Source organism: Candoia aspera, chromosome 2 (assembly GCF_035149785.1).
Source record: "Candoia aspera isolate rCanAsp1 chromosome 2, rCanAsp1.hap2, whole genome shotgun sequence".
NCBI classification, from domain to species: Eukaryota; Metazoa; Chordata; class Lepidosauria; order Squamata; family Boidae; genus Candoia; species Candoia aspera.
The window spans coordinates 144,759,110-144,903,288 of record NC_086154.1 but is presented as its reverse complement, the minus strand read 5'-3'; the positions used below and the strand labels follow the sequence as shown (position 1 = coordinate 144,903,288).

At 42.2% G+C, this 144,179-nt stretch overlaps 3 protein-coding genes across 4 annotated transcripts; 2 read left to right on the top strand and 1 right to left on the bottom strand.

The window, feature by feature from the left end:
- Window positions 1-7,891: 7,891 nt before the first annotated feature.
- Window positions 7,892-15,482, bottom strand: FBXL12 (F-box and leucine rich repeat protein 12). Its single transcript, XM_063293989.1, has 3 exons — window positions 15,330-15,482; window positions 11,693-11,765; window positions 7,892-9,413 (listed from the first exon to the last, which is right to left on the bottom strand). The coding sequence occupies exons 1-3, from the start codon at window positions 15,428-15,430 to the stop codon at window positions 8,607-8,609; spliced, it is 981 nt and encodes a 326-aa protein (XP_063150059.1). The 5' UTR covers window positions 15,431-15,482; the 3' UTR covers window positions 7,892-8,606.
- A 6-nt stretch (window positions 15,483-15,488) lies between these two features.
- UBL5 (ubiquitin like 5) lies at window positions 15,489-22,947 on the top strand. Its single transcript, XM_063293990.1, has 5 exons — window positions 15,489-15,643; window positions 16,124-16,215; window positions 19,972-20,055; window positions 21,453-21,490; window positions 22,761-22,947. The coding sequence occupies exons 2-5, from the start codon at window positions 16,160-16,162 to the stop codon at window positions 22,802-22,804; spliced, it is 222 nt and encodes a 73-aa protein (XP_063150060.1). The 5' UTR covers window positions 15,489-15,643; window positions 16,124-16,159; the 3' UTR covers window positions 22,805-22,947.
- Window positions 22,948-30,493: 7,546 nt separating this feature from the next.
- PIN1 (peptidylprolyl cis/trans isomerase, NIMA-interacting 1) lies at window positions 30,494-90,224 on the top strand. Of its 2 annotated transcripts, none has more exons than XM_063293987.1 (4): window positions 30,494-30,614; window positions 44,828-45,028; window positions 76,507-76,617; window positions 88,746-90,224. In XM_063293987.1, exons 1-4 carry the CDS (start codon window positions 30,557-30,559, stop codon window positions 88,853-88,855), a joined length of 480 nt encoding a protein of 159 aa, XP_063150057.1. In that variant the 5' UTR covers window positions 30,494-30,556; the 3' UTR covers window positions 88,856-90,224. The 2 variants fall into 2 exon arrangements, with proteins under 2 accessions (XP_063150057.1, XP_063150058.1); XM_063293988.1 differs by lacking the exon at window positions 30,494-30,614 and adding an exon at window positions 33,247-33,355.
- Window positions 90,225-144,179: the final 53,955 nt, after the last annotated feature.

Genomic DNA, 144,179 nt, shown 5'->3' with positions numbered 1-144,179 from the left:
CTGCATGTACAAATGCTGGCCATCTCAATCTGTCTGTAGTGATACCTTATAACTCTAATAAGGACAGTCCTATAATTTCTTTGATCCCACTCATCCACTTATCCATTGTCCTTCCTTTCCTCTACTTTCCTCAGCCTTATCAAGCAGAGATGTTTTCTTCTAGTTCGCCAACCACTTGTGTCCCATGTCCAGGTATATGAGTTTCAGCTTGCTGATCATTGCTTCAAGGGAGAAGTCAATCTTCATTTGGTCCAGTACCACTGATTACTTCTTCCAACTGGAAGATGCCTGCCTTCTTTTTCTTGCTCTTTCTCAGCATCCAGCTTTGACAGCCATGTATTAACACTGGAAAGACTACTGCTTTAACTCTCCTGATATTTCTTGTAATAGAATTATCACTCATGTTCTTGTCTAAGTTTGCCATTGTTTCCTCCCTTGGATTAATTTCCTTTTTATTTCTCCAGCACACTATCCATCTTTATCTATTTTTGAACCCAAGAATATAAAGCTATCTCCTACCTTCACTTCTCCACCACCAGCTAGGTTTACTTAGCGTGCTGGTTGGCATAACTGTTGTCATCTTAACATTTTTATAATTATTTTATATTAACAGCTGTACAAAAAAATATTTTACAAATTCAAATAAATACATGTTGACATCTTAGAAAACGAAGGCGTTATCAATATGCTTTAGGCCCGAGTTACTGTAGGTTGTATATATAAAAGTAATTGGAACAAGCAGTCAAGAAATATGTCGCCGACAAGCATTTGGTAAACCAGCCATGAAGGCCTTGGAAAAGATATTCAAATGCTGTGACGTATCTATACCTACAAAGATCAGAATTGTGCAGGCCTTGCAGATACTGTAATAATAGAATTGGATGAATGGTTCTTCATTCCCCAATACTAGGAAACAACCAAAAAATGTGATTCCAAAATCTTTTAAAGACGTGCAACCAAAGTTGTCTAATAGGCCTGTTTCCTTTTTAAATGTAGATTTTAAAATTTTTAAACCTTACCCCAAAGTTATGCAGCCAGCTTAAGTACCTAAGGGAAGACTACAGCCTGGGTCTCCCTACTTACAGTGCAGCACCTTGACCACTAGCCCACACTGGCTATTCTCTTGTTGTTGTTTATTCGTTTAGTCGCTTCCGACTCTTCGTGACTTTATGGACCAGCCCACGCCAGAGCTTCCTGTCGGTCGACACCCCCAGCTCCCCCAGGGACAAGTCCGTCACCTCTAGAATATCATCCCTCCACCTTGCCCTTAGTCGGCCCCTCTTCCTTTTGCCCTCCACTTTCCCCAGCATCAGCATCTTTTCCAGGGTGTCCTGTCTTCTCATTATGTGGCCAAAGTATTTCAGTCTTGCCTTTAATATCGTTCCCTCAAGTGAGCAGTCTGGCTTTATTTCCTGGAGGATGGACTGGTTTGATCTTCTTGCAGTCCAAGGCACTCTCAGAATTTTCCTCCAACACCACAGTTCAAAAGCATCGACCTTCCTTCTCTCAGCCTTCCTTATGGTCCAGCTCTCGCAGCCATATGTTACTACTGGGAACACCATTGCTTTAACTATGCGGACCTTTGTTGTCAGTGTGATGTCTCTGCTCTTAACTCTTTTATCGAGATTTGTCATTGCTCTTCTCCCAAGGATTAAGTGTCTTCTGATTTCCTGACTGCAGTCAGCATCTGCAGTAATCTTCGCACCTAGAAATACAAAGTCTTTCACTGCTTCTACATTTTCTCCCTCTATTTGCCAGTTATCAATCAAGGCTATTCTCTTAGACATATATAATTCTATTATTACAGTATGTGGTCCAAGGACATGACTATTTCTTAAAGAAGAATTTTTGCCACTTGAAATTCTGTAATACAGACAGATAATTATGTTCTACCTTCATCAGTCAAACATGGAAAGTTAAAATAGGATGTGTAATTTATTAATGTTCTATATATCTAAATTGTTAACTTTTTAAAGGAGAGCAACAACTAGTACATACTTCTGGGATCCTGTGTGGGTCTATTCTAACCCAATTATTATAAGTGATTATTGAACCATTCAGTATTTTGTTATTTCTGTTTTGCTTTTCTTGCTAATACTTTAAGATTTTTTATTATACTGTAAATTCATAATATTTTCAGAAACCTACCTGCTCATTTGCATTTCTCTCTTTGTAAGGACTGAAGCAAAGCCTTGCTTGTGTGAGGAATCAGTACAATGGAGATTGGTTCTCAATGATTTAGTTTTTCTCTGTTCTTCTTCTTTGGTACTGTTCCGTAACTAGTCTGTCGGTCATACAGCCTTGCTTCGTATTGTTGACATAGACCTGCTAGTCCTTTAATTGCCTCTTTTCCTTCAGCTTTAAACAGCTTGGTACTTCATCACAATTGGTGCTTTCCTATTTGCCTTCCGGCCTTATGCCTGTCCACCTAACTTACTAGTTCCTGAACAGATTATTTCTCTCCACAATTTTTTTCTTTTTGTCATTCTGTTTGTAAAGGAGTTCAGTAAAGCTCTTCCTTTTATCTTGTTTGCCTCTGTCAGATCTCTTTCACTGTTGAATACTATTTCCTTAGCTGTAGATTTTCCAGTGATGTTGATCTTCTTAAAAAAATCTCTAATTTTTCTTTTCTTGCTATTCTCTCTCTCTCCCTTTACATTCTTGATTGAGATATTATTCCATATCCTTACTTGTTTGGCATTATTCAATCATCACACATTGTTCTTGTTGCCTTCTTGTGGCTTACTTCTACCTTTTTTTTTTTGGTTGAGCTATCATTTATTTATTTATTTATATCCCTCCTTTATTATTTTTTTATAAATAACTCAAGGCAGTGAACATACCTAACACGCCTTCCTCCTCCTATTTGCCCCACAACCACAACCCTGTGAGGTGAGTTGGGCTGAGAGGGAGGGACTGGCCCAAGGTCACCCAGCCGGCTTTCAGGCCTGAGACAGGACTAGAATTCTCAGTCTCCTGGTTTCTAGCCCAGCACCTTAACCACTACACCAAACTGGCTCTCCTGATAGCTTATTCTGAAAACCATTTGAATCTGTCCTTTGAAATTTTGTTTGTTTTGCTGTTCTTATTTTCACAATGTCTCTCATTTCTTCCCCTAGTTCTTAGGTATAAGGTAAGGTTCTCTTCTGTATGTTAAATTTACTGAATTGCTTTGTTACATTGATCTTATATTCTGAATATACAACCTCCAGGTCAAATTTTGCTGGCACACATACTGTTTTTAATTTTGTAATTTAGCCTGTATATTTAACACCAATAATTCATGCTCTGTTCCAAAAGGTGCACTTGAAAGTATCCTGGCAAACTGGATGGCACCTCTCCAACTTTTACTTCCTATCATATAATCATACAGTTCTGACGCTATATATCCAGTGAAGCTTTAGAGCAGGTCGTAAAGATTTCAATCTGTAAGCCCCCTAAAAATATTCCAGTAATTAATAAATCAACATGGATTTGACCAGAAACCATTTTGTCAAACTAAACTTATTTCAGTTTTTGATTGTTGACATATTTAGCAAATGCAGTGGGAATGCAGTGGACTTCATATATCTTGATGTCAGCAAAGAGTCTTATAAGTAGCATATTCTGATTAGCAGGCTAAAGTATAGTCTAGGTGTCGTGTCTATTTATTTCACAAAGGGCTTGAAAATCAGGAGCGCTCATCAACAGTCCTCATAAAAATGAAGTGACTTATGTAGTGGGGAGCCACAAGGTTTGGTCCTGGGCCCAATACCACCAACACTGAACATGTGCTTATCAGATTAATGGATGAAATAAGAATGGGTAGGGTAATTAACATCCTAGAGCTAAACACAACATTCCAAATTAGTTTGGCAAGTTACAGAAGTGGGTTGAAAAGAAATGAATGAAATTTAACAGCAAAAACTAAGAAGTGAAAACTAAAAGTTCTTCGCTTGGGAGAAAGAAATGGGATAAGGACAGAGAATATCTGGCATTGTAAGAACAGATGTAAAAAAGGTCTTGGAACTGTGATTGACTACAAGATGAATCTGAGTCAGCAGTATGATATAATTGCAACAAAACAAAACACAAATACAATATAGGTTCCAAGTTACAGGAAATACTTCTGTTAATTAGGTATCATCTTCAGTGCTCTGTCCAGTTCTGGGCACCACATTTTAAAAAGGGCAAAGTAGAATTGATGCATCAAGGATGATCAGGGACTGAAAATCAGGAAGGAAAGTTGAAGTAATTTGTATGTTTAGCCTCAAGAGAAGTTGACTGATGATATGAAAAGATGCTTCAAGTTACTGAAAGGGTGTTGAACATACTGTAAGGAATATGTGAATCAGGACAAAATAATGACCTAAAAATAAAGGCAGGCAGGTTCCAGTCGAGTGTCAGGCAAAACTTTCTAGTGCTAAGTCATCAGCACCCAAAACCATTTAGAATTGGAAATACACACACACATATATACCAGTTTTCTAGTAAAGCCCTTCCCTGGTACGTTTAAGTAGAAGTAGTATAGTCTTTTGTATTGGATTTGGACTCCTCCCCTGTGCAAGGGTTTGGGTTTGATGGTCAAATAATCCCTTGCAATATATGATGTTATCAGCTCAAGCTATGTTTAGATGCCATCTCTACCACCATCTCTACCACCAAAACCTGGTTGCTGACACTTTCAGCCTAATTTCTTGCCCTATTCTGGGTAATTACTAAATGCTGCATTGTTTCAACTAAATTATTTCTTGAGAAATAAATCAGATTTATAACTATAGTTAACTTCATGAACAATATATAATATGCACTCCTTTTTCCATATTACCCTATCTTTCAAAGTTGAATGCTTAATCTCATATCTAATAAAGCAGAAAGATAGAAGCACTACATCAGACACAAGAACCTTGCTGTGAACCATTTTTTTTTCAAAGCATCACTTGTTTAGCTTATCTTGAGTGACAAGCTAAGAGGTGGTGAAAAATGCTTGCAATATGTGAAAAAATGGTTTGCATTGCTTTCTTCCCACAAATACTTTCCAGAAATTTGTTATCCTGAAAGCATTTACTACATTATTGATAAAATAATGACTGTAGCAGGACTGTTTGTGACTGCAAGATATCAGAAATCCTTAAGATTAAACTCCCAATTCATGATTATTACTTTGTTGACCCAGTCTTGATGCTGGTGATACCTCAAAGTTGCTATATATTCTCTTCAGGTAGGCATCCTCCCTACTCCACCCCCATCCAAGGCTGACCACTACTGTTCAGTGGAAGCATGCTAGTTACACAAGGCAGTCACTGTCCATCATCTCTCTCCATCTGAACCTAAGTATTCAATTGGACATTTTCTTGAATTAGTTTCTCTTTCTACGAAAGAAATGCCATATTAAGAGTACAGAATATAATATAAGCTCAGGCTGTGTCTAAAGGTACCTTTACTGTGAAGCCATTAGTGGACAGCTAGGACCACTGAATGGAGCAGAGCTTAACACAGCAAAAGATGCGCACAGAAAAAGAATATTATCTTAAATGGCATTAATGGGCACATTAGAGAAATATAGGTTATTGATCTTACGCACTTAGCCGACCTAAGCATAAAGAATTACACACTTAGACAAAGTAGGTTCAAAAGTAAGTAAAAAGAGTCTTACTGATTTATTTGGTCCAGTTACATTCATTTAGAAGAAAAATGATGATTTTTGTTCTTCTTTCCTTTCCCTAAACTGAATTGACCCTCAGCCCTCATTGCTGCTGAAGGCTGCATGGAGAAAGGGGGAAACCTCCTGATTCTAGGCCCATTGCATGGCCCAAGATAGAAAGAGCTGCAGCCGCATGCTCCCTTCCAGGATGGAGGAGGAGGAGGAAGTGAGGAATGTGGCAGTGGCAACAAACAGCTTCCTCCAGAAGCATAGATAATTTGCATTCTAGAGTGAACTCATCCACATGCTAATGAGGCATGCTGATTTGTTGGGACCTCCAACATACTGGCCTCAGCACAAGAAGCATTTATAGAAGAGAAGCAGCAGATAGGGAGAAATGGCCAACATATCAGCACCTATTAATACAGGAAGATGGAGACTAAGATGAAGTCAGGTCGCAGATTGATTTTGTATATGGTAATTGCAGCAAGACTATGGTATCTCAACAATGGAAGAATAATGAAATTCCCAGTGGAGGAATGGATTGTGAAAATGTCAGAAGTTGCTGAAATAGCAAAGCTGACCTGTTTGGTCAGAGACAAAACAACAAAAACTTTTCTGAAAGACTAGAACCTTAGACCCAGTTTGGTCTAGTGGCTAAGGCAACAGGCTAGAAACCAGGAGACTGAGAATTCTAGTCCTGCCTCAGGCGTGAAATATGGCTGGGTGACCTTGGGCCAGTCACTCTCTCTCAGCCCAACTCGCCTCACAGGCTTGCTGTTGTGGGGAAAATAGGAGGAGGAAGGAGTATTAGGTATGTTCGCTGCCTTGAGTTATTTATAAAAATAATAAAGGGGGGATAGTCAATAAATAAATATGGACTTTTTGCTGAAAGAAGAAAAGAAATGGTATGATTTGTGGGTTTGAGAAGTAAAAAAGATGTGGACTAAATGAGTGGTTGAAGGGATTTGATTGTAATATTGTAATTATCTGTTGAAGAGAAGGTTGAAAGTCATTATATTTCATAACTTTAGTTTTTTATTTTCTTGAACCTTTTTCTTTTTTTTTTACATTTGACTTTTACTGCATGTAAAATTCTCATATAATTAAGTAAAAGAATTACAGTTCCTCTTTCCAACTGGCCATATAGTTTCCCAAGAGTGAAATATGGCTGAAGAAAGCATCATAGAGAACAGCTTCTCAAGATAACACTCAGGGTCCCATAGACAATGTGTTAACTAGATAAATAGATGTTTGTGTGTTTATTTTACTGAGCCACAAGTGAATTCAAAAGCTGAGCAAAGATTATTGGCACAAACATGACCAGAAGGGATCAAGAACTTTTTATGCAAATACAGGATTCAGGCTCAGCTAGGTAGAAGCAGAAACACTAAGCAGAATCATACCTAATTAGGATTTGGATGGGAGACTTCCAGGAAAACATAGGATTATAGGCTAGATTTGTCAATTGAGAAAACATGCCAGAAGGCACTGACATAACCAATTCTGTATTGTTGCAGAAACTAAAGCCAACACCCTATACGGACATGTCCATGAAATCACCAGAGTCCAGCCCAACTTGAAGGACTTTGTTTTTTAAAAAGTTAGTGACACAGCAATCAGCAGTGAAAAGAAAGACTGAAAAAAGGCAAAGACAGTGTGAATATGGTACAAGCATAAAACTAAAGTGAAGATTTGGGGATGAATTCTGTTCAGTAAGCTTATGAATCTATAGTTCGATGTGTGCAAAAGGAAAGTTGGAATCCAGTAGGATATCCAACCATATTTGTGGTTCCCATCACCAATCAAGAGCTACAAGAACAGAACAGTGTAGCATCAATTGCTACATGAAGTCATTAGAAAAGATTATAGCTACTCATACATTTTAATGGGAGGAAAGGGTTAAGAAATGCAGAAAATAAAGAATCCTAGTGGTATCTCTATGAATTTCCCCCCCTCTGCTTGGTTCAATGTGTTCCAGGCACTGTCCACAACAGCCAAAGGCATTTCTATTCTCTGCTGGCAGTAACGCTAATGAAAACCAAGCTAGTGACATGGGGAAGCTGGATCAGTAATACAATGCTGCAAAGGTGTTTGGGAGCAGAGATGTAAGATGGGAAAGCAAAAGGCATTTCAGGGATAATACAATAAATACAGTTAATATAAAATGATGGCTCATTCTATTTGTTCTAATTTCAGGTCAGCTTTATTGATCAAATTTTATCACCACCCATCTCCCTCCCAAGGATAGTGCAGGGACTTTCAGATAGTGCAAGGATGTATTTTTTCTTCAATCTCAGGCTCACATTTGGCTTTTGAGTGGAGTAAAGGTAAATAGATTGGCATTTAAAAATAATAAAATGTGGTCTTGAAAATTAGTCATGCACTAGTTCTGTAGATGCAACTTTGTGCTTGTTAGAAGATATCGACTCTCTGAGTCATTCAGGAAGAGGAATGAACTCTATCAGAACAGAGGCTGTATCCTAATTTAGATGTTCAGAAATTTGCTCAGTGCTTTTAAAATGGCAGTGTGTGTGTCTAATAACTTCTTATGCCTGCCATACACAAAATCATTTAATTGTTAATCTTTCCTACTCACTTTCTATGCTGCAGTTTAGAACCTGGGATTCTCCTGGTATTTTTGGATACATTTTCCATCACAGTTCACAACCAGCTGTACTAGCTGGATCTGATGGGAGTTGGTGGCGGGGGAGGTATATCAAAAATTTGGAAGACAGTGGATTCTTCATGCTTGAATTATGTCAAAAGCAGAGGATATCTGCAGTACAAACACTGGCCATATAATTTGCACAAGTTAAACTAATGTCCTTTGAGATGTGATACTTGTTTTGTCTGATCTGTTCCTTTTTAGTCTACTACAAATATTTCGGGCTATAAGGACAAAAAGCTACTTAGGAGATGTATCCCAGTGCTGCCGTCGTTTGACCTTATTCAAACATGCATGGGGAAAATTGGCTATCTTCTAAGATATTACACTGGAATCTAGGCAAGAGATGGTGTTTGCCACTACACAGCTTGGCAAACCCACCTGGATCTTTTGGAGCATTTTGTCTTCAAAGTTTATCCTGCTTAAATCAAGATGCTTCAGGCTGGGGAATGACTGGCAGACAATTAAAATGGTTTCTGGAGAAAGTTGGCTGCAGTCTCTCAAACAAAGGCTCTCTAAGATTGGCAAACCACTTAAGCAAAGAAGACCTGCATCTGTCAAAGAATTGCTCCTGAGATCTAAATGGTGCAGTTGCTTCATGTGGCGCCCAACAAAGTGCATGGCTGAATCACCAATGCTACACTGGTGCAAGGCAAGGTGCTCAAGGTCTTTCAGATGTGGTGCTACTGTCTGGATCCCCACATCTGTTATACGGTAGACTTCTGAAAGGGTAAGAGTTCTGAGAGTGCCCTGGGTGGCGATACGGAATAGGTGCTGGTTAGAAAAAGCAGGGACATTCCAGATTGCAAGTTGCTGGATTCTTGGGAAAGCGCAGGAGATCTTGGAGGTCTCTGGCACTTGGAACCACACAAAAGGGATCTCACAGCATCTCAGCTCCAGGGTGGTAAGAGAGGAGGGCACACAGTCATATTGGAGTGAACAGAGGTCTGTCTCCATCAAGCTCAACTGGTGGAGTTTGGGACATTGTTTGCCCAAAGCCTGCATCAGAGCTGAGGTAAGTACTTGCTTCCGAAAGGACAGGAGGGATCCTCGCAGCTTCAGAGTCTGCAAGCTGCCTCGGAGATAGTTCCGCAGAAGGTGCCATAAGATCTTGGAGGATATCTAAAGGGAAGGGAAAAAATCATGAAATTGACAATAGGGAAAAATATGGGGATGCCTATAATTACTGAAAATTATAATTGGCACAGAAACAAACTAAGCTGCAAGCCTATGACCACAAACCAGGAATGCTGGTTCAGTTCAGTGAGACCTATTTCTAAAATAGACGTGCACAGGACTAGGCTAGACAGCACCCAAATGTTTAGTCTAAACTTTGTTTGTATAACTTTTTAAATAAATGTAAGTCCCCTAAAAAGTTTGAGAATTATAGTTTAGCTAATGTGTAGTTAGTTGGATAAACACATCTAGTTATCACAGAATTACAGTTACTTGATAGTTAAGCTGGCACATGATTACAGAGCAGACATGACTCATGATGGTTGCTGTAACTTTCTGACCACCATGCCCAGGAAAACTTCCAGGTCTTTAAAGCTTTCCGAAAAGCCAGCAAGGTGAGGGCCAACCTAATCTTGGGGCGTATGATGTTCCAAAGGGCAGGCACTGTGAAAGAAAAGACCTGTTTCCTCAGTCCTGCCCAATGATCTTTAAACGAAGTGACCTGGAATATGCCTCTCCTGTTGGACCTGATGGAGTGGGCAGAAACAATCAGACAAAGGTAGTTCCATGAATAACCTGGCCCCATGCCATGAAGGGCTTTATAGGTGACAGCCAGCACCTTGAATTGGACCCAAAAACATATTGGGAGTCAGTGCAGCTCATAGCGAAAAGGTGCAACATTGATGTACTCAGGTATGCCCATGATTGCCTATGCTGCCACATTCTGGACCAGTTGCAGCTTCTGCATGTTCTTCTACGGCAGCACATAGCAATAGTCTATTTGGGTGGTGACCAAAGTCATAAACAGTACCCCCCAATCCAGGGAAAGTGCACAATTGGCACACAAAAGGAAGTTGTGTGAAAACCCTCCTGGCCACATCTGCCACCTGTTCCTCAGACAAGAAATGTAAGTCCAAGAGGACCTCCAAATTGTGTGTCAGTTCTGTTTAGAGTATTGCTACCCCATCCAGGGCTAGAGATGGAAAACCACAGAATCCAAGGGGCCCTAAAACCCCAAGCCACTCAGTTTTAATAGGGTTGAGCTGAAGCTTGTTCTTCCCCATGTAGACCAAAGGCTCCAAAACTGAGATAGAACCCCCACAGCATCACAAAGATCTTTAGCAGTAAGTTTTCTTATTTTGATAATTGTATTGCATGATGTTCAAAGCCACATGCAGAAGCAAACACCTGAGTCGCTTGCAAGATGGGTGGTGTAGAAATATGAGAAATAAATAAATAAATAAATCCCCCTTTCATTTTTGGATTTATAGCTGGAAAGCAGGATGGCCACAAAATGAGCTGCTCCAGAAACCTGAAGGACAATTGACCAACAATATAAGACTGTATTTATGTACTATTTATCAAACTTACATAAGCCATAATTAAAACAGACTCTCACTGGATTACATTAGTTGAGACTACGCATAAACCAAATTGAAACATCCCCAGTGGGAACTAAAAACAATAAATATACAAATAACATCAATAAATCAGAATCTAATAAAATCAAACAATATTCTATCATTCACCATTAGCCTTCCAGAATACTTCAGTTTTCAAAAGTCTCCAGAAGGCCTAAAGTCAACCTGCTTTTCAGTGGGAGGTTATTCCAGATGTTTTAAAACCCTGTATCAGTGGCATCCATGTGATGCGTGGAATGTCAAAATTGGCTAGATGGCAGACAGAGCACTGCATGGCAAGCCCTGCCCCTTTTGAACATTCATGTGAAATTGATGCATGTGCAAAAAGGATAGGGTTTGCATTGCAATGGTCCACTGGCCATCTTGCTGATTTTAATCTCTTGTGCAGACAACACTGAACTTTATAGTTTAAGCATTGTGAGTTTAGAAGATTTGGTCTCGTAAGCCTTGCTGTCTATGAATGTACCTAACTTTTATTTACCCGTAACAGAACTAGAATAAAACTATCTAAAATAAATCATAAATAAAAACATTGCTTATAATAAAGCATGCTACATTATGCAAATTAAAATACTATTCATATTGCCAGAAAGTCTATTAAATTACATCATTGTAAAGATGCCTCTTCTCTCTCTTTTAAATTGTGGTATATCTTTTGTACTGCATCTGATCTGGGCCACCTTCCCTGTTCCCTCCCATGCCTTTCCCCAAAATATCTCCTATTTTCAGAACAGAAACTATTTATGTGGTAAATTTATATAGCCGCCCTTTTCACATATGTGACTATAGGGTAGGCATTCTGACCCTGCAAGACGAGAGGTCCACATGTCGCCACAACGAGTTGTCCCGCACCAAACGATGCCACTGCTTGCAGACTCTGCAGAAAGAAAAGGTTTATTAGCCTTTACTAGCAAACACCTTCAGCAAAGGATTGTTACCTTGTCGTGGTGCTGGAGCTTGAGCACCTCAATGATGCCATGAGCTAAACCGTGAAGGGACACCCAAGACGGGAAGGTCATGACAGAGAGGTCAGACTAAATGCGATCCCTGGGGAAGGTAATGGCAACCCACCCCAGTATTCTTGCCGTGAAAACTAAATGGATCAGTACAACCAGAGATATGTCGGTATACCATCGGAAGATGAGACCCCCAGGTCGGAAGATGGTCAAAATGCTACTGGGGAGGAACAGAGGATGAGTTCAACTAGCCCCAGACGTGATGACGCAGCTAGCTCAAAGCTGAAAGGACGGCTAGCGGCCGACAACACTGGTGGTGAACGGCGAATCCAATGTTCTAAGGATCAACACACCATTGGAACCTGGAATGTAAGATCTATGAGCCAGGGCAAATTGGATGTGGCTATTGGTGAGATGTCAAGATTAAAGATAGACATTTTGGGCGTCAGTGAACTGAAATGGACTGGAATGGGCCACTTCACATCAAATGACCACCAGATCTACTACTGTGGACAAGAGGACCACAGAAGAAATGGAGTAGCCTTCATAATTAATAGTAAAGTGTCTAAAGCAGTGCTTGGATACAATCCAAAAAACGATAGAATGATCTCAATTTGAATTCAGGGCAAGCCATCTAACATCACAGTGATCCAAATATATGCCCCAACCACAGATGCTGAAGAAGCTGAAGTAGAGCAGTTCTATGAGGATCGCCAGCACCTACTGGACAACACGCCTAAAACAGATGTTATTTTCATCACGGGAGACTGGAATGCTAAGGTGGGCAGTCAAATGTCACCTGGAATTACAGGAAAGCATGGCCTGGGAGAACAAAACGAAGCAGGACATAGGCTGATAGAATTTTGCCAAGACAAACACTCTCTTCCAACAACCTAAGAGACGGCTTTATACATGGACTTCACCAGATGGACAACACCGAAATCAGACTGACTACATCCTTTGCAGCCAAAGGTGGCGGACATCTATACAGTCGGTAAAAACAAGACCTGGAGCTGACTGTAGTTCTGATCACGAACTTCTTCTTGCACAATTTACGATCAGACTAAAGAGATTAGGGAAGACCCACAGATCAGCTAGATATGAGCTCACTAATATTCCTAAGGAATATGCAGTGGAGGTGAAGAATAGATTTAAGGAATTGGACTTAGTAGATAGGGTCCCGGAAGAACTATGGACAGAAGTCCGCAACATTGTTCAGGAGGTGGCAACAAAATACATCCCAAAGAAAGAGAAAACCAAGAAGGCAAAGTGGCTGTCTGCTGAGACACTAGAAGTAGCCCAAGAAAGAAGGAAAGCAAAAGGCAACAGTGATAGGGGGAGATATGCCCAATTAAATGCAAAATTCCAGAGGTTAGGCAGAAGAGATAAGGAATTATTTTTAAACAAGCAATGCGCGGAAGTGGAAGAAGACAATAGAATAGGAAGGACAAGAGACCTCTTCCAGAAAATTAGAAACATCGGAGGAAAATTCCAGGCAAAAATGGGTATGATCAAAAACATAGATGGCAAGGACCTAACAGAAGAAGAAGAGATCAAGAAAAGGTGGCAAGAGTATACAGAAGACCTGTATAGGAAGGACAACAATATCGGGGATAACTTTGATGGTGTGGTCAGTGAGCTAGAGCCAGACATCCTGAAGAGTGAGGTTGAGTGGGCCTTAAGAAGCATTTCTAATAACAAGGCAGCAGGAGACGACGGCATCCCAGCTGAACTGTTCAAAATCTTGCGAGATGATTCGGTCAAGGTAATGCATGCTATATACCAGCAAATTTGAAAAACACAAGAATGGCCATCAGATTAGAAAAAATCAACTTATATCCCCATACCAAAAAAGGGAAACACTAAAGAATGTTCAAACTATCGAACAGTGGCACTCATTTCACACGCCAGTAAGGTAATGCTCAAGATCCTGCAAGGTAGACTTCAGCAATTCATGGAGCGAGAATTGCCAGATGTACAAGCTGGGTTTAGAAAAGGCAGAGGAACTAGGGACCAAATTGCCAATATCCGATGGATAATGGAAAAGGCCAGGGAGTTTCAGAAAAACATCTATTTCTGTTTTATTGACTATTCTAAAGCCTTTGACTGTGTGGACCATAACAAATTGTGGCAAGTTCTTAGTGGTATGGGGATACCAAGTCATCTTGTCTGCCTCCTGAAGAATCTGTATAACGACCAAGCAGCAACAGTAAGAACAGACCACGGAACAACAGACTGGTTTAAGATTGGGAAAGGAGTACGGCAGGGCTGCATACTCTCACCCTACCTATTCAAGTTGTACGCAGAACACATCATGCGACATGCTGGGCTTGAGGAATCCAAGGCTGGAGTTAAAATCGCTGGAAGAAACATTAACCATCTCAGATATGCAGATGCTACCACTTTGATGGCTGAAAGCGAAGAGGAACTGAGGAGCCTTATGATGAAGGTGAAAGAAGAAAGTGCAAAAGCTGGCTTGCAGCTAAACCTCAAAAAAACCAAGATTATGGCAACCAGCTTGATTGAGAACTGGCAAAGAGAGGGAGAAAATGTAGAAGCAGTGAAAGACTTTGTATTTCTAGGTGTGAAGATTACTGCAGATGCTGTCTGCAGTCAGGAAATCAGAAGACGCTTAATCCTTGGGAGAAGAGCAATGACAAATCTCAATAAAATAGTTAAGAGCAGAGACATCACACTGACAACAAAGGTCCGCATGGTTAAAGCAATGGTGTTCCCCGTAGTAACATATGGCTGCGAGAGCTGGACCATAAGGAAGGCTGAGAGAAGGAAGATAGATCCTTTTGAACTGTGGTGTTGGAGGAAAACTCTGAGAGTGCCTTGGACTGCAAGAAGATCAAACCAGTCCATCCTCCAGGAAATAAAGCCAGACTGCTCACTTGAGGGAATGATATTAAAGGGAAAACTGAAATACTTTGGCCACATAATGAGAAGACCAGACACCCTGGAGAAGATGCTGATGAAAGTGGAAGGCAAAAGGAAGAGGGGCTGACCAAGGGCAAGATGGATGGAGGATATTCTAGAGGTGACAGACTCGTCCCTGGGGCAGCTGGGGGTGTTGACGACCGACAGGAAGCTCTGGCGTGGGCTGGTCCATGAAGTCACGAAGAGTCGGAAGCGACTGAACGAATAAACAACAAAAAATTAGCAAACACTCATCTCCCCCAAAGGAAGAGATGCTTCCTCCTCCAGGCATTGGCTTTGAGTCCGCCCTAGCTGGATGTTAGGGAGTTACTGCCCCTGGCGCGGTGTGTTTTCTGTGATACATAATTTTGCGTCGTGACGACTTCATCTCTCGCGCCACAGGCAAGGCGCCCGGAAGAGGTCATCAACCGGCATTCGACACAAAACGCTACGCGCATGGCCGACTACCAGGAAAGCAGGACCATCGGACAGCACCGTTGACGTTGAGAGGAGGAGGGGGGTTCCCATGGAAATGGAGAGAGCGAGGCGGAGCCGACCCTTACCTGGCCACGCCCACTCGGTCGCGCGGCGGCAGCCAGGCCAGAATCTGGAGAAGAAGCGAGTCCGGGAGGGCGGAGAGACTCGAGGGCGATAGCGCGGCCATTATTTATCACCGCGTTTCTTCGCGGCGTACTCTTCCGCAGCATAGAAGAGCGGCAACTGTTGGCGGAAGGGGTTGTAGAACTTCCGTTTTCGGGGTGAACTCCTACTTCCGGTTTGGCGAGCCTTGATTGTTTGTTCTCCGGGAGGGTCTCTTTATTCCGCTGAGGGGTTGTGGTGTCTCGGCTTTCCCACTCTTAAGAAAGCCTGTTCCGCGGTGAGAGTGGCTCTCGGGGTGTGTGTTTCGAGTCTCGGTGGTGGTTAGGCCTAGTCGTTGAGGGCTTGAGGATGGCTGTGAGAATCGGGGAATTTTAAGTGCGTGGTAGGAGACTTTTCGTCTCGCCTGTTCACGCTTCCTGGATTAGGCACTGGGGCTTTATTGGGCTTCTGCGTCTAAGTGCACGGAAGTCTTGGCAAAACTGTAATGCAGCTGCAGAGGGGGAGTTTCAAGTTGTATATATCACATTAGAGCAGTGTTTCTCAGCCTTGGCCACTTGAAGATGTGTGCAGCTCCCAGAGTTCAAGTCCCCATGCTGGCTGGGGACTTCTGGGAGTTCAAGTCCAGACACCTGCAAACAGCCAAGGTTGGGAAATGCTGGGACACAGTGGCCGTTAGTTTGGGAAATCTCTTTCCTCACCTTGAAAATATTTACATCAGATTGGCAGACTTTTTTTTGACATTGAGTATTTTGTTTAGCTTTCCAGCAGAGCTGAACGTGAAGCCGTGATCAAGATGATTGAAGTAGTTTGCAATGATCGGCTGGGCAAGAAAGTCAGAGTGAAGTGCAAGTATCCGAGACCAAGGAAACTTCTTTTGGATGGCAATTTTTTCCCTTCTACGTTTAGCTGATCGTTTTGGCTGTGTAGCTACAAGAGAGATTCTAGATAGGAAACATTTATTACGGGTACCATTTACTTGGGTGTGATTATTTATTTATATTTCAAATTTAGTCGCTGGCCATCTCACACAGAGAGTGACTCTGGGCGCTTTACAATAAAACAAGAATAAATACTAATTAAAATATAATAAAACAATGTTCTTAAATAAGTGGTATATTCCAAGGCATAGATGGTAAATAAAAGATCCTGATCTGCAGGAGCATCTTCAGGGTGCTAACCACCTCCAGGGTTGATTACCCCTCCTCATGCCCCACGCTAGTTGGCAGAGCACCACTTTCTGGAAGGCAGGGAGAGTGGGGGACCGTCTCACCCCTGGGGGAGGAGTGTTCCATGGGGCAGGGGCAACAGCAGAGAAAACTCTCTTCCTGGGCCCCGCCAGTCAACATTCTCTCATAGATGGGGTCTGTAACATGCCTTCTTTGCCTGACTGGGTGGGACAGTCCCTCAGGTAACTTGGACCCATGCCATGTAGGGCTTTAAAGATAATAACCAACAGTTTGAATTGAACCCGGAAGCAAACTGGCACCCAGTGCAGCTCCCACAGCAAAGGTATTACATGTGCCATCCTTGGGGCACCCAAAATTGCTTGCGTGGCTGCCTTTTGAACCATTGACTTAAATAGATGCTTCCCCATTTTGCTTCTCTCTGATGTTACATGTATTTGCCCAGACAAGCAGGGGAGACATGGGGATCTGTTGCTTTGAAATCTTTTTCACTGCATACCCACAGGATGAGATGGGAATCTTAGGAGTCTACAGGAGTCTCCAATTTGGAGATGAAAATTTTGTTGTGCTATCAGCATGGGAAGTTGAGGGAGTGTTAGAATTCTTCATGGAGTTGATGCATCATTATACTGTCCTTTGTTTGTGTGAATGGAGAGGGCAGTTGTGTTTTGGACTGCTACACTAGCATGAGTGGAAGGGGATTAAGAATGTAAATTAATATAAATAATTAGTAAATTAATAAGATATAAATTAATATATATATTGTATAGTGTATATGTACTATTTATTATAAATATATATAGACTAGACTATACATACACTATTATATTAATTTATATTATGTATATAAAAAATCTAGCAGTCTTCATTTTAAAAAAAAATAAGTGAGTCCTGCCTCTGCTTTCTCTATTTTCTGTCCCTCTGGGTTTGTTTTGTTTTTTGTTTTTGTTTTTTACAAATACAAGTTTAAAAGACTAACAGATAAAAACCTCAAATATAAACAGTAAAATACTGGCAGATAGTGAACAAATCTAAAATTTGGCTAATATATCTAATACATTATTTGAAAGCTTATATTATAAGACATTTCATATCCATTTTTAAATCAAAATATGCTTCTGTTAAACTTTAGAGGTACTTGGTTAACCCAACTGAAGAAAATTTAAGAAAAAAGGGAGAAAAAGACTATAGGTGAAAAACAATACTGTAAGACAACACTGTAAATTATATTTAGATTGTATATGAAGCTAGAATATAAACCCTACAACTTGAATTTTGTATATAGCACAATTCTGTGTATAAAATTGTAGTCTAAAATGGTTTCCAAATGGAATTGAATTCCACATCAGATTTATTTTACAAATATGAAGTTATTCTAGTTATTCTAGTTTGCTTTTACAGTTTAGTTAGTCATTCTTCCATTGAGGAATCAAAGATCTTTTCCATTAAAAAAATATAAATCATTGCAGCCATTGATATATACAATGCCATTAAAGTACATTTTGGAAGAACATATGGTTGATCTTTTTCCTTTGAAGTTCCCAGTATTTCATCTCTATAAGTATATTCAAATTGTACATCCATTTAATCATACATTCCTTGAGTTGTTCAGGATCTGAGCTGTATTTCACTAATAAATTTTGCCTAAAAAGTGTTTATTGTTATAAGATTTTTAAATTCAGTCAAATTTCTCAATATTCCCCCTTGATTCTGTAATTGTTTTGTTGCAGTGGTACTTACTTGAAATTATTGGAACCAGTTAAGTGTAAAAAAGCACTGTGTACTAAGAAAGAGATTCAGAAGTTCTTCGTTCAGTTAACAGTAAATCCAGTTGAAGTCAGTTTGCAAAATAAAAGGTTATATCCTAAGAAAACAAAACCCATTAAACTAGATATTTAGTATCATAATCATCTTTCCTGCTTTTGCAGGCTTAAAGCTGTAGTAGTCAGTGCTGTGGATATGTACTAGGTACCAAATACTTCATTTAACCCAGACCTTCTGATCTAACTCTGTTGGCTAGAGCAACTGAGATTTAAAGTCTAACACAGCTGGAAGGCACTAGATTGAGGAAGACTGATCTAACCTTAGCCAAGGCTGCAGGTATGAGTTTCTTCAAGATGCATGTCATCATCCCCACCTCAGGGAGTCCTGTAGATCTTACAGAGCCAGGATGGCTGCTTATTAAGATGCCTTCCTCAGAATTACTGGACTACAGCTCCCATTATCCCTAGATTGGGTTGGTTAGGAGTGATGGGAGTAGGAGTGCCACACAGCTGGAAGGTACTGGATTAGGGGTACTGCCCTAACTCAGTTCTATAAATGTATCAAGTGCTGCTGTTACAATTGTTTTGAATTATACAGTAACTCCCCTCCTGCATGAGTCCAGAGTCCCCCGATGGGAGGAGATGGGCAGGGACAAATTGAATGAATGAATGATAGTTGACAATGAGGCTGAAGCCAGTGGGAGTGCAGTTGGGAGCGTGTGGTGGGATCTCAGTTGCACAAATTGATTTACCAGACTATGGAAGAAAAGGACAGATCTTTTCCATGGTATTTGTGGTAATCTAAAGGGAAGAGAGAGCCAGTTTGGTGTAGTGGTTAAGGCACCAGGCTAGAAACTGGGAGACTGTGAGTTTTAGTCCAGCCTTAGGCACAAAGCCAGCTGGGAGACCTTGGGCCAGTCACTCACTCTCAGCCCTGGGAAGGAGGCAAGGGCACACCACTTCCGAAAAACCTTGCCAAGAAGACTGCAGGGACTTGTCCAGGCAGTCACTGAGAATCGGACACGATTGAACGGATTAAAAAAAAAAGAAACAAAGGGAAGGGATGTAGGAATAGTATAGGAAAGAAAGATAACATTTGATGTGATGAAATGTAATTGCAAGCATTTAGGTTTATTTCAGTTAAGGATAAGCTGTATAGGCTGTACAAGATAAATGCTGAAGATACAAAGAAAGACAACATCATAAGGGCTATTTTAGATATGGGTTCAGGAGAATGAATGAAAGGATGTAAGGGGCAATAAGAATTTGGGTGGCTGGAGAAAGGATCCATGGGTGAAATGCTTTTATTTTTATGGCCAGATATAAAAGGAAAGGGTCGTTTTATAGGCTTTAAAAAGTGCTTTATGTCCGTGTGACTAAAAGTTATAATCTTGAGTTTTGGAACGTAGAGTAGTTTGTAATAAATATATGCAAATGTATTTGTTCATGGATTTGAAAGTGAAAGGAATAGGTCCTTTGGTTACCTGTGTGTGTATGTTTGAGCAATGAATATCTGTGTCCAACCCCCATTTCATACTGTGCTAGGGATTCAATTGTTTGGGACAGGAAGATGTGTCAGAAAAAGTAGTTTGTTTAGTGTTTATGATATACAGGACCCTATCTTCTCATTTATTTCTTTAACCAATAATACTGCTCAGCACTGATGATTGCATCAGAGACCTGAAGAAGCTTATTGCTGCCCAGACTGGTACTCGCTGGGACAAGATTGTTCTGAAGAAATGGTAAGTAGTCTCCCCAACTTATTCTACAGATAAACTCATCCTTTCAATACAAGAGTCCCTAGGCTTTGCACTCCTCAGGTCATCTATTCACCTTTCTATATATAATTTTCCTGCCTTCTGTTTTCTCCACAACAACAGTCCTGTGAGGTGGGTTGGGCTGAGAGAGAGTGACTGGCCTAAAGTCACCCAGCTGACTTTCATGCCTAAGAAGCCTGGATGTCACTGTCTCCTGGTCTCTAGGCCAGCACCTTAGCCTCTACACCACACTGGCTCTGTATGGCTTAAAAAGCTAGGCAGATATTATATTTTTGTTTGGTGATGAAATTGTTGTACAGGTAATCCTCACTAAATGACCACAATTGGGACAGGAATTTAGGTCATTAAGCGATGTGGTTGTTAAGCGAATCCAGACCTGATTTTATGATCAATTTTGCAGTGGTCATTAAGTGAATCACATAGTTAAGCAAATCACATGGTTGTTGAGTGAACCACATAGTCATTAAGCAAATCACACAGTTCCCTATTGATTTTGCTTATTGGAAGCTGGCTGGGAAGGTCGAAAATGGTGATCAGATGACCGCAGGATGCTGCAGCCATTGTAAATGTGTGATGGTTGCCAAGTGCCTGAATTGTGATCATGTGACTGCGGGGATGCTGCAATTGTCATATGTGCGAGGAACGGTCGCAAGTTGGTTTTTTCAGTGCCATCGTAACTCCACATGGTCGCTAAATGAACGGTCATTAAGTGAGGATTAGCTGTATTTTTAATCAAAATAATTCTCTAAACAATCCACAATAATAACAGCATGATTAAAGTGTTGATGATTAAACAACAGTTTATCAACCAGCATGTTGATAAATTTATCAGCCAGCAATGGCAAGAGAGAGAAAACAGAATGGTTATCAATGATATGCTGTGCTGGTTGATTTTACTTCGCAAATAAGTCATAACAAAATAAAGAGAATTTTCTCTCTTACTTAAAAGGAAGAGAGGGAATATCTCAAATTCCTCTCAGGGAAGTGATGTCTCCTAGCTTAGGAGGAAGCCAGTGCAGTCTCTAGTTGATGGAAATGGAACAAATTGTAATAAATCTTAGTGCCTGAGGCTCATGTTGAATGAGGAACCTTGAATTGTGTGTAGCAGCAGACTGGTAATCTATATAAGCATTTAAACTGATACAGTTTAATTGATGAATGAGCTCCTTTACTTTCTGGACTGGGACAAGTTTCTGATGGGCTCCACAGTACCAGCTCTATAATGCTGACTGGCCCTTGATTTTATTGTTGTGATGTTTATATTGTACTTGTATTGACTATAATAATTTTTTACTTCATTTTTACTGACCTATGTAAAAGCTACAGCTAACTTTTTAAATACTTTTTTATATGTATTGTAGGTATACGATTTTCAAGGACCATGTGATGCTGGCAGACTGTATCCTTTAAATGATTGACAGTAATGAAGAGACTGGCCTGATGATTAGAGAAAGAAAACGTAACATTTTAAAAATTCTTTAGAATTCTCTTTTACTTGCATGGTTTGTTTTTTTGTTTTTTGGGAAGGCATTTAAGCTTTAAGCTTCAGGATGGTCTAAATCACCATTCTGTGAATATAGTGAAACACACAGGTATGCTTAATGTTTTGATGTTGAAATATTCCCACCTCAGAATGTCTTGTTCAGTTATCAAAACATCTGTGCCATCAAAACATCTATTTCAAGTATACTAAAAGTGTTCTGGCTGCAAATTGACTGTTTTGCCCTTGGTTCTGAGGTTGGGCCACTTTTGGCACATACGGAACAGCCTTCCTTCCTTCCTATCCCTTTATTATTTTCATAAATAACTCAAGGCGGCTAACATACTTAATACTCCTTCCTCCTATTTTATTTATTTATTTGTATTTATTATTTAAGTTTATATCACCGCCCACCTCCCCCAACGGGGGACTCTTTTACCTACAACAACCACCCTATTTTGAGATCTGAATGTTTCAGTTTTGAAATTAAAGGTGTGTTGAACTGTTTTGAGCACTGAATTTTGCAAATAGGCATTTTTTTACATATGTGAAAGAGCTCTTTTCCAAGCATAAGCAACTACTAAAATGCTCAAAATGAGGAATGTCATGAGGTTTTGTACTCGGCAGTTCAAATTAAAAGGTAAGGCTTTCTAGACTTCTAGCTCTTCCATTTCCCAAGCCTTTTCCATTCAGTATGCTTCCCTTATGAGGTCAGAATCCTCAGCAGTGTACATCTTTCCAGTTCTATCAAGCCCTTGAGATATAAATAGTTTGAAGGACTTCTAATCCCCTTTTTTGTCATTTTCAGGAGTTGCCTACCCTGTTGCTTGATCCCTGCATAATTCTTTTTCTCTATCTCATCTTGCAGACAGAGTTTGGAAAGAAACGGAAATTGTAGGTCTTAATACTATTTGGCAAGCACGCTATCATTCTTTGTCTCAGGAAAATAGAATTGGGCTTTAAAACTCTGAGTAACTGGGGAAAAATATGCTTTTGGCATTATAGAAATATAGATACACAGTGACATTATAAATATATACGCTTGCATATATTTGAACAACTTTGACAGTATTTCCAAAGGATGGTCACTTTGACATGACATTATTTTTAAACTTAAAGGTCAAGCCTGTTTATAATTACTAATCAGATTATTTTCTTGTAAAAATTCACCTTAACCGCTTACTTTCAGATGAAATCCATGATGGTATGAACCTGGAACTGTATTACCAGTAGTGTTTTGGTCATGACAAGTACTATATTTGTTATGTTTCCTTGTTCTGAATTTTTCAGTCGATGGATGAGTTACTTTGTGGCTTGACTTTGAGTCAGGAATATTTTATCCTTGATGGCAATAAATCAAGAAACCTGTATTCAAATTCTGTTTTCATTTATTTGTATGTAATAAATGTGATTGACACACGTGCTCAGTGTTTCTTAAAACAGAACAGTGTTAACCATGGTGCTGGTGAATGCGACCTTGAAAATACAGCTCTCAGGAGACAAGAAAGGGATTTTCTCCCTCATACAGTTTCGTCTGGCTGAAAGCTAATCCTGAAAAGGAATTAGTTAAACTTTCAATGGCTTGCAGTTACAAACTTGCAAAAAACAACCATCACTTGCATTCAACATGGCCTCCCCATTTAGTGTTGCTGAGTATTGTTTGTCAAATTATCTGAGGATGCAGAATTCTTGGACAAATTCAGCAACCGCTTATATACTATAGTTACTGCTGACACAGTCTGTCTTCCAGGTACGATCGCTCAGTCTTTTCTCCCTTCAAATCAGCTAAAGGTATTTTCCTTAACCCTGATATGGGAGAGATCACACAGCCTGTGTAACTAACTGCCAAGTAGAAGAGAAAGTAGCTGATAAAAAAAATGAAACAACTTCTGCTTGAGTGTTGTAGCGAAGGAAAATCTGTCTCCCCCTTCTATGGGAGTTGGATCAATCTCACAAGAGAGAATTAAAATCAATGTTAAGAAAGAAGCGTAAAAATGCCTTTTTATCTTTAAGTAGCTGTGCGCAAAAACAGTATTGGAAGGATTAGATAGTTCTGCTAATATCACTAATAACAGCTCAAAGCAGAACATAAACTTTTGGGCAGAAGAAATGTTGGTTTGCCCCTAATGTAGAAGAACTTTGCTGGAGGCTCCAAGTTGAATAGAACCACACAATTTACTGTGTGTGGAGATTATAAATGTCAGATACAGTAATCATAAGAGAAAAGAAAGGAAGAAAAACAAAAAGCAATCGTAACTAAATGTTTTGTTATCCTTTTAAAAATAACGATTTTTTTGACAGTTCCCTCTTTCTCCACTCTTCCTTGACTCCCTCCAGATTCTTGCAGATTCAGTCAATTCTGAAGCTGCTGTGGAGGTGGAAGGTGCCCTGTTTCTCTTCTCAGCTTCTGTCCCCAATTTCTTGTTCCTTTTCCTAGAGTTCTGACTGCCGGTTTTCAAAAGAACAAAAGCTCTTTAACCTAGAAAGGGAGGGTTGGAGGGAATCTTCCTTTGCTACCTGTCCTAGGGTGTGCAACAATCCCTCATGTAGATGCATTTTGGGGAAGTCTGAATTCTGGCAGCTGGTATGAGAAGTTGGTGAGAAAACTGCAGTCTTATGAAAATAGGTCAGCCACTCACCAGTAGCTTGTTACATTTAATAGGAAAGGGCGGGCGGGCTGGTTTCTCTTACCTCTATGAGAGACGGAGCAGTGCCAGTCGCCATTTTAGTCTGGTTTTAGGTCTGGTACAGGGGAGAGACTGCTTGATCACTATGTGATGATCTTAGGTGAGAGAGAGTCAGGAATGTAACTCTGTTCTCTTGGACCTTGGAGGCATTGGATGGTATCTTTCTGAACCAGCTGTCTGCATTGCATATATTGTACCCTGTGACTTGGCTGGCTATTTTTGGAAGAGATGCTGGAGATTTTTGCTCTTCGGCAATGAAATCATTGAGTATTTACAGCTCAGCTGTATCCCCTTTAACATTTAATGAAACTGATGTGAGATAATAAAGAGATGTACACTGAGTTGTCACCGAGATGGAGATGACACTTAGCTTTATTTCACTTTTCATCTTGTACAGATGTAGCAGCCAGTCTGTACACATGGAAAAGGTGATGCACTAGAGGACTTCCATACCTGTGGGTCCCCTTTTGTGTAATGTCTCCCTGGAAAGGAATATCTAGCACCTATATTGTCCTTTCAGCATCATGCTAAGACGTTCATTTCCCACGCATTTTAAAATTTGGTAATCTGGGTCTTCCGGTGGAGGCATGGTGAACTAAACACATCTCCGACAGAACGGAGACAATGACCATGACAAAGACTGAATAACCAGTGAGTAGAGCAGTTCTTTGGAACCTTTCTGGATAAGGAGAGAATGGGGGTTTAACCACATATGCTCTGGATGGTTGCTTCTTGTGAGGAGACTGCAGGACAACAATCTCCTGAGAGCCAGGAGCCGAAGGGACCGGCCATCATGCGCACAACTGCAGTGGAACCTTTTAAAGGACACTGAGTTTGCTAACCTCACTTTCTAATCATTGTTGGAAATTGCTTATTTACTATTCTAAGGTTGTTAAGAGATCTTCAGAATGACAAGTTTGAAAAGCCACCTGGTGAGAGGTTTTTTTTAAAACATATTTTTTATCCCACCTTTATTATTTTTATAAATAAGGCAGGGATCTAATACTCCTTCCTCCAATTTCCCCACAACAACAACTCTGTGAGGTTAGTTGGGCTGAGAGAGAGTGACTGGCCCAAAATCACCCAGCCAGCTTTCATGCCTAAGGCAGGGCTAAAATTCACAGTCTCCTGGTTTCTAGCCTGCTGCCTTAACCACTAGACCAAACTGGCTCTTGTTTTATTTTCCTTCTTGAACAAAAGTTTTGCTTACTTCTAAAACAAAAATTAACTATAATTTAAAGAATTGGAAATAAACAGCAAAAAGCTAAGTAAGTTTGATCTAAGAAAGTTGTAAACTTTGAAACATTGAAACTATGGAACATTGTATGATTTTGGAAATTCTTATGGGAATGTTTTGTCTAAAATCAAAACAGAAACTTGAAACTATGATTTTAGAAATTGGACACTAGACGGGACTAAAGATTCCAGGCAGAAAAGGAAAAGAAAAAAAGTGTAAACATCTTTGGTTTTCAGTTAGTGTGGGGATTTACAAAATGACACAGAATGCTGTAACATTAGAAATACTTAGGAGATTTTCAAAGAATGGGGCCAGACATTAGTAGCTACAATATCAGAAATGTCACCAATGATGTCTGCTTCAATGGATAGACTATGTCCAAAAGATGTTAAATCTGATGCAGAAATAATAGAACCAGAAATACAGGATAAATAAAGTGTGGATTACAAGTTAGAGAAGGCAGTTAAAGTGGAATTACAAATGACAAGCCAAGAGAATGACCCCGTTAAAGACTTTTTACTGGATATTCAAAAGAAGCTGGTTAAAGCTTTGAAGATTGAAGTGGAAATACAAATGACAAGACAATGACCTGGATAATGACTTTTTACTGGATTTACAAAAAAGGTTTGCTAAAGCCTTAAGAAGCCTCTGGGATGGGAAAAAGAAAAACTGAAGAGAGACCAAATCCTACAACAACATCTGAATGAATTAAAGATGGTTAGAAGTAAAAGGAAGGAATATAAAATTAGTCTGTTGGCACCAGGACTGAAAAGATGATGATTTTTGGATTTGCATATAGATAAGGGATGGGCTATGGGAAGAAAAGATACTTGTTTCTAACCTTATAGGGGGTGAAGAGCTACACATTTGTTTTTACTTGTGATAAAGATTGGAACTCCTTTATTTCTTTTCTCTTTTTCTTTCTTGGCACTTTATATTCTTTCTATTTCTATTTTCTGAGTTTAGTTTGCATTCGCTTTTACTGCTGTAATTAAAATCTTTAATAAAAATTATGAAAAAATATGGTTTTAATTTTAAATGCCTTCATTATATTGGGATAGTGATTTCATATATAATTTTATATATTTTTATTTCCTCTACTATCTCTTGATTTACTGCTGTGCTTTTACTATTTTTATTTTAATAACTTACATTATGCTTATAAAACTAATTGCTGGATTAAAAATTACCCAATTAAGTAATACATGCACAGAAATTAATGAGAATGCAAAAAGTTTGTTTACTCATCTGCCTAAACACAGGTATATTCGTTATTTAGCATATTTCCCTTTAAATGGGGGTTGTCGGAAAAAACTATGTCTTGGATTTACCAAACCATATTCTAATATGTGTTTGAGGAACATTCTTATAGATTACAGGGGAACAATATATTGCATATACAGGTGTGTGGTTATTGCTGGGACTGAGAATTGCAAGCATATAGTGTGTAACTTAACTTTAGAGGGGGTTTTTAGACCAGTATTTATATGTATTTCTATATGCCTGACTCCCATCATTCTGGGTGGTTTAAATAACAAGGTTAAAACATAAACAGAAAAGTTGGAAACAATGCCACACCACTACAACAAATACACAGTAACCCATAAACATGGCAGCCTGTCACAAAAGATCACAAAAACATTCTGTAGCAGAGCATGTTCTTTGCAACCAAACATCCTATGTTTAAGTCAAAAAGGCTAATTTATATACTTATTTGAATGAATTTATATGGCTACTACGTTCAAAACAGTAACCCTGGGTGGCTAACATAGGGTTAAAACCTCAAAACTGAACAGTGATATCTATACATAATGACAAGTGAAGAAAACATACATCAGCAAATGACACACCAATCTCAGACCCAGTTAACCTCCCAACTCCCTTGCCTGGGCAAACAGCCATATTTTTAAGGCTTTTATGAAATGCCAGCAGGGTTGGGGCCAACTGGATCTTGGAGAGGTAGGGTGTTCCTGAGGACAGGCACTGTGACAGAAAAGGCCTGCTTCCTAGGCCCTGCCAGATGACATTTTTGATAGATGGGGCCTGGTATTTTAGGCAAGGAAAGGTTTTTGTGAGCCTCTGCCAAGAACAGGCTATCCTTGGCTATGTGCAGCCCCAGTCCAGATCATTTTTTTTAGCCCATAGAACACTCCTCCCCATCCATCCTGGTGCTGAAAATCAGTATCGGTATACTTCTTGTATTTTAGGGACAAAAAGAAAGACAAAATAATTTGCCTTTAATTTCCCTGAAAATAAAAAGAAGACTTAGAATTAAGTTTGACAAGGGCTATGGGATGAATGTTTTCTGTATATTTCCATATTTTAATATTCATATGTATTTATTGGTGAGAGTGATTACTGGCAGCAGTAAGTTAATTCAGAATTAGGATTTGTATACTGTCATAGGAATATATGGAGTTGTGCAGATAAATGGAATCCATTATACTACTTAGTAAAAAGAGTTTGTTCGGGGTACGACGTTCCCTTCTTTAGCCTACAGTTAAGTTTCCAGCCCTATTTACTCATTCTTATTAGTCCTTGCCACTCTTGTTGCTGCCACCCTAGAGTCTGTCAGTTTACAAACTGTTACCTAGTTTAATAGACATTGTAAGAAGAGAGCTGTGTTAGTCTGTGGTGGCAAAAAATCAGCAGTCCGTTGGTACCTTTTTTGACTAACAAATTTTAGTTGGAAAAGGTGCTACCAAACTTCTGACATTTTAATAGAATAATGCTCAACAGAATATGCAAACTAAGTAAGCTTTTGCAAAACAATCAAATTTGCAGTCATCTTGTTGATACAACCAATTTAAGGGCAGCTTTTTTGCAATGCCTATTAGTAATCTTGGCTAAAGGCTTTTGAAGTGCCTATTAGTATGAAGATAGCTTCTGTCTTTTAGGATCAACCATCAACAGTGAAGGAACAAGCAATCAAGAAATATGCTGCAGACCAGCACTTGGTAGAGCAGCCATGAAGGCCTTGGAAAAGATACTCAAATGCTGTGATGTATCTATACCTACAAAGATCAGAATCGTGCAAGCCATGATATTCCCTGTGACATTCTATGAAAGCAAAAGTTGGACTTTAAAGAAGCACGATAGGAAGAGTATTGATGCCTATGAACTTTAGTGTTAGAGAAGACTCCTGAGAATACTGTGGACAGCCAAGAAAACAAACCAACCCAGAATTCTCACTTGAGGCACAAAGACCAGGCTCAAATTATCCTACTTCGGACACATTATGTGAAGACACAGCTCTCAAAAAAGGCTCTAATGCTGGGAAAGGTGGAAGGAAAGAGAAGAGGGTGACCAGCAGCAAGGTGAATGGACTCAGTTATAGTGACAATGAGTGCCCTGTTGGGAGACTTGAAAGAACAGGTTAGAGATAGATTGTCATTGACAATATCTATGCAGTCACCAGGTGTCAAAAAAGACTCGATGGCACATAATTAGTAATCTGCCTTTCTCCCTTACTTTTGGTATCAAATGCATCTAGAGTGCACTCCGGACTCCAGCTAAACAAATGCACACAGATCTCAAGGTGTATTAAGGTCTTCCTGTCTCCTTGCACTCTGCAATCTGATTCAGAAAACTGCTGCCTCTATTCTACCACAATGCAAAGCCAGAGGAAGGGAAGATGCAAAGAAGTAAGCAAAGAGTTGACACAGATCAAGGATACATAACATGTGGTCTTCCAAAGGTTACTGAGCAGCAATTCCCTTGGCCAATAAGACATGATAGCAGTTGCATTCCAACGATTGAAGGGCAATATATTATCTGAGACTAGACCAGGGGTCTCAGACCTGGGGCCCACAGCCTATATGTGGGCCACCAGATTGTTTTGTGAGACCTATGTGTCATACAGAGGACAACAATCAAGTGGTGACTGTACTTCTAGCCTTGCATCAAGGTGCTTTCGCAGCCAGGGCTGGGAAGACTGTGCTGGCAGTGTGAGGATCTGCAACAGTGGCTGTGAGGAACAGCTCTACCAGTGATGGCAGCTGCCCTTCTGCTTTCCTAGGTAAAGAGCAATTTCTTCTCAACCTAGGATTCATAACGTGTGGTGAGACTGGCATGCTGCTGCTCTACTTTTGGCAGTCATCCTCTTGCTCCTGTAGTTTGTGTGGTGAATAAGGTACTGTCTATTGTTCTGAGCTGCCTTTTCATTCTTCTGTCAGTTCCTTAGATTTTAATTTTAGGTCACTGAAGGTATATTTATGGGTTGTCAAAGGACAAGGTGGTTAAAAAGATTTATTGGCAAGAAATCAAAATTTCCAGGCCACAAGTTATCTGAGCAGATATGTTAGTGGTTTGGACCTTGATTAGCAGGAAGCTCCCACATGACTTATACTATCTTCTTACACCAGTTAGTTCAGCATGGTTACCGTTTGCAGACTGCATTTCAATACAGGCCTGTAACCATTCTTGGATTTGGAGAAGTGAGCAGCTTATCTGTCTTAAAAGCCGATTTAAAAGAGGAGCAGCTCCGGCTGCATCAATAGTTCACCCAACTCCAGCTCGTTTTGACTCAACAGTGCCTCGATTGCCTTATAGGCAGTCTCCTTCATACAGTCGACTGGCTGCAACTTTCACAGTTCCCAGCCATTCTTGAGGATGTAGTCCAAAACGGGGTGGGGATCACCAAGCTCAGAACAGGCTACACGGACTTTAACGGTTTTTCATCTTTACGCACCGTCGCTTCAGGAGAGTCTTTTAAAGCCGACCCCACCCTCGCTCAGGTTCTCCCTCTTTTCGACCTTCCGCTGCCGCCTCCACCACACGTTTCCCCTACCAATAGTTTCAATGAGGCTCGGAACGTGGAAGGCCTGGATACGCTTTCTTTGGGCGGGATTTCACCGCCGCCTTCTTTTCTTTTCTTTTTTTTTCTCAGTACCCGCCAATAGGAACGAGGCTTCCCCGCCGGAGCGGCCAATGGCGGGAAGAGTGCTGCTGTCGCGAGAGGGGCCGGAGGAGCTATTGAGCGCGTGCGGTGGCGCCGTGGCTGCGTTGCCAGGCGAAGTGGGCGTGGCTGGTTCTGCGCTTGCTGCCTTGAGACGAGGAAAGATGGCGGAGGAGGAGAAGCTCCCCGCGGGCTGGGAGAAGCGCATGAGCCGCAGCTCCGGTACCGCCGCGGAGGGAAGGGGCGGGGGTGGGTCTGTGGGCGTCCCGGAGGGTTGTATGTGCACGTCCCCGTCTAAAGCGGCGAGAGAGGGCCTGACGCACGGTGGGGGGCGGGGTCTGTGAGGCCTTTTTGCCCGAGGGAGTGGTGGCCCTTTTCCTTTGGAAAAGGAGAGCTCCCGCGAAAAGAGGATTGAAGACGGGGAGAAAATCCCTCGTCTCAAACAGAGGCATTTGAATTCCGGGTGGGGTATTCAGTAAGGCGTACGTGCTAGGGCGGGCTGCATGAGAGATGCCTGATGCTACGGCTCCTCCGAAAAACTGTGCAGGCTCTTGAAAACTGGTATATGTATGTCGCTTTTTCCTCCCCTCCCATTCTTTTTTAAATCTATTCCCTTTTGTCTCAGTATTCTTTAGCCCTCCCCGCTTGCTTCATCCTTTTTTCACTCTCCCCATAGCTATTCCTTTCTTTGACGGTGTTTTAAAAAAATAAAAATAAACTTCCAATTAATTTTACCATCGTTTTTCTTATTCGTTTCAATGAAATAAGCGCCACCCCTACCTGCCCGTAAGGAATTTTCCCCATAGATCATTTCATTATGAACCTTGTGTTTTCAGAACTAAACTCCAGGATTATACAAGTGAGTGTAATTTGGCACGTTGTGTCTGTAAAGCTCCCAGTTACATTTTTGACCAGATATTGTGTACTGAAATAGAGTTATGCGCGTTTCTGGGGCGGGAGTGGGAGGAGCTGCTCTGAAAATCATGGAAGGAGCTCTGATGAATCAGACGAAGGGTTCCTCCACTGCAGTAATCAGAATATTAGCAATGGTGGCCATCCTGAAGCATTTAGGAAACAAGTCAGCAGAACCCGAAGCTGGTCTTTGTACCTCTTTCCCACTATTCCCCCTCCCAAATATGCAAACGGTATCCAGCATTAATACATTTCTGAACATGGCAGTTCTCATTTATTTTAATAAAAAGACACAATATCTTCACTGTGAATTTGTCTAAATCCCTCCTAAAACTCTTCATGCTCTCCATATCTTATAACTGTGAATTCCCTAAGTTACGCATTTTGTGAAGCATTTACTTTGCTCTTGTAGCGATTTTCTATCATTGTGTGACCTCAAATTCTAGTTTTCTGAAAAACAGAAAATGTCCCTATTAATTTTCTCCATATTCATCATTTTATAAATTTTTACAGTTATTCCTAACTTCAATTTTCCTACTGCTGTTGCACAATGATTTAACTTATGTTGAGCTCTCCACCATGATCCTATTTTTTGGATAGCTAGTTTTTATTTGTTTCTGACCAAGCTGGTCTTCTCCTGATGGAAGATATGGTTTCATAAATGTATTGAATCTCATTTGCCTTTTTCATGCCTGCTCAGCAGTTTGGAAGTATAATGTTGGAAGGTTTCACTATGCTAAATAGTTTGTCTTCTACAGAGTAGTTATTTTATCTGTTACCTTGGTCTCCCTCCCACTTAAAATATGCGACAGTCATTTGGGAGACTGATTCATGATGCATACTGGCCATTTATTCCTACCCTCAACTTCCTACTTAACACAATTCTTGATTAATAGGATTTATTCTCTTCTCACATAATTTATAGTCTCAGGAGCCTTTGGTGAGGGAGTTTTTCATGCTTTGTGGGATTTCAAGTATAGTAATTGGCCACCCTATACATGTTTTTTAAACACTAATTTAATTCTAAAAGGTTTTAAGCAAGGTGTTCCTTTGTAGAAGGTATACTGATTCTTGCTCAGCAAGGTGGTGTTTTTCAGGTATTTAATTCAGCCTTGAATTTTGATTTCAGCCAATTCATCTTGAACAAACATTTTTTGGGTCTATCATACATTGTTTTTATTTAAAAAAAATATGTTACCTTTGGAATAGTGACTGGTTATAGCAACAACAACATTGCATTATTACATTTCTAACCCTGTTTTCATCCAAAGAGTTGAAGGTGGAGGCAGGGTTTCTGCCAGTGTCAGTTTATCTTGTTAACCACTCTGCAAAAAGGTAGGCTAAGTTGAAAGATAATCATCCATTTGATTTTATAACTGGGTATAGACTGGAAGCTGGATCTTTTCAGTACTGTAGTAGGTTGATGCTGTTTTAACTACAATATGCCATCTCAACTCAGAGACTTGTGAATTTTTAGTATGTCTGTTAAACCTAGAGCCTAATTTTTTGTTACATCTATTTGATTTAATTCTTTCTCCTCTTAGAAAAATAAGGCTTTGCTAACGGTGCATTTTCTACAGCAATGGCAAATGTATTCAGCTGCTCTCTATATTTTTTTAGTATTCCTTTCACTCCTGTCATCTAGATGTCTTGGGTAGTCATTCTGATTCTCCTCCCCCCACTTCTAATGGATCTAAAGATGTTGAAGTTTGGGGTTGCTTGCTGATTACTAATAAGCCAAACCTGTATTACTTAGAAAGATGCGAAGGGTAACTATTTGCCCAAAATTATTTTAATATTTGCAGAAATACAAAAACATTGAGAAAACAAATGGTAAAGCCTCTCCCCAGACAGAAATAGAGACGTTTACATGTGTGTAATCATATGAAAGGATAGGAAGGGGGAAGGACTACAGATCAAATCAGGAAGTATAGAGCCATTCAGCCAAGCTACTTGCTCTCAGCAGGAGCTGTGTTCTCGGAGCATAAGGCAGGTTCGTATTGTAGAAGGAAGAAAATTGTGCTGAGAGATGGAGGACAAAAAAGGAAAAGGTAGGATGTAATAAAGATTTGTGGAGCACAAAATATTTAAAAAGAACTCAAGGGGTTATCCATCCCCCCACCCCAAATGAATGATGACTAAACATGCCAATCAGCCCTGTAGAATGTCTGTCAGTTGGAAAAGAGAAACAGGAAACTGAGAGATAGGGCTGTTACATCAAATACTGGATGAGTAAAATTTGGAATAGGAACACTCGGTTCTGCAGCATTTTACTGAAGGTCCTACTTAGGCTTTTCAATTTACTCTGCTTTTTCATTTATTTGAAAAGTCACATTTGCATTTGCTGGGATTGGCATTTTTATGTTCCTTTTAGTATTAGACTTCTACTTTTTAAAGGAAGCATTTTTGTCTCATGACTGTTCATTAACCACAGTGACATCCTCTCAAACCTGTCTGTATCTCTTGTAGCCGTGACAGCTTGCATTCATTTTGTTGTAAATAACCTTTTTTTCTTTCAGAGAAACTGCAGTAAGTCTGCTTTGACTTGTGTTTTAACAAATATACTTATCTTGAGATGGCCACTTTTGAAGTTAAATATGATCACATTGGTTTCCCCTGCAGCTTTTACTTTATGAATTTGATAGCAATATAATTCAGCACCAGGTCCATGACACCACTATGGCTAGAATTATAATTAGCTGTTGTATAGTCAATTAGTATATTTAGAAATGCCATGATTTATTTGTGACAATTTATCTTCATAGTCTGTGGGAAGAGGATAGCACTTAGGTTTACAGGATTTTTCTTTTACTGTCTAGTTCATTTTTTCCCATCTTATAATGGGTTGGGGTGGGAATATTGTACTGGGCAGGGAACATGGTACTTAGGCTGGTATTTCTATCTGACGTGATTCTGTAGAGGAATTGAGAAATTGCTTTAGGTTAGGGCTCTGTACCATCTTTGAAACATACATATACAGCTGCACCACATTCTGGGTCCTTCCCTATTTATATATACATTTGATATCTGGATATAAACATATCCCAAGAATGCTTCCTATTCTGCAAAATTTTTGATATATGTCTACCAAGCGTTTTCATTTGGGTTAGAATCTTCTGGCACTATTGTGTGAAAACATGCATATTATGTACGTCAGGAATGCAAATTATGTGGCATTCCGTGACCTCCAGAGTGCATAGAATTAAAAAAATTGCCTCCCTTTTCCAGGTTAAAGAGCAAAATGGTGACCTTAAAACCTTTCAAACACACCCAAAAAGCAAGTTGTGTCCACCTAGTTTAAAACATAAAACATGACATGCCATGTAAAGCTTCCTGCAGCCTGCAAACCAATTCGTGCATTCCTGGTTCGGAATAATTCCTATTTTATTTGATCGTCATATATGCAGTTATGTGTGTTGCCAGATTCTACTCTTACCTACATTTAAAGAAGTTGAGCTATCATACTTCAGTGTTGTGTTATCCAGAGTTCTATACTGTATCCCACACTTTATACTGTATTTTCCTAAAAAATCAGTTTAAAAACTAATTTGAGGCTTTTTTTTTAGTTCAGCAATCTGATTCCATTACAGCTGAAATACAGTTTAGCTTATTAAAAAATATTTTTCAGTATCTAACACCTTGATGAGACTTTCTTATTCACACACTAAGATTTTTTAGCTCTCTGTTGCCTCTCAGAGTGGGACAGGAAAGACTAAGCTTCAGCTATGTAACTTAGATTTTCAGAATGTAACTGTATCCTCAGTGTTATTAGGGCCTTAAAAGCTCTCCTCTCCTACAGTTTGCATAAGACAAAGTAAGTTATGCTGTAATCAGATATCAGTTACAAACTGGACTGTGTTTTTAATTATTCAGTCTGGCATTGCTGATGGATTTCCCTCACTGTGTTCCTAGAACTTTGTCCAGATCTCCACTGAGAAATAACAGATTGCTGACTAATTCCTCAATATAAGGAATTGTGCCTAGAGACTATCATGCTTTGTCATAAGCAGATAATTGTAGATGGCTGTGGCTCTGGAAAACTTTATATATTCCATTGTTTTTCCAGGTGAACATGATTTCCAGAGTCAGGCATTGAATGCACCATCTAACTTCTGCTGGCTGGCTGATAATCATGCACGGATTTTTTTGCTGAAAATATGACATAGTCCCCACACCTTTGGTAGCTTCTAACTGTTATTTGTTTTTTGTAAATATTTTTAAAAGCTAAATAATGTACAGTGGGCCTGGTTCTTAAGCTTGTAGCACTAATGGTGCAGCTTTGTTTTCTTCAGTTCTGTATTTTTGCTGGAACTAAGCAGGCACATTTGTATGTTTTGGTTCCTTGTTTTGGACTTCCTTGAGCTTGCACAATGAAGTTCTCTCATAAATGTCCCTAAATATGTATGTGTGGTAGCATGAGAACTTGCTCAAAATTTATTAATTTCACAAATAGTATATGAAGCATTAGAGATTTTTTTTATAATTTTAAATGTGGGAAGAAAATAAAGCTGATATATTCATCAGTCCCTTGTGGAGCTCATCTTCTGAGCATTATGGAGGTGCTGCCTTTAAAAACATGATGTTGAATAGGTACTAGGATAAAATTATACATTAGAACAAGGCAAAATCATTGAGAAGTTGTTTCCCATATTCATTTCAAGGTTTAGGGGAGAAGAAACTAAGAATGTACTCCTTTAAAAAGTATTCAGGGTGGATTCCATATTTAAGTTGATTTTGTTTTTTGGAATGAACAGTTGGAAAATAGCGATACCTAAAGAGATGAAAATGGTCCAAAATTGTGTCGTCTCTTTCCTACCCCAAATTCTGAGATCTGTGAGTATTATCTTTTGATTTCATGGATAAAGGCAAGGTTCTTGGAACTTGGTTAAAACTAGAGTGATCTTGGGATATGACTTAGAATCTATAAGATTCTTTTAGGGAGATAATAAGATACAAAAATTATTTGTATTAGTTTGCTCTCTGCCTTTTCTCCTCCACTTCCTCCTGCAGGGAAAATAAATAAACATTTCACTCAGCAGCTGAAGACATTGGCTTAAAGACCAGTGGTATTTGTGAAGGAGTTTCTTACTAAATGCTGCTGCTGTTTTTATAGTTTCTAAGCTGGCTACTGTGATGTAGTCTCATTTGGTTTACATTGCATATCTCCTGGAATGCTCTGGTACAAACCTTTTGAGTACTGTAGTAGGTGTGTGCAAAATACATCTTTTCCAGAATGTTTCAAGCTCAAAACAGCCATTTTGAATGTTCCAAATACAGAGTGAAACATCCCATATGCCAGACTCCTTTTCTCAAGCTGGGGCAAAACATGGTGCTTCATTCCACATTATTATGTGTGCTCCATCATTCCATGGTTTTAAGTGGAGACTTGGAGAGGGTATTGATAATTAAAATAGCAGATACATCCTCTGCTGCCATTGACAATAGCTAGTTCAATGAAGGGCATGAAGGAGCTAGCACACATTCAGTTTTTTTTTTAATTAGACATTATAAAAGATTGCACCTGCCTGTGGGTAAGTGTACTGCTTTTTCAAAATTATCTGAAATGAGGAATTTGGAATCTATGAATTATAATGTTGTCTTTGTGTAAGTTGTATCTTCTTTTTCAGGCAGATTGCCAATGCAAAAATGTGCACTCTGCAAATGTAGATAGCGTTGCCCTGCCGTTAAAGTTTTCATGTCACCATATGCAAAAATAATTTTGGTTTGTTGAGTTTCTTTTTTTAAAATATTTTTATTATTAATTGTTCAAGATATAATTAAGGCACATAATGCAGAATATAAGACCGATAGAATGCAAGTCTAAAAAACAGGAAAAGCTAAAACGGTGCAGGAATAAGCAAAAAAGCGGCTTCTGACATTTTCCAGCACAGGTATAAAACTACATAAAAGTTAATCTCTTACTATTAATTAAACATTTAGTAACCTTGTATCTCTAAAATTGAACCATTCAATCATCAACACCTAAAATAAAGACTTCATTCTTTTGCGTTACAAACAAATAGTCCAAGAGTAGCTTCCAGATGAAAACCAATCTTGTTACAGTGTTTTCTCTTATCAGTGCTGTCAGTTTAGCCATTTGTGTCAATTCCATCAATTTAATCATCCAGTCCTCCATTGAGGGAATTTGTGCATTCTTCCATCTTTGAGCATATAAGAGTCTTGCTGCTGTTATCATGTTGAGCTTCTTAAACAGATTGAAGTTAGTGCTCTGCATTTGCATTAGAAAGAAGCTTTGACTAGCCAGAATACTGCACTTTTGCTGTTAACTGTGTGTTTCATGGGGTGAGTTGAGGTGAATCCTTGCTGTTACTTACTTGCTGCAGTCAGTTCTGTGTCCCTTCATGCAGTTAGGCTAGGTTCAGGCTATAAAACATACACTTTTTGCTTCCATTGTTTGTTTAAATAATTACCTTTGCTTGGGTATGAGAGGGAGGCAAGTTGGTCAACGTATAACTCTGTGTTCATCTGCCTCCCAGGTATTTCATTTGTCGCTAGCAAGTGACTGTCATTACCATAACCTGCTTTGCACGTAAGAACACTCATGCGTTCTGATGTTTTTTAAAAACAAGAACTACTCTTTTCTAATTAAGATTTAATACAACTTTGCATATAAATTCACAGACATTTCCTAGTTCACAAAATTTTAAAGGTGCCTGCCATCAAAATGCACATCAGTTGTTTATGAAGCCCTGGAAATTCAAAGGTTAAACTTTATTGGGGTCAGGTATGAAGGTGGACTGAATGCAAAAGTGAGAGATTATTGGAAAATGTACACTGAGGTGGTTAGGTTATATAAAGGAAATGAATGATTGAATTTTAAAAACAAGTACTTGAACGGATTGTGTAGACAGGGAAGGCTGAGAAAGTCATAGTTGAATGGAGTTGACAAGATCCTCAAAAAGAGAGAGGTGAAAAGTTGAAAGAACAAAAAAGCAAAGATAGGAAGGTATGGAGAGAGATTGTGAATGGTATTCATGAAAACTTAGTTAGATTTTCTTTTCTCTTGCCTTTATTTTCCTTATTACTCATCACTCTCTGTGCTTTACATAATGTTTATTCTGAAGGGGAATAGTGTGGTGGGTATGCAAAAGCATATTTCTGGTGCTTTGGGAACAGGAAATGCTGGAGGAAGAAGACTAGGACCCCATCAGGGACAAGAGTGGGTGAGCTGAAAAGTAGGCCTTAGATTAGAAAAAACATACAGATTAATAACCAATTCAATCAGTTTTATTGGGGGTGTTTATAGGAAGCGTATATACAGGTAGTCCTCACTTAACAACCACAATTGGGACTGGCATTTCGGTTGCTAAGCGATGTCATTAAGTGAATCTGACCCAATTTTACGAGCTTTTTTGCAGCAGTCGTTAAACGAATCATCACAGGTGTTAAGTGAACCAAGTGGGTGTTAATTGAATCACGTGGTTCTCCATTGCTTTTGCATGCCAGAAGCCGGCTGGGAAGGTCAAAAATGGCAATCACGTGATCACGGGATATTATGATGGTCATAAATGCAAACTGGTTGCCAAGCGCCCAAATTGTGATCACGTGACCATGGGGGTGCTGTGACGGTTGTAAGCTTTAGGACCAGTCGTAAGTTGTTTTTTTCAGCACCATTGTAAGTCTGAACCATCACTAAATGAATGGTTGTTAAGTGAGGACTACCTGTTTAGCATATATGTTGAAGTTTTCAAAGATGAGTTAGAAAAAGAGGGCATGTGATTTGTATGGTATTTTAAATTTTTAAAAACATTTTGAAATGGAATTTTGCAACCAGGTACAAATCTCTAGGCACTAAATTAAAAATTTACACTACACAATTGATGCTCTGGCCTTTCCTGGCCTTAATTGGGCTAAGAAAGCAGCTTTGCTCTGTAAAGTTCTGTAGTTGACTACAGTGTTTTTAGAAAGCAAGTATCAGTTCTTGCAATGCCCATGCTCTCCAGTTTTTTTCCTGTGATTTTCTTTGATCTTGGGGTGAATTCAAGGCCTAAAATATAATTCAGGCCTAAAATAGTTATTTCCTAATAGTATATTCTGGAAGATGAGCTGTGATCATATCATTCTAATAAGCTGAAGATCTGCATTCTCACTGCTTGACAGTCTTCTCCGGGTTAATGCAATAGGGATGCATCCCGTTCGATGGCTAATGAATTGATGTTGTCTTTCATATGAGGAGGATAGTTAAAAACATGTACAAGAAGCAGAGGTTAAAGCTGTTGTGTTTTTGGCAATTTCTTACTATCTTCTGCTTAAGGCCTTCTTGCTACAAAGTGGCCTTCTGAATGCTTCTATGTAATCAAGGTGGAATTACTCCACTGGCATACGCTAAGCAATGAGCTAGGGCCTTTTCTGCAGTAGTGCCTGCCCTACAAAACAGCCTTTCTCTGAAACCTGGAAGGCCCCTACCCTCTTGGCCTTCTGGAAAGCTGTGAAGACCTATGTTTTCCCCTGGGCCAGGATGGGAGTTGAGCCAGCAGATGTGAACTTGGCATGGGAGTTGTTTTGGCACCTTGGTTGTGTGTGATGATTTATTTTTCTAGGTTGCCCAGGATTATATTGTATAAGATTGGCAGCCATATAAATCTTCTATATAAATAAATAGTAACTACCAGCAGTAGTAAGTTTGGCAAAATCAGGATTTGTATTGCAGACCTTGCTTTGGAATAAGAAATCGTTTTGGTAGGAATAGAGATAGGTAAAGACCCTAAATCTCAATGCTTTTGAAACTGGGCTAGAGAAGATCTGTGTATACTGAATAAATACCCTATGCTGCCATGATTTTGTTCTAGACCATGTAGCATTTTCAAATTTTGAGCCTTTGCCACTTGGAAAATCTGGCATCTCACAGACTTGCTAAGATAAGCAAGAAGCTATGAAGATAATTAATTGTGATGTGTAACCTTGAATACCTTTTATGTTGTGGTGCATGCCTTAGGAACAGCCTTGCTCCTGAGATCAGGGGGGCTCCAACGCCCCTGGCCTGGTTCTTCTTCCAGGTCCTTGGCTGGGATATTAGTTGCGCCAAATATAGTTGTAACTGTGTTGTGGGTCTATTATGGTGCCTCAGTTATTGTATTATGGTTATTTTAAATTTGTATTTTGTGAAGACAGGTTTTATTATTTTGTGGATTGTTAGGTATACAGGGTTATGTATATAAATGGGCAGTCAAATACATCCTCTAAATAAAAAATAAATAAGGTTATAGTCATGCTTTCTCTAGTACTGACTTTGATTTAGTAATGGACTTGCTCTTATAAAAAAAGGATTAGAAAAATATAGTTCTAGTTTTTTACCTTTAGAATCTTCAGTGAGCCACATTCATGTTGTAAGAAAGCTCCTGTGAATTATGGAGAATTATTGGGTGAATTCTGGGGTATGGTTTATACAGCGTTAGGCATTATGACCCTGTGGGAACAGAGAATATATCAGAACATGTTTTTGTACACTCTACAGAGGAATTGCACAATTATTTTGCAGGAAACCTACCTGCTATCTTTGATCTTAATGAGAATTCTACCCCCCAGTAAACTAGAATGTGCTTCCATAAACATTGCTCTAATGCTACACACCAATTTTTGTGGGGTCGGTTTTATGAAATGGGTTTTAGGGTCTGCAATTCTAGTTCCTTTGCCCAGACTTTCCATCTTTTCTCTCCTAATTGTCCAGTTTTTAAAAAGTAATTTTAAATTAACAAGAATTGGCAGAAGCTAAGATTGGAACCAGGGACTACAGAAAAGTACCGAGTGAGTGAATGTTCTGATTCAATACTTGCAAATCGTATTCATTATACTTCTATATTGCCAAATCACACTGCCTCATACTAGATAATTAGCAGTATAGGTAAGCTAAATCACTACAGAAAAATAAAAAGTGTGTGAGTGGGGAAACAGACTAGTTTAAAATCAAGTTTTTCATTTTTTACTCATATATTCATTTTATCAGGAAATACTGATCGATAACAAAACATACATGCACTGGCTCTGCATATATGGAAGAACTCTCCATAGGATCACTTTTTGTGAAAATAGGCATCCAGGACTTTTTCAGAAATAGGTTGATAGCTTTTAGTAGACTAGTAGGCTTACATTAGATGGAAAGTCAGTGTGTTGGATTCACACTTGGTCATTTTTAAACTAGAATCAGTGAGATCAGGGAGCAAGTTAGTGCTGATCATAATTCCATTGATTTCCAAGAGTCTCCTCATGGAAGAGCATACTTCTTGATTTACCTCTTTTGTTCCTGTAGTTTGATTTGCAGAATTTGAATTATTCTGATGAAACCCTTTGAAAGTTTGGGTAGTTAAACATGTAATGAGCTGGACGTGCAGCAATTAGTAATTGTTTACCAACTTCATTCATCCAGGATATAATAAGCCAAGTGGTTACCAGTTTTAGCTTCATGGAAGATATTTACTAACATTTATTTAAAATATTTCTAGAGCTTTCTTGATAACCAGTTAGTTATCAGGTCCTTTTAACTTTTAAAGCTTTATACAAGCTGTGCTGAGGTAACTGGAAAGATAATAATCTTGTGTCTTTTCCCTCAGCTTTTACAAGTAACTCTAAATGTGAATGTTTATTTGCTTTTCAGAATACAGCTTTTAAAGTGTTTTTTTCTGTATGAAATTTGAGAATATTTTAATGCTGTTATGGGAGAGTTAGCTATTCCATTATTATTAGCTTTTCTGCTGTACTTTATGAGCAAAGTAGTGAAAAGTGGATTAAACATTTTTACATGAAATAGAAAATAGTGTAAGTTCATAATTGATGGAAGTCAGTTGTTTCTCTGTGGATTTTTCTTTCTGTATAGCAAAGCCTCATCTAGGCTTACCTGTGTTTGACAGAGGATGGTAGATTGAAGTTGAAGAGATTTTAAATATAATATGTTTATTTTTAGATTTTCATTCTAAACCAGGCTGTTTTTTTGGTCATTTAACCCAAAAAAACAATTTTAGAATTTTCTTAAATTTTAATTGCAGTGATTAAAATATTAGAAAAAGATACTAGGTTATTAAGACTTATCTGGCCTGATAGTTTGGTGCAATTTTTTTAAAGTGTATGTCTTGCAGAGGAAAATAGAGGTTTTTTCATATCCCATTAGTGACTCAGGAGGTGCAATTGCAAAGTTTAACATTGCCTGTAATCTTGTTGAATCTTTTGGAGCCAGAATGTACCATGTAAAATTGCATATTATGTTTGTGATATGCATATTGTATTAGTTTGTTCACATAGCCATTACTGTCTCTTTCAGCAGCTGAGCTTGCCAAATCTCAGTGATAGAAATTTGATCGTTATTGCTTACAAGTCATGTCCGTGGGGTAATGATCTTGCCAGGCAATATAACAATAACACTTTCCAATGAAACATACCCATAACACTATTCTTTTTTGTGGTAAGCAACATTATGCAGAGTGAGAAAAGGAGTAAAAAATAGTAAGCCAAAGAAATTAAGGGCGTGCAGTAGGGGGAAAAAAAAAGTAAACAGCTAAATATAGCTTATACCAATACCACTCACTATACTTTTTCATACCATTCTATCCTTGCAGAGCATCCTTGCTTCCACTTACGTGCTCTATACATTGCATTTTGTTCTTCAAACTTCTCTCTCTTCTGGGATCTCATCTGCTCCATCCAACCACAACTTTTTTGGACCTCCCCTTTCTCTTGACTGATTCACTCTTCCATCATATATTTATTTTTGATTCTCATTTAATTCTCTCAATATGACCAAACCACCTCAATGTACTTATTTTTGCTCATTCTTTTGTATTCAGTCCATAATTGTTCAATTGTTCCCATCTCTTCTTGTTTTACTGTATATGCTTCTTCAATATTCTATTCCCTCTGCATTCAACTTACTTTTATTTTTCATATTCAATTCTAATTTCCTTGTAAAAAGTGTGCAGAAGCATATTCTTTTATACAGCCATTTGTACTTCTTTCAGCATTCATTCCTCATAGTAGACAACACACTATTCAGTACCTTTGTACCAGCATGTTTATATCTTAAAATGTCATCATCCACTTCCCCATCTTTGTAAACATTCAAACAAGCTACACAAATTAATTTATTTGATCTGTTTTTTGCCCTTCATGTATAACTTGCCATTGTTCACTCCATTTTCCCTGTCAAACACAATTACCTTGGCTTTTGTTACATTATTTTTCATATTTGTACTTCTCATTACATCTTACAATCTGTCTAACATTTATTGTAAATCATTTGGGTTCTTAGCCAGCAATTTAGCATCACCTGCATACAAAAGTACATGTATATTCATGTTCCTGATCAATGTATCTGTGTGAACACCACCACAAGAATTCCTTCAAGATTTATCTTAAACACATTAAACAGCCAAGGGAACATCATACATGTATTATGTATGTATAGTATTGAACTATTTGCTAAACATTCTATTTCCATGGATGTTTTATTTCTATCATGCCTCTCTTACTGTCTTCAGCAACCAACTTTTAATTGCATATTCACACAAAACAGTTCATCGTTTAAGCTTATTGACTTTATCAAGCACTTTCTCTAAATCAACAAACATAAAAGAGACTTTATTTCTCACATTCATTTCTCATGACATGGTGAAAAGGAAAACATATGGTCTACACAAACCCTGCCTAATATATTGTTGATTACATTCACAAATTTTGCTCAGTATCACCTTTCATACCCATCCCATCAGAATTTGGCTGAGCACCTTCCCCAGCACATTTAATAAACTAATCCCCCTGTTGCTTTTGCATTCACCTTTGCTTCCTTTTGCTTTCCACAGCCACTCCATAAGTAATCCACATTCATATTTTAAAATTTCTCCAGTCAACACCTGCAGCCTTACCATTTTTAACATTCTCACAGCATGTATGACTTCTTTTCATTATTGTTTTTCCTGGAAATTCATAGCTTTGGAAATTTATATTTTCTTATTTACCATCAGTGTAACTACATACACATCCATGACACACTGGAATGTAAATCTTTGCATTCTGTTCCAAGCAGCTTCTATGTGCTCTTTCCTTCTCTCCATTTCCCATTCATTCTGTTGGGAGATTAATCTAGCGTCTAATGCTTTTTCACATCAGACATTTCTACTTTAGGTTTTTTTTTTTACTGTTTTCTTTTTCTTCTGTGTTTTTTTCCCCCAAAGTTTCATTCTTGACCTGAAAGTTTCTTTACTGAAACTTGCCTGGGGTATGTTACTCCTTCATACGTGCCCAGTGAAATCACAAAATAACACCTATATATTACCCTGGTGTACTAGCTTGGGAGGTATTTTCCTTGGGCTACTTGGAGGGACAAGTTTGAGAGGAAACACATCAACCTGCTAACATGGAAGAGAATGTGGGGGTGGGTTAAATGCTGGAAAGAGAAGCTGAAACTGAAGTATCATGATGGCAAGGGAGGATCATGGGAGATTTATTTTAGGAAAGAGTGAAGTTCTTAAATGATCTGCTTTGCCTTAGAACTAACATCATTCTGTTTTATTTTGCAGGGCGTGTTTATTATTTCAACCACATCACGAATGCCAGCCAATGGGAGCGCCCCACCGGCAATAGCAAGAATGGTCAAGGAGAGCCAACAAAAGTGCGATGCTCGCACCTCTTGGTGAAACACAATCAGTCTAGGCGACCCTCGTCATGGAGGGAGGATAAAATCACGCGAAGCAAGGAGGAGGCCCTGGAGCTAATTAATGGCAAGTAAAAGCAAAGGAAAGTGAGAGCTTAACCTGCTGTAATCCTCCTTTCTGCATCAGACCACCTAGCACTCCTTGCAGCTTTTTCCTTTCATATTTTAGTGGAGTCTAATAGGTTATAGATAGAAGAGAGCTCATGCTCATTCTTCACCCCTCTTGTTACCAAAGCTGCCATTACCCATCTGGCTTATATAGCTCTATCACTATCCATCACCCTTTGTCCAGAATCACAACTGCCACACAGTATTGTGCCCTGTATAAAGTATGATAAGTTAGATAATGCAAAATAAATACATCTAGTAGGAGGAGAGCCAGTTTGGTTTAGTGGTTAAGGCTCTAGGGTAAAAACCAGGAGACTGTGAGTTCTAGTCCTGCTGCCTGAGGCATGAAAGCTGGCTGGGTGACTTTGGGCCAGTCCCTCCCTCTCTCAGCCCACGGTGTTAGGCTTGGGTGACAAATGGGTGGGTTAATTCTTGTCGTAACCAAATGAAAAAGCAAGCCCTGCACCTGTGGGAAAAACTCTAGGAAGAAAAGTACATCTAGTAGGAGGTTACCAGAAGCTTTGGTCAGAAGCATGAATTGTTTTGCACTGGTTATATTTCTAGTTACCTTTCTAAAGAAATCTAGGTTGTTAAGACCTATTATGGTCAGGATCAGAAATATTGGAACAAGGATAGCTGTTTGGGCATTTGGCCTCTGTACACCACCACACTGAAGTTGAAAAGGAACACACCCAGATGGGAGCGAAGTCAGGACTTTCAGCTGTCATTCAAGGGGTTTGACAAAAGTGGGGCACTAACCATTCAGGAAGTACAGCCAGTGGCATACACATACCCCCAATGTTGGTGGCTCAGAAGTAATGGAACAAATGGCTGACAAGCAGCTGCATGGCCAGGTGTGGCCTGTTTCCTGGGTACCCCATGACCAATCAAGTAGAGAAAAGGCCTGGAGGTGGTTCTGAGTGTTATATTTGCATTTGGTAGCTGTTCACTGGAACTCTCAACACGAGGTCCAAAGAGGTGTCCATGCGAGTGAAGGAGGCCATCATTAGGCTGAGAAGACAAAATAAATCCATCGGAGAGATAGCAAAAACATTGGGAGTGGCCAATACAACAGTTTGGAACATCCTGAAAAAGAAGGAATTAACTGGCAAGCTCAGCAACAGCAAAAGGTCTGGAAGACCACAGAAGACAACTAAAGTGGATGAACGCAGAATTCTGCTCATGGTGAAGAGGAACCCTTTCACAACATCTAGCCAGATCAAGAACACTCTGGAGGAAGTAGGCATGTCATTGCCAACATCTACAGTCAAGAGACGGCTTTATGAATGTAAATACAGAGGCTTCACAACAAGGTGCAAACCACTGGTAACACTCAAGAACAGAAAGGCCAGATTAGACTTTGCCAGCAAACACCTAAAAAGCCTGCCCAGTTCTGGAATAAGATTCTTTGGACTGATGAAACCAAGATTAACATGCACCAGAATGATGGGAAGAGAAAAGTATGGAGAAGGAAAGGAACAGCTCGTGATCCAAAGCATACCACGTCATCTGTCAAACATGGTGGAGGCAGTGTTATGGCATGGGCATGTATGGCTGCCAGTGAAACCGGGTCACTGGTGTTTACTGATGACCCGACTGCTGATAAAAGCAGCAGGATGAATTCTGAGTGTATAGGGCTATACTTTCTGCTCAGATTCAGCCAAATGCTGCCAAGCTGATAGGATGCCGGCTTCATATTGCAGGTGGATAATGACCCAAAACATACAGCAAAAGCTACCCAAGAGTTTCTCAAGGCAAAGAAGTGGGATGTTCTTCAATGGCCAAGTCAGTCACCTGATCTCAACCCAACAGAGCATGCTTTTCCCTTACTGAAGACAAGGCTGAAGGCAGAAAGACCCACAAATAAGCAGCAGCTGAAGGCAGCTGCAGTAAAGGCCTGGCAAAGCATCTTGAGGGAGGAAACTCAGCATGTGGTCATGTCCATGGGTTCCAGACTTCAGGCAGTCACTGACTGCAAAGGATTTTCATCCAGGTATTAAAGGCAATCCTTACGTTTGTAATGATGTTGGTTTGTTCCATTACTTACGAGCCACCAACGATGGTGTGTGTATGCCACTGGCTGTACTTCCTGAATGGTTGTTGTTCTTGTTTATTCGTTTAGTCGCTTCCGACTCTTCGTGACTTCATGGACCAGCCCACGCCAGAGCTTCCTGTCGGTCGTCAACACCCCCAGCTCCCCCAGGGACGAGTCCGTCACCTCTAGAATATCATCCATCCACCTTGCCCTTGGTCGGCCCCTCTTCCTTTTGCCCTCCGCTCTCCCTAGCATCAGCATCTTCTCCAGGGTGTCCTGTCTTCACATTATGTGGCCAAAGTATTTCAGTTTTGCCTTTAATATCATTCCCTCAAGTGAGCAGTCTGGCTTTATTTCCTGGAGGATGGACTGGTTTGATCTTCTTGCAGTCCAAGGCACTCTCAGAATTTTCCTCCAACACCACAGTTCAAAAGCATCAATCTTCCTTCGCTCAGCCTTCCTTATGGTCCAGCTCTCACAGCCATATGTTACTACAGGGAACACCATTGCTTTAACTATGCGGGCCTTTGTTGTCAGTGTGATGTCTCTGCTCTTAACTATTTTATCAAGATTTGTCATTGCTCTTCTCCCAAGGGTTAAGCGTCTTCTGATTTCCTGACTGCAGTCAGCATCTGCAGTAATCTTTGCACCTAGGAATACAAAGTCTTTCACTGCTTCTACATTTTCTCCCTCTATTTGCCAGTTATCAATCAAGCTGGTTGCCATAACCTTGGTTTTTTTTGAGGTTTAGCTGCAAACCAGCTTTTGCACTTTCTTCTTTCACCTTCATCATAAGGCTCCTCAGTTCCTCTTCGCTTTCAGCCATCAAAGTGGTATCATCTGCATATCTGAGATTGTTAATGTTTCTTCCAGAGATTTTAACTCCAGCCTTGGATTCCTCAAGGCCAGCTTGTCTCATGATGTGTTCTGCATACAAGTTGAATAGGTAGGGTGAGAGTATACAGCCCTGCCGTACTCCTTTCCCAATCTTAAACCAGTCCGTTGTTCCGTGGTCTGTTCTTACTGTTGCTACTTGGTCGTTATACAGATTCTTCAGGAGGCATACAAGATGACTTGGTATCCTCATACCACTAAGAACTTGCCACAATTTGTTCTGGTCCACACAGTCAAAGGCTTTAGAATAGTCAATAAAACAGAAATAGATGTTTTTCTGAAACTCCCTGGCTTTTTCCATTATCCAGCGGATATTGGCAATTTGGTCTCTAGTTCCTCTGCCTTTTCTAAAGCCAGCTTGTACATCTGGCAATTCTCGCTCCATGAACTGCTGAAGTCTACCTTGTAGGATCTTGAGCATTACCTTACTGGCATGTGAAATGAGTGCCACTGTTCGATAGTTTGAACATTCTTTAGTGTTTCCCTTTTTTGGTATGGGGATATAAGTTGATTTTTTCCAATCTGATGGCCATTCTTGTGTTTTCCAAATTTGCTGGCATATAGCATGCATTACTTTGACAGCATCATCTTGCATGATTTTGAACAGTTCATCTGGGATGCCATCGTCTCCTGCTGCCTTGTTATTAGCAATGCTTCTTAAGGCCCACTCAACCTCACTCTTCAGGATGTCTGGCTCTAGCTCACTGACCACACCGTCAAAGCTATCCCCGATATTGTTATCCTTCCTATACAGGTCTTCTGTATATTCTTGCCACCTTTTCTTGATCTCTTCTTCTTCTGTTAGGTCCTTACCATCTTTGTTTTTGATCATACCCATTTTTGCCTGGAATTTACCTCCAATGTTTCTAATTTTCTGGAAGAGGTCTCTTGTTCTTCCTGTTCTATTGTCTTCTTCCACTTGCGCGCATTGCTTGTTTAAAAATAATTCCTTATCTCTTCTGGCTAACCTCTGGAATTTTGCATTTAATTGGGCATATCTCCCCCTATCACTGTTGCCTTTTGCTTTCCTTCTTTCTTGGGCTACTTCTAGTGTCTCAGCAGACAGCCATTTTGCCTTCTTGGTTTTCTCTTTCTTTGGGATGTATTTTGTTGCCGCCTCCTGAACAATGCTGCCAACTTCTGTCCAGAGTTCTTCCGGGACCCTATCTACTAAGTCCAGTCCCTTAAATCTATTCTTCACCTCCACTGCATATTCCTTAGGAATATTAGTGAGCTCATATCTAGCTGATCTGTGGGTCTTCCCTAATCTCTTTAGTCTGATCCTAAATTGTGCAAGAAGAAGTTCGTGATCTGAACTACAGTCAGCTCCAGGCCTTGTTTTTACCGACTGTACAGATGTCTGCCACCTTTGGCTGCAAAGGATGTAATCAATCTGATTTCGGTGTTGTCCATCTGGTGAAGTCCATGTATAAAGCCGTCTCTTAGGTTGTTGGATCCTGAATGGTTAGGGCCCCACTTTTGTCAAACCCCTTGAATGACAGCTGAAAGTCCTGACTTCGCTCCCATCTGGGTGTGTTTCCTTTCAACTTCAATGTGGTGGTGTACAGAGGCCAAATGCCAAAACAGTTATCCTTGTTCCAATATTTCTGGTCCTGACTGTACATCCATATAAAAGATGAGGTGATAAAATGTTCTCGTGAAAAGTAGCATTTCATACTGCTAATGGAGAATATTACAAAAACCATTTTTGCTCTCCAAACAGGAATGTCACACGTTTATACATCACACAACTCACACGCACAAATATAAATATTATATTGAAGGAGAAAACTATTGAGGGAAGAATTATTTTTTCTGGCATATATTTCTTTTAATAAGCAGAAGATCATATTGGTCTGATCATCATGTTACCCCAGCAATGAGCAAATGTAGCTGCGTATTGCTCAGTGGCTCCTGCTTGTTTTGTTTTGCCAAGGGCAGGTAACTGTAGCACGGCGCATCCAGTCCTGTCTTTTCAGTTCTCAAAACCCATAGGATTGTGTAGCTGCAGATATATGGCAGAAATGGAAATTTTGGGTAGTGCATTTTTTCATGTTTTTAAAGCTTTAATTTTAAAATTGGTATATCTTGTGTAAAAGCCAGCCCCCAAATTGGAAAGAGGGCTAAAAATTCTGACCTGGCTTACTCTGGAGATGTCATGTCATTGACCAAACCCTCCCTGCAGCTCTCAGAGACCAAAATCTTTAAAAAGACCCCAGAGCGAATAAATAATTAAATCCCCACCTTTCAGCTTGATAAAGTTTCTTTAATATTGTATCTGAATTGTGCTGTCCATCTGTTAATCTAGAGCCACAAGCTGGGGTTTGTTCTTATTCTGGCTTGTTAGGAGTTCCCATACCAGGGATTTTGGTTCAAATGCAGTGCTGAATAAGTATGGGTGGGCTTTACCTGGTTTTTTTATTTGCTCCTGGAAGCAGGAATAATTGAACAGCATAAGCCAACCTACTGGCTTGCTCTTGATAAACCAGAATTTGGCAGAATCTTGACTTTCAGTGAAGTCTGTGCATGCACGTAAAATGCTCAGTCCTGCAATTCCCCACCTGCGGCCTGATGGAGACTTTTTAGGAACTGTTGTCTATTTTCTATGTGTGTAATTTATCATGATTAATTTCTAAAATGTGTTTATTTTAAAATCTTTATTAAACAACATTTGGATGCCTTCCATTCCCAACTGTTACCATCTCCAAAGCTGTTAGACAAAGGATTGCAGAATCGCCTAAGAGTGGAAAGAGCTAGGTTGGAGTTTCTGCAACATCTCTCCCCCCCGCCCTCTCATAAATAAGGCTTTAACTGGAGAAAGAAAATGTTTACTGCTGGCTGACAAAAATTGGTGAGCCCTGTTCTAGAGCCATTAGAGCCTGGAGAGAAAAATAATGTTAAATACAGACAACTTTTTGGGTTCCAGTTAGCAGACAAGAGGGGAAGGGACTGACTTAATAAAATGAAAAATGGTCATGAAATTAAAGATTTTACTATGGACTCCTATACTGCTCAACCATTTGGGAAAAGCTTACAAATCACTGGTGACAGAACTATCAGTTGCCACATTCGGTAACTTTCAGTTATTCTAACTCTCACATAGAGCATTTCATTTTGTAAAGCCACTTGTGGGTTTATTTGTATTTTCTTTGTAAAAATGTGTATTTTTATATTGAAAATAAAATCTGCATTTTAAAGTCAAAACCCCCTTTTTAAGCACATGTTCCTTATTTATTTTACTGGTGGTATGTAGAAGAATCAAACTGTGAAAACTAGTGTGCGGTAATACTGCAGCCCAGGTTATCTACTGAGGTGAAATCACATTCTATGCATTCTGCTTAATCATTTTCAGTTTCAACATATATGTGATTGAGCTGGTTTTAAAATATTAAATTTATTTTAGTGTAGAAGCAGGTGCTGGGAGACACTTTTTCCCATGAGTTTTGGTGGCTGAGGGTCTCAAGGAGGCAGGAGAGTGTCATTGTGCTCTCACCCAAATGTATGGAACCATTTTTACCCCCCTTATTTTAGGGAGTTTCTGGGGTATTTGCTTCCAAGCCTGGTCTGGCGTGACATCTGTGGTGATGGACAGCATTTTAATAGTGGAAAACCTGCCTTGCAAGGAATATCTTATTCAATATTTTTGTTAGTTGGTAGAAATTTTCCCATTTTGCAATTGAAGCTTCTGGCTAGCCAAAGAAGGGAAGGAAATTATTTTTCTATGGAGTACTCCTTCCTGATATTTCTCTGATGGTAAATGCAAATCTTCCCATCTCTCTTGTATATTTCCTGATTCTTCTTTTTGTGTCATTCTGTATTGTACATCAGGGCCAGCTCCTTTTGAATGAGATGGTGACACAATTCAGCAGCACCATGCCTTACTAAAATAGGCCTTGTCTCATTTCATTAAGAAGCTTCTAGTTTATTTCACCAGATTAATGTACGGAGTGACTTCTTGAGAATCTTGTTTTTTAAATATGCAAGCAAAACATAACCTGATTGAACTGTTTATGAATGTTCAGAGTCTGACAGAGTTATATATCCAGGGCTTTGTTCCAGTTGAGTAAATCCCCTCCCCCTCCCCATTATCTCTTATAATATTTATCTCACTTAGAAAGGAACTTGTTTTCCTTCTCCTCCCCTCCACCCAAATATTGAATGCAGAGTATATAAGAATAGATCATATTTTGGTAGACAGATGCCCATGCAATTATCAGAAGATTGGAAAGACATATTGTACCTTCTGTGTTGCAAGGAACAGTGGACAGCAGAAAGACGCTACTGTTGTGGGAGAAGAAAAGTGGAATATGTAGAGTATCTGTATTTCATATTGTTATGGGTGGAGATTGATCTGGTTATACAAGTAATTTTTTTAAAAGAATTTTATTAAATTTCAGAAAAAGAAAAGATACAGAAAAACAAAAAACTACAAAAAAAGAACTAAAAAAGTGTGAGAACACAAGAGAAAAATTTTAAGCAGGATACAAAGAGAAGTGACTTCCGACTTTAAACATCGATATACAGTAATTTCCCATAATCAATCCCTTACTCTATATTAAACCAAAATCGCATTATTTCTACAAGTCAACCCCTTAGCACATTATAAAAATTGCTCCCTCCCCTTATATATGTAAAAAGAGAAAAAAATATAAATCACCTAGTCAACTTCCCTGCCTAAAATAACAATTACTTAATTATTCCCTTCATACATAGGGTCGTCATGAGTTGTAAACGACTTGATGGCAACTAAACAACTACTATTCTATACATTCCTATCTACTATGATAAAAATCAAAAATAAAAAAAATGTAAATTGTCTGCCATTATAATTAATAATACAAGAAATATGAATTAATATTAATTTTTTAAAAAAACCTTAATCATAATCTCAATCATTTTGGCTTTGGATACGTAAAATCATCCAAAGCCAAAAGACCATCCAGATAAATATCTTTGGTCCCTTAGCCCAGTTCAAAATAGACCAAAACATTTACATATCCCCATAATAAGCACAGAGCTATTTTCTTAAAGAAATCAAACAGCCCAACTGCTCCCCTCACAAATACAGACTTCTCTTCAAAAAACCTCCCATACTAACTCCTTTTCCATTACATTCCATCAGAAAATCAAATTCACTCATGTCTTGCAGCTCAATTTCTCTGTTTAAATTCTTTAATTCAGCATTGTCAGTTTCATCTAGGATTTCAACAGAAGACCACATCTTAGGAGAGACAATTCCATCGCTGTTAAATTCTTCCATGTCGTCCATAACATCCCCAACCAGATGGCACATTTTAGACCACTTATTTTCCACAATGCTCTGAATGTCTTGCATAATAACTTGGCAGGAATTAGAAAGAATCTGCTTAATATCTGCTTTAGTGTCTATGAAAGTCGGTGAGAGCCTGGTTAAGGTCCTTCATGTCTGAGGCAGTTGATTATGGCACCCCCTAGATACTTAACTGGCAAAAGTGAAAGGTAATGGAAAATTTCCAAGCTGAGTTAAGATAAGGTATCAGACAGCTCCCCAGAGAAAGTAGCTGCAGGAAAGTAAAAGTTCAGAACGGCAGATTCAACGTGTAGGAGAAAAGTTCAAATCTTCAAAAAAATAATAACAGGGAGATGATAACATACTCTCAACCCCCCCTTAATATTGGATGGAAAGCAAAATCCAAAGTGTAATTTAAAAAAAAAATAATCACAGAAATAACGATAAGCATGATAAGCACCAAGATAGATCGTTTCTCCTTAATGTAGAAAGCCTCCTTAGGGTACAGATATATACATATATAGATATATGTATATAGGGTGCTTTAGAAATGGGGTGGCTGGACTTAATGTCCCTTTAAGGCTGCAGCACGGCTTGGAAATGGTGACGTCCCAGCCTCCTGGTGAAGTCTTACCCCTCAGTTGTGAACGCTGTTTACGATCTCCTGGCTGCAACTCGCCATCCGGAGGACAAATGGTAAATTCCAAGTGTTTTCCTTGGTCTGGAAAAACACTCCTGGGCTTCAGGAGAAACCAGCCTGAGCCCAAAAAAACTGCCACAATGCCAGTTTTGCCCACAGAGCTTGCGGGCAAAGCTGTTCAGTCCGCCATGATACCACCGGAAGTTGGTTATACAAGTAATTAATGGTTTCTAGCACAATGTGTGGGATAAACTTGCTGCTAATGTGCTGTTAGCATATTTGGCAGTAAATGCATTTACCATGTGAATAGCTGTTGATCTGTTCCTCCACACGTGTCCATAAGAATGGCAAACGGAATTGGGGGAAGGAGTGGAAATTCTGCCTCATTTGAGCATAATCCATCTACAAAAGGGAGAGAGTAAGTATCTTCCACTGAAATCAAGTGATGAACTTGAGCTAAATTAAACCCTTTGGGAAAAAAATTATGAATACAAACTGCTTACATTTTTGTGAAGAAGTATTTGCCCCTCTTTGGATTGTTTAAATTTTTGCTTACCTTTCCTTTTGAATGTAGTTCAAACTTTGTGTAGGTCTTACTGAGATATAAAGGGAGTCTGAATAAACAAATAGTAAGATTTGATGCTTATTTCATTAGTTTCATCAACAATGTCATCCAATATGAGGTGCGACACTGTGAAAAAGTAATTACTCCCTTCCCCCCAGTTCAGTAATTCAGTTAAAGTGATAACAAGGACCAGATGTGTATTTTATTTAAAAAATCAAGACTGTTTTGGGTTAGCTCTCCTCTATATACATCTCACAAACTCTAGCTCCTGTTATCACAGTGGAGTTCTTACCACACAGCTTCTAGAGGCACATACCATGCCCACTCAGATTTCTAAAGAGCTCTGTAAATATGTTATTGAACCTATCAGTTTTGATAAGGTTGGGCAACCCTTTCTGAAACTCTGAAGGGCCGCTGAGCCATAGTCAGGGATATAGTTTTGAAATCAAGGAGATTTAGAACAATAGTGAAGACTGGCTATCCTGGCAAATTCCCTCCCAAAAGCATAGCATAAACCATTCAAGAAAGTCACAAAGAACCATATAACATCCAGGAATCTGCAAACCTCTCACATTGGCTAAAGTCAGTATTCATGACTCGACCATATGAAAAGCACTGGGTGAAATTGGGATTCACAGAAAAGTAGCAAGGTAAAAGCTATTGCTGATATAAACATTGATGCTTGTCTCTGCCAAAAAGCACTGGGATGACCCTCCTGATTTCTGGAGGAATGTTCAAAGGACAAATGAGTCAAAAGAGGAACTTTGTGGGCTATATGGGTGCTAGTATGTCTGGCGGAAACCAAACACAACATTCTAGAAATAACTTATATCAGCTGTCAAGTGTGGAGGTACTAATGTCACGATTGGGGTATGTTTTGCTGCTTCAGTCTCTGGATGATTTGCCGTCATTGAAAGAAGCATAAATTCTGTGTATCAAGAGGAGAATATAAGTCCATCAGTTAAAGTCAAAGTAGGTCCCACAACAAAATAATCCAAACATTCAAACAAGTCTATAAGAAAATGAAGAACAAGTAAATTCTGAAATGGCTAACGCAAAGTCCAGACCTTAACCTCATGGAAATGTGGTAGGACCTGAAATGAGAAGTTCATGCTAGGAAACCATTAAGTATTACTGAGCAGTTTGCTATGGAGGAAGGGCCAAAATTCCAATGGCGATGTGAGAGACTGAAAATCAATTACAGGAAGCATTTGCTTGCTGTTATTACAACTAAAGTTCAGCCAGTCACTGAATCTAAGAGGTCAATTACTTTTTCACATTGGCACATTGAATGTTGGATGACTTTGCTTGTGAAACATAAACTCCTTAAGTTTTTATAAGGAACTAATTCAGTTAATGACACAAAATCTCCAGTTGCATATACAACTGAGGTGGTTCAGAAGAGGAAGACAGCAAAAGACAGAGTAATCTCTAACGGTTTTGAAGTTACATCTATTGGAGTAAAAATTTAAAAAATTGAATATGAATATATTTCCCGAACATTTCAGAATGTGTTATTCTGGCAGTTTGTAGGGGAAATCATTGCTAGTTAAGTCTCTCTGAAATATGGACACATCATAAACTTTTTTACATACAGATAACAAAGATTTCCTTGCCTGGCTTCCTTTGTGGAACTCACAGATCCTATTAAACTCTCCTGCTTGAAAACATCTGAAGCGGCCTAAAGCTTATTCAGTCACTGGTCTGTTTAGCTCAGTATTGACTACTTTGATTGGCAGTTATTCCCTACGATCTCATGGAATCATCTTCCCTTTCTCGGCCTTGCTCCATGTAAATTTTTAAACTGAAAATGTGGGAGGTAGATTTTCAAACTTGCATGGACAGTATGTGCTCTGCTACTGACCTGTGGTTCTCTGGATTAGAAAATACATACTTTACAGTGTTTGTAAATGTTGTTCCTTTCCTTTGTTAGTCAAATTTAGTCTAATTAGAATTATACTTGGTGTTTCTAGTACTGTATTTTCCCCATACTCTCCTATCGGGGTGTGTCTGTCTGTGAATGCACGCATGCATGCATGTTGCATATACAAGACTTGCATGTTGAAAGGTGCAGGCTTAACTTTTTCTTGCTGACATGCTGCCTTTCAGTTAGTCGACTGAACAGTATTCTTACATGTGACTCCTCCGCCAGCAGTTTGGCACAATGCAATTAATAAAGGTGAATATGTCATTATGATTTAATTAGCTGTGCTTGTTACCAAAGAGCTGTAATTCAGACAGTAATAATGCTGTTTGTAACTAGAGTTGTGAAAAATCTATGTCAAAATGCAGGGATTTTTTAAGTAGGTCCAGTTTGGACATTAAAAAAAAAACAGTTGGAATATGTATTTTGTTAAACTGTTCACTTAACACTTAAAAATGTCCATATTGCTTGCAATACTATAATTATAGTCTATCTAACACAGGATTTTTTTTTTCAGCAGGGTACACAACTTGGGATAGGTGGAGTGAGCACTTGATTTGTGAGGGAGCCGTGTAGGTTCATTATTACAGGCTTCCTGCTAGACCCATGAAGGAGGAGCCAGGGTGTACCTTCCCCAATTTGGATGTCTTCCAAATATGTAGCCTACAAGTCCCCAAATTCTCAGTAATGGCCAGATTGCTGCATTGGCACTGAACCTACCTAAATTAATTTAGATTGTTTTGTACCTTCTAACAGTTCTGCAATATGCTTTCAGATTTATGAATATTTGACATTGCCAACCAAATAGAGAAATTCTGTCTGTAACTGTAACTGCTTAGCTGCAGTTGAGGGGCATGTGACTATTCTCCCTGCACTTGCATAGAAAACCAAGCAAAAATCCATTAATTTTGCAATTGCCTTTCACTTTGTTTTTTAGAAGTAGGTCTAATTCTGAAGTGTGAGTGGCATACTGCTACATGTCCAGATAATTAAAATGATCCTGTAGCCTTAAATAAGTTAGTGGGATTTATTTCTCAGAATTCAGGATTGGAAGGTAGATAATGGCTGTCAAATAGTGAATCCAATTTGTTTAATTGCAACAGCAGTGAATAAGTATATCTTAGCTGGAATATAAAGGAGAAAAATATGTTTTGGGTGATAATAGTGAGAAGTTTAGGCAGTCCAATTGAAAATAGCTATTTGGATATGAGCTGTTATTTGATAATGCTAGATAATGCAGTCTTTGGGGCATCTTGCAGAACTATATAGGCAAGATTATGTGCATTCTGCACTAAGAAGGAACTAAAGCCTTGCATCCATATTTCATGAAAAGAGCAGGTAAAAGCTGTAACCTGCCTAAATTGTTTAAATTACGCAAATTTCCCTGGCCATTTTAGCCAATTTTACTAGACCTGGAAATAAGCAAAGAAGTTTGCAACAGTCCTGCTTACAGATCAGCCTGTACTGTCTTGCTACTGTTTTTGATACATTAAAACACTTACTCTGTAGTCTACAATTTAATTTGAATGAAGATGGCTGTTCTCAAACTCTGCCTCACAGGGTTGTTGTGGGAATAAAGTTGGAGTTGCTTAATGTGCTTTCTTATGCCCCTAGAGGAAAGATGAAATATATATCTAGATGATGATGATGTGGTGGTAGTAGTAGTAGTAGTAGTAGTAAGCTTCTGGTTTTTTTCCTTTCCACTTGCCACTCTTACCTCTTTGAGAACTAGGTTGTCCAGATTGCCAGAATTAAGCAGTGGGAAGGCTTGGGTATTCCTTTTAGTGGTGTGTGTATGTGAAATGATATTGCTACTGTACAACTGAAATAGGTATAGAGCAAGGAATTCCTAGTTCTGTGGGAAAGTATACATTTTGTATGCAGATGGGTAGAGGCAAGTCTTCTTTAAAGTCTTAGTTGCCAATCAATATGGACAACACTGAGCCACAAGGATCAATGGTTGGACTTGGGTACAGGTCTGCTTTCTAAGTTCCTTTCTTCCATATAAGAATAGAGGTGATTAAATGGTGGGGTTAAAAACTGTCTGAAAGCCTTTGTAACATTGAAAAGAAATCTTCAGGTTTTAGCTTTTGGATCCCAAAAGAAGCATGGCTGTCTTTCAAGGCTCTTAGGATCTGGCAGAATCAGTCCATCTGGATTTGTTGTAATTTGCAGCTCTAATGTTCGATTAGAAATGAACAAGCTAGAGCTGCAATTAAGGCCTACCTTGTGGCGGTAAGTGTAAGGATTGCCTACCCTAATAGACTCAGACTCACAAGCAGGAACTTAATGATATCTGATTTATTAAAGAATAGTATGCAAATACAGAGAAAGCTGAGAATGAGCAAAAGCGCGCCAAATACAAACTAAAAACCCTCGGCTCAAACGTAATCCCTCCCCTCGCCCTGCCGTTGCAAACTCCCCCCCCCCCCCCCCCAGGTGCTGGTAACCATTTCTGCTGATGTCCTGGGAAAGGAACCTTGAACACACGAGATAACCCAAACACATTCCAATCCAGTTGCTCACATATAACAATCCCACGAGATGGAATCTTCCTCCCCTCCCAGACGAAACACGCATCAGCCAAATGACATGCAAAACGTTACGATGCAACGGTAACATTGGAATGGTGAACGTGACATACTGCACCCCCCAAAACACGAGCAGGTTTCAGAGGATAAGCCAGATGAAAGCGTCGAACTAAAACAGGAGATTGAACATCACGGGCAGACACCCACTCAGGGTGGGGAAAGCGTTTCCACCGAATGAGGTACTGCAGGGTGCCATGATGTCTGCGAGAATCAAGGACCTCCTTCACCTCAAAATGTTGCTGTCCGTCAATCATGATCGGATCAGGAGGTGGGGGTTGTGGATGCCAATGATCGGAGTGGTTGACAGGTTTGAGCAAGCTGCAATGAAAAACAGGATGTAAACGTTTCAGATTGTGTGGCAAATCCAGTTTAAACGTGACAGGGTTCACAATTCCCACAATGGGAAAAGGACCAACAAACTTAGGAGCCAACTTCTTCGAGGGCTGAGGGGACTTAATGAACTTGATGGAAAGGTAGACCTTATCACCAACTTTAAAATCAGGTTGAAGGGCTCGTCGCTTATAAGCGTGCAGTTTATAGGCAGATTGGGCATCAGCCAACGCTTGCTGAATCACTGGCCACGAATCTGCCAGTTGAGCAGCCCAATCAGAAGCAGAGCAGGGCTGCGCAGGGGGTTGAGGCAACTCAGGAATGGGGACAAAATCCCGTCCAAAAACAACATGGAAAGGGGTGTGTCCTGTGCTCTGATGGACAGCATTGTTATAAGCCACCTCAGCAAAAGGCAGCAAATCGACCCAATTACCCTGCTGATAGTTGACAAATGCCCTCAAAAATTGCTCCAGGGTTGAATTAAGAACCTCCGTAGATCCGTCAGTCTCCGGATGTGACGCAGTGGACAATGCCTGCTTGGTGCCCACCAGCTTCAAAAATGCCCTCCAAAATTGGGAAGTGAACTGTGTCCCGCGGTCCGTGACCAAGCGGGAGGGGCTACCGTGAATCCTGTAGATGTGGATTAGAAAAAGGCGGGCCAACTGCTGAGCAGACGGAATAGAAGCACATGGAATGAAATGGGCTTGCTTGGAAAAGTAGTCCTTTACCACCCAAATCACAGTCTTTCTCTGACTAGGAGGCAAATCCACTATGAAGTCCATCGAAACCTCCTCCCAAGGACGGGAGGGACTGGCCACCGGCTGCAGCAGCCCTTGCGATTTACCCCCCCTTTCGTTTTGACATGGCACAGACAGGACAAGAAGCAACATAACTTTTTACATCACGTCTTAATGTGGGCCACCAAAACTGATGCCGCACCAGATGCAAGGTTTTGACAAACCCAAAATGACCAGCCACTTTATCATCATGAGACCTATTCAAAATTTCCCTTCGCAAACTTTCAGGGACATAGAGGCGGTTTTGCTTCCAAGCTAAGCCTTTGTCAGATGTAACAGTGTCGCTATTCGCTTGCAACCAAGTATCAGATTTCACCTCTAGGAGAAACTGTTGTTGCAATTGAGAGGGAACCGGCATCCTCCCCCCAGCCGGTGAAACTGAAGCTGGAGGCAGCTGCGCACGAGTCTGACTGTGTGTGACAGCTTGCAAACCCAATTGGGGTTCTGTCCACACCGTACCCACAACATCAGGTGCCTGGACCGAATCCTGGGGCAGGCGGGAAAGCGCATCAGCCAGGAAGTTCTTCCTGCCCGGAATGAATTTCAACTTAAAGCGACTAAAAAATTGAGCCCAGCAGAACTGCTTAGGACTGAGCTTACGGGGCGTACTGAGCGCCTCTAAATTTTTATGGTCAGTCCAAACCTCAAAGAGACATTTAGCCCCCTCTAAGAGGTGGCGCCATGCCTCCAAAGCAGCCTTGACTGCAAAAGCTTCTTTTTCCCAAACATGCCACCGCCTCTCCGTCTCGGAAAATTTCCAGGACAGATACGCACATGGCTTCAGGCGGTTGTCAGCATCCACTTGCAGCAAGAGTGCTCCAATTGAAAAATCAGAAGCATCCACTTGAACCAGAAAGGGTTTAGCGGGATCAGGGTGTTGAAGAATGGGTTCAGCAGTGAACAGGCTTTTGAGTTTGTCGAAAGCCAACTGGCAGTCAGTTGTCCAATTGAGCAATGCCCCCGGGTTCTTTACCTTGCGTGTGTCCCCTAACCCCTTTGTACGTAACAAGTCAGTTAGAGGCAACGCAATTTCTGCGAACCCCTGGATGAATTGGCGGTAATAGTTGGAAAACCCAAGGAAACTTTGGAGCTGCCTACGGGTGCGCAGGCGCTCCCACCCTAAGATGGCTTGAATCTTCGCAGGATCCATCTCAATGCCCATGTCAGAGATCCTGTACCCCAGGTAGTCAAGCTGAGTCTGATGAAATTCACACTTAGGAAGCTTAGCATAGAGCTCAGCCTTTCTCAGTTTGCTAAGCACCTGTTTCACCAAGCGCTCATGTTCCTCTTCTGTTTTAGTATAAATCAAAACATCATCCAAATAAACCAGTACACCCTTGAACAAGTGTTCATGTAACACTTCATTGATCAATTGCATGAACACCCCTGGTGCCCCTGCTAACCCAAAAGGCAAAACTTTATACTGAAAAGAACTCAGTGGACAATTGAAAGCAGTCTTCCATTCATCCCCCTCCTGTATGCGGATGTGGAAATAGGCTTCCCGCAAATCCAGCTTAGAGAAGATTTTCCCCTTAGCCAGATGTGCTAACATGTCTTTTATTAACGGCAGAGGATATTTGTTTAATATCGAGACCGCATTTAATCCGCAGTAATCTGTACAAAGTCTCAATGTCCCATCCTTCTTCGCTCGAAACAAGACGGGGGCGCCCACTGGCGAATTTGCTGGTTCAATAAAATCCCTGGCCAAGTTTTTGTCCACAAACTCCCTCAACGCTGCTAGTTCCTTCTGAGTCATGGCATAAATTTTCGGTTTGGGCAGTTGAGCGTCGGGGACCAACTCTATCACACAGTCAGTTTTTTGATGGGGTGGGAGTTGGTCTGCTTCTTTCTCACCAAACACATCCGCAAAGCCTTGGTATTGCTCTGGCAAGCCCTCCAGTGGTGTGACAGTGAAATGCGGGGTTGCTACCGCCGCCCTCCCCACTGCAGCCTCTGGAGTGTCGTCCTCCCCAGGGGCTTGATAGAAACCATCCCCAAAAGTCAAAGTCCTGTGCACCCAATTTATATAGGGGTTTTGTTGGACCAACCAAGGAATCCCCAGAATGACTAAGGGATGCCCCACAGGCGCCACCACAAACTGCAGCCCCTCATGGTGGCTGCCCATTTGCAATGCCACCATGCCCGTGAAATGGGTGACCGGTTTCCCCCCCGCCGTAGAACCATCCAGCTGGGTGAAAATCATGGGACGTTGCAGTGGAAAGCTGGGTAACTCCAAAGCAGCCACCACGTCAGGGTGCATCAAGCAACGCGAACACCCCGAATCGATCAATGCCCAAACCTCAACGGTTCTTGTGCGGGAGCCTAACTTCACTTTCACGTTCAGTGTGGGATAGTTGGCACTCACTGAAACATGTTCGCACCCGTCCTCCACCACCTGCCCACAGGCGCTCCTTAGAGCAGGTGGCTGGGGTTTCCCGCCGGCTGGTGTAGATCGGGCTCCCCCTTGCACCCGAAGTAAGGAACCTCCTCCACTTCAGTTTCAGCCCTGGCTGCCTTCATTTTCCTGGGTAGAGAGGGAGATTTCCCCGTCGGCTTCCCCGAATGATCATCGGTCTTGCCTTCAGGCACGCCGCCGCTCGGTGACCTTCCTTTCCACATTGGAGGCACTGCCCTTTCGCATAGCGGCGCTCCCTCTCCTCCTCCCAGGCACGTTGACCGGACTTTCCAGTGGGCGCAGCAGGGCGGGAACCCTTGCTGAGCCCGGAATATCTCATCACCTTCCTGTGAGCGAAGGTTTCATGGACATGCTCAGCCTTCCCTGCCAACTGTATCCATTCATACAGTGTATTTGGGTCGTCCCTACCGAGCAACCACCTCAGGACCTCCGTGTTCAGACCGTCCTTAAAAAGTTCTACTAAAGTAGATTGGGACCAATCCTCAACCTTCCCAGCCAGAGCCTTAAATTCCAGAGCATAGTCCGCTACCGATCATAGCCCCTGGCTAAGCTCCCTCAGCGCCCGTTTTTTAGCTAACGGGTCTTCAAAGTGTAGCTTCAATGCCCACAGGAATTCTTCGAACTCCTCCAGTTCAGGAGCATCCGATTGACATAACTGCACATACCAATCGGCAGCCCGCCCCTTGAGCTTAGTGGCAATGGCATTAATCTTGGCTCTTTCTGAACGAAAATACGGTTCCCATTCATCCATATAACTCCTTGCATTGGTAAGGAAGAACGATAGCTTAGTTGGATCTCCGTCAAATTTAACTGTAAAGTCCTTAACCCCCACTCCGGGCGGTCCCTTCACCACAGCTGGGCGGTCGGACTTTCTTTTAGCTCCCAGGGATCTCTGCTCTCGAGGAGGGCAGAGATTCGCACCCTTGGCGCCCTTGAAATTCGCACCCTTGGCGCCCTTGCCTCTTCTCTGTGCCGGGTCCTACTCCTTTCCTCCGAAGAAGGTGTGGGCGAAGAAGGGGACGAATGCCTATTACTAGACTGCCCTCTCCTCCGCTCCCGGGGACCCCAGTCCATTGATATTTTCTGAAGCATAAATTCTATTGACTCCAATTTGGCCTCCACCAGTCTTATATGGTCAGGGGTTTGGGAATCCTCCTTTCCCTCCTGCCTCACCACAGTTGGGGAACTTGGGTACCGCTGTTTCCAAGACGTTTTGGATGTCCCTGGTAGGGGTCCCTGTGTTTCATCCCAGGTGATCAGCTCGCCTGGCGACTCACCGGTCGGTTCAGGGACTCTTTTACCTCCAACCTCCTCTTCTCCCAGGCTGGAGCTTGACACCTCCCGAATTTCTGAGAGCTCCCGAGTAGGGACCCTCTCTGTTCTTATCACCGTGGAGTCGGGTTCCCCCTCGCTCGATTTCTCGCTTTCCGTGGTTTGGGGATTTGGTTTGCTCATCACTAGCACTTCTCCCTCACAAAATAAATCTGGAAAGGGGCTAACGGTAAATTTTTTGAGATTCTTAGCTTTATGTAAGGATTGTCTACCCTAATAGACTCAGACTCAGAAGCAGGAACTTAATGATATCTGATTTATTAAAGAATAGTATGCAAATACAGAGAAAGCTGAGAATGAGCAAAAGCGCGCCAAATACAAACTAAAAACCCTCGGCTCAAACGTAATCCCTCCCCTCGCCCCGCCGTTGCAAACCCCCCCCCCCCCCAGGTGCTGGTAACCGTTTCTGCTGATGTCCTGGGAAAGGAACCTTGAACACACGAGATAACCCAAACACATTCCAATCCAGTTGCTCACATATAACAATCCCACAAGATGGAATCCTCTTCCCCTCCCAGACGAAACACGCATCAGCCAAATGACATGCGAAACGTTACGATGCAACGGTAACATTGGAACGGTGAACATGACAGTAAGAGCGGTGAAACGTCAGTATTTCTCCGCTTTGATTGCATCCGCAGAATGCCACCCAGTGGCCCTGATTAGGATCACCCGATCCCTATTGGGGAAAGGGGATCCGGAAAATCATCTACAGGGCTGTGCTGAGGAGTTTTTGGAACATCTGCAGGATAAAATCGGTCGAATGCGCTCTAAGTTGGACTCCAAGCATGAAACAGGGTCTGTGGAGATGCCTGGGGAACGTACTTACCCAGTTATCTGGGAACAGCTTGATCTTGTTGGACCTGAGGAAGTGGACAAGATCCTCCAGACTGTAAATGCAACCACCTGTCAATTAGACCCATGTCCCTCCTGGCTGGTAAAGGCAGCTCGGGAGGTGATGTGTGGTTGGGCCCAGTTGATGGTAAATTCATTCTTGTGGGAGGGGGTGTTTCTGGCAGCCTTTAAGGAGGCGCCGGTGCACCCCCTCCTTAAGAAGCCATCACTGGACCCTACTGTACTGGATAATTTTTGTCCAGTCTCCCACCTCCCTTTTATGGGGAAGGTGGTTGAGAAGGTGGTGGCACTGCAGCTCCAGAGGATCCTGGAGGAAGCAGATTATCTAGACCCCTTTCAGTCAGGTTTCAGGCCCAGATATGGGATAGAAACAGCGTTGGTCGCACTTATGGATGATCTCTGGCGGGAGCGGGATGGAGGCAGTGCATCCATCCTAGCTCTCCTTGGTCTCTCAGCAGCTTTCGATATCATCAACCATGGTGTCCTTTTGAGTCAGCTCAGGGAGTTGGGGGTGGCAGCATAGTTTTGCGCTGGTTCACCTCCTTCCTCCAGGGCCGGTCCCAGTCAGTGTTGGTAGGGGAGGAGAGAGCAGGCCCACACCCCTCCTTTGTGGGGTGCCACAGGTCTCGGTACTCTCCTCTCCTTTTTAACATCTACATGAAACTGCTGTGTGAGATCATCCATCTCCATGGGATGAGGTATCATCAATATGTGGATGATACTCAACTATACATTTCCATCCCGGGGGAAGTAAGTGATGCTGTGACTGCCCTTTCCAGGTGCCTGCGGGCTGTTGGGGTCTGGATGGGGAACAACAGGCTTCAGTTGAACCGTAGTAAGATGGAGTGGCTGAGTTAATGGCCCCTCAGCTCCTAGGAATTTCCCATCTTTGGTTCTGCATGGGGTTGCACTGCCCCAGACAGACCCGGTGTGTAACTTGGGGTCCTCAAAGAGCAGGTGGCAGTCGTGGCCAGAAGGGCCTTTGCACAACTTCATGTTGTGCGCCAATTACGCCCCTTCCTGGAGTGAGAGGCCTTTCGAACAGTCACTCATGCCCTGGTTATCTCCCATACAGACTATGTAATGTGCTCTACATGGGGCTACCCTTGAAGAGTATCCGGAAGCTACAGCTGGTCGAAAATGCAGCCACGCGGGCAATTTTAGGTGCTTCAAGATCAGCACATATTACTCCTTTGCTCCGCGAGCTGCATTGGTTGCCAGTTTGCTTCTGGGTCCAATTCAAGTTGTTGGTTATCACCTTTAAAGCCCTACATGGCATGGGTCCAGGTTACCTGAGGGACCGCCTCTTCCCCATTACATCAGCCCGTCCCACCTGATCGTGCAGAGGGGGCATGCTACGGACCCCGTCTGCAAGAGAATTCCATCTGGCAGGGTCCAGGAGGCGGGCCTTCTCTGCAGCAGCTCCCGCCCTTTGGAACATCCTTCCCCCAGAAGCGTGGTTAACCCCCTCTCTTCTGGACTTCAGAAAACAGCTGAAAACCTGGTTTTGTCACCATGCTTGGAGTGGGGAGAGGAAGAGCCATTCCTGGGGTTGGTTGGTTCCCTAGTCCTACTAGGACTGGTCTTATCCCCTTATGGGTTGAATTAGATCTACCGTCACCTGGATTTTATTGTATTTTATACTGGTATTTATTGCTTATTGAAATCATTTATGATTTTATTGAATTTTAACTGTTTTTATTGTGAACCGCCCAAGGTCCCCTGTGTGGGGGAGATGAATGGTGATAAAAATATGATAAATATATAAATAAACTCTTTTTGGGTAGACAGTGCAATTTTGCTCCTGCTGGTTGGTTTATTAGTATGGAGGGTCTAGATATATTATTCTTTGCCCACCCCCAGTGAAATACTTTGCATGCTCTGCTCTTCAATGATTACAACTTTGCATCACGCTCTCCTTTCCCCCAAATTCTGTTAATTCTGAGTCAAAAGGCCCCTATGGAAAAATACCGAAGCAGGGTTTTTTAATTAGTTATATCCTTTGAGCCCCTAAGGGTGGTGGTAGAACCCATGGCTTACAGCAGTCAGTCTCCTTTTTTGTAGCCCCTGGAATCTTCCTCTCTCCCTGATTGCATGTCACAATTTATTGGCAAATACCTGAACTTCAGCACCAAAAATAAACCTCTAAAGAGATGCCCCAAATGTCTGATAGGGTTAGAGCACCTATTATATAAAAACAATCCTCAGCCGAAAGAGCTTGATACTTTGGCCCAGTCCTTGTTGGTACTGGCACTGCTGCCACTTGCAGCCCTGTGAGGCCAAAAATAAAGGCAGGCAGGGTCCAGCTTTAAAAAGCCTGTGCTTTCACTACCAGTTAAAATTTGAAAGGATAAAATGATTCTCCCCATTATACTGGCAGGTAAGTACTATTAAAGATTATCCACTGCAGTGATAAGCAGTGCTTTCTCTTTACCCTCTTGACAATATGAATGGACCTTAAATGCTCTTCAAAACAAAGGACTATCAGCAGCTTGTAATAATGTATTTAAGCATGTGGATATATATGGATTGTTCAGATTCAAGTAAAGTGGGGTTTAAAACTGTTTTCTCCCCTTTAGAAAGATGGTGCGTAGTTGTGTTAGCTACTGTTTTCTTAAGTTATCAAAAGCTCTTTTGCACAGCAGCATTAGAGAGATTTCTTTCATTGTGTGAACTGGCAAGAAAGGTTGCAGGAATAAAAATCTGTCACCTGCATTTCCAACTTTTATTCTGTTTCAGTAATGAGGCAGAATAGGGGTTCTCTCCACAAGAAAAGGGGAGAGGGTTCATAAATACTTACCTTTTGTCAGTTTTCCAGTTCCTTGGAGAGATTACTGGAGAACAGAATCCAAGGAGCCATCCTCCCTCAGGAGGAACCATTTCTTTTTGCCACCCATGGCAAGAGAAGTGGGGTAGGAAAATGGTCGGTCCCATTAGGTCCCATCATGGTCTGATGAAATCAACTCCACAGGATGTCTACAACTACTTTTATGAGATTAGTTATAATAACAGAAACAGTCTAACTGCAGCATTTCCTCCTCCTCCTCATAGTTCAGTGAATTAGGGAGATGTGTATCTGATCCACTTCCAAATGTTATTTGGATGTTCTGGACTTAAAACATGCTTTAGCATATCTTCATCAAGTCATCTTCTTTACTCTCTACAAGAATAGTGGGGGGATAAGTTATTTTTGGTATATGTGTTCTCCTAACCCCGAAAGGACCTCTTCCTTCATGCTTTACTACATGGAAATGGCAACGGAAGAGCCATTTGCCCATTCCCATTTTGGATCATTTTTACCATGGAGGTGCCAGCTAAAGAACCACTTCCACCCCACTTACCTTTCCCCATGGAGGTCAGGTCACTCTTGCATGGAAAAATGTGGGGGAAGTGCCAAGAGAAGTGGCACCAAAAATGCTTTCTGTCTTTTCTCCTCTCTCCCACTTTCCTTGCCATGGATAGTAAGAGAAATGGCAGGGCAGAGAAGCTGTGGAGGATGAGAGTGCCTAATCTGCAGGTGGGGATATGTTTTTGACACATGGCCAGCAGTCTCGTGGTGCACTTATCAAAATGTGTCCAGCTGCCTTCAGGAAGACTGCTAGACTCATGTCAAAAAATGCACCTATATAACTTAATGGATCAGACTTGCAGTGTCTGCTCTGCCAAAGATGGCTGGGCAGTTTTACCCTAGGGTGTGGCAGCTAAGAAGCCACTCCCATTCCCTTCCCCAGAGAGTTCTCTGTTGCTATAGAACACATCCATTAGGTAGAAGAAGTGGTAGCTAAATATCTGCTTCCCCCTCCAAGTTCATAGTTCACATGCCATCCTTCCAAGATTGGCAAGAAAAGAGAGAGAGAGAGCTCTTTGGCACAGTAGAAGAGCCATGACTCTTCCATTGTTAGAAGGCAAATGGCTCTGGAAATCGGAGGCCAGGAACCATAGCTGTCCATAACAGTTGTTAACCCACTCCAAACTCTACCTTGATATGAAGCATTGCAGACCATATGAACCATAAGGTTTGAGTAAGTAGAAGGTGAAGCACACAACATTAAACCTGGAACAGAAAAATATGAGTACAAGCTGATCGGGGATAAGTTAAATATTACGTCATTTAATCCTAACTTTTAAATGGTTAACAAGACATCTTCCTGCTATGGTTAGGAGGCTGTGAAGAAGAGCCTCAAATTATGTCACAATTGAATTTTGTGAGAAGAGTGAAAATTCAGACTGTAACCTTCTGGGATAGGCAACAAATTACCCTCCAGATGCTGTTGAACCTCAGCTTTCAAAATCCCTTTTATCAGTCATGCTGGTTAGTTTTAACGCAGCTTGGTAACTTATGGTGGACTGTATATTGATAGTCCTTGATCTACCATATAAAAAAATAATTTCACCTGTCAGAAATTGAGGGATATACTTTAGCATTGGGTTAATTTTGATATGTTGGTGAGACTTGAAAAAGACAAGAAAACAGTATTTGTCATCTCTTCACAGTGGTATGGCCTGTGCTTAAAGTTTTGGTTAAGGTGAATGGTAATAACTGGCTGGTTCAATCTTCCTGGACATGGTGTCCCCCAGATATGTTGGGATAGTAATTCCCAAGAACTTCTATTGTGGCCTAGGAGAATTATGTAACACATCTAGAAGACATCCATTAGGATGGGTGGATGAAAGCATGTATTTTTCTTTCTGTATTTTTTTTCTCCTACCCAGTAAGCGAGATGTAATTAAACTTCTAAAAAGCTGTCATGTCTATCAGAGCATGACTAGAAGTTATGACTCTTATTTAATCTATGCATGGACTCATCATAGCATCCCTAAACTGAAGCACTTTGACTTTGGTGTAGAGCTGCTATAGAATTTGGATTTCCTTGAATTTCATGAGTATAGAAACGGTTCACTGTTGTACAAAGTGGACACTTTTGTCAATGTTTTCTTGAAACCGAACAAACTTGGTATCTTGAGATCACTGGTGCAGACCTACAAAGCTGTTTATCTGCCAACCAGAATCCCATAACTACAGTTTCAGATAGAAATTCTGAGACCAACTTTTCTCTGCATGTTATCTTTTTCAGATAGAATACCAAGTAAATGAAAAGTTGTTGCTGCTGCAGCAATAGGTGGCCTCCGTCATTTGATAAGGTTATAGAGAGAGACATTTTAATCTTGTTTTATGAGATCCAGATGTAATTCTTATATTCAAGCGTTGTTTAAAATGTATTAAAGTATCAGTTGATAGCCCCTGAGACAAAAGTCCCATCTGATAATTTTTGTGTTAGAGGAATCTTCTGTGTCACTTAAGGACAGAAGGAAATATGTGATTAAAGGTTGTTTCATCCAACTATCCTGCTGCAGGGTTGATAAAACCTGTTAGGAATCTATTCATTTGTCACTTTTATTACCTTTTTTTTTTAATTCTCCAAAGTATGAAACACCATGGTCAGGAGGGAAGGAAATCCATTTTCTGCCAAAACCTCCATCTCCCCTTGAAAAACGCTATTCGCTGCAAAGGTCATAGGAGCTTGTATATAATTATTTAAAAGTGATGGTATGTACTTTGGCTTAATAAAGATATAAAGAGAGATTGATACTGTTGACTTAGAACAGTCTGTTATTATCTTCCTAAAAATGAACAAGTAAAATTATAAACAAAAACAACAACAAAATCTCACAAAAAATATATTGCATCAGTGCCCACCATAGTCGCAATCAAACAGCTGAACCTCATTGAATTTCTATGAAGAGACGTATCATACCTGATGAACATAATTATAGCTCAGAATTGTTTAAATAGATCCTTTGGGAGGCATCAGTTTGACAGGTGTATCGTCATTGCCTTTCATGTATTTGTTTAGAAGATTTTAACTCTGCTATTACTGTGTGTTTGTTAAATACCATTACGAGGGAGGGAATTGTCAGAAGCCTTGTGAATGCGTTAAATTGTTTAAAGTGATTGTCCAGACTCATAAACGACCACTTGCCTGATTTGCTGGATTTTGGGGGTTTATTTTGAGTTACGCTCAGTTACAGTTATGACTTAGATATCTGTGAGCAGCTGATTTAAAAGCTGTGAAAGACCTATGGTGGCATTTACCACTGGGCAGGCTAGTTTTCACAACCTGTTGGAAAACATTCACCTGCTATCTGATTCGCATGGGAACAAAATGAATCACAGTTTTGAGTTCCTGAAAGATCCCTTTCTGAGATTTTGTAGAGCCACTGACAGCTAGGGTAATTTGATCCCGTAATCTGATTTGGTATAAGGCATGCTTATTGCTTAACAGATACTTTGCTGCTTGTGTTGAGCTATTTATATTGTTAGCTTTGTCCAACATGTGCAAAATGTTTAGAAACAAACCTATGTGCACCATGAAGATTCTTCATAAGAAGGCAGCTAGATTAAGTCTAAAAGCTTTTCTATAGAGCCAGTTCATTTGAAAGGCAGTAGGCCTTTACTTGCAAGTAGTACCACCCTGTGTTCTCTACTGCATCAGTCTTTCTAATTTTTTGCTTCTTGTTAGATGGAAGGAGATGAAATTAAATGGATTAGTATTGGATTATGAGCTTGTCTCATTCTCTCCCCGTCCCCAAATTATTACTCATTATTCCCTCTTTCCTTGAATTATATAGGCTCAGTTGCTTAATGTTAGATAAATTCAGTTTGGATCCTGGTAGAACAGAAGCCCATAGAATCCCAAAACCTTCATGCAGCAGGAAATAAGATGTTGGAGACAAGGTTCTTGGCATCTCAGCAGTTCTATTATTTCAGAAATGGACATGAAACCCCTAGTGGAGAAGTTAATGATGCCTATCACAAGCAAAGGTATCTTCTCTATAGCTGGGACAGAGAGGGAGGAAGTAATCTCTCTAATGGATGAGCACCAGCCAAGTTGGTCAGAGAACAAGACAGCAGGAAAGTGACTCCAAAAAAATATTTTCCCCAGGGACGCTCTCTGCTTCTGTCCTTCCAGATGACAGCAGTAGAGGAAAGGACTGCAGATCTTAAAAATCAGATGCTAAGGAATGGGATTTAAAGGAAGTTATTTCTCTTCCTCATGAATATGGTTGGGCTGCTTGCCTGATCTGGCAGGGTTCTAATATCCTTCAGTTCATATAGATCAGGCTTACAGCCTACGTGTGATCAGTCAGAGGCATTCAAGATGTCAAAAATAGGGAGAAGGGGAGACAATATTTCACCACTGTTGCTCCTTAGAAACTGGTATTTGTGGCATGCTGATTTAAGGGGAGATAAATAGCTGTGAAAACTTGAACATCAGTAACCCGATCCCCCATGAATTTGTCTAGTCTTCCCTACAGGTAAAGTTTCTTTAAACTTGAGCTTGACTCCTGGTGACTTCAAGGACACATCCCTATTTTTTTATAGCAAAATGGAGGTAGTTTGCTATTATGTTCTTGGGTGGTGGTGTTTTTTTTTTTTAAATCTGAGTCTAACCTACAGCCCAAGTATTTCCTGATGGTTTCTGTCCAGGTAAATTTGCCACCATCACATCTGATAGCAATGAACTCTACATTTTAACTATGCATTACCTTCATTAGTCCTGAATATTACTGCATTTCATTTTAATAAGTGACCCAGAGTTAAAACATTGCATGTGAACCCCCCCAAAAAAACTTCTGTCTGTCCACATTTTCTGTACTTCTAAGATGTTTCCCTCATATTCCTTTCTTCCAAACTAAAAAAATGTTAACGTTATAACTTTCCTTCTTAGGGGAGCTACTCTAATCCCCAAATGATTCTGGTTGCCTTTCTTTTGCCATCCTCCAGCTCTACAACATCCTTTTTCAGGCATATTGACCAGAACTACTCTGATAGCTGAAAATGCAAAGGATCTACAAGCTCTAGTAATAAAAATCAAGGAGGGCAGTGAAAAAAATGGGACCAGAATGAAATATAAAGAAGACCAAACTAATGACAACAGGTAGAACAATCACCTTTAGAACTGACAATGAAGATATCAAAGTGGTGGATAGCTTCTGCCTTTTAGGATCAACCATGAATAGTAAAGCAACCAGCAGTCAAGAAATATGCTGCATACTAACACTGGGTAGAGCAGCCATGAAGGCCTTGGAAAAGATATTCAAATGCTGTGATGTATCTATACCTACAAAGATCAGAATCGTGCAGGCCATGGTATTCTTTGTGACACTATGGAAGCAAAAGTTGGACTTCGAAGAAGCAGGAGAGGAAGAGTATTGATGCTTTTGAACTTTGGTGTTGGAGAAGACTCCTGAGAATACCGTGGACAGCCAAGAAAACAAACCAATGGATCATCAAACAAATCAACCCAAAGTTCTCATTTGAGGCACAAATGACCAGGCTCAAACTATCCTACTTCGGACACATTATGTGAAGACGCAGCTCTCTAGAAAGGTCTCTAATGTTGGAAAAGGTGGAAGGAAAGAGAAGAGGGTGACCAGCAGCAAGGTGAATGGACTCAGTTATCGTGGCAATGATTGCACTGTTGGAAGACCTGAAAGAACAGATTAGGGACAGATCATCATGGAGAAAAACTGTGTGGTTGCTAAGAGTCGACAGTAACTTGATGGCACATAATTGATCAGTGATCAGAACTGTATACAATATTCCAAGTGTGGTCTCATCATAGATGTAGATACAGATACTGATACAGATGGCATTACTGTGTTGTTTTGTTTTCAGTCTGCTTCCTAGTGATTTCAAATATGGAGTTTTCCCTTTTTTTTAACACTACCCATTGATATTCTTGACATTTTCACTGAGTTACCTTTGTGATCAGTTATTGCCTGCTCAGATCTGTATATGTGAGGTTTGAGTTATTAAAATCCACATACGTTACTTTGCATTTGCTTTTATTGACATGCATTTAAGGCCCATTTATCATGTTTGGAGAAATCCTTTTGGAGCTCAATTTCATTTTTCACTTTGCTACCCATGATGGTTCGGTTTCATGAGAAAGCTTGGTTACCTCACTTACCATCCTTAATTTCAAACTTTATAAACAACATAGAAAGGACTGATCCCTGAGAGACCCCACTTTGCACATCTTTTAAATGTGAAATTGTCTTCTGTTCTTGAACTTTTCTGGAATTATAGAGTGGGGATGGGCAGAAGATCCAGTGAGACTGAATGTGATCACAGGGAAATTGTGGCTTGAGATTATTCTACAAATGGGATGCTACCAGTGGAGGAACTAGGCCTGTAACACAGTGCCATCCTCTCATGAATTTGACACTAGGTAGAATTAAACTTGGTATCTGGCTCCATATCTGTTCTCAGAGGCTTTATCAAACTGTAAGTTTATCTTTGTATAAATACTCCTTGAAAAATAGAGTGGCATCCAAGAGTGCAAAATCTAATTCTTCAGAATTAAATCCCATTTTCTGCAAAAGAGGTCCCTAAGTTGCTGCTCATTTTATTTAGGTGAATTGATAAATAGTCACCAACTACCTCCCATTGCTTCCAAAACAACAGTTCTTGGACAATTCAAACACCAAGGTGTTATTTGCTTTCTGTGCAGGTGCTAATGATCTGTATAAACATGTCTCACTGCAGGAAAGAAATCAAATATATTTCTGGAGTGCTCAGTTGCAAAATCCTCTTGAATGCTTAGCTAGTCTTTGTAGAAAATAGTTCATTTTGGTTTTCAGTATACTTCCATAAATTTGTTCAGTGTACATCTGTAGGTAACATCTGCTCAACTGTCTTGCAAGTAACACAATAATGCTTAAACAGTGTCATTAAGGAGGCACTGGACCCTCTATCATACAGTTCCTCCTTTCTGGGCTGCCATGTAAGCAGGTTTTGTTGTTATAAATAGATAAGATTAGAGCAGTCTCTCCAGGTGTACTGGGACAGCATTAGTCATATAGGCTATAAATTCTGAAAGTTGTACTCCCAATACTTCCGAAGGACAGAAGGAGAATTGCCCAGTTTCCAGCAAGTGTAGCCTGTAATACGTCAAAGAGCAGCAGCATCTACAAATCTCTTGTAGAGTGAGTTGAGCTGAGCATTGGCTCTGTTCCTTAACTGTGATGCATGCAAAGCGAGTGTAGGCATTTCTGTTCAGATTCTCCTGAGTTCCCACTTATACTGTCTTCTAGCTTCAACCAACCATCATTGTGCCAGTACAACAACAGTAAAGATAGGCTTTACACTTCCTCATTGGGATCAAGGTGATATTAGAAATGCTACCAACGACCAGTGGGGAAATGGAGTGTATCAGAATATAATGGAGCTGAAATGGCTTGCATATTAGACTTGGATCTGAAAAATCTAGATTCAAGTCCCAGTGCAGCCTCAAGACTCACTGAGTACCCTTTGGCTGCTTGCAGATTCTCAACAGCCTAACCAAATCTGTGAATCTAGTGTGAAGATAAAATTATAAAACACTCTTGAGCACTTTGAACAGGATACACATATGGAACAAATTTAAACAAAAAGTAACAGAGTGGCCATGGAATCTGCATAAGGGATTTTTAAATAACTGAAGGAATAGATAGCAAATACAGAGGCTAGGAACCCAAAGAATGAACAGTTGCTGCTTTGCATCCAAGAAGACCTATGTGTTTTGAAAAGATGCTTCCTAAACTGCAAAGCAAACTGCTTTTATTCAGATGGGAGGCAAGAGGCCCAGTGAACACAAGCATGCTTAGCAGGTAGTGAACCAAGGGAATGATCAAAGAAATAAAAAGTTCTCATGAAATCAAGGCTTTACAGTTGTAAAGGTTAGTTTACAAAACTGCCAGAACTTAGGTTTAATATTTACAAAACCCAATCAGCTGTAACACAAAACAGTGGGTAGACTCCCCCCACCCTTCAATTTATCATCCTTCAGGTAAGATTTTCTAGGTTTTAAATTGCACAGGGAGCCTACTTAATTATACAGAGGTCTCCCTGTTCAGTCCCCAAAATAGGCAAAGCTGAAGGAGTGAATACAGTATGTGGGGCAGGAAAACCTGTCCTCGCTCTCCCATTGCTTAGCAGTGATTGTATTTGGGAAGGGAGAATCCCCAACAGGGCTTCTCTCTACTATAATTTCTTACTGAAATTAGTGAAGGGGGGCTCACTGGTCTTGGCTGTCCTCCATACCACAGCAAATGAATAGGTAATTCCTGCTTATAGAAAACTACTGGAAAGTAATTGGACATACATGGGTAACTTTTTCATAGAAGGTGCTTTTCAGCTCTTTTTTTTTTAAAATACTGGAAGAACCTAACCGGATAGGATGAAGATGAAATAGAAGACTGAATTATGGTGTGGAGAGCTTGCTTTTAGCAAAACAACAACATATGAAGAAGGATTTTGATAGTTTAGTGTATTTTAAGAATAAATTCAAAGGAGAAGTGTGTGACTAGGAGCTGCAGGCAATTTAAGACATCTACAGTACCGCAACAGAAGCAGTGAAAAGCTTAGAAGGGGGTCGGGTATCCACACTGGAACTTATCCAGGTTCAGCCACTTCAAGTACAAGTAAGAGAATGCCTCTCTCCCCACCCCGCAGCCTTTCAAATTCCCATATACGAAAAACAAGTACACTAGAGAATAAGCAAGGTTAGGAGTGTGCTTTATGATACATAGCTTTCTATGTGGAAATACCATTTTTTGTGGAAAGGATAATACGGTTTTGTGGATCTTTCCCTCCTAAAAAATGAAAACCCAGCTGTTATCTAGATGTAGGATTAACAGCAAGATCTAAGTAGGCCTAGTTATGTGTATAACTAGAAATGCCTGATTTATCTTTCTGTGGCAGACCTCTGATTCTCAACTCCTTTGCTTCCTGTTCTCCATAGGCTACATCCAGAAGATTAAATCTGGGGAGGAAGATTTTGAATCCTTAGCATCACAGTTCAGTGACTGCAGCTCAGCCAAGGCAGGAGGAGACCTGGGTACTTTTGGAAGAGGTGAGTCAAGCATTGATTTTATGGGGCTTCAGTCCTGCTCCCTGAGCAGGTTGGGGATATCCATCAAGGTTGCAAAAGGAAGGAACACTGAAGTTTCCTTTCCTTATGGAGAAATTGTTTTTTCTGTGAAGCATATGCTAAAGAGGAGACAAAACAAGAATAAATGGATGCTTTATAATACAGCACAGCCCTGAGGACAGTCAGTGATGGTGTTCAGAACCTGTCAGCAGTGGCCATACTATCGTGGGAATTCTTGAAATGAAAATCCATGCATCTGGAAGTTGTCTGGCTTGGTGTAGGCTGTTCTCTTTTATGTTGTAAGCAAGCTTAGTTCTGGGATCATTCTTTTTGAAGAAGTTCAGGCTATTATGAAAATAGCTCTGTGCTCAGCTTGCACAGATTATGTACCTAATAATAGCATACCTTTTGCTAATCAGATCATGCATTATGGAAGAGATGCCCTTGTTACAGTTTATATGGTTGAAGGAACCAACTTTTCACTACTTTTCTTGTACAAAATGTGAGTATGTGTGAAAGTACATATAGCAACACACACAGAGAGGGGGCAGAGGGTATCAGAGTGGTCATAAGCCTGGGGTGAGCAACTTCTGAGGAGTCGGAAGCCACAACTCAGCCTCTCAGCGCCTTCCAGTGTGGTAGTTATATCACCAGAAGGGTTATGGCTGAGCTTTTTGGCCTGATTTTTGTGTGTGCGTGTGTGCATGCGTGTGTGGGTTTTAGATAGGAGTAGGAGACTTCTAGGAGGACTTCTATTGCCATCCTTAAATTCTACACAAGTAAAAAAAAAAACAGGCTGAAATGTGGTTGTTGTCACAAGATTGAGTGCCCCTTATCTGGTGACATCTACTACTTATGGCAGACTTACTGGAGAATGCTGCCAACTCTCTAGCTTGAGTATTCATATTCTGTGAGTACACCATTTTGATACTTGTCTGTACTGCTCAAGGTCTCTTCTTTGGACTCTATAATGTTACTGAATGTGTGATTGTCTTCTTAAAACTGAAAGAAAGGGATCTTTGGGGAATGGAGTCTATCATGCGTCTTTGACTCTGCTTTGGAACAAAACAATTGCAGCATTTAATAAAAAGTATTCTAAGCCATAATAGGTGAGGATGCTGCATTGTTTGCATTGCCTCCTCTATCAGCTCAATTGAATCATGATTCTTTCCCTCCAGCTTCTACTATACTTTTATATTAATGGATACTTCCTTGTTAAGCAATTTTACCATGTGAAGGGTGTTCCCCTGCTTGATTACACATTTGGTTATTTCTCCTAGCCTTGGGTACAGCATAATGTACCTTGGGGAGACTATGGATAATCTATCTTTGCCCTCAGGTATGCTACCCAGGACAACCAGATCCATTTCTGGGTCATTGTCTTAAAAATTCTGTCATCTGATATCCTTCAGGCTTGGAAAAAGAAGTTTATATGAAAATAGTGAAGCGTCCAGAAACGGCCTAGCAATGTTTCTGTTGCTTTGTCTCTCCTGGCTTTTATGAGTTAGTATTTCATTCTTTTTGTTTGAAAATTAAAAGATGCTGAAGCTCAATACCAGTGAACAAGAGTTGCAGCTAGCAGGTAATAGGAAGGGTCCCTCCTTGCCTGAGAACTGGAGAGTTCTTCTAGAATAGAGATATGCGTGAAGCAGCTTCATGTACTGAGATGTTGATACGTATCCCGAGATCTCTGGAATTCCACTACTTAAATGCTGCAAATTAATTATATTGGCAGATACTGACTTTGTATCATCTATTCTGCTTCTTTTCCTCATTCGGGAAGAAATAAAAATGTATCTAATATGCTGAAGGTCTCCCATTTTGCCAGTCTCAAGCCAGCCTTAAACTTCTGAATTTCACTAGCTGTTGCTTGTATGATTCTAGTTTTAAAAGCTAGAAACCTCCTTTGAAATTGGAAATTTCAAGAGGCTGAGCATTGAACGTGATGTCACCAGTTTATGGGCAAGGTAGTATGGGGTAGTACATGGCCTAGAAATACTCCAATAGAAGTAAAATGAGAGAACTTTGAGTGAGAGGGCTACAACGGCAACTGCAGAATTAAGGAGCTATTGAGAGGGAATAATTCATTATTTGAAATAGAGCATCTTTATCATTAGATAAATGATAAATAGATACATAAGTTTGTATCTTGAATATTTCCTACAAAAATAATTTCTTCAGAAGAGATTGAGAATCTAACAAACAATACTGATTCTACCTATTGGAGAAAACAGGTTATCGTCTAGAACAGGAGGTGGCAATCTTTTTGAGCTGGCACACTGTGAATTAATGCTTGATATACTGCATGCCCAAAAAAATTCTTTTGTGCAACTTTCTTGAACCTGAATTCAAATATATATGCTGTTAGGCGAATATACCCTAGTGAACACAATGCCGACAATATATAAACTGTTTAAACATTTTTAATTCGTAATGAAAATAATTAACTACATGTTAGTAAATATACATGAAGCCACAATAAAGTACACTAGTTGTATTGTAGTCTGCTAGGCTAGTTGGCCTGAGTCCCTGACTCCAGTGGATCAGAAATTGCAGAGAGAAAAATATGTGCCTTATAGTTTCTCTCTGTACTTGGCACTTGTCCATGCAGAATAAGCTCTGTCCAGATCTGTTAATCCTCCATCAGGCCAATACTCTTAATGCAATTGTCATATCCAGATGAGCTAGTTGAAAATAATTACGTAATTTAATATTTACAGTTTAAGTTAAATTAAACTAATTTAATTAAGCTGAAGTCATAGTCTGCACCGGATGCTAGAAATATCCTTCAATATCTATCAGCTTTGTCAGATCCTGAAATTGTTTGTTCTAATGTATAAAGGTCATCATATCAGGATACCTTGAGACAAATGTGTTTTGATTTTTAATTTTTTTTTTTTGCCTAATACAAACCTGAAGTCATTATACTGATTGATCTTAACAGTATTTCCAGAAAGAAAATCTTTCTATTTTGAAAATGGGCATTTATATATTTCAGGTGCTTTTATGCTGCTTCTGTCACCTGACTCTGGTTTACAGCAACATACAATACATAATATTAGGGAAATCAGCAATATGTGTGTGTGTGTGTGTGTAGATACACAGACACACACACAATGAGCAGCTGGATAGCATAGTGGTTAGAGCACCGCCCTTTGATGCTGGAGACTGGGGTTAGAATCCCGGCTGGTGCCTACCTTACCAGCAGGGGTCCTTGGGCAAAGACCCCCAATGCGTCACCTGCCTACCTCAAATATGAGAGTGACACGAACTAAGAGAGTCATGCCTGGATTAACAAGGTCCATCCCAGATTTTGGGGAACCAGGACCTGAGGTTGAGGAAGACGCATACCACCCAAAACAGTGAGAAGGGAATTTTTTTTTTTCATATTATAGCCATAAAAAACATGACACCTTATATTTTCAAAACAAGCAGATATATCCCAAGCTCAGGAGACTGACTTGATAGATGACATTCTAAGCAATCCACCAAAACTTCTCCATTTTTTTCCCATGTAAATTCTGTAAAAGCTTTAGCATCTCAACAATACATGTTCAATGGCCCTCATCCTATGTGAATATTCCATACAGTTTGGCATACGGGATTTTGGTGTAGAAGAGGTTATAGTGACTTGCAGTGCTGAGCAGATGCTGAAGAGGGCCTTATTGGCATTACGAGCAATTTTCTGCCAGGGTTTGGCCTTTTTCTCGATGACCTTCTAATAGTATATTTGTATGTGTTCTAAGGATGAGAAGCGTTTGGGGCATTTCTGGCCTTCGAACAATCCCAAAACAGAGCTTCTAAACTGGACCCATCAGTAGTGGCAGAAGAAATTTAAAGAAAAATATTTAATAATGTTCTCATGAGGCTCCTTTTTTAAAGAAAGAAGCATGTGAATTCATATCAATATATAAAACATTAATTTGCAAGACAGGTGAAATAATTAGCAGAGCTACTGTATCATCCAAGACCTCAGTTCCTATTTGAAATAATAGATTTTGCCCCTTGATAGTGTTTATTCATAACTGGAAGGAAAAAAAAATGAAGCTGCTAACTTTGGTCAAAAACGTTTTTTCCCCTTTTCACTGGGAATCAGTTCTTGGCTTGCATGAAGACACTGTTATTTAATCGCTCTTTATCTTCACGAACTTTTCCTTATTGTTCAGGGCAGCAATTCCTTCCTCAGTCAAATACTTCCTGTTTGTTTTTTTTTAAGAGAGAAGGATGATTGCTAATATTGGCTTTATGGATTGGAAAGTAATGAAAAAGCTATTAATCATAGGCTGCCGGTGACTGGTAGTTGGGTCTCATTTAGAAACTGTCAGTTCAGCCATGGTCCTGGGTGACTTACTGAAGGAGAGTTTAGATGAGACAGCTCAACCATGCAGTAGCAAACTGCTGGAATTCTGTCTCCACTAGGTGGGACTAGGAGCACAAGCAGTTCTTCTGTGATACCCCTTTCTGTCTTCTGCTCATTTAATGGGGCTGCAAACCATAATTTATTAGAACTACGAATCCTAGATATGTTCAGAAGTGAAAAAACGTAAGCATTCCCATTTAGCCTTTTAAAAAATCAAGAGCAATTGAAATTTCCTCAGTTAGTTTTCTTAAATTCTGCGTGAGAAGTCAGTGATTTTTTTCCCCCCTGATTCTGAAATAAAGAACTTTTCAATTGAGAATAAAATAGATTTTAAAAGGATCTGTGTTGTTGTTTATTCGTTCATTCGCTTCAGACTCTTCGTGACTTCATGGCCCAGCCCACGCCAGAGCTTCCTGTCGGTCGTCAACACCCCCAGCTCCCCCAGGGACGAGTCCGTCACCTCTAGAATGTCATCCCTCCACCTTGCCCTTGGTTGGCCCCTCTTCCTTTTGCCCTCCGCTCTCCCTAGCATCAGCATCTTCTCCAGGGTGTCCGGTCTTCTCATTATGTGGCCAAAGTATTTCAGTTTTGCCTTTAATATCATTCCCTCAAGTGAGCAGTCTGGCTTTATTTCCTGGAGGATGGACTGGTTGGATCTTCTTGCAGGTTATAAGTTATCATGTACTACACACCTATATGGAGAAATGCAATTATTCAAAGCAAAGTAGCACATCTTACTGATTATAGTCGTTAATTAGTATCCACATTTCTTCTGGAAATGCATGAATTTTTAAAAAAGGAATACTTAATTACAATTAATTATAAACTCAGTTATGAAGTGAGAAATTACTTAATCACTCTCTTGCTTTTTTGCAGTGATGGTGATTCAACTTAATGCATCCTGATTTTTTAAATCATGCTTTTTTCTTTTTTAAAAAAAGAAATCCTATAGCAGTGAATTACATTGTTGTGGTCAGACAACGCTGTGCAAGAATGAACAAAACTGAGATTGCAATTTGGTAGCATGTAGAGCATTGAACTGACATGCATGTACATGCATTTGCACCCACACACACAAGTTTTGATGTGTTTGTTAAAAAAGATCTCCCATTTTTGGATCTAGTCCATTCTCAAGCTCAATTCAAAAGAGAAGTGTTTTTCTTGTGTGATTTTAAAATTTTCCACGCAATTCTGTACCCAGCATTATTACAACTTTAGATCTCTTTCCCCTTTCCAGTCATTTTATCAGCTAAAACTTTGGGGAAAATAACAGGCTAAAACTATTATGACTAGCCCTGGAAGAAGTTTGGAGTCCCAGCCATAAAATGTTGCAGATGGGTTTAGAGCCACAAGTAAATGGTAAATTCTACCAATCTCTCAGACATACAGATCATCTGGAATGTACGCAACATGCAGAAAACATGCAAAAAAGACCCCAGCAACTATTCTGGCAAGGATTCATCTGGAATGCTGCCTTTGAGCTTTCTGGATTCACCTTCTATAGCAGCGGCTTGCAATACTAATTCAAGAGTCCCACAACAACATGTTTACCCAGTTTCCTTTTTACTTGGGTCAGTTTTGGCCTCTTAGGACAGCAAGTCCTAGTGAAGACTTTTGGTGCTGAGTTCAGGCATCAGGGCCTCCCTCCTTTTTCTTTCCATCCTTGGATATCTGACACTTGGGTCTTTAAGGGAAGTTCATGCCTTTTTGTCAGAGATTGCTGGGAAGCGTTTGGCCCGAGAGATCAGAATAATCTCACACCAGGCATTTCTATAAAAATAAATGTATTTACAGAAAGCTTCTTACATAAACATACATACAAGCTTATGCATTCACACGTGCTCAGAGAGGACTGGGAGGAAGGCAGGTAGAAAGGAAACTGAAACTAACAAGCCCAGGCAAATTCCTTCCAGGCAATTTCCTTATATGGCCATTCTTTTCACACCCAAAACTGAGGATACCTAAGTCTGACCTTCCCACCCTGCCAGAGTGATTTGTTACCATAGTAACATAGTGGCTTGGTCCATGCAAAACAATCAAATGCCAACACTCCCCTTTGTTTTGCTAAGGAGTAAGACACAAACCATTTTTTTTGGTCAACTCTCTTGTACAGCAAGAGTTTGCTTTCTAGAATGCCAGCCTAAACTTGACCCAGCAAATTGAATTAAAATCTGAGAAATGGATTTCCTGTCACTAAGATCTGCATTTTCCTTTTACAAAACCAAAATTCTGCAGTTTTTCATCTAACTTTTGGTTCCAGGATCTAGCAGCCTGTTTTAACCCATAGATTGACTTCTGCAGTTCACAGACTAGATTCTCCCCTTTTTCATAGCCAGGGGGTTGCTGCATGTATAATTTGTGGTCTAAATCACCATAGAGAAATGCAGTTTGAATGTCATAGTGGTTAATTGACATTCCTTTGAGTGCAGCAATTTTTAACAGTAATCTAATTGATTCACCTTTAGTAACTGGTGCAAAAGTCTTGTCAAAGTCTAAATCTTTCCTTTGAGTGAACCCTTTTGCAACCAACCTTGCTTTCTATTTTTGGATTTTGCCATCAGCATCCCTTTTCAGTTTGAAAACTCACCTACAACCTAGACAGTGTTCATTGGGAGGTAGATTTACCAGTTTCCATGTTTTATTTTCTTTCAAGGCTGCTAACTCCTGTTGCATGGCAGAATGCCAATTTTGTGCAATCTCAGGTGGTAAAGCATTCACTTGTTCTAAAGACTCAGGTTCTGTGAATATGTGAAAAGCCTTTACTGTTTCAGCCTGAAATCGTGATGGAGGAACACCTTTATTACTCGTCTGAGACCTGCGAGGTAATACAGGGCTTAAATTTTGACTCCTATCACTTTCCTGAGAAGCATCTGTCTCATCAGACAGATCTTCAGTTTGCTTTTCTGTTTTAATGTCCTCATCAGGCAAAAGATCACCATCAGCAAGTCCTTGCTGTTCTCTTGTGGTGGTCAGATCAACTGGAGAGCTAGAATTTAATCTCCCCCAGTTTTGCTCAGCAAAAGAAGCGCTTTTGCTAATTATTAATTTCTCTCCCACTATGAACCTCTAGCTCCTTTGGCTTTGTTCCTATCCAACAAAGATGGCTTTCTTTGTTGTGGGGCCTCCTTTCCTTCTCTGTTGTTTTGGAACATGAACCCATGCAGTGCTACCAAACACTCTCAGATGGTTTACCTTTGGTTTCACACCATAAAACAAGTGGAATGGAGTGTCCTAGATCACAGAGTTATACAGTCTGTTTTGCACATAACAGGCAGTAGATACTGATTCTGCCCAATATTTAAACCATAATCTGGAATCTTTAAGCATGCATCCCATCGCATTTTGCAAGGTTCTGCCCTTTCTTTCAGCAACACCATTTTGCTGAGGGGTGTAAGGGTTAGAAAGAATTTGTTCTATCCCTTTGTCTGCTAAGAACCTTTTGAATTTGTGAGAAAGGTACTCTCCTCCTCTATCACATTGGAGTGCAGATACAGGCCTAGGGAATTTTCCATTTGCCCATGTCACAAAACCTTTAAATTTCTCAAATGGCTCATCTTTATGTTTTAAGATGTAGATAAAGGTGTATCTTGAGAAATCATCAGTGATGGTCATTGGATAGCTTGCTTGTGCAAAACTTGGAGCAAAAGGACCAATAATGTCAGGGTGAACAATTTCTAGAGGTCTAGTTGTAACTCTGTCACTGTGCATGCGCACAGGAGCTTTTTGTGTTTTGTACTCTTTGCAAACTACACTATCTAAGTATTTGTCACAGGGTTTATCTTCAGGTCAGCACACAGCTGTGGCATTTGTGCTATATACTTGAAATTAGCGTGACCAAATCTTCTGTGCATCAGGTGTACACATTGGTCATGATATGGAGTGTTGCCAACTGTAGCTTTGCAGCTTGGCTTCCTTGCATTTTGCACAATGTACAAGGAGCCTTTTAAAATACCAGTAGCACACAATTTCCCATTTTTACATATCTCACAACCATTTTTCTTAAATGTTATGATATACCCTGTTGCAGCTAATTGTGCCACAGATAAAAGGTTGACTGTAGATTTGGTACATACAACACACCTTTTACAGTTTCTCCCAAGCAGGATAAATACAAGTCACCTTGTCCCATAATTTTGGTCACAGATCCATCAGTCAAAGATACACTTCGTCTTTTAGTTTTAGACAGTGACACAAAAGAGCTTTTGCAAATACATAAATGACAATTGGCCCCAGAATCTAACACCCATACATCAGAATTACCCTTCTCAGCAACCTGTGCAATTTGGGTTGTCTGAAGAGCCTTCTTCTGTGTTGCCCTTGTGTTCTTCTTCTCTGTCTTTCTACTCTTGGGTCTCAAGGCACAGTCTTTTTGCAAATGTCCAGCTGAACCACAGGTGAAGCATCGCTGGCTGGCTAGTGCTGTGGCCTCAACTTCCTTTCCCTTCTTTTCCCTTGTTTTCTGGTACTGCAGCTTTCCAGAAGAGATGGGGGGGATCTTTCCTCTCTTCTCCCATTCAGCGAGTAAGCGCTGTGTAACATACGATGGGGTGAGGTCTGCTTCAGGCATAGGCTCCAGGGTACAAATCAGCGTGTCCCACGTTTCATTCAGTGAGGACAGGAAGATACAGGATTTTGTGAGGTGTAAATTCCATTCCTCTCTCCTGCAACTCAACAAACAGCTGCTGAATATAATGCAGGTGCTCAGGAAGGCTATCTCCTTCTGCTAGGTAGGCTTTGTACAGCTTTTTTGTCAGGGTAACTTTACTCCCTGCTGTTGCCTTTACATACAAGTCTCTCAAAGCATCCCAAAGTTGCATGCCACGCACATGCACTAGCTGATTGTCCTCAACTCCCAGGATAATGGTGGCTCTAGCCCGCTCATCCTGTCTAAGCCATTCAGCACTGGGATTTTGGGGGGTTTGCTCACCAATTGGCAGCCAAAGATTCTCTCTGCGAAGATACATCTCCATCTTCAGGGCCCAATTCAGGTAGTTGGTCTCTGATAGACACTCAAGAGGCATCGCTGAGGGCTGGGAGGCAGCCATGGCTTCTTCCTTCTTTTGCAAGTCACCTCAGCTGGCTTCTTTGTCCTGTAGACCGGCAGTGGCTGGAAAGTCTCCAAGCGGCTCCAAAGAAAATCTTCACAGGTCTTTGCTACCTGCCTTTAAAATGTGCATGAGGTGTGGAGCTGATCTCTCTGCTCTTTCTGGGGGTTTACTGGGCCCATAACCTGTCAGAGATTGCTGGAAAGCGTTCAGCTTGAGAGATCAGAAAAATCTCACACCAGGCATTTCTATAAAAATAAATGTATTTACAGAAAGCTTCTTACATAAACATATTTACAAGCTTATGCATTCACACGTGCTCAGAGAGGACTGGGAGGAAGGCAGGTAGAAAGGAAACTGAAACTAACAAGCCCAGGCAAATTCCTTCCAGGCAATTTCCTTATATGGCCATTCTTTTCACACCCAAAACTAAGGATACTTAAGTCTGACCTTCTCACCCTGCCAGAGTGATTTGTTACCATAGTAACATAGTGGCTTGGTCCTTGCAAAACAATCAAATGCCAACACTTTTTATAGGAGTTAAAAGCTGCACTGTTTTGATCAGGGTGAGGCAAACTTCTGAATCTCTGTAAATTGGATACTTGTCCCGTTTGTTCTTTGGTGGGCCACAGCAGTTTGGTAACTGCCTTTCTCCCAGCTGTTCTTCTTCCCTGTTGTCTGCAAAATGTTCCCTGGGCTCTTGGGCAGGCTGGGTCATGAGTAGCTTCTGCACAGTGGTTCTGATATAGTCAGATGGGAGGAAGGCTGAGTCCAGATCTGGCCTCACAGAAGAAGGGTAGCTGATTCCAGGAATAGAAGCCACCTACCTGAGGTAGTTGTTAGTTCTGTGGACCAGCCTGGCAATAAGCCTGTCCTGCTTTCCTTTGTTACTTTTAGACTGGGGCCAATTTGGATAAGCAGGGGGGCCTCAGGTATGTCTGGTAGTTTTGAGAGAGCCCCCCGCCCCCCCAAATCTCCTGAATCACTAGCCAAGGGAACTAGATTAGGGTAAGCTTGAAAATATAGCCTATCTACCCAGCAGAGGAGTGTTCCCTACTGGTTGTTACTGTAGCTTAATATTTAGGGTCAACTTTATGATTGGCATGTGGAAATACTTACTCTGCTAGCAGAAGTAGCCCCTCCTTAGTTCTCATGAAGACAAAGGGAGGGAGGGGGAAAGCGCATTCAGACTTGCAAGATTCTGTTACTATAGCTTTACAATAAAGTAGTATTAACCTACATGATATTAGTTTCCTTGCCTGGCCTACCTTGAAGGGCTGACCGATCTTTGCAAGTGTGCAAGTCCTTGCCCCCTCCTTTTATCTTTATGAGAACTAGGGAGCGGCCTGTCTGAGATGTTTATTCATGCTACTTTCTTGCTGTGGACTCAGATCTCTTTTATCTGACTGTTGCCTTGGTAGTGGCTCTTCGGCCTGTCCCTGAAGGCCATTCCCTCCTCCCTCTATTGCTAGCTTGAATTTGACTACTGCTACATGAGCTGCAGGCTTCATTTGGTCTTTTGAATGATCTCCTGGAGCTGCTGTCTAAAACCTGGCAGGATCAAGTCAAAGATGTGGTGGAGCAAGACAAAACTGAAATGGATTAAAATGTAAATGTCATTAAAATTAATTAAACTAAACGTGATTTCTTCCCTGTGAGTAACAAGGGTTTTTCCTTTTATCACCTTAAAAATTACAATTTGGCAGTAACTTTTGGAGAGACTCTCTACAAGTGACCTCTCTGCAGCTAGAAAATAGACACAGCACAACAAGAGGATTAGGCTAGAATCCTTTTCTTAGTTGCACTTTATTTTGGTAGATTATTTGATATGGTGGGAGAGCTTTGAAGGGTAAAACTCCCCCATCTGTGTACTGAAGTGATGCATGCCACCCCCCTGCTGGGTTCTACACATGCAGACCCATCCTGATTATGAATCATGAGGATAGGTTGGGCAGCAGAGAAAGTGCAAATAAGATATGGTAAGAGTGATTCAGGGTTCTGTAATAAAAACATGAACATACTCTAGGTATTAACATTGGCTCAAACACATTTGAGCTTGATTGGGCATGTAGGTTGTAATGTATTTTATCTGCTCCTTTGCATATGAGATGGAGGAAGATGGACATGTTCCCTGGGGATGGAGAATGTGTCAGAGAAGGGACAGCCAGCCATTTCAATCCCAGATGTTCCAAATATTAGAAAATGTGTGTGCAAAGCTGGGTGCTTAATTAACATTTTATCGCTGTAAAAGCACTCACTTGTTGAAAGAAAAATATGTATATTTATCCAGCACTGAAATAGAATTACTATTTGTGTTTATTTTTCAGTAAGATAATCTAGTATGTCTTCAAATATTTAGACTTCTGAATTTCAGACTAATGTTATATATATCCCTGGCCATAAATGTACTGAGGTCCAGTCTATGAATATGAAATCCTACATTACAGATTTTTTTGTGCTTGTAAAAGTGGCCATCCTCATAGCTTATTTATTTATTATTCTATCACTGCCCATCTCCCCCCAAAAAGCAGGGAGCCTATAGCTCCTATAGGTTTGCCTTTGACTTGCTTCTGTTGAGCTTTGCATTCTGGAGAACCAGTGAGGACAACGTTTGCTACTTCTAGATGTTCATGCTTGGAATTAATTCAAAATGCTGTTGATATGACTCACTCTTGTTTACTTGAAAACTGTTTTCTATCTGGCAGGTCAAATGCAGAAGCCTTTTGAAGATGCTTCCTTTGCGCTGAGGACTGGTGAGATGAGCGGGCCAGTATTCACAGATTCAGGGATCCATATAATTCTGCGTACAGAATGAAAGTGTTTTGGCACCACGCGCTTGGAAAAGAAAGGGTGGTGGGAAAAAAGGAACAAGAGAACCTTTATTCCAACCCTTGGTACGCTCTCTATCCCAGAACAAACTTCATATCTAGCTTTTTATTTTTGATTATATATATAAACAATAAGTGAGTGCATATGTACACACATATACATGCACACACATATGTATCCCTGTTTCATATTTCAATACCTTATTTGACATGTTGAAAAAATGTTTTCCCCCACCCATATTGATGCATGTTAGCTGGGGCAGAAAACAGTTGAAACAAAGAGATAGTAGCATCTTTCCTAGACACACTGACAATGTTTTTAACCAAAATAAATAAATAAATCCCTAGCTGCTTGAATTTAATATTGACGATTTCTTCCATTCAGGAGACATGTCTGTGCTTACAGGGTCATGCTTCAATGCTTTCCCTTCATATCCAACTTATAATAGAGTTATTTATTATAGGGCTGCACTGGTGGTGGCAGAATTTAGCTCTCAGTGTATAAATAGAATAAAAATCTCCTCTGCCAGGATCTGTCCTGGTTTAAGTTCACAAGTAAAAACACCCCATTCCCTATCTCACCCACAATTCAGTGGCTTTCAGTTTTTAACATGGCCAATCATTGATAAATTGTTTTTGGATGCAAAACTAGAACCCTTCTGTAGCCTCACTTTAGTAGATTTAGGAGTACAGATCCCTCATTTACAATAACATGCAAATGCCACTGGCACCCACTTCATTGAGGGTTGAGTTTCAGTAGTTGCAAAGGGACTTGGAGGTGATATTGTCTGGGTAGGAATTTTCTGTGGTCACTTGAGGCATACACCAGACTCTGCAGTCAGAAGTCTGAGTATAAAGTTGCCATATGCTGATTTCCAGGATGTGTTCACACTGAATTAAACCTTGCTGATGCCTTTTTAGGGCAGGCAGATACTTCTCTTTTACATTCTCCTAATGCAGCCCCTTCCCACATTTATATAGCCCTCTAAAATTACATTAAGATATATTACATGTTAATCATTCTTGTGTGTTGTTCTTGATGCTGAAATACCATCCCAAGGGAAAACCATTTAAATGTTGGCTTCCAAGTTTTTTGGTTTGTGTTTTGTTTTATTTTTTGTTTTCTATTGCTTTGTTCAAAAGCTGGTCATGATCCATTTGTGGTTTAAGATAACACTGTAAAGTCACTCTTTCAGTTTTTCTGCATTGTTTTTTCTCCAGTAAAATCAATAAGATTCCCACCAAGTTCCTTGCTTTTGATCTGATGCAAATGAGCTTTGTGTATATATATATGTACAGAGAGTGTTCCAGTTCTCTTATGTGAGAAAATAAAAATAAATTCCCTGCCAACTACCATCAGAGTTTTGATCTTGTTATTTTTCTTGTTATTATTTTTAATACATCATCGTACATGTTTTATTTTAATGCCCTCTCTGATCTGTCAAATGGAACATAGGATTCAGTTTTTTAGTGCAGACCCACAACTTGCAAATCACCAGACCAAATGCATAAACTGTGGCCTTCAAATTCCTTGATAAAACATCTGCTTTGAGCACTGCTGGGTAGTTGGAGGAAAAGAAACCTGATTGGTCTCCATTCATCCCTCTCAGTTTGATGGGTCACATGTTGTTCAGGTGATGAGAAAAGTATTGAAAAAGAGAAGTAAATATTAAGGGTAAGTATTGACCTATGTAAAGTCTCATCATAAAGTTTTATGTAGGCATAGCTAGAGGTGTTTTTCAATAAATGAGATGTTTTGAGCAGGTTTCAAGTAATTGTTGGAAAATACCATTGGAAACATCTATCACACTAGTTTTAGACCTTTCTACTCCAAGTTCTGACCCTCTGAAGGATATTTCTGATTTTCTAGAGAAGGTACATTTTTGAAAATTGAATGTGCATCACCTGATTTAGTTTAAATGGAACACAATAATTTTTGTTTATGCCCTATGATTTTTAAACAGGGTTTTATTCTGAAGCTTCTAGTATATAACTGGCTCTTGAATTCTAAAAGAGTTGCACTTTTTTCACTCAGGAGGTCTTTGCATGTTATCTTAACTTCTACACTATAATAATTTATTTCCCAGGGTCATTTCAAAATGAATTCAGAAGACCAAAGGCTGTCTAGTTGCTACAGAAGAGGTTATTGTATAGCAGAAAAGCAACACATTTTTGACTCCAGGAGCTGCATTTAAAAAAAAATCAGCCTTTAATGAGCTGAGATACAGGAAGTGGTGTGTTGATGTCACCAGAGGAGGCATGGCTGCATTTTTATTTTATTTTACCCTTTTTTGTGCTTGTTATAATCTTTTTTTTAAAGTCAGAAATAGGTGTGCTAAGCTTCCACTTGGCTTACACATGTAACGGTGCTGCCAGATTGACACCAAATGTCAATGGTGCTGGGAGGGCGCCCATGGCCCTTGGACTATGGGGTTGCCTCCCTTTGGTGTAGCCAATGAAAAATGGTGAGGCAGTTGCCTTTAAGCCTCCTCCTGTAAGTACCCAGTAGCATTAACACAGAGAATTTCTAGCATTCTTTTTCTGTTATTTCAAAGTCTCTTTCTCAATGCTTAACCCTTCCCTCTGGCATGTTCTTTCTTTCCTCCAAGCTGCTTTGCTGATTTGTTCTAGCTCAGCCAGTGGTGATGGATGCTTACCTTGCTTTCTGGAAGTGCAGTGGACCTATGCAGATTCCCCACTTCTTGTATAGTTAGCAAATGTATATTTTTGTGAATATCCATTTGCAAAATCAATCAAATTCCCATTGTTCTTTCCTCAAAAGGAGACGTGTTTAAGGAGGAGGACTTGCTTCTGAAAATGATCCACAGTGGGAGCAAAAGACAACTTAACTTGCCATATCCAGTGCTGAGAAATAGAGATGGGGTTATAAACCAGACGGCAGGGTCTCATGTTTCATTTTGTTGTATGTACAAGACTTAGTTATTGGAGGCACTTTAGAAATTTGTACTGGGTCAATACTACCCATGTTTTACAGGCTCAACTAAGCCTGTGCGTGCTTTGCCTAAGGGCACACAGTGAATTTGTCAGAGGTAAAACCGTGTCTATTCACTACATCAAAATGACCACTGTGTTCGGCAACATGTACAAGGCACTTGAAAAACAACTGTAGTGTTACGGCTCTGGATGGTTGCTCAAAACATGGGATATTTCCATTATCCATTTTCACCTCTGTGCTTTCATCAGCCAAACTCATTGGGAAAATGAGATAGTCGCATTGGATGAAAGTTTGTCTCCATGGCAACACATTGATTTCTTTATTTTTAATATAAATCTCCAGAATGCAGGGTGACAAGCAAGTGAAACGTGGGGGAAGGGAAGGAAGTGAAAAAAAAACATATCCCCAAATGAGCATGATGTAGTGAGACAAGATCAAAGGAGGGGAGAAGGAAAATTAAGGTAAGATTTTCAGTAAACAATGGCAGATTTAAATGGGAAGATGAGTAATTCCTTAGAAGTAGATTATGAATGTGTCTTCATTCCTAGAAGGAACTGATCTTTGGAAATTCGATGAAGTTTGCTATCCAATGGGTAAAATTTCAAAGTTAAGTGATTACATTTCTTTAACTTGCATGTAAGCAAACCCCACTGAAATGAATGCCAAGTAGAAATTCAAAAGACGTGCTTTTATAAAGCACCTCTGAAAGATGAGAAAGAGTTCTTAGAAGCTTCCAGGACTTTTTCTCAGCTGCTGCTGCTGCTGTTTTTGTTACTGATTTTACAAATTCAATCCTAGTTACTATGACAAGAATCCAATAGGGGCGAAACATTTGTTATTACCACAGCTCTGCAATTTATTGCATAAGATGACCAGGCTGGCCATCAATCTGACACCCCATAAATGCATTGGGATTCCAAAAATTCCTAGCCATGGTAGATGTTAACACACCTGCCAAGTGCATGATTGTGAGACTGGTAGAATCTCTCCTGTTGTGGCAGAAAATGGGAGCAAATGTATACTCCCTTCTTCAGCAGACTTGCATCTTCTAGCTGGTGAGTTGCTGCAAGTCAGAGTAAACAGTAACAAGCTAGGAGGTTCAATAGTTTGAGTTGGTATAAGGCATTTTTATTTGAACCTCATTCTGTTTCTTAATGATCAGAAGTTAACATTCAACCCCAATTGTTCAGACTTTGCCATCAGACTTGAAACTTTGAATTTTAGAAATCCACATACAAAGTAAAACCTGGCTTCTTTCAGGCTGAGAACACTGTTCACAATTGTGTTTCGTTCTAGCATATCCCATGTTGCTTCATAGGCACAGAACACTCAGGGGTGGGAGTTGATATGAGAAGTAAGCCTTAATAGTAAATGGCTAGCATTTACTGTCATCTTTCACCCAGTATATTTCTACTTTTTCTCACCACTTACTAAAGGGATTCCACACAATTGTTTGTTCTTCATGATGGTCTCTGATTCATACTTAGGGGTTCTGTTGCCATGCACTGCCATTCAGAACCATCCAGAGCTCGGAGATTTTTGGTGGGAGCCTTCCCTTTCCATATGCCATGCTTGCTTCTACATATGGCTCCTCTTACCAAGTTTTTCCTTACCATCACATTTATTTCTAATTTTTTCACCTTCGTACCATTGCTGAATGTTTAAGGAAAAAGACAGAAGGACAACACAAAGATGAAGAAAACTGGTCTTGGTCCCAAGGCCTTGAAGGTTACCATGTAAGTATCTATACTGCAAAAGCAAACTTCCTACTTTTGATGCACACAGAGGCTTGTTTTTTATGCCTTGGCACTAGGCATGTGGTGGGCTTAAATATTGCTAGGTATTTACTAAGCAAGCCTTTCAAAGATATTCATTGCATCTGGTAGATTGGGAATAGATTCTGGACACTGCAGGCTCTAAGTCCAAAGGAACGTTGCTACGTTTAAAATACCGATCATATATCACATGACCACTGATAGTCTTCAGGCTGTTTTTTGAGTCCAATCACAATTATCTCCATCTTTAAGGTGTTCAGATACCCAACACTGAGTGGCTTTTTGACAAGAGGTGGATGACTTTAAAAGAATCCACTCCATCTGAACTTGACTATACTGTAGTAAAAAAGAGAAAAGAAAGAAAAATCTTGTGGATTAGTTATGATCACTGTGTCCCTGGGTGTAGACACCTTGCCTTCTAGATTCTACAAGCCACTACAGAGATGCAGCCTGCAAGGGTTTCTATTTCAGAGGGCAAAATACAGGAGCATTCCACCTCCATTCCTCCATTTCAAAAGTGTAGGTTTTCATTTCAAGACTCCATCTAGTCCCCTCAAGTCCAGCACTCTATTATGCTTTGTCTCTCCCCCTCTTTGTGGGCTGCTTTAATGTCTCTGGAACCTTAATGGTGGTCTCCATAAGACGGGTGATCAGCTTTTGGAGTGAATGATCTGATTTCCCATGGTACTGTTGTTGAGAATATCAACTCTGCTGGCCTTACCTGTTGTATTCCTCACTACTGTCCTCCACTTCCTTGAGTACCATGCTTCTTATCCAGCTGCCTACAATTACTGCTACCAACTCAGAATCAAGAATCACCTGCTCCATTTGGGGAATATGCTTTTGCATCAAGGAGTCCAGGGGCTCAACTGTGTCCTTATCATCCACTGATGACCCTATCTCAATCCAAGAGTTTTTTTTTAAACTCTCACCTTTCTCCATGAGCTCAAGGCAGCTTACATAGGAATCTCTGTTCATTTTATACTCATAACAGCAACCCTGTGAAGTAGGTTGGATTGAGACAGTAGCTTGCCCAAAGTCACCCATGCCTTAGGACGGACTTGAGCCTGTGTCTTTCTAGTGCAGCCCAACACTTCACTACACTATATGTATTGGGTATTGCATCACTCTTGGCTACCAATACTAGTGTCCTAACTTGAGCAAAAAACCACGCTGGGACAAGGAATTAGTCTCTAGTGTTTATTAACTGCTCTAGTAGACAAAAATCCTACCAAACTGAAGGAGCGTGGGAAACCCAGACAGATAAACCCCAAGACTCAAGGCGGGTCTGCTCTGAGTTTCTTTGAAGGACAGTTCAAAGCCTCTAAACTATGCATGCATTTTCCCCCTTGGATAGGGGCCCCCTCCTCACTATTCGTACTCATGACATCTAGTGATTTCTCAAGTAGGAGAAATCAGCACCAACACTGCCTGACCATGGTTAAGATACTGGGTTAGAAGTGAAGGACCATGCCACTGAGATCTCATTGATCACCTTAAGCACCCTAATCACTTACCTCAGGTAGGGGGCCATATGTTGTTTCCCTTCATACAGTAAGTGCTACAAATGACTCAGTCCCTTGGCCTCGAGATACAGCTTCTGACACAGATGGTGCAGACCAAGTGTACCAGTTAGTACAGGATGGAGAGGCAGTCTCACCCTGATGTTGCCACTTTTATTAAAAACAGATTTGTGATCAGATCCCACAATGATGCCATCAACCTCCGCTGTGGAAAATTTAGATAGAGTAAGGGATGAGAACCATCAGTTCCCAAATCAGTCCCCTTCACCTAGCTTTTGTGAAGGTTTTCTGTGAGATTGCATTGCCAACAGGTCTCAGCTTCTCTCAACAAAGAGGGAAGGAAATGAGAGAGCAAGCTGTATTTTATTTTATTTTATTTATTATTCAAATTTAGCCACCGCCCATCTCCCCCTAAAAGAGGGACTCTGGGCGGTGGTATACCTTAGGAGTGGGGGAATTTATTACAGTGTATCTCTGTCATGTTCCCCATTGCAAGGCATAAGTGCATCACAACGGGGAACATGCCCATCAGGAAATAGGAAGGGATAACCATTATCCTTTAAACACACACATCATCCCTTAAGCACCCAAACTCCTAAAACAATCACCAGGACAATAGAAGCGCACCTCGGACAGGACATGGAAACCATTAACAGATCAGGGGAACTCCCACACATTACCCCGGGGGACGCACCTGCACCGGACGAAGGCAAAGAGACAAAGGAAACCATCGGAGATCACCCGAATCGCCCATCGTCAGACCCATGCCAATTCAAATCACCCATCCGGACCCGGCTTGGGGAACAATGGGGGGTGGAGGAGGACAAGGTCCGCCACCAGGGTATAAATGGGGTACCCTGCTACTACGCCCGCATTCCCGTCTTTTTCTCCGTATGCATTCTGCTTCAATAAACCCGGAAATCCTTAGACTCCCTAAGTGAGTCTGTGTCTTATTCGAAGTAAGGCTACCCTGACAATCTCCAACTCTCAAGCCTACATGACAAAATGACTACATTTCCTGTTAGAGAGGAAGATGGCTTTTTACTGTGTCCATTCGCCTGAGATTTTCCAGGCAGAACTGATGTGTTTTGTGAAACAACCGTTAGAGTCCAGCTAAAGTGGTGGAAACTTCTGTTGCTTGGCTTCATTCTGCTGCCCTAACCGTAGAAGGTAATGTGAGGACTTACCATCTGATGGCTCATTCAATATGAAAACAGACAAGATAAATTTTGATGGCTTATTTAGCATGAACACCTGACTGGCCTCAAATGTTGCATGTTGGGGGATTGTACCAACCTCTTTCTCAGTTCCATGGTGGCTTTAAAACTGTTTTGATCAAAAGTCTTTGCCATGGCTATTGGCCTATTGGAACTGGCCTGAAGTTTCTGTTTCAGCCATCCTGTTTGACTCAATGTCACTGGTGCCTACCTCAGGGATCCCAGCAGTACCTTTGATCTAGGCGTACCACAGCTACTTCTCTTCTCACATCAGGTTTGGGCCGCTAGATGCACTGAAACACGAATTTATTCTGTGCAGAGCTATCACACTGAGTGTAGGAGCAACTTGATCTTTGGTCCTAGAGAGATGCTACCTATGGGAGAGCTGTCCTTTCTTCTGCCACATAATAAGCCCTTCCAGTACACCCTCTGACTAGGACAAAGAAGAATGTGTTACTTATTTTTGATTCCAGTTTTAAAAGTGTTCAATTGTACATTTACAAGGAATGCCCTCCTTAGTTGCATCAGTGATTCTGCCCAGTTATGAGATTGCTGTGGCACTCTCAGAAATTGAAAGATGAGCCCTACCTAGAGACAGGCATAATATGCAGGGGGGGTGGTGGTGTTTCCCAGCAAAATTCTCATAGTTCTGGAAAAATCCAAACTGAACTTTGTGCAGGTACAGAATCCATTTTTATGTGAATTCACAGATGAACATCACCTAGATCCTGATTCTTTTTCCATGTAAAGTGGGTCTCTTGCCTGCTTTATAATCCTGGGCAAACCATCTGCAGAAAGAACATCTGTCTTTCTATGACAATAGCCCCCATCTAATATGCATTGAGAAGAATGGGCTAAAAAGACAATTTCTATACTTCAGGAGGAATTGTAAGGGGGGGAAGGAATGAAGGCTTTTTCCTGCATAATTATGTGCATCTTTCCATCAGAAAGGGTTATTCACTGCATATTGTCATGCATACATAAAACAGGGCTAAAGGATGTACAGTTTTCACCCTTTTTCACTACAGTTTTCACTTAGCGTTGTGGCCTCTGTCCGTAAAATAGATAATTATTTGGGCTTTCATCATCCTTAGGATGCAAAGGACTTTATACCATGCATTTGGTCTTTGATCAGAGGTGAGGAACCTGTAGTCTTCCAGATGTTATTTAACTAGCATTCTCAACAGAAACATAGCCAATAGTAATGGATGCTGGCTGTTTTAGTGCTGCAACCTTTGGAAGACAAAAATATTAGCACTTTCGTAATAGCCCCCCTAGATGGCATGCACAGACCCCTAAAATTAAATAAAAATTCAACTTTATGTAAGTGGTTGAAATATGCCAGAAATGCTAGAATTCGGCATTCTTGCACAAGAACATATTGATGCAAGCACCAATAGCTCACAAGATTTGCCAATCTTTTCAGATTTTCCATCTTTAAAAAATAGTAATAAAATTTTCAGAGAAGAGAAGTAGGCCACGAATGTTACATCAAAAATCAAGAGCTCATGGTTTATAGTGGACAAATCTGGGATTATCTTGCTTCCTCATCTGTTTTAAGGTTGTTCCATTTCTATATCAGCTGGCAATAAAAAAGAGGTCCAAGCAAAGATTCAAAATGTGTGTGGGCATTTCTCCTAATAGGTGTATTAATATATGCATATTGTGGGTGTGTTATTTTCAATATGATATGTATTGACGGAAAACTGGCACTGCAAAATTTGGAGGAGTTCAAATACCAAAAGGTAATTGTGCTTGATTTCACATATTTGTGCAACTTGAACGCATTCCCTTTCAAATGGTACCTGCACACGTTTCTCTTCATTCTAGGTCAGTAGTAGATGTGTCTAGTTCATAGAGCAGATCAAAGGTTTCGTTCTTAGTATGTCCAGGTTAAAATGAAAGAAAGACTGATGTGATGTGGATAGAACTGAACTAGCCCAACGTTCCTCAAGATGTGTTGGGCCTCTAACTCCCAGAATTCTAGATGGACAATTTGATCCTGGTCAATAAGGCAGCTTCCTGTGTTTTCTCATAAGGGAGCCTGCTGCAATTGCTTCTGTCAATCATTAACACAATGGAGGAATTGGTTGCTTTCTCTCCAGTTGAGGGGTCTCTGGCTGCCTGACTTTAGCTTCCAATAAATTTTCCTTGTGTAGGCATGCATGCAAAGTAGTATTAGCCTTTGATCAGGATAAAACTGGTCTCTCAGCACAGACACCATGAGGGCTCAGTGGCAGATAATTTCCCAATCAGAAAGAGAAAACATGGTCTGTGTGACTGTTTAAAATGTTTCTGCTCTAGGAAATGAAGATAAAGGAACTAAAATATTACACAGTGATTTAGAACTACAGTCCAGAGTGCAGGTTATACATGGAAATTGCACAGATTATTTGTGTCTCTGCCAAGCTATCTGGAAGAACAATCAAATATAGCTAGAAATTATGTTTCTTGCTTAAACAGTTGTCTCCAAGTGCCACCTTTAATGAATGGAAAGAATAGTAATACAGGAATGGCATTGTTGTACATTGTTTTGTCACAAGCATGGGCTAAGGCAGGAATCCCCAAACTTACTGTGCTTTGAAATAATGTACAGCTAGACCACAATCTCCTCCCACAGAGGAGGTCTTCCATTGGGTCTCCTGTGATTGGCTGCCCCCTGCTTTGGTTCCCTCCAATCTGTCTCAGCTGGAGGCGGAGCTTGGCTGATCCTGCTGCCCCCTTAATTGCTTCTTTCTGCCGGAAGGAACAATCTCATGGGGTTGCCAGCTTCTAGAGGAAGTTGCCCATAGTGTCCCTGCATGAGGCATGGGAGATATGCTCGAGACAGTGGCTGATGCAGAAGTATGAGCAGTGGGATGCCTTGCAGTTGATTAATTCTTAATTTGATATTTATGACTGAGACTGAAGAACTCCCCAATCTCATTCATTCTTCCTGTTCGCTCTCTGTCACGATCTCACACACTCTTAATTTGTCATAGGGGCAGCTGCACTCCCACTCCTTTTAAAGTTGCCAGGGTATGCCCGCCTTCCCTCTCTAAATCTGTGCCAGCCCACCGCACACACTCCAGCCACCACTGTCTTTCCTCACTCCCTGGATGCCCATGAATCAAGAGCATCTTGGCAGAGGAGAAAGCTACAACTCCCCCCACCCCCTTCATGATTTGGGGTTTAAAATGGGAGAGGAGCAGTCTGCGGTGGGGAGAGGGAAGACTACGTAATATTACTGGGAGGAAAGAAGACAAACGAGAAAGACAAGAAACAATATTTGTAATGCATCTCCCCCCCCCCCAAATATTAAGGGATTTAGTTTAATTGAAGATAAGCCACAGTATTGTAAAATGACCCATCCCAAACAGAAGTGAATCTCAAAACTGAGCAATTCTACCCTTCCTTACTAAGAGAGTAATTCTTTGAGGGCCTAAAAAGACAATGCTCCCCCACTTTTAATGTGATGGGGAAAATGTTTCTCCTATCAGAAATCTGAAAAATAGGGACTTGAGTGTATCTTACTTTTTTCTTTCTACTGAAGCTTTTGTGAGGACAGTTAGAATAATTTCTCTGACAAATCCACCACCCCACCGTGGCATGTTAAGCCCTTGTTTCCTTGGAACAAATATCAGGTTCCCAGTTTCTGTAAACTGCTTCATGATAACGCAATTAGTATGTTCTAGTTTTGGGTCACATATTTTAATGTCAGTTATATTATTATTTGACAGAAGGATCTAAATCCCATTTCAATAGTAATAAATCCGTCTTGGGATCATGGACGTTATTAACTGCATCATTTTTATATGAGCTGTATTTTCATAACTCTGACTCCAAAGGTGCATTCCATGTATGCATCACTTGTATGCTGGCAAAACAGGAGAAATTTTTAGCATCTGAATAAAGTAATATAAAAATAAAGATAGAAATTGCATAATTGATGATGATACTTGTACCACTTCTAGATCAGAAACATATTATTTATGTTCTTTTTTTGCTTTTAAAAAATGTAAGTACTATTGGGGATACAGCAAATACCAGATCTGGGTTCAGAAATCTCTCTGCTGGGTACAATTTTTCAGTTGTTAGGAAAGTCTAGTGAAGAAACATACCTTTAGAATACAGAATGTTCCTGGGTCTTCTTACATAAAGTCTGCTATGGTGGGCAAGGTAAGTTGCAAATCACATTTCCTGGAAGACAAATGTGTGGCCTTTGGTGAAAAATGCCAACAAACTTAAATCTGACCCTCCTTTAAAACACAAAGTCAGTTTAATGAACCCATAATTTTCTGCTCCATTTTACAGAAGGTAATTTGACAAGGAACTTAGAAAAGTCTACCCTGGGGGAGTTGGAACCCCAAATGTCACCCTCAAATATTGGTTCTACAAAACACAACTTGTGACACTGGGAGCCCCAGGGAGCTAATTACACAAAGAGGATGGAGCTAGGTAAGAATGGTCCTAGACAAAACACAAATACCACACAAAACCTAAGAAAGTACATACTACAAAACCAAGGCTATACAATACACTGTGTAAAAACAAATCAAGACATCACACACACACAGGCCTATGCTTGTTTGTTTTTTTTTTAAAAAAAGCACAGTACTTCATCCTCTGGGATACCCAGTTTCACTCCCTAAATTGCTTTTCTCTTTCTCTGAGTGGTTTTTAAAAGATAAATTTTAAAAAATAAGAGAGTTTGGAAGGAATCAAGAGGTAACTGCAGGCAGACTGGTGCCCACAGGCACTAGGTTGGGGTACCCAAGCAGCAAATAGCTGCTTCTCGGCCCTCTGCCCCCACTCTGTAATGGGTAGAAGAAATGGTCTTGAGGAATGGGAGGAAGAGCCGCTACCAAGACAATGGTCAGATAAAGAAACCTGAGTCTGGGGCAGAACTGTAACCTGAGAAAGCATCTCAGACAAGACCTCCCTAGCACTTATGAAGATAAAGGGAGGGAGAAGCACATTCAGACCTGCAAGATTCTGTTACTGTAACCTTATAATGAAAGTAGTATTAGCATGCATGACTTTGGTTTCCTATTCTGGTCTACCTTGAAGGGCTGACCCACTCATGTATGCCAACCCTTACAGTAGTGGTTCTCAAACTTGTGGTACCACAAGTCTTTAAGATGATAAATGGACTTGTGTGAACCTTCCCGTGAATAAAACCATTTCACTGGGATTAGGACAAGAATACATATCCATCCATCCATCCATCCATCATTACAGATGCTCTCAGACTTTGCCATATTATAACAACTCATTGGGACTGTTACAGGCAAAGCAAGAAGCAAAGCCTGTAGTCAAGTTGTGAGAGTGCACCTGCCTTGCTTCCACAGGAAATGCGGGAGGGCTGACACAACTTGCTCCTGTTTTGTCTGGGCAAGGTGGCTGTCAGCTTGACCAGGCAAAATGGGGAGCAAAGTTCAAAGAGAGTTTTGATAGTGTCCCAATTTTGTCTCTGCTGGCCTGATCAGTTTTTTTTTTAACGGAACTTCCTCTGTAAGACTACAGTTTCAAACCCCTGCTTTAGAGGATTATTTTAAGAATAATCCAAATATTATGCATGAAACACCTTAAAGTGCTACATAACTTGTACATGGTGGCAATGCTGGGTGGTGTAACAGGAGGACACAAGAGCTATTCAAGTTGCAACTCAGAATGCCTGGAGTTTTTTGAGAGTGTCTCAGTCTGACTTAGCAGGTTTGAAGCTTAGCAAATGAAGCAGCGGCATCTTTGGGTAGCCACGGTGATGCCAGAGTGATGCAGTGTGCCTCACAAAGTCACAATGAAAGCTGTACCTGTTCACATTTATATCACAAAATCACACACAAGTACATAAAGAAGTGGAGCTTTCGTCACAACACACATTTTGTTCTTTGCCCTCCTCTTCCTTCTTCCCCCCATGGGGCCTTTTCATTTACAGAAAGGAGAAACATCCTACCCAATATCAAGAACTAATACAGAATCTAGCCATTCATTCTCTAGTTTCCAACACAGAAAAATATATTTTTTCCCCATCACAAGGAGGACTAGCAACCCAGTTCAGTTTTTAAAAGTGAACTTTCAGGTGGCCTTTTTTTTCTGTGTTGAAGCTTCTCTTCCCCCAGTGCTTCGTGGTCTAACTATGAGCATACTGGTTACTAGAACTTCCAACTTTTGAATTAATGTTGTCAAACATCAGGCATGCTGGCAGATGTTCAATCAGTGCAGATGTCCACATTCTGGGACCTAAGCCCATGTTCTCATAAATTTATGAGCCAAGGTCTTGTTCTTTTCTAATGGCTTGTGATCTCTCAGGATATGACAGTCTGTTTTAGGGGAGCTTGGATAAAAAGTGAAAGAGATTCAGTAAAAGATCTGGAGAAGAGAAGGCTGTGGACATGATGTGTTAAGGAAGTATCGCTGTTGCTGCAAACAAATAGAATTCAACGTCTTACTTGAGTATACGGCTTGGTTATGTTTTCCAGACTGAGAAAAGGCAGGTTATAGCTCTGGGAAGTAGACCAGCCAGGAAGACTGCACCATATTCACCACATATCTCCTAAAGTTCATAGTGGGCAATCGTTTCTTAAAATAAACTCTGAACTCAGATTCAGGCCTCGGCTGTTTGTCTACCAATGGATCCAAAGTATTTGGGCATTGAGACTAGCAAGATTGGGTGAATTTTATTTTCCCTTTGGCCTGTTTCCATAATAATTAACACTAGAGCCAGTGCCTCCTCTTCTTTCTCCTATAGCCCAGGGGACCCAACACATCAATCAGTTTTTCAATTTCAGTTCATTTGGTGACAATGAATTGGTGGCATCTACATGCATGTGTGTAAACTCAGCACAACTGGCATAGCTTTCAGGATGGCTGCTGGCCAGCCAATTATCTATGATTGTGACCTTCTCAGATGGCATGAGGGGCATCAGTGGGGTGACCCCTGGGGACGCTGGATGGTGGCCTGCAGTGGCCTGGTGGCTTGGAGGCACAGGGGAACGGACTGATGGCGCGGTGAATTGACGGCGTTGCAGGCCTCGGTGGACCAGCCTGGTGGGATGGTTTGGCGTTGCGGCAGATGGATGGCTCAGTGGTGCGATGGCCCAACTTTGGAGGGCCAGCCCAGTGGAGCAGTTTGGCAGCGCAGCAAACCAGTGGCGAGACAGACCTGCAGACCCACCTTGGAGGTCCAGCCTGGCAGAGCGGGTGAGCGGTGCGGTAGCCCAGCAGTGCAGCGAGCCTGTGGAACGAGCCTGGAGGCCCAGTTTGGTGGAGCAGATCAACTACCAGCCAGATAGCGAACTGACTGACCGACCAGGGAGAGCCCGGGATAGGCCTAGGGCTATAGGCCTTGGCGTTGTAGGCCCGAGGACATGGAGGGAGCTGGGCAAGGAGATCTGGGCCATCCCCTCCCTACCTGCCTGGAAGTGCTGGAGAGCTGTTGGGGCCCCTCCAGTGTGAATGAGGACTCCCTCCTGGGGTGAGAGACGGGGGGGGGGGAGTCAGGAAGTGTCTGATAGTGTGGGAGAGCACTCACCTCCTGAGTGAGAGGCAAGAGGTGAGGGGGAGCGAATGAGACGCCCCTGGCCGACCGGTGAGAGAGGCTGAACAGGGAGCATTGTGATTGAAGAATGAATGGGTGGGTGATGGCTGGGCCCAGATGGTGCCGAGAGCACAAGCTGGTGTGCCAGAGGGCTTGCTATTGCCCTGTGGGTAACTGTGTATGTGTGAGGGTGTGTGAGTGGATGGAGGGACCTCTACTCCAAGTGGGAGACTCCAGAAGTGCTGGAATGGGGCTAGGTGGAGTCTCTGGGGGCTGCAGGGCAGGCCATACTATTGAGGTGGTGACGGGTAGGGGACATTATGGTGGGAGCTGGAGGGCAGGCCATCTTCGGAGATACCAAGGGATCGTACTTACCATGTTATCTGGGAACAGTTTGATCCTGTTGGACCCGAGGAAGTGGACAGGATCCTCCAGACAGTAAATGCCACCACTTGCCAATTAGATCCATGTCCCTCCTGGCTGGTGAAAGCAGCTCGGGAGATGACATGTGGTTGGGTCCAGGCAATGGTTAATACATCCTTGAGGGAGGGGGTGTTTCCAGCTGCCTTTAAGGAGGCACTGGTACAACCCCTCCTCAAGAAACCATCGTTGGACCCTACTGTACTGGATAACTTTCGTCCAGTCTCCCACCTCCCCTTTTTGGGGAAAGTGGTTGAGAAAGTGGTGGCATTACAACTCCAGAGGATTCTGGACGAAACGAATTATCTAGGCCCCTTTCAGTCAGGTTTCAGGCCAGGATATGGGACAGAAATGGCATTGGTCGCACTTATGGATGATCTCTGGCGGGAGAGGGATGGGGGTAGTGCATCCATCCTCGCTCTTCTTGACCGCTCAGTGGCTTTTGGTACCATCGACCATGGTATCCTTTTGGGTCAGCTCAGGGAGTTGGGGGTGGGTGGCGTAGTTTTGTGCTGGTTCACCTCCTTCCTCCAGGGCTGGTCCCAGTCAGTGGTGATAGGGGGGGAGAGATCCGACCCTCGACCTCTCCTTTGTGGGGTGCCACAGGGTTCGGTTCTCTCTCCTCTCCTATTCAACATCTACATGAAACCGCTGGGCGAGATCATCCGTCACCACGGGATGAGGTATCATCAGTATGCCAATGATACTCAATTGTATATCTCCATCCCGGGTGAGGTAAGTGATGCTGTGACTGCCCTCTCTCAGTGCCTGGGGGCTGTAGGGGTCTGGATGGGGAACAACAGGCTTCGGCTGAACCCTGGTAAGACAGAATGGCTGCGGGTTAAGGGTTCCTCTGTATCAAGGACTTTGTCATCTTTAGTTCTGGATGGGGTTGCACTGCCCCAGACAGACCCAGTGCGTAACCTGGGAGTCCTCATGGCTCCTGCTGGAAGAGCAGGTGGCAGCCGTGGCCGGAAGGGCCTTTGCACAGCTTCATGTTGTGCACCAGTTGCACCCTTTCTTAGATCGGGAAGCCCTTCGGACGGTCACTCATGCCCTTGTTATCTCCCATATAGACTACTGCAATGCTCTCTACCTGGGGCTACCCTTGAAGAGTATCTGGAAGCTTCAGCTGGTCCAGAATGCGGCCGCACGGGCTATTTTTGGCGCCCCTAGAAGGGTGCACATAACACCTTTGCTATGTGAGCTGCATTGGATACCAGTTTGCTTCCGGGTCCAATTCAAGGTGTTGGTTATCACCTTTAAAGCCCTACATGGCATGGGACTGGGTTACCTGAGGGGCCGCCTCTTCCTTGTATCATCAGCCCGTCCCACCCGCTCATGCAGAGAGGGCATGCTGCAGACCCCGTCAATAAGAGAATTCCATCTGGCGGGGTCCAGGAGGTGGGCGTTCTCGGCAGTAGCGCCCACCCTTTGGAACATCTTGCTCCCGGAGGTAAGATTAGCCCCATCGCTTTTAGCCTTCTGGAGGAAGTTGAAGACCTGGCTCTGCCACCGGGCTTGGGGCAGGGAGGAGAATTGACATACTTGGGGTTGGCTGGTGCCTTGAAGTGCCCCTCCTCCATGATGGTTGAAGAGATCATAGCCATCTGGATTTTATGAGCTGGGGTAGTTAAGAAATTGTTTTGGTTTTAATGGGATTTTATTGGAATTTTACCGTGTATTTATTTGAGTTTGTATTGTATATTTATTCTGTGTTGTAAACCGCCCAGAGTCCCTCCAGTCGGAGGAGATGGGCGGTGACAAATTTGATAAATAAATAAAATAAAATAATCAAGATGGCATCTTTAATTGCATGATCACGGCTGCATCTTGACTTTTGTGATTACTGCCCCATCTGTCATGAGCACTGATGGTGAGCAGGAGGGGGCCCCTATCCAGGGGGGAAAACGCATGCGTAGTACTGAGGAGTTAAGCAGCCATTCAAAGAGACACAGATCAGACCCGCCTTGACTTTTGGGGTTTATCTGTCTGGGTTTTCCCCACGCTTCTTCAGTTTGTTAGGATTTTCTGTCTAATGTAGCAGTAATAAACACTAGAGACCTACTCCTCGTCTCAGCGTGATTCCTGACTGTTAGGACATCATCTTGCCCCTGGCAGAAATCCCTGAATGATATTACATACATTTACATCAGTAAAATAGAAATCATTGAGGGAAATCAGTCACAAAACAACACTACGTAAAAGCCTGGAAAATAGCAGAGCCCATAAGACCCATTTGCTAGGCCTTTACAGTTGCATTGGTAACCCTTACATTGGGCCAGGTTGTGGAACAGACAACATGACAACTATTGGAACCCTATTGTTATAGGGTGTACTAACAGAATCTTGAAAGCCTGCCTAAATATCCCTCTAGACAAAGTTGTTTTGAATTTCTTTCTCACGCTTTCCCTTTCCAGGATCGAGTTTTCATTTACTTAATGGGACTTGCATTTCTTCCTCATGGCTATCTTTGTACCGCTCTACAGTGAAAAATAGGTTTATACTCTCTTCTTCAAGGCTATTGTCTGGATTTGAGAAGCATTTTATCCAGGCCATTTTGAATTAATCTTCAGAGGCAGGCCAAATCTAAAAATTTTCTGTTGAAATGAGAATAGACACGTCTTATAAATGAGGTAGTCAAGCCTTTTTAAAAGAAAAAAATATGCTGCTTCTGCTGGAGTAATTTGCGGCACTACAGTGTCCCATCGGATGAATGTTAATGGCATGTCCCCATAGGTACAGCTATAGATTTGGGATAGAGCGAATTGATCTTTTGCTGAAACAGTCTTGACTCTGTAAAAGCCTTACACTTCACCATCTGGATTTCTAAAAACCCACATTGATCAATGGCTATTTGGACGGAGTGAAACCAAGAGCTTAAATGATGTTATCAGACGTTTCCTATATTTGCAGTTTTGGGAACCAAGGTAGTGCCATGACCCACCTAAGTCAATAACTGATTTAGGAAACTGATCTAAGTGAAATTGTTTCCCTGAGAGAACATTATGAGATTGAGAGTTGCAAAGAGTTCATAGTTTTGCAGCTCTTCCAGAAGTTGCCAATAAGATATCATTGCTACTATGGCAGAAGGGAAATCAGTACCTGGGAGTAATGATGAGAACTGCACTTAACTCATTCTATAATAATTGAATTAAAAGTACAAAAATCCATTTTTAACCTGGCATGAGGGCAGGGCTAGCATGCCACCCTGAACTATCCCCCAATCTCAAGCACTGTGCACCCCATCTAGCTTATCTTTGGCCTCGATAGTACTTTTTCAGGACCAGTGAGAGATTTGTCCCTGTCCTACCCTCTCCTGGATCCTTCTCATGTGAGGTGCAAAGAGTTGAACCGGGGGTCTTTTCTTTCTCCCTTGCAATGCAGTGGCTTCCCATGTGGCCAGCTTCCTTTAGAGGGCAAATCTCTTGCTTTCTCTTCTGATGTGTGTTTTGGCAATTTAGACCATACCATTCAATCAACGTCACCTGAAGGAGCATTTACAGCCCTTCAGGAACCTGTCTGGTTTTCTTGTGACTGTCACCCACCAACTTCACTCCAAAGGCCTGGTAGTAAATGGAGTTGCCTTCGTCTTAATTGAGCAAGATTAAGATACACTTCAGGGGTGTTATTCCTTTCACTGGCAGCACCACCACTGCTAGTATGAGGAATTTGTGACATCCAATTAATTCTGTTTGAGTTCAGGCCCAGAGACCCATGTCATCAAAACACATGCCAAGCCTCTTGCACAATTTACTGGCTGGTCTAAAAGGAAATTGGAAAAAAGCACATTAGAAAATTGCCTCTTTTTGAAGCAGTGCAGGGCAGGAGAAGGGAATTCCCCACAGGGTGGTAAAGGCAATAGACAGAGTTTTGATTTGCTTGATTAAACGCTGGGCATCTTTAGCAAGAAGGATCAGACAGCAGCTGTTAGAAAGACTGCTGGCTTAGATGTCGGTGAGAGAATGCCACTCAAGTTAACAGGGCTGGACTATCCAGATTAGTGTTCCTCATCTGTATAGGGGTAGCTTCAAAACTAATTCTTTTTCATGTAATTTACCAGAAAAGGAGGAGCAAGATCTGCCTTTCCTCTAAGCATATGTCCTAGATGATTAGACAATATTTATGCTTTTAGCTCCATCTATAACTCCTTCCTGGGCTTTGTTTGCCTAGAGTGGAGCACTAGGCATCAAAACAGGGTACGTTTTACTGGTACAACTACTTGCAAACAACCAAATACCAACAACAACCTGGGTACTTTTCCTTATATGAATGAGAAAAGAAAGAAAAAGTGCCAAGAAAATTAAATATCCACGAAAAGGTGCTACAGATTCATACAGAGATGAATCTGTATGAATCTGCATCTTCCTCTGTCCCATCACATCTCTAATTTAATGAATTATTAAATGTATCACTAAAAGTCTGAAGATGTTGTAGGACACAGCAGTTAGAGCATTAACATTCTCGGCAACTACCGTATGGTACGAACATAACAGGGGCCCCATGTTCTCTCTTTCCTGAAGGCTATAAAATTGATCTGGTGGATCTGCAAGGGCTTTTAATCCAGCAAAATCTTCCAGCAATGGGAAGATACTAGGAAGTGATATCCATCCATTTACTATTGCTGCTGGCAACTGTTCATGCTACTTCTCATGCTCTTCTGAAATTTTCCCAAAGAGATTTTCCAGGGTTTCCAAATGGTGGTTTTGCTTTTCCATCATCACAGAGACATTGCAAATCCTAACATCTAGCCCGCAAAGCCCCTCCAAAAGTTGTCACCAAGTTGCAATTTTTAATGTAAAAGAAGGGAGAAATTAACAAACATATGAGGAATAACCATTGTAACTGTACTTAACTGATCTAATTAAACGTTAATTAAATTTAATTGACAATTTGAACAAAGGAGGTTGCTGTCCCGGCCCTGCCTACATTTTGGAGTGTGGTCTCTACAGCCCTTTAAAACTCAACCTTTGCTATCGGTCTGAAAAAGTTGTGCACTCCTGGATCAGAGGGTTCTGGGTCTTCGCTATTTCCCATGAACTGAGAGGGGAAAGAAGTTATGAGTATCCGTTTTGGATAGTGTGAGTCAGTCTGTTGCAAGTTAACCCCAGCAGTTCATTGGCCACTTCAGATAGGGAAGAACTTTCCTTCAACTGAGTCAGTGCTTACCATAGTAATACATTTTAGAACCACCTTTTCCCCTGAATGCTATAATAACACAGTGGTTATATCACTTGCCTTCTAATTAAAATGTTGATTCAAAACCCATCAAAAATAATTTTAATTACTATTTTCCTTTCCCTGAATTTCCTATTTTTTTAAAAAAAAAAATCTGTGGGGCATCATACCATTGTTTTTCCAGCCACCTGAGATAGAATGGTTTCATCCCACAGCTCCCCAATAATCAGAAGTTATTTGAACCACTGGATGACAGTTATCCTGCTCCCACAGCTCCTCATCACAAAGTCCCCAACATTTATTTCCATGGGCACCTATGTGATACATGCAATCTGAAGAGTTTTCTCTTGCAGCTCTTCTTTTAAGGTAGCCGTAATGCAGTCATAGCCACAAATCTTTTCCATGATCCTAATACTGTTAGATTCTCTGCTAAAGTTCCTGAACTCCCTTTCCAATTGGGCAATGTGGCTTAAAGCTCTGTCCAGCTGCATGTGTGCTTCTAAGTTATTAATCTGATCCATTTGGTTTAGCAAGGCAAGGCTACTGCAAACAACTCACTTTTTCCTCCTTTATGACTCTAAAATCTTTTTTATGCCTTAGCTTTCCCCCCAGAAACAATCCTCTCTCAATCAAATCAATTGTTTCAAGCTCTCTTCACACCATTGCTCCAAGCTGTGTGCAAAAGCCCGGAGCAAGTATGTGAGGAAGGTCACATTTTCTTTTTCAGATGGTTTCCATTCGTTGCAATATTCTCTAAACAACAGCTGGTGTGATTGTAACCTAGCAACCAGTTTTTCTCTATCACCCAGAATGGGCATCCCAAGGACTCTAAAGTTTGTTGCCAAGAGTCATCCTCTTTATTCCTTAACAAGGTAGGAACCACAATTTCTGTTTCTGAGTCAATCACTTTGCTTCTGTACCACATTACCTGCACCCGGAATGTAGTTCCTTGACCCCAGCACTGGATGTGCAGTTTGCTTGCTGGTCTCTTATATCCTGCTATTACACCAATCTGTTAGGTCTGGAGAAGTTTTCACAGTTTATTTCCCATCAGACATATAAATAAGAATTGACTTCCCTGATACCCCAACCCTATATCTTCTGTGAATGATGCTTATGCAAGAGATCATCTAAGATGACATCATTCCTAGGTTCCAGAGCTCATATGTAGGTGTCTTTGGCTCTTAGACCCCTCTATGGACCATGAATTTCCCAACCCAATATATGCACTCACGCTCATACATATTCAGATAGCGGTAAGCAGAACCTCCCTTATAGGAGGTTTGCAGTTTGATGGCAAGACATAAGCAAAGAACACATTCAAGTACTCATTTCTTAGCTTTCTGAAATACTGCCAGATTTACAAAGCAAGCATGCAACTTGTAAGGCACAGCAAGACACATTACAAGCATAAGAATATACCTAGATGCAGATGCAGGTGGCTGATGCCTTCAGCCTAGCTAGGAAAGATTCAAGTATAAATGAAAAAGCAAGGAGCTTCCAGCAGAGAGGGCAAAACATATGTCAGGAGCTAGATGGCAATGTCCCTCTGTCAGAGAGTGGAAATAAAGCATTTTAAACTTCTTATTGCCTCCAAGCCCAATAACTTGGTGCTAATTGACTCTGGTCCACCCCTGCCATGACTGTTCTGCTACTCCAGACTGTTAGGCTTGGGATTGACTCCTTCAGGAAGTGTTCCAACTTTGGGGGCCCAATGGTTGGTAGAGAGGGATGATGGATCTTGGCATCTCAAGTGTCCATGCCTTCTTGACCTCAACCCATTACAGGTAGTCCTCACTTAACATTCATTTAGTGATGGTTCAGACTTAGGATGATGCTGGAAAAACCGACCTAACGACCATCCTTGCACTTGTTGGAATCATCAAGGGTCAACTCAGCATTGTCTCACAAGCACAGTAAGGGGGTCTCTCTAGTAGATGTATCTCTATTGTGCTTGTGAGATGTCACGTGGGTCACCTGATTTCCACTTCTTGGGTTTGGGGATTAACAATATCCATTACTCTTCTGGCACACATGCAAGCAGGAGGTGCTGCAGAATGCAGCTCTTGTCCTCTTTCATCTCACTTGCATGCAGACTTTCTATTTCCATAGAAAGTGTCTACAAAGAACCAGTGATGATTAAGTGCTTTCTACTATGAATCTGCCTGTATCCAGATCTACTGAATAAAAGTATGCTATCTCTGTTTTTCTTCATCTAACTACTATGTGAAGACTGAATTTATTTCTGAATCTAATTAAGTTTAATGTGCAAGTTCTCTTTTGGTTCATGCTTCTACTTTGCAAGATTGTTGTTAGCTGCCTGGAGTTCTTTTATTAACCTTTAAAAACTCCATCAACAATGATGACCGTTGCAGCATCCCCGCAGTCATGTGATCACAATTTGGGTGCTTGGCAACTGGTTCACATTTATGATTGTTACAGCATCCCATGGTCATGTGATTGCCATTTTTGACCTTCCCAGCCAGCTTCTGGCAAGCAAAATCAATGGGGAACTGCATGATTCGCTTAACAACCGCTGTAAAAAAGGTCATAAAATCGGGTTGGGTTTGCTTAATGATCGCTATGCTTAGCCACTGAAATTCTGGTCCCAACTATGGTCATTAAGTGGGGATTACCTGTAGCCCCCTTATTGACGTTAGCCAGACTCCTTATTCTTTATATTTATCCCAGCATATTTATGTCCATGTGAAGAAAACAAGAACTTAAATATATCAACACCCTCTAAGATAGCTTGTTCCTTTTCATAAAACCACCATACCAACAGCCTATCACTGTTGCCTATTGCAAGGTTCAATATTTAGCTGAGATATCACAAAGCTAATCAATTCAATATGTTCAAAAATAAAATATTAGCTAGACTGGGAAAGGTAATAATAAAAAAGTAAAAAACAAACACACACCTAAATACTTTAACATGGGCTGGTGTATCAAAAGTCATTCCGCAGGATTGGTACCTGCTGAATAGAAGGTTCTGCTCATTTCTGATTCATGGCTAATGAGTAGTCTGTTAGTTGAGGCACAGGGAGCAGGATCTCCTCCGAGAATAATACTATAATTATTCAGGATCACAATGCGATTGGAAACACTCTTAGGTAACTCATCCTGAATTCTTTAGGGCTTTATTTGCTAATAACAATCTGGCTTGGTAGGACATTGGCAAACAATGTAGAACTTTTGTGAAAGGTTAAAAAGGGTCTGGAAAGACAACTGTCTGACTGCTACATTCTGGGTAAGTCCTAAGGGCAGCCCCGTAGAGTACATTACAGTCACCCAGTCTTGAAGTTACCAATGCAGAGATCACCATGACCAAGGTTTTCCTGTCCAGTAAATGGGTCCATGGGATGTAACACTGGTTCCGCTGGCAATATATATTCCTAACCATGTAGGTCACCTGGACCTCCAACAAAAATGATGGATTTAGGCATCCTCCAGACTGTGAATCTTTTCTTTCAGGAAAAATACAACCTTATTCAGAGCACTCAAAATTACCAGACCCCAGTAATCACTTATCCCAGTGATCCTCTCTCAATTGGGATTGATCTACAAGTTATTGACAAGACTTCACCCAGGTCACCACAATAAATCAGCCTTCTAGAAACTCCACCAGCACTCAGGAGCTAACCGTGGAAGGGTAAAGGATAAGGCTTAGATGGAAATGTTGCTTTTATTGCAGATACAAGAACTAATAATAAAGAAGATCAGCTATTACAGAGTCAACCAATCAAGCCCTCTATTTCTGACAGCCCCAGGGTTTAAATTTTAGATCTTTCTCCTGCCCTTAGACAACAATGGACTTTTTGGTGCTCATTTCTTGGCCTTGTATGTGGAGGAAACTTGTTCCAATTTTGGTAATCCTCCTGTCTGGTCTCAGGCCCTTTTCTTCTGGCTTTGCCCTCAACAGTTATTGACCCCCATCAACTCTATCACTGCATTTAAGTACTGCCTTAATCTTTCACAATTCCGCTCGTTCTGTGTAGTCATGCCGGCCACATGACCACGGAAGTGTCTACCGACGAACGCCGGCTCTTCGGCTTTGAAACGGAGATGAGCACCGCCCCCTAGAGTCGGACACGACTGGACTTAATGTCAAGGGAAACCTTTACCTTTACCTTACCATCAGCACAGTGATGACCGCATGCCCTAATTCCCCAGATTAATGCACCCAGCAGCTTCATATAGATATTAAATGCACTGGAGGTAGGCATGGTTGGAAACTTTGCAAATGAGAGTTCTTAATTCCTAATACATGGAGCCAATCCGGAAGGATATAGTGTTTAATGATATCAAAAATTCCTGAGAGATCTAGCAAGAGCTGTGTTGCCTCCCCTCTATTCAGTCCATCCTTTATGGACCCTGGAAGCTGTTGGCAGGATAACAGATTGGTTGACCTGACAGCATGACCTGGGACTGCGGATGCAGCATTTTCCTTGCTCATCTTCATTATAGATATAACCTGCTGCATGTCTCTTTGACCATGAGGCTGTATATTTGGGGAAGGCTGGATTTGTGCAGGGAAGAAACTATCCATCAAACATAGCTGAGCTTTGGTTCCAGTGAGTAATTGCAGACCACAATAAGAAAATCAAGCCTTGTTCAGCCCCCAAACTTTGTAGCAGGGAGGAAGCCTGCACACCAAACTCCACTGGGCCTTGAATCATCACAGCAGGTGGAATATTGCTCCTGTTAGTAGATGGGGCTCCTGGGGGTATAAACACCAGGTTGATTCACCTCTTTGTCTGTCTGCGCAAATGGCTTTATATATCACAGAATGCTCTCTTGCTCTTTCTGCCCTCCCTGCCCTTCATTATTCCAGGCTTCCAAGGAAGCATTTAGAGACTGCAAATAGGAAGGGGAAACAGAAGGAAAATTTACAGCTTCTTTCCTGCAGAGATTTACTTTTTGTGTCTCAGAATGTGAAGGCTTTGGCAGGTAATGCCACAATGAGATGCTGCAACAAGCAATTAAAGGGCCTGGTCTGGGCCAGGAACAGGGCAAAATGATCGCGTTGCTGTCTTCAAGACCTGTGAAGGCAAGTGGGATGGCAGTCCAGCTCCCAATGTGTTCGCTTCCACTGAAATAGTATCATACTTAATAACTGAGCTAAGATAGCCATACTTCTGAACTTGCAGTGTAAAGCCCTGGTTAGCCATGGGTCATGCTTTGAGGTAAGCTAAGCCTGAAGGGCCTCAAGAGGGGCTCTGAACTCCGCAAAAGGGATGACTAACTCTTCTCACTATGAATTTTCCCCAGCTCCTCCATTAGATTTTCCTGGGCTTGGGATCAAGCAGCAAGATGTTGGTTAAGATCTATAATGAGAAAATCTTTACATATGGGGATGGAGAGAAGGAAAGAGCAGGTTGTAAAGGCCTCTGACTGTGTGGTTGAGGAGAGACTTCTGTCTCTATACCTGTCTATAAAACAGGACTTGTTGTGAGGTTCAGACTTTTGCACTGATAGAGAAGGATGCATTCCCTTTATAGAATTTCTTTTGTCAACTGTCCAACATGTGAATGAGACCAACTTTATGCTATGCAAAAGAACTAGAAGAAAATTGTAAGTGCCCACTGAGTATATTTCAAGAAACAATGAGAGACTAATCCAGATGGCCAACTGGTGATAAAATAAAAAGGAAAAAGAGAATTTGCTAATTAAAACTTACTTATCAGGAACCTGGAAGTCCTACCAAAGCTCTTCAGAGAGTCTCATCTTCATAACTTCCCAGCTGCTCAAAAGCAAAAAAAAAAAAATTAAACAAAGATATTTCTACTAGAGTTTTGATTATGTGTTTAGATCAATTCCTGCACAAGCATATTAACAAACCCAGTGAGTAAAAATAAAAATAATAATATTGAACACAGTCCTAATTCATGGGGTTTGGAATCATGTCAAATTGGCGAATGTTGGTACAGCTATCTGGTCATAGTTTTGATGTGTTCTAAAAGAAGGAGAGACTACAATCATGGTTTGCTTTGTTGTTTTGTTAGCTATAATATGGAAGACTGGTACAAAGAGTTCTAAATCAGAATTCAGATCCACCTACCTTCTGGTATAATTGTCCCAAGCAATCAAAGGAAGGATAGAGCACTGTTGAGATTCCATATGCTCCATTGCTGTATATTTTTTATATTAGATTGGCTTTCATTTGGCCTTCATCACTGATTGCTCTGGAGAAGCATTCTTCTGCATTTCCCCCCCCCTCATTATTTTAGGGTCTATCTAAAGCAGGCAATGAGTCATCAGTGGTTCTCAAATGACAATATGGTAGTCAATGGTTATAATGCTCATCTTATTCTATGCTTAATTCAGGCAAAGGTATTTCATCAAACACAAAGATGATGAATATATGAACCTGATACAACATGGGGCAACTTCTTACTATAGATACTGATTAAAAAACAAGATCTTGACGCCATGTACACTACTCTGGTTGCATTGAGGATAAGTGTAGAAGATATTTGGCAGAGGGCAAACCTGTTAGGTCATACATCCATTTCACCCAACCATTAATGCATGTCTGTCTATCTATCTATCTATCTATCTATCTATCTATCTATCTATCTATCTATCTATCATATTTTTATTATCACCCATCTCCCCCACTTGGGGGATCCTGGGCAGTTCACAATAAAACAGTTCAAAATTCAATAAAATCAGAATAACAGCAATAATCAATAAGTATAAATATAAAATATAATGAAATCCAAGTAACGGCAGATCTAATTCTACCTGAAGGGGACAAGCCCGGATCTGGCAGGACTAGGGAACCAACCAAGCATGGTGACAAAACCAGGTCTTCTGTTGAGCATATCCAGCTCAACAGAATTGGGAACAAAAAAGTGTCTTCCTCTTCCATCCAAGTAAGAGGAATCTTGTAGCACTGAAATGCTGGCTCTTAATGTTGGTTGGAATCCTGCCCATCCAGGAATTTTTGGTGAATTCCAGGGCCTCTACAAACACCGCCTTAATTGGGTCATCAGCCAATGTAATTTACTGAATTGGCTTCTCCCTGTGTGGTTTATTAAGGATTATGTCTAAATTCACCAGCTGGATTGCAGAGTACCAGACTCATTTGTATTCAAGTTGCTTGCTTATCACATTGTATCCTTCCCTGTGTTTTCCTTTCTCCATGCCAGCTTAGCCTTGTTATGTTTTCTGATTAGGAATAGTGTTTTCTACAGATGAATATGGGGGCAGTGGGAAAAAGTTAAGACACTGAAACATCAGAATTACATCAGAATTGACTATTCTAATATAGACTTCACTGTTTGCATCACTGCATGAATCGAGGCTTAGGACCAATTTCCTTTCAGTCAAGAAGCAGATTACAGTTATAGTCACCGTCCATTTTGTTTAATCTTGTCAACCCTTTTACATTGTAAAGGGGCTTTTCTCAGTCCTATAATCTCAGATATTGTTGAACTCCTGGTAAGCCAGTTTGGTCTAGTGGTTAAGGCAACGGGCTAGAAACCGGGAGACCGAGACTTCTAGGGTCGCCTTAGGCACGAAAGCCAGCTGGGTGACCTTGGGCCAGTCACTCTCTTTCAGTCCAACTCACCTTACAGGGTTGTTGTTGTGGGGAAAATAGGAGGAAAAAGGAGTAATAATAAAGGCGGGATAGAAAATAAATAAAAAATAAAATAAACTCCTGACTGCAACCACGATGACTCAAGATTGTGGAAACCAGTTCAAGAGCAATGTGGTAAACATGTCCAGGATGACAAATGCATATCACAAGGCCAACTCATTTTGAAAGCCATAACTGGCTGCAGTTAACTACTTAATCTATTTATTTCCTGTGACACTCTAACACCCTTCCCAGTCTGGGAATGAATGATTTGAATAAAAAAACACAAATCTGCACAAGAAGCACACTTACTCTGAAGTAAGTTTAGTGCTTCTTGATCGGCCCAGGAGGATCGGTTGGTAAAGTTTCCTTTGTTAGCAAAGAAAGACTTCAGTAAAGAAATAGGCTGACTAGGGGTGGGTGGGAAGGCAGAGAAGGAGTGAAGCCTAAAGGAGCATCAAAACTCAACTTGCCTTGAAATGCTCATGGGTGAAACGTAGATTGGTGATATGTATCTATGAGCACATACATTGCTGGCTAATGATACCCTCAGTGGAAGGTCACCTTTTCCTTCTCAAGAAGACACCTTGCTATGACACTGACCAACACTGCAGCTCAGTCTGCACAAGCTTTTGGCAATGTTGCTCATGGCAGAGGAAGGATTAGAGAAGCTGTGAATATGCTCTGTGTGGGACATCACATCACCTTGTGTGCTAGCTGGGGGAGATCTTTCCTCTGCTCCCCTTGTTCTTTTTCCCCCTTTACCAGGGCAGGAACTACTGGCTGCCCTTGGGAGTGTGAACCAAGTAAAAGACCTATTTATTTAACAAAACAGAAAGAATGGAGAAAGAAAAAGACCAAAAATACATTAAAAAATAAAGAGATAAAAAACAATGCAATAACAATAACATAACTTGTATATATAAGAACTTCTCATGCATATATATATATATATATATATATATATATTTTGCATGTAAGTTTCAATGAAATATAACCATATTTCATTGTAATAGTCCATGCAAAATATATATCTATAGGCAACTAATTCATAAGATGCAAGGAACGTCAAGTGTTTAATCCACTGGGTAATGGGGGCCGTACATTTGTCTTTCCAATGTTGAAAAACAAATCTCTTGGCAACAGTAAGGCACGGAGAATCCATTTCTGTAGCCTAGCTGTCAGTTTCTAAGTGGGGGATATGTAGTTCAAAAGAATATGTTCAAATGAAAATACTAAACTTTATTTCAAAGTCAAATTAATATATGTAATTACTCCTTCCTGGAACACAATAACTTTAGGACATTGCAAAAACATATATCTTAATGAAGCATTATTCTGGTTGTAACTCTAGCAATGCGTTGATTTATTCATTCCTGTTCTGTTTAAGCGCAATAAGGGTCCAATAAGTTCAAAATATTGTGGGGGTTTTTTGTGTTAAGTTGTAATAGAAGTTTGAATTTATTTATTTTATTTTTTAAAACATTTATATGGCCACCCATCTTAAACCAAACTCTGGGAGGCTCACAACCCTAAAATAAATACAGTGTATACAAGCAATGAAACAAAGGCAGTAAAACCAGAAACAAAAAGAACTGGTGCCACAGCTGAACTTTCTGATGCAGCCCATCATACATGTGTTCCATGCCAATCTCCACCTATCCCAGTGCTTGGAGGAAAAGCCAGCTCTTAAGTGCTTTTCTGAAGTTTAAAAGGGTGGGGGCTGGCTGGACCTCAGGAGGAAGGGTGTTCCATAGGGCAGGGTTTGCCATGGAAAAGGCACACATCCAAGGACCCACAAGATGGCAGCTTTAAAGGAAGGGACCAGGAACATGCCTACCTTATCAGATCTGGTGGGATGGGCAGATGTCCTCAGGGAGAGGACATCCTGCATATAACCTGGTCCTGTGCCATGTAGGGCTCTAAAGGTAATAACCTTGGGGTCTAGGGCATGACCTCTCATCCCCCAACACTGACTGGAACTGGCCATTGAGGAAGGAGGAGAACCACTCCCACTCCCAACCCCCAAAGCCGGTCCAGAAGGATACCATGGTCAATGGTATCAAAAGCCACTGAGAGATCCGGGAGGGTCAGAATGGTTGCACCACCTCCATCCCGAGCCTGCTAAAGGTCATCTCAAGTGCAACCAATGCTGTTTCAGTACTGTACTCCAGCCTGAACCCAGACCGAAAAGGGTCCAGATAATCTTCATCCAAGGCCCTTTGCAGCTGAGCACCAACCACCGTCTCAACCATCTTCCCTAAAAAAGGAAGGTTGGAGCCTGGATGAAAGTTGTTTAACACTTTGAGGGTTTGGTATTAAAATTAAAATATTTTTCTATTGTTATAGACGAAGTGGGGATCTCCAGTTCCTTATTCTATTCACTCTTCAATAATTGCATATCAAATTCATTTATTGATAACACATACTTATGGAGATTAAGTGTGGGCTTCTTAGTATTATAGGATTTAATGATCCTTTGTAATAACTTAGGTGACCCTGAGGCTGAAAATGCCACTGGTCCAAATCATGGTATCAATAAATGTTGTAATTGTAAATACTCTACTTGTTGGCAATTGACAAATTATATTTATCTTTTGACATACCAGATGATAAAAACTCATGGTGATCATCCAGTAGTTGATCTAATATAAAGATCTCAGAATGCACAAAACTTTTAAAATCAATTTTGAATCTGGGTTACCCCATAGTAGCAATGTATAGCATGAGAGAAAGGATCAAAACATATTTTTCCAGAAATAATATACCACAGTCTTCAAATTGATATAATCATAACAGGAAATTATATTTTCAATCCAAAACAGTTCAATGGGAGGCTCACAAATGTGTTATATGCAAATATTCTATAAGGGCCCTGGAAGGAGAATTTGTATGAAGTAAAGATTCCACAATTTGGTACTAGTCAAAAGGTATGCTTGATGGTATAATACAAGATTTGGAAAACTGAACCCTTCATCTTTAAGTGGTAATTAAATTATTTTCAAAATATCTTTGGAACTTAAGAACACTATAAAAATTTACAAAACAATATAGTGAGTTAGGAAGCTTAGCTTCTCAGCCCTCCATATTAACCTAAAAAGGGAGCAGCAGAGTAGGTGACTACAGAATTTAGATCACTGTGTTTTTTCATGCATCACTCAAGAGACTACAGCTGTACTGTTGAAGGGGTAGTGAGTCAGTGTGTCAAGAGTTTATGTGCTGACTGTAGAAGTATTGGACAAGTACCAAAGAGGTTCTCTGCTGCATCCCAAATGCCTCCAATCACTATGCAGCCTCAGGCAACTAAATGGGCTTCAGGGGACTCTAAGGCCCATTCAGATGCCTCTAATCACTATGCAGCCTCAGGCAACTAAATGGGCTTCAGGGGACTCTAAAGCTACTTGGGTAAGAGTTGATAAGACTGTGAGACACACCCGGTGCTGCTTTTTCAATGCTAATGGAGGAGCAAAAGCTGCTCAGTCCAAAACAAAAGAAAAAATGGAAAAAAATTAGGATGCACTTCAATATGTGAGGAAAAGAGGAATACATGGAAGCAAAGCCAGATGACAAATACTTTTAGCAGGTGCAGATATATAATGATATTTCATGAGTAAATAATAGTTTTCAGGCCAAGGGCACACATTTTGATCTTTGAATCAAATTTCAGCAAAGGGCTGAATGCCAGAAGATAGGCAGTTCCATGATAAAAACAGTTTGTTTTATTTAATGAGTTTACTTTAAAAAGTTAAATTATGTTTAATCTGATTCTTTTCTATATATTTAATACATTTCTCACATCAAGATTTCCAATAGAAATGGTAAGTTTTGTTTTCAGATTATAGGAAGTAAGAATTCCTTTTGGTTCAGCTTTAGTCAGACTCTACTTTGAACATTATGTCCTGTTCTAGGCCTCACTTTTTAAGAAGGATTCAGACAAACTGGAAGAGGTTCAGAGACCGGCAGTGAGAATGAAAAGGGACAAGAATCTAAGCCCTATGTAGAGAAACTGAGGGAACTCAGAATATATTGTGAGGGAACTCAAGAAGACTGATGAAGAGGGATACAGTTGTACTCCCCAAGTACAGAGAGGTGCAAGACCTGTTCCCTGTGATCCCAGAAGAAAGGACATGTCATAATGCTCTTAAGTTACAGGAAGGTAGATTCTAGTTGAATTTTAGGGGGGGGGGGAATTAACAGCAAGAGGGGTTTGGCAGCGGAACCAGTTACCAAGTGATATGGTGAGCTTCCCTTCACAGGATGTGTTCAAGCAGAGGCTGGTCAGTCAACTATTAAGGATGTGTTAATCTGAATTCCTGCACTGAGCAGAGGGTTGAACTCAATGCCCCTTCCAACACTGTGATTCTCGGAATGTAGCAGCAATTTTTGGAGTGGCTCTGGGCTGCATTCTGTTAGCCCTTTGAAGTAGTCAAGACAAGAAGCACACCCAGAAGTATTAGCTCTATCTTTATTGTAAGGTTACATTAACAGAATCTTGCAAGTCTGAAAATACATTTCTTCCCCCCCCCTCACCTTTACAGTCCAGGAAACTAAGAAGGGTCCCTTCTGAGACGTTTGCCACGCTCCCATTATTTCTACGGGGCTCAGCTGCCTCTTATCTGACCCTCAGCTGCCTCGTTGCCTAGTCTGCGGCTCTTCCTCCTGTCTCTCAAGGTCATTCCCACCTACCATTACACATTCAGTGCTTTGCAAGATTGTTTTGTGTGCTCCTGATGCTTGATTCATCCTTAGTGCATTCTCCATACTGTAGTCACCCCTGATTGGCCTACAACCTCTACATGGGGCTGCCCTTGAAGAACACTTGGAAACTACAGCTGCTCAGCTACTCAAATAATTCAGGGTTAATCAGCCATGAAGCATATAGTTTCAGTATCTCCCAGCTTAAATACCATACAAAGTTGTTACCTGGATCAAATGGGGATGAGTGAGAAGCCTGTGTCCATCACTTGAGATCTTTGGAAGAAAGGTGAGTTGTAAGTGAAATAAAGAATGTATGTGGTTTAAGAAATATTGCTACTGAATTCATATTTCAGGAATAGGAGTTGGGAGAAACTCACAAGGCAATGGAAACCTGGGAACATGACTGAAAAATGTAACATCAGCACCTTCATATTCTTCCATTATTTTTTTCTCACTTCTTTAGATGTGAGAGTTAAATGGGAGGAGAATGATTGTCAGTCCCAAAGCTTGGTTAAAACCATAAATGGGCTGCATGTTTGAGGAAAAAAATGGTTTGGGGATGTTATCCACATGCAAGGTATCTATCTTGAGGTGAAGTTTAATACTGCAGGTATACAGATGAAGTAGAAGTTGCATGCAGCACAAACAACCTAAGAAGTTGCCTTACATATCAGTTCCACCATGGATTATGTACTGTTTACAGTAAACAGCACCTTTGGTGGTAAGCAACAGTATGTGTTCATATGTAAGAAGGATAAGAAACTGACATGAAGCCCAAGTCTGGATTGGGGCCTTCTCTTGCTTTTTCTTCAATAGAAAAGTGTCTAAAATTTTAAAACCGAGCCCACAAGTTCCTTCTAAACTACATAATCCAAATAATATTGGATTATTTCTTGTTATTTTGGCTACTCTTCAGCCAGACCTGACTACTTCAATGAGAGAGGTCCATTGTGATTGCCTAGCAACCATGGGGAATACTTCAACAAACCTTCTCTTCCAGTTACTTAGCAACAGCAAAGGATTCCCTAACTCCTTATGCTACCAGAGCTCAAGTCAAAAGTAACCTGATAAGGATGCAGAAATTCAGAGATGAGATTATTACTCACATAAAGCTTCAGCATAGTCCTGTTCGATCTCAGCTCCATTATCTTTCTTCATACAGTGTTTTGAGGGTGAGTTGGATGTGGCTGTTGGGGTTAAAGAAATGAGAAACCAAGTTCAGACTTTGCCATTTGTTAGTCTTACAGCCCAACCAATTATCTCCTAGAAGGCAAGACCAGCCTTCCCCAACTTGGGAGCCCTCCAAATATGTTGACTTCAACTTCCAGAATTGTCAGCAATGGTCATGTTGGTTGGGGAAACAGAGAGTTGATATTGATACAGTTAGAATGTGTCTACTTTGGGAAGGCTAAGACAGTTATGTCCTCAAGATCCTGGTTCAACAGGTCAGAATGTTGTGCATACCTACTTGAGTTTCTTGGTCATTGTAGTCTAATAGTCATATAATTAACTAAAAGTAGCCTTCTCCATCAATGTGTATTGGAACAACAAAATTCAAGGAATACCTAGTTAGTACTTCCAACTGCTATACTGGCTGAGGAATTCTGGGACTTGTAGACCTAATTAGTTTGGAGAAAATTGAAGTACAGTATATTAAAGGATCACCAAGGTATGCAAGAACTTACAAAAAAAGAGTTTCTCAAGGCTATGTGGTCAGAGATCTGAGACCAGAAGGCTCCTGAGATCAGACCGCCTATCTTCCTTACTTGAAGTGGATGAATAGAGAGCTGGTGGAGACCAGGTGTTTCTTTGCAAATCACTGAAATATGAGGGCCATGAGGAAGCATTAGGTGAAAGATATGTAGATAAGGGATTGTGATAGATCAGATTTCAGGTCTGGAACAAGGAAAAGCTAAAGGGCTCATCTCTCCTAAGTTTATATTGGCTGTTATACTATAAGGCTCTGCTCACAGTCACTCATGCCTTCATGACCTCTCATCTGGTTCATTTATTTATTTATTATTCAAATTTAATTACCACCCATCTCCCACAAAAGAGGGACTCTGAGCAGTTTACAATAAAATTTGTATTTGATTACTGCAACATGCTCGACATGGGGCTGCCCTTGAAGAGCATTCAGAAGCTTCAACTGATGTAGAATACAGCTGCATGGGTAGTAAATGGTGTTGGATATTTGACACATGTAACACCACTACTGTGTGAGCTGCATTCATTGCCAGTGTGTTTCCAGGTGCAATTCAAGGTGCTGTTTGTCACCTTTAAAGACCTTCATTGCTTGGGACCAGGTTATCTGAGGGACCGTCTTCTCCCAATTGTTTCTACCTGTCCAATTCAGTCCAACAAATTGGGCATGCTATGGGTCCCATCAGCCAAGGAATGTCAACTGGCGGGGACTAGGAAATGTGCTTTTCTGCTGTAGCGACTGCCCACTCTCCCTACAAAGATTAGGATGGCCCCGACCCTGTTGGCCTTTGATAGGGCCTTGAAGACCTGGTTATCTGCCCAGGCCTGGGGCCCAAAGTGTGTTAAGGGCCCCATTTCTGGTTATATTGACATCTAGGATTTTTCTTGACTGCAATGAATATTTATTTCGGTATAGTGTTTGTACTTGGTTTTTAGCTGATTTTATGATTGTTCACCACCCAGAGTCACTTGTCTGAGATCGGTGGCCATAGAAACCAAACAAACAAACAAACAAACAAACAAATAAATAAATAAATAAGTTATCTTTAAAAATGCAGATGACTTCGTTTATGCTGAGGCAGTCCATCCTGGGACTGCACTGACTCCTTGAGTGTATTATTCCCATTAGGAGATCAGACCCCTCTTACAACCCAGCACTGCACAGAGGCAGCAGACAGAAGTCAGCCTGGTAACAAGTGGCTAAAAGCTGAGCCTGAAAGGCCCGCTGCCTCTAAAAGTGTCCATAATACCCAAACAGCAAAAATTTTGAGCTTACCCTTAGTTTATTTGTAGTTGCAAGATCTGCACAGAGAAGCAATCCTTTCACACAATTAATTTGGTACTTTCCCTGGTTTAAAACCAAGCTTCATGACCGATAATTAGTTTCTTTCTTTTTAAAATCAGGAAGTATCAATTTACTCACACAAACTAAACTATTTATTTACAGTAGAATCAGAAGGGGAGATAGGATAATGAGTTTTGAACAACACATTGAGAAGCCTGTCAAAGCAAAATGAATTGTGCTAATGCTACAGGTGGATATTGGTTGATTTCGGTTTTATTTTCTGGAGCAAAGAATAATAGGGCTTTCTTGGTTGTTATTGTTTTTCCCAATTGAAGGATCCTCTCTGGCTTTCTTGACAGCTTCTCTTGCTTTGGGCTCTTCCTCACAGTTACGTTGAAGTGTTATCCTCCAGTCCTTGAGCCAGGAGAAAACTATAAGGCATAAAATTGCTGCCCTCACTGGCAATATTCTGCTACAGGCTCAATGCCAACAAATACTACTGTCCTTATTTATGGTGTGGAGAGGGCAGGGCACTCCCCTGCCTTTCTTTTCCCTCCCTTCCCAACGAACATTACTAGCTAGTGGGAAAACATCCACTGATCGTTCTTAATACAGGCTGGAGCTGGGGAGAATGGGAGTTTGACAGATGGCTAGACCAGTGGGTTTAGCCATCTGTGGAAATTAGTTTTGGTTTTATGCAAATGCTTTATGTGGGTGTGTTCAAAGGAATCTGACTAGATTCTAGCAATCAGCTGATAGTCTGGTTCTTTTGGGACATGGGTTTAGCTCTATTCCAGAAGACCATTTCACCTGTGTTCAAAAGCAGGCTGAACAACAGTTGACAGGCTTAGGAAGTATTGCACCATGCAGCCATTTCTCTCAGTCTCCCATTTCCACATTCAGTCCTGCCCACCACCAGCCACCACCATTGCCAGTCAGCTGCTATTCCAGGCCTCCAAGCCAGGGGTTGGCTTGGAGACCGCAGCTACAGGGGAGAGTCCAGTTTGAAAGAACCAGATTCTTCCGCTGCTGAAAGCAAATGGACATGGAACTGAATCCAGCAATTGGTTGGGAAGGAACACGCCCACATCATCCTGAAAAGGCCAGTATGTGCCAGGCTGATTTCAGTCTCTTGGGTCACCTGACTGTAACACCAACGAAATGGTTCGTGAAGCATTGTAACCATGACAAAAATGCCATTGTTGGTTGCCTGATTAAAGAGGAAAATACCGCTAAGGATAACTTTAAGCTCAGGCATGGGTTGGGGGTGAGATGAAAGCAACACCATGGCAGAAATAAGAAGTAGGCAGGGCATATTCACACTGTTTAGGTGTAAGTAGAAAAGGGCCTTTTATTCTTTCTCTTACACTGCTTTATCTCTGCACTTTGGGATGTGCTACTTCATGAGCTGGCAAAAGATTCATGTTGCAACAAACAGGGAATAATATTTCCTTTGGTGTTCTTGCTTCCCTCTCCTTATTTGTATGACAGGATTGTTCAGCAAATTCTGGCAAACATTTGCATTCATGTTCCTACTGAAGCTGTATATGGACATGTTGTTGAAACTATTAGTAAAATAACTGCTGCTCTTTCTTATGGTCTTGCCTGAAACCTCCAAGCAAGTCAGCTGAAGAGGCAGGCCAGCTAGACTGTCAGCCTGAAGGACCAGCAGTATTGAGAGACAATGAGCCTAAGTAAGTGAGATCTGTTTCAGATAATGAGGGATCAGATTCTGTCAAGGTGCCCAGCCCAGGAACACACTAGCAGCTATGAAGGACTGAGCACAGGTGATCAACATCTCACCTTGAGTGGAGAAGGGTGCAATGTCCTGATCAAGTCATACTAGCAACTAGGGCTATACAAGAGCATCTTCCAGATCCTTGTCCCTCTATGGGAAACAACTCTCTGATTCCGAACTTTCCCTGCATTTAGATCCTAGACTTGACGTTTGAACTAGCTCAAGGAATTCTCTGATGTCCAATCCCTGGATCGTAACAGACAACTCTTGTGTCTCTGACTCTGCCGCTCTCTTGCAAGCAGATCACCAACAACTCAAGTAACAAAGCAAAGTATGGATTGTTCGAATAATAATAATAATAATAATAATAATAATAATAATAATAATAATAATGTATTAAATGTATATGCTGCTCAGCTCCCAGGGCTTTTCAGGCCTTAAGTGCTTTTTGGCTAATTATTCACCTAGTTCCTGGTTATTACCAGAAAGTTTATGACACAACAATAAAGCCAGGCAAATACATTTGTATTTGCCTGGCTTTCTGCTTTGCATTGCCTGGTCTAGGACACTCTTGTACTTAAATTTTAGCTTTGTATTAATAAATGTGGATGGCTTCAAATATTTGCTTTTCAGCTATAAGGTGGCTTAATTGTGGAAAACAAGTGAAAAACAAACAAACATGTCTTTCATAAGGGTCAGCCCAGGTGTGTCTGTCCCTGCATATCTCCTGCTTTATTTACTGAGGCATCCAGTGTAAGAGAATTCTCTGACCCTGGGAAAGAGAATGGAAGGTTGTAACAAGCACAAATGGCCATTCTGCTTGTATCTCATAAATGGCTACCAGTAATGCCTAAAATCAAAACAGAAGTAGAAAGAGGATCAAAGGCATCAAAGAAGACCCTTGTTGCTGATAAAAGGGAACTGAAGTACATAACCCTAACCCATTTTCCTTTCAATAAACCTGGCTAATGAGATGTTGTAGAAATCTAACTTTCCCAGTTATTATTAGAGAGCTTGGCACCCAACCTGCTATTTACAATTTACAATTTGTAACCATGAACATCTGGGGGTGGGGGGCAGAAGGGGACAAGTGAAAGACTGTGCATTGCAATATTATGATGCCAACACTGCCCCTTACATACTTGCATGTGGTATCATGATGCATTTATGAAAGGGCAGACTTTGCATTGTGACACTGTGTCATGCGCCGCCTACCACTGAGTGAAACACAGACACTGATTCAAGGAAGAGCAGGTTCAGGTTTATTTCAGTGTAGTGCTAGACGAGAAAAAAGCTGAGAGAGAAGGGAACGCGCTGGTGCGGGGTTTAAATAGCCCGCGCCGGTCAGTGCCCCCCCCCCACTTTGGGTTGTGTCATCCCCCCCCAGTCCTGCATGCTTCCTTGCCGGTCGGTGAAGGGTTGCAGGGCCCCTGCTGGTGCCCCGGGCTTTGCCCATAATCGGTTTCTTTCTCCGGCCGGTGATTGCTGTCAGCTGGGCGATCTCCGTTGCGTTTCGCTGACAGCTTCAGGTGTGCCTCGTGATCTGCCCTGTCTTTGTCTTTCCTTCTTCCTCTTTTGTGTTCTGATGGCTGGGTCATCCGGCCGGGGTCATTCCCTTCTCCTCGGGGTCTGTGTCTGTTGTTGTGCGTGCTTTGCTTATCTTAAATCCCTTCCTCTGCTTCCTAGGTATTGTCATGTGTGCCGTTGTGCTGATGCCTTCAGCTCAATGGTACTCATGACATACTGCCCCCTGTACGAATAGTAGCCCCACCCCCCCCGGCATTCCGGTTTTCCCCGGGAGAGCTGTCAAAAATATTTTTTTTGTTTTTGTTTTTCCCGCCGGAGTGTTTTCGCCCCTCCCCCTGCTCCGCCCTCTACCTCGTGTCCATCTTATGGGTGTGTTCCGAGTGCGCATGCCTCGCCCACACCCTGGGAGTGCGCATGCCTCGACCACACCCTGCTTGTTCGTGCTCAGTTCATCGTGGGTGGAGGCGTGGCTGGTCGGGTGCTTTTCAGCTCCAGGTAGGAACCTTATCTTTTTGTCTTGTTGAGTTCGTCATTGTCATGTGTGCATCCTGGGCGTTTGCCCCCTGGCGATGCACTTGTGACCAATTGTCTCTCCCTAGTGGGCCCGGGGGCGGGGGGAGGGTGAGTCCCGGGGGGGAGGAGGTCTACTCAAGTCATGGGCTTGGGGGACCCTTTCCCCTGGGGGCACGGCGGGTGGGAGGGGGGAGGCCCGAGGGGGGAAGGGTGTTCAAGGGGCCGGTTCGGCTTGGCGCCCCTTTGGCTTGTCAGGGTACGTCCTGTGGAATGCCCGGGTCAGGTCTGGAGCCTTGACGTGTTGCGCCGCCACCCATTCTGGGTGGGGGAAGTGTCATGAGTAAGGATGGCGAGCAGGGGGCTCTCACCCAGACTGTCAAGCGCATGCGTAGCACTGAGGAACTGTTCAGCCATTCAAAGAGACACAGATCGGGACCGCCTTAACCTTTGGGGTTTATATGGTTGGGTTTTCCCACGCTTTCTCAGTTTGTTAGGATTCTTGTTAAGTACTACTAATAAATATTAGAGACCAAGTCCTCGCCTCAGTGTGTTTCCTGGTAATCAGGACATCAATCCTAACAAACTCCTACTCCCATCGAAAGAGGGAGGAACAAGCAATTAAACAGATACGTTTAGAAATGTCTTCAGAAAACCAAGAAATGCGGCTCGCCATCCAGCAATTGGCAGCAGCCCTACAGCAACACCAGCAACAAGTAGATCTCCAGATCAACACATTACAAGCTGCCATGCTACAACAGTTGCAACAACCAGCTCCGATTAACCCACAACCGGCACCAGCAGCAGCAGCAGCAGCAGCCCCACCGGTAATGTTGAGATCACAGGGCAGTCTACCAGAGAAATTTGGAGGAGAAGCAGGACAGCTGAGAATCTTTCTCACACAGTGTACTATGTTCTTCGACAGTAGACCCGCAGAGTTTCCCACAGACAGAACCAGAGTCACCTTCATCCTAGGCCTGCTGAAGGGACCAGCGGCCAAATGGGCTATTCCCATGGTGGAGAACAACGATCCGATTCTCAACGACTACCAGAACTTTTTGGCAGGCTTCCGAGCACACTTTGACGACCCCATCAGAGAGGCCACGGCCAGCCGGGAGATTCGGAGGCTCAAGCAAGGTAACAAGAGGGTGGGACTCTACATTGCTGATTTCAAGTTGTTAGCAGGAGATCTGGACTGGAATGAGAGTGCATTAAAAGACCAATTCAAACAGGGGCTGGATGAGGAGATTAAGAATGAATTGGTGCGCCAGGGAACACCAGCCACGTTAGAAGCCCTATATCAGCTATCGGTGGTCATAGATGCCAGGCTAGAGGAGCTTAGGCAGATGCAGCCGGGGAGAAGCAAGACCCTCCGAGCGTTTTCAGGATTCCCAACTCCCCTTGTAGCAGCCTCTCACTCAGCACGAGAGGAGCCAATGCAGATTGGGGCAAGCAGGAGACTGATTTCCGAGACTGAGAGGCAGAGAAGGAGAGAGAGAGCCCTGTGTTTCTACTGCGGAGCCCAGGGGCACATGGTGAGAACTTGCCCAGTGAGAGGCCAAACAGCTCCAGTAAGACCCCCAGGGCAAGCAGCTGAAACAGGACCCATCCCCGCCTCTGTTTCCAATCAGGGAAACTCCGTTGGTCTCCCTCCCAAGAGCTCAGCAGGAAGACCGTAAATCAATTAAGGAGAGCTCATTCCGAAGATTCCAGGCAAGACTTTTACTACTTACCCGTAAAAGTCCAAGTCAACCCAGAGCACCAGGTCAAGCTAGAGGCCCTCGTGGATTCTGGAGCTTCAACTAATTTTATTGATGCACAGACCGTACAAGACTGCAACATACCGACCAGGGAATTGCCATGCCCCATAGAAGTAGAGACCATTGACGGCCAGCCCCTCAAGGCAGGGCCGATTAGAAGGCTCACAGAACCGGTGCAGCTCACAGTGGGAGACCACACTGAATGGATCCAGCTTTATGTTACTGCAGCGCTAAATGTGCCGGTAATCCTAGGCACGCCTTGGCTGAGGATCCACAACCCGTTGATGAACTGGACTACAGGAGCAATCTCCTTCCCAGCTAAGGAATGCCAGCACCACAAGAGTCAAGCCGCTCCACACTCTCCAGCAACCAACGCAGTCACAGTAGCAGGGGGGGTCCACTTGCCAGCCAAGTATGCAGATTTTGCAGACGTTTTCAGCGAGCAAGAGGCCACAGCACTACCCCCCCATAGGGACTGTGACTGCACCATTGAGTTGTTACCAGGAGCCAAGATCCCAGCAAGGAAACAATATCCCATGTCCCCCAAGGAGTTAGCCACCTTAAAGGATTACTTGGACTCCAATCTCCAGAAGGGCTTCATCCGACCATCTACGTCCCCAGCGTCTGCTCCTACCTTCTTCGTACCAAAGAAGCCCGACCCGTTGGCACCTGCAACCCAGGAGACACCCTTGAGAGTGGTCCACGACTTCAGTTTCTTAAATAAACAAACAAAGAGAGAATCCTATCCTCTGCCCTTAATCTCGGAGCTGCTAGATCGCTTGCAGAAGGCACGCATGTTTACCAGGTTGGATCTCAGGGGTGCGTACAATCTGATCCGGGTGAAAGAGGGGCACGAATACCTGACTGCCTTCGACACCACGTTTGGCAAATTTGAGTACCTTGTTATGCCCTTTGGCTTGTCTAATGCAGGAGCCATATTTTCCAGATTTATGAATCACGTTTTTGCTGATTTACTAGACAAGTACATGGTCGTTTATCTAGATGACATATTAATTTTCTCTGAGGATGCCACAACTCACGTAACCCATGTACGTAATGTTTTGCAAAGACTGAGAGAGAACAGGCTGTTCGCCAAGCTAGAGAAGTGTGCCTTTGATTTAACTGAAGTACATTTCCTGGGCTATATAGTATCCACAGAAGGCATATCCATGGATCCTGCTAAGGTCCAGGCAATTCTCTCTTGGCCACCCCCCCGAAATGTTAAAGATATACAAAAATGGTTAGGATTTTCCAATTTTTATCGGCGTTTTGTCCCGGCCTATAGTCATCGGACCAGACCATTCACACAGCTCTTGAAGAAAGGCTCAAAATTCGTATGGGGGGAGAGGGAGCAAGCAGCGTTCCAGGAGTTGAAGCAGCTTTTTGCTTCCCAACCGCTCTTAAGGCACCCTGACCCCACGAAGCCATTCATAATGTATTCAGATGCTTCAGATGTTGCCATTGGGGCAGTGTTATTGCAATATACAAACAGGGCAGAGAATACATTGCTTCCTTGTGCCTTTTTCTCACGCCTACTCTCACCAGCAGAGAGAAACTATGATGTGTTTAACAGAGAGTTGCTGGCAATTAAGGCAGCATTCCAAGAGTGGAGGCACTGGCTAGAAGGGGCGACCTTTCCGGTGAAAGTTTGCACCGATCACAAGAATTTACAGCTTCTACAGAACACCAGATCCCTCACCCCACGCCAGATCAGATGGAGCCAGTTTTTCTCCCGTTTCAATTTTGTCATTTCTTATGTGCCCGGGGCGCAAAACTGCTTGGCAGACGCCCTGTCTCGATCCTTTCAGGCAGAACCCCCCACTCACCAGGAAGTACAGGCTGCTATATTACAACCTCACAACTTTGATCAGCCGATGAGGGGGAGCCAAACGGAGAGTTTAGCAGCAGGCAGCCAAGCAGAGGACCTATTTGCAAGAGCCAGAGCTCAGCAGCAACAGGACCCGTATGCCAGGGCCAGGATGGATGACCTCCAGAGGGCCCCGCAAGACACTGCCTCCCCATTCAATGTGGAGGCAGGAATCCTCTGGCATAGTGGGCGATTGTACATTCCCCCTTCATTGAGGGAAGAAGTACTGAGACTGTGTCATGACCACCAAACAGCAGGCCACGGAGGCGTTTTCAAAACTCTCCATAGAGCTCTGAGGGACTACTGGTGGCCTAAGATGGTTGCAGACATTAAGGGCTACGTTGCTTCTTGTCACACCTGCAGACGAGCCAAGCCTCTCCCAGGGAAGCCCACAGGACTCTTGCAGCCCCTACCCACCCCCAGTAGGCCTTGGGATACAATCTCCATGGATTTCATCACTGATTTACCCCCGGTCCAGGGCCTGACTTCCATACTGGTGGTGGTGGACCTTTTCACAAAGATGGCACATTTTATTCCTTGCAAGGGCCTCCCATCTGCACCAGCCACCGCACAGTTGTTCATAGACCACGTTTTTAGGTATAGAGGCATGGTGAATCACTTGGTGAGTGACAGAGGCCCACAGTTCACTTCCAGGTTCTGGAGGGCCCTTTTCCAGTCATTAGGGGTCCAGATCCACCTGTCATCAGCGCATCACCCTGCCAGTAATGGGCAGGCTGAAAAAATTAACCAGTGGTTACAGCAGTATCTCAGGTGTTACACCATGTATCGGCAAGACAATTGGCCAGCCCTGTTGCCCATGGCAGAATTCACTTATAACAACTCTGTGCAGTCATCTACCCAGATGTCTCCGTTCCAAGCGCTCTACGGGGTTAACCCTCAGGTGTTGCCCACCTCCTCCCAGCAGGGAACTTTTCCAGCCGCAGCTGATTTTCTTAGAGCAACAAGCCGCACAGGAGTTGTTAAAGGAGCAGCTGAACAGGGCAAAGAGTGCTTACAAAAGGGCGGCAGACGCTCACAGGCAGGAGGGGCCAGCGATCGCAGTAGGAGACAAAATGTGGCTCTCTACCAAGTTCTTGATCTCTACCAGACCCTCCAAGATATTGGACTCTAAGTTTGTCGGCCCTTTCACTGTGGTGCAGCAGATAAATCCAGTAGCTTATCGTTTACAGCTCCCACCATCCATGAAGATCCATCCAGTGTTTCACAGAGCCTTGCTAGCCAAAGACCCTCCCCCAAGTAACTTGCGATCGCACCTACCCCCACCACCTCCAGTAATTGTGGAGGGAGAGGAGGAGTACGAAGTGGAAGAGATTCTGGACTCTAGGAGGAGGGGAAGGGGCATCCAATATTTCATACACTGGAAAGGGTACTCTGAGGAGGAGCACACGTGGGAGAATGCCAGAGATGTACATGCTCCAGCACTGGTTCATCGATTCCATCAGCTTTTCCCTCACAAACCCAAGCCTCGCATTTTACCCGAGATTCCTCCTTCGCCTGAGCGGGCCGAAGAAGGCCAAGCTGAGGAGTTTGTGAGTGTGTATTTCCCCCCGCCCCTGCCTGAAGCCTCGACTCCAGTTACAGAGGAGGTGGGGGAACCACAGCCCTCAACCTCGGGCTTGCATTTCCCAGGGGGGAGGGGGGCTGACCCTGCTAACTCTCTAGATGTTTTTCAGCAGCAGCCACCTGGCTCGGAGGCGTTATCGAATTGGGAGGGCAGCACCGCTTCGTCCGTGGAGGAGTTGTCCTTTGAAGAATTGCCTTCTTTGCCAAGTTCTCATGGGACCTTACAAGCAGACAACATATCTTATCAAGACTCTGGAGGGGAGGGGGCTGAAATGGAATATCAATCTGGAGGGGAGGGTGATGTCATGAGTAAGGATGGCGAGCAGGGGGCTCTCACCCAGACTGTCAAGCGCATGCGTAGCACTGAGGAACTGTTCAGCCATTCAAAGAGACACAGATTGGGACCGCCTTAACCTTTGGGGTTTATATGGCTGGGTTTTCCCACGCTTTCTCAGTTTGTTAGGATTCTTGTTAAGTACTACTAATAAATATTAGAGACCAAGTCCTCGCCTCAGTGTGTTTCCTGGTAATCAGGACAGGAAGTGTTTCCACTTCACTAGGTAGTGTAGTGTTCCCCATTGATGGCGAGAGTCGAGTATTTCTCTTACTTCGAAATGTTGTTGGCCGTCGATCATCACTGGGGAGGGCAGCGGCGTGCTTGGGTGCCATCGAGAGGTGGTTGCAGGTTTCAGGAGGCTGCTGTGGAATACCGGGTGGAGTCTCCTTAGATTGTGCGGCAGGTCCAGGCGTACTGCCACCGAGTTCACTATCTGTGTCACTCGAAGCGGCCCGATATACTTAGGCCCCAGTTTCTTCGAGGGTTGAGGTGATTTCATGAATTTGGTGGATAGGTAGACCATGTCCCCTGCCTGGAACGTCGGTTGCTGGCACCGGTGCTTGTTGGCCTGTTCTTTGTAGGCCGCCTGTGCTTCCTTCAGTGCTGCCGTGATTATTGGCCACGATTCCGCTATCTTCCATCCCCAGTCACTAGCGTCCACTTGGGGTCCCGGGGGTTGCGGTAGCTCCGGTATGGGTATGAAGTCGCGCCCAGAGACTACTTCGAACGGGGTTTTCCCTGTGCTCGTGTGGACGGCGTTATTGTATGCGACTTCTGCGAACGGAAGCAGTTTGACCCAGTCGTCTTGGTGGTAGTTGGTGTATGAGCGTATGAATTGTTCCAGGGTGGCATTGAGGATCTCTGTGGCTCCGTCCGTCTGGGGATGCCAGGCTGTGGATAGGGCTTGTTGGGTCCCAGTCAGTTTTAGGAAGGCCCGCCAGAATTTCGAGGTGAATTGTGTGCCCCTGTCGGTCACCACGCGTGCGGGACATCCGTGTAACCTGTACACGTGTATAAGGAAGAGTTTGGCCAGTTGCTGGGCGGACGGAACCGATGAGCAGGGGATGAAGTGGGCCTGTTTCGAAAAGTAGTCTTTCACCACCCAAATGGTAGTTTTCTTCTGCCTGGTTGGGAGATCTACTATAAAATCCATGGAGATTTCCTCCCATGGGCGGGAGGGCTCCGCCACCGTTTGTAGAAGTCCCGGGGGCTTACCTGGTGCCCGTTTGGCCATGGTGCATGTCGGGCAGTATGCTACATAGGCCTTCACGTCCCGTCTCAGCGCGGGCCACCAGAATTGTCGTCGTGTTAGATGCAGGGTCTTTAGGAACCCGAAGTGTCCTGCTTGCTTGATGTCGTGTGATCTGCGCAAGATCGCCTGGCGTTGCGAGTCCGGGACATATATTCTGCCTTCCCCCCATGCTAGGTCCTGTGTCATCGTCACCTTGTCGGGGTTTGCTAGTAGCCAGGGGTCGGTTTTGAGGGCGGCGGTGAGGTCCGCGTGTATACCCCCTGGCAGTCGCGGGTGGCGCCGTCTGGTCGCTGGTTGGCCTGCCGTCGGTTGCGACGTGGGGTTGGGCTGCTTCTGAGCGTCGCTCCGGGTGGTCACAGCCATCCCCAGCTGGGAGGCGGATAGGACCGTCCCGATCATATCTGGGACGGGCTCTTCGTCTTGGGGCAGTCGGGAGAGGGCGTCAGCCAGGAAGTTCTTTTTGCCTGGCATGAACTTCAGTTGAAAGTTAAAGCAGCTGAAGAATTGGGCCCATCTGACCTGTTTCGGGCTGAGGCGTCTGGGCGTCCGGAGGGCTTCGAGGTTCCGGTGGTCTGTCCAGACCTCGAATGGTTGGGTGGCTCCTTCCAGTAGATGCCTCCATGTTTCTAGCGCCGATTTTACTGCGAAGGCTTCCTTCTCCCACACGTGTCAGCGCCTTTCCGTTTCCGAGAATTTCCTCGACAGGTAGGCGCATGGCTTCAGGATTCCTGTGGGGTCCTTTTGGAGTAGTATGGCCCCCAGGGAGAAGTCTGAGGCGTCGGCTTGGACCATGAACGCCCGTTCTGGGTCCGGATGCATGAGGATTGGCTCCGTGGTGAACAGCGCTTTCAGCCTGTTGAATGCTGTTTGACACGCGGGAGTCCAATTTAGTACTGTCCCTGGGTTCTTGGCACGCCGTGTGTCCCCCACTCCTTTAGTTTTGAGGAGGTCTGTTAGGGGGAGGGCTATCTCCGCGAACCCCCATGCGAATGACCTGTAGAAATTCGCGAAGCCAAGGAAGCTTTGGAGTTGGCGCCTGTTACGTGGGCGTTCCCAATTCACCACCGCCTCGACTTTTGTGGGGTCCATTTCTATGCCTTCCCCGGAGATTCGGTACCCCAGGTAGTCTAGGCGTGCTTTATGGAATTCGCACTTTGAGGGTTTGGCATAGAGTTTCGCCCTTTTTAGCTTCTCGAGGACTTGTCTGACTAGGGTTACGTGTTCCTCGTGCGTCTGGGTGTAGATGAGGACGTCATCTATGTAGACCAGGACTCCTTTGAACAGGTGTTCATGCAGTACCTCATTGATGAGCTGCATGAACACTCCCGGGGCCCCTGCTAGTCCGAATGGCAGCACTTTGTACTGAAAGGCGCCTAGGGGGCAGTTGAACGCGGTTTTCCATTCGTCCCCCTCCCTGATTCGGATTCGGTAGTACGCCTCGCGAAGGTCCAGCTTGGAGAATACTCTACCCGTGGACAGGTGGGCGACCATGTCTTTCACGAGGGGTAGGGGGTATTTATTGGATAGGGACGCTGCGTTGAGGCCCCGGTAGTCGGTGCAGAGCTGTAGGGTGCCGTCTTTCTTCTCCCGGAATAAGACGGGCGCTCCGACCGGTGAGCATGCCGGCTCTAAGAAAACCCTATCCAGGTTTTTATCGATGAACTCCCGGAGGGTTGTCATCTCCTTCGGGGTCATCGAGTAAATCTTCGGCCTGGGTAAGGGGACATCGGGAAGCAGCTCAATCCTACAGTCCGTCTTGCGGTGGGGGGGTAGTTGATCTGCCTCCTCTTCTCCAAAGACCTCTGAGAAGTCAGCGTATTGCTCAGGTAGGTCTTCTGGGGTAGCTATGTTGTCCTGGGCTGCCGCCTCTGCCCGTCCCACTGTGGGGTTGATCCTGCCCGCCGGAACTGGCGCCCGGTATGCACCGTCGTCGAATTGGAAGGTGCGGGTCTTCCAGTTAATGCGTGGGTTGTTAGTCGCGAGCCATGGTATTCCCAAGACTACGATGGGCCGCCCTATGTGGGTTACCACAAACGATGTTCGTTCGGTGTGGGTGCCCATTTGTAGGGTGACCGGCTCGGTCTGCATCGTGGCTGGTTTCCCTCCCGCTGTTGAGCCGTCCAGCTGGTGGAATGCCAGCGGCGTGGGGAGGGGGAGGCAAGGTAGGTCGAGCTTGGCGACTATGTCGGGGTGGATCAGGTTCTTGGAGCACCCCGAGTCCACTAGTGCCGCGGCCATGGTGGCTCTGTTGCCAACGGAGAGCCTGATTGCCCCCATTATTATGGGGCTTTCGTCGCTCTGTCTATGTGTTTCGCGCCCCTGTCCCACCACCTGCCTCGCGGCGCGTTTTAAGGCAGGCGGGGAGCATTTCCTGCCGGCTGGTCTGGGCCTTCGGCGTCCTCCCCCCCCCAAGTAAGCGTCCCAGCCTTCGTCCGGTGTCGCTGTGGCTCCGGTCATCCGGCGGTGGGGGGGCGGCGGTGGGTTGGTTGGTTTGAGCGTCGTTTTCAGTGCGGGTTTGGGAGCGCTAGTTAGTGTTCGGTTGGAGAAGCAATCTGCCGTTTTGTGTCCCATTTTTCCACACTTCCCGCAGGGCCCGCGAGTAAACTTCTTCTTTTGATACGTGGGACCGGCTGGCCCCAAGTGTGGCGCGGGTACCTTTGGGCTGGTGTTTGTTTTGTCCTCTGTCGTCGCCATTAGGAAGGTGCGGTGCGCGTGTTCCGCTCTCCCCGTGAGGTGGATCCAGCCTTGCAGAGTCTCCGGGTCGTCCCGGTAGAGTGCCCATTGGAGTACCTCGCGGTTGAGGCCCCTTTTGAACATTTCTAGCAGGGTAGTCTCGGACCAGTCGTTGATCTTCCCTGCGAGGGCTTTAAATTCGAGGGCGTAGTCCGGGACAGTTTGTGCGCCCTGTTTGAGGCCTTGGAGCGTGCTTTTAACCCTCTCCTTGGCTAGCGGGTCCTCAAAGTAGTGCTTCATCTCAGTGATGAAGGCGTGGAAGTCAGAGAGGCCGGGGGAGTTGGACTCGTACATTTGGACGTACCAGTCCACCACCCTGTCTTGTAGTTTGATCGCCACGGCTGCGATCTTGTCCGCTTCTGAGTTAAAGGAGTGTCCGTGCCGCCCCATGAACTCCCTGGTGTTTGTGATGAAAAACGACAGTTTCGCGGGGTTCCCGTCGAAGAAAATGGGGAAGTCCTTTGGGGCCCGGGTGTTCGGTGAGTCCCCTCTTCTCGCTTCCCGACCCATGGCTTCATCCACCTGGGACGCTTGCTGGTTAGCATTTGGCCTATGGGGGTGCCAAGACCCGCTCGGGGTTTGGATCGGGGTGTGTACCTGCACGGGAACGTAGTTGTGAGGCATGGAGGACATCAGCAACTGCAGCATGGTCCCGAGGTCCCTTAGTTGGGCCTCCTTGGCCGCGAGTCTGGCTTGCGTTTCTCGGTCTGAGATCCGCGCCGCAGCTGTGATCGGACCTGTCGGCATTTCCGCAAGGTTGAGCCACCGGTGGGGTTCAGGCGTTCCCGTCCGCTGGTCAGCTTCCTCGATTTGGAAGTGAATCGGCTGGTTTGCCTCTCCGTCCTCCACCGCGCTTGCTGCAGTTGGGCTGAAGCTCCACGCCTGTGGCTGGGGTGCGATGTGGGGTGGGGAGGTCTCCGTGGGTCTCGGGAGGTATGTTGCTCCCTCCCGTGGCCGGGACGCCTCCGCCTCCCTCCGGGGTTGGAGCTGAGGCTCGGGGTGGGCTGGGAGGGTGTCCGTGGCTCCTGGGGTCCGCGTTGCCTCTGGCCTCGGTCGGTCCTCCTTCGCTTCTCGCCGTGCGGCTCGCCCGTCCTGGCCGCGACGCGTCGGCTCCATCGCCCTCCGCTCGTGTTCTTCTCGCCGTCTGTTCCTCCCGCGGCTCGTTGTTGTCCAGTGGGGCTTGGCGAGGCTGAGTTTATGACTCTCAGCTTTATGTCATGCGCCGCCTACCACTGAGTGAAACACAGACACTGATTCAAGGAAGAGCAGGTTCAGGTTTATTTCAGTGTAGTGCTAGACGAGAAAAAAGCTGAGAGTGAAAGGAGCGCGCTGGTGCGGGGTTTAAATACCCCGCGCCGGTCAGCGCCCCCCCCCCACTTTGGGTTGTGTCATCCCCCCCCAGTCCTGCATGCTTCCTTGCCGGTCGGTGAAGGGTTGCAGGGCCCCTGCTGGTGCCCCGGGCTTCGCCCATAATCGGTTTCTTTCTCCGGCCGGTGATTGCTGTCAGCTGGGCGATCTCCGTTGCGTTTCGCTGACAGCTTCAGGTGTGCCTCGTGATCTGCCCTGTCTTTGTCTTTCCTTCTTCCTCTTTTGTGTTCTGATGGCTGGGTCATCCGGCCGGGGTCATTCCCTTCTCCTCGGGGTCTGTGTCTGTTGTTGTGCGTGCTTTGCTTATCTTAAATCCCTTCCTCTGCTTCCTAGGTATTGTCATGTGTGCCGTTGTGCTGATGCCTTCAGCTCAACGGTACTCATGACACACTGCATCATGATGACTAGCTGTGGACATCTATGTTTATAGCCCCTTCCCCACTTTGTTGGCTGGAATTGCTTCATAGTGACATTCAGGCTCCAGCCACTCTCATATTCATTCCCCCACAATTCCTCTGGGTCCCATATTACCCCAAAGATATCTCAAGAAGAAAAGATGGCTGATGATTCCTGGTTGAAATTCTGATACAGCCAGCTAGGAAGAAAAAGTGTGTGTGGGTGTGGGGAAGGAGGCTTCAGGATCTGATGAACTGGGGAATGTGAGAGGAGTATGTGTGAGAAAGGTGATGGAACAACTGGGAAAGAAGAGCAGGAGGTTATAAAAGGAGTATATAGGATTAAGGGGTTGATAAACATGGTGATACAAGTGTAAAAGGGGACAGCGTAAGACAGGTTATAGGGTGGGTATAAGTACAGTGCAGAAAGGTGGCAGGATGGGTGAGGACAGGGAAAGTGATGGAATGGCTGGAGAAGGAGCACTGGGCCAGAATGGTGGCTGGGGAACTAAGAAAGGTGTTGGAGGGGGGTGGTATGAACTTCAGAGAAAAGAGGGAGGAGGAAGAGCAGGAAGAGACCAACAGGAATAATAGGGAGAAAGGAAGAAAGATCATTCAGATATTGCAGCGGTTGGTCTCCTTGACTGACCTCCAGCTCTCAGCCTCATACTTGACTGGACTGTTTGTGCCTTGGAGCCACCTAATCTAATAATTAAATAATAATAAATAATGAACATAAATAAATAAAGCTGTGCTGGACTAAAATAGAAGAAAATAATGGAAAAGTTCTGTTTTGGCATAAGGAGCTGAATCATTCTGTCAATGTGAGACTCTGGCAACTTGGTAATGCTGTGGTGCTGATAAAGCCTTAATGATGCTGAAGACATCTCCTCTCTAACAAGAGGCTAACACACAAAATAAGGATCTGTAATGGGCTGTGAGAATATCCTTGAGGGACAGGGGGAGGAGCTGCGACCACAACAGTGGCCAGATAAAAGACATCTCAGACCATAGATGGAATGGGGGTGTGGAAATCATCTCAGAATTGACCCTCTCTAGTTCTCTGGAATGTAAAGGCAGGAGGGGAAGAAGTGCATTCAGACTTGAAAGATTTTGTTACTGGAACCTTATAATAATAGTGTTAGCATTCATGATTTTGGTTTCCTGGCTTGGACTACCTCAAAGAGCTGACAGGGTCACAAAGAAAGTAGAATGATAAACACTATTAGATTATTTGGAAGACTGTGCTGAAGTATGTTAAATAACCCGTGCAAAAATCCACCCACTTGACACATCATGGAATCTTAGGATCTACACACGGCTATTCCTCCCAGCTATTGTTATGACTAAGCACTGCTTATATTAGTTCTTCTTTGTTCGGGATTTTCTCCATTTTCCAGCACTGGCTAGCTATTACATGATGTTATGCTTCTTGTTTATTATCACTCTTAAATAGTCCAAAGTAGCCAAGAAATACATTACATGAGCTGGAGGGACATTTAGAAGAGCGATGTAGCCTGAAGTTAGCTTTCAATTTGCCAGTGGAATTCTATCACTTTTATGCCACCTTAAATCCTTACTGACATTTAGTTGCTTTGATTCTTATTGCTATCTTATGCTGCCTGTTGACCATTTGTAATACTTCCTAAGTAGCAAGGGCGTTACGTCTGCCTCTGCTGTTTCCAAAGAGAGAGAATATTATTTTCAGGCATCATGAATCAATAAATGGATTGATACGCTTCAGTGAAATTCTTGAGCCTGCGGTCTTTGACACTAGTTATATTTTACCCTCTGACCCACTGGGTTGTAAAAGTGCAAATGCAAACAAAATTGGCCATCAAATTAAGATCAGCTCCTCCAGTCTTGGCATACCTGTGCAGCAGATTATTTTTTTTTTTAAAAAAAAGCTTCTACTGGGTTAAAATAATATTATTCCTCTTCCTTACACTCAGCTTGGCTTCTTACAAATGGTTTGATTTGTATTTTTAAAGGCAGTGCATTAGAATAATTAGGTGGTAGAAATAATGAACTGAGGCTTTGCCACTGAAGGAATCCCATGCAAAAGAAATGATCTAGATGAAATATCTCTAGGGGCATTAGATCACATTACATCAACACAACAGACTGGTGAAATGATCTGGGGGTGAGGCGGTGAGGAATATAAACTGGCATTTTGCTCGTTGCATTGCAGAGCAGATCCCTTGCTAACCGCCATATAAATGACCGAGGATTTAAATTATTGGGAGTTTATAAACTTCTATTGCCTCTCGTTCTGGAGATTTTTAATTAGCAACCGATTATTAATTATTAATTAATTACTAACAGAGATTTCCCCAGAATGATTAGGAGGCAATAGAAATTTATAAGCCTCTCCAAATCACTGGTCAACAATTGGCTGTGGGTGTTCTGTTTCACTGAGCCCAGGCAGCATGAGACATGACATCTGTGGCCATGTTTGGTTTCCTGTCTCTGAAGAAGCCAGCAGCCCACAGCAACGATGAAAACACACAAGGAACACAAGAAAGTGCTGAAATGAAGAGCCCTCCACAAGTGGCATTTGTGCTGCTTCTTGATCAACTCTGAACCTGCATCTAGACACCGCTGTCTCCTTTGAGGAGCAGAAGTGGTTCAGCTCCTCTGCTGTGCACTAGAAAACACTGCTTAGATTTGCAGTGTGCATACTGGTGCTTCAGGGAGGATTATATCCATTGGCTCTTCCTCTTTCCCAGCTCCTGGGTTCTCAGCAACCCTGCCTTTATGTTGACATTGACACGATTTCACCATGATTTCACAAGAAGCAGGATAATTTTGAAATCATTGAGGAAACCAGATTGGACCTTTGTTTTGTTTTGTTTTTTAAATGCCTGAATTGCCATCTGCATTTGAAGACTCTCCTATGTCACTTTCACTGATTTAAGGGACATCCATATGGCATGTCTGTAACGCTCTGGAAAAGTTTCTCTCCACCTACAAAATTAAATAAAAACTAATGATAAAATATGGGACGCAGTGGCGCTGCGGGTTAAACCGCTGAGCTGTCGATTGGAAGGTCGGCGGTTCGAAACCGCGCGGCAGGGTGAGCTCCCGTTGCTCGTCCCAGCTCCTGCACACCAAGCAGTTCGAAAACATGCAAATGTGAGTAGATTAATTGGTACCGCTTCGGCGGGAAGGTAACGGCGTTCCGTGTCGTCATGCTGGCCACATGACCCGGAAGTGTCTATGACAACGCTGGCTCTAAGGCTTAGAAACGGAGATGAGCACTGCCCCCTAGAGTCGGACACAACTGGACTTTACGTCAAGGGAAACCTTTACCTTTACCTTAATGATAAAATAAAATAAAATAGCTGGAATTGTGCAAGAGGCCCAAATCTTTTTAAGTTCTTTAAGACTGCCTGAAACCCCCAGAGTCTGAAAGTTCTGGTGTGAAATTGGTAAAATTTCAAGAGATTCGATAAACTGGTGCAACCAAGCTGGGAGGGGACATCGTATATGAGAAAATATGGCTTTGGTTGGGACAAATGAAATAAAGTAGAAGCATCTCCATCCCCTAATTACCTTTCTAGGGACTTGAGAAACAGTAAATCCTATCAGCTTAGCTATAAAAACATCAGAAGGCTAAAGAATGTTGATAAAGTTGGGAGAAGATAATAGGAGGTGAGCATAGATTTGGAAAATCAAAACCAGTTTAAGATGGATAAACCCCATATTTGTAACTCTCTAGAAACTCTCTCTTATCTCTGGGGGAAGGATGTTCCAGAGGGCAGAAGCCACTGCAGAGAAGGCCCGCTTCCTGGACCCTGTCAGATGGAATTCTCTTACAAATGGGGTCCGCAACATGACCTCTCTGCACAATTGGGTGGGTTGATGCAGTGGGGATGAGACGGTCCCTCAGGTACCCTGGACCCATGCCATGAAGGGCTTTAAAGGTAATAACCAACACCTTGAATTGCACCTGGAAGCAGACGGGTACCCAATGCAGCTTGTGAAGCAACAGTGTAATATGTGCCGATCTTGGGGCACCAAGAATTGCCTGCGTGGCCGCATTTTGAACCAGCTGTAGCTTCCAGATACTCTTCAAGGCTTCATGTAGAGCACATTGCAGTAGTCAATGCCTCATGTAGAATGCATTGTAGTATTATTGTTTTTGTAGTTCAACCCATTACCTCATCGTATCTACCCCATATCTGACCTCACTGACTTATAAGATGATGCTATATCCAGTCAAATCTAATCAATTACCTTGCTGTATTCAATCGGTTGTATATCTACTTTGCATAGCTCTAAATAGAGGGGTTGGCATCCCTGCCCACTTTAGGTTTCACCTTTACTGTCTCTGGTGTTGTAATAATTGGTGCTTCGACGGAACTGTGTGTTATTGTT

Excerpts from the sequence above, each read along its gene's own strand:
- FBXL12 (XM_063293989.1), bottom strand. The coding sequence starts at position 15,430 with ATGGCCGCGCTATCGCCCTCGAGTCTCTCCGCCCTCCCGGACTCGCTT. Across the intron at positions 11,766-15,329 it reads GACCGAGTGGGCGTGGCCAG|AGTCTGCAAGCAGTGGCATC; the intron begins GTAAGGGTCGGC and ends TTCTTTCTGCAG. Across the intron at positions 9,414-11,692 it reads TGGACCTCTCGTCTTGCAGG|ATATCCTCCAAGATCTTATG; the intron begins GTCAGAATGCCT and ends CCTTCCCTTTAG.
- UBL5 (XM_063293990.1), top strand. The coding sequence starts at position 16,160 with ATGATTGAAGTAGTTTGCAATGATCGGCTGGGCAAGAAAGTCAGAGTG. Across the intron at positions 16,216-19,971 it reads AAAGTCAGAGTGAAGTGCAA|CACTGATGATTGCATCAGAG; the intron begins GTATCCGAGACC and ends AATACTGCTCAG. Across the intron at positions 20,056-21,452 it reads AAGATTGTTCTGAAGAAATG|GTATACGATTTTCAAGGACC; the intron begins GTAAGTAGTCTC and ends TATGTATTGTAG.
- PIN1 (XM_063293987.1), top strand. The coding sequence starts at position 30,557 with ATGGCGGAGGAGGAGAAGCTCCCCGCGGGCTGGGAGAAGCGCATGAGC. Across the intron at positions 30,615-44,827 it reads GCGCATGAGCCGCAGCTCCG|GGCGTGTTTATTATTTCAAC; the intron begins GTACCGCCGCGG and ends TTTATTTTGCAG. Across the intron at positions 45,029-76,506 it reads GGCCCTGGAGCTAATTAATG|GCTACATCCAGAAGATTAAA; the intron begins GCAAGTAAAAGC and ends TGTTCTCCATAG.